General features: G+C 41.6%; 1 protein-coding gene across 2 annotated transcripts; it reads left to right on the top strand.

Moving 5' to 3' along the window:
* Window positions 1-43,146: 43,146 nt before the first annotated feature.
* Window positions 43,147-143,562, top strand: PLPPR1 (phospholipid phosphatase related 1). Of its 2 annotated transcripts, XM_075280365.1 has the most exons (9): window positions 43,147-43,464; window positions 83,355-83,455; window positions 104,248-104,436; window positions 110,017-110,149; window positions 126,691-126,941; window positions 134,091-134,267; window positions 136,958-137,089; window positions 139,068-139,216; window positions 142,497-143,562. In XM_075280365.1, exons 2-9 carry the CDS (start codon window positions 83,393-83,395, stop codon window positions 142,513-142,515), a joined length of 1,113 nt encoding a protein of 370 aa, XP_075136466.1. In that variant the 5' UTR covers window positions 43,147-43,464; window positions 83,355-83,392; the 3' UTR covers window positions 142,516-143,562. The 2 variants fall into 2 exon arrangements, with proteins under 2 accessions (XP_075136466.1, XP_075136467.1); XM_075280366.1 differs by lacking the exon at window positions 139,068-139,216 and having other exon boundaries at window positions 43,149-43,464.
* The last annotated feature ends 617 nt before the right edge of the window (window positions 143,563-144,179 follow it).

Below are 144,179 nucleotides of genomic sequence, written 5' to 3'. Positions count from 1 at the left end.
TATCATAAGGATATATGTATATAAAGATATAAAGTATAAATCCAGTAGTAAGGCATTAGTGATTGTGGCCTGAGATCTGACATTCCCCCCCTAAATACTAATTTTCCCTGCACCTCTGGGGCCTACTGATCTGTCCCAATGCGGTACATTCTCGTTCTTCACCTCTTAGGTGACAGCTTATCCCTTGTGGATAAGTCCCACTTAAAGGACTTTCACATAGGGAGGTCAGATCCTAACTGTCTCTAATGCAACTCCGTGTATTCTTTGGGAGGGAACATCACATCATCAGATAGCTTCAGGGTCTCCATATCCATCTCACATTCACCGGTAATGGCGGTACCACTTTTGCTCAAGAACACACCGTTCTGATTCGAACTCACAGCTTTGTTCACCATTCCCTTTATGCATGGGATTACACACACAGAAAGCATCAACAGGATCAGCAGAACACCACCAATCACCACCCCTATTTGAACCAGCATCTCCTTCCAGCCCTTCATCCAGGAAAAAAAAAACAACCGGTGGAGTCAGAGACTCCTGAGTTTTCCTTGAGTTCATCAGCCAACCTTCGGATTCTTCCCATGGCTTTGGTGACGCTACCATCGGGGGCGGTATTATTGGGGATAAACGTACAACAACTGGTTCCAATCATAGCACACACACCTCCTCTCTCAGCCAGCACCATATCCAATGCCATTCTGTTCTGGAAAACCATGATGGAGGTAGGCCCCAGTTGTTCTACTATTCCCTGAAGTGCATCTCTGGTGAAATTAACAAATCGCTGTTGGTTGTAATAAATGTAATTGATCCAATCAACATTCTTATTTACAGTGATTATAGGGATAAGGGATTCGAATCCTGCAGCCACCTGATCCCGGGCTTTGAATTCATCTGGAACCCCCCTTGGCACTCCAATAGAGTCTATATACACATGGGAATCAAAACTGCCACCCAATTCCCTCTTCTTTCGATCTCTCCCCTCTATCGCATTGATACCAATAATTTGTAGGGGCATAATCACTTTAATCAAGGTACACTGACCCTTCCAAGAAGTTTCCATATACGATCTGATGCGCATGTCCGCGCAGAGCCAAGCTATATCAGACACCCCCCTTGACTGATTAACATAGGAGGTGACGTTGTCTGACCTATAGGTTGAGTTACACCAATCTGAGGCAAATTTCCCAACATCATCTAGCTGCTACCTAAAGAAATACTCTGATGACAATAGTAGGCCTAATCATAGATGGAGTCGCAGGGAATACAGAGGCTTAAACTGGGATTTTGTGTAATGTTGCCAGTGGAAACACCTCAGGATTAATACTGGGAAGACCAAGAAGATGGTGGTGAACTTTAGTAAGCGGAGGAGTGGACATCCAGTGGACAGGCATTAAGATAGTCAAGACCTATAAGTACCTGGGTGAGCTTCTCAATAATAAGCTGGACTGGGCTGATCACCTGGATGCGCTGCACAGAAAGGGTCACAGCAGGCTCTATCTGCTCAGGAAGCTGAGGGCCTTTGGAGTTCAGGGGCCACTTCTTGGGCCTTTTTTCACTCTTTGATAGCATCAGCCATCTTCTTCAGTGTGGCCTAATGGAGTAGTAGCAAACAGACAGGGACAGAAATAGACTTGACAGGCCAGTTAGAAGAGCCACCTCTGTCCTGGGAGCCCCTTGGACTCAGTATGGGTGGTTGATGATAGAAGGATATTGTCTGTGGTGAGCTCCATGCTAAATAATAACTCCCATGTATGAGACTGTGGCAGCACTGGGGAGTACTGTCAGTGACCGACTGCCTCACCCCAAGTGTGAGAAGGAGTGTTATAGAAGATCCTTTCTCCGAACTGTGTATATCAACATCAGGGCAGATAAGACAAGACAGCTATTTAAAGATGTGCAGAGTGTGAGGGGCAGCACATCAGGAAATATCAGGGATATTTAGCCAATTCTTTTTGGTCCCGCTGTTTCTCTTTTACTACAAGTACACAGATGGATCACAGAATCAGGGAAAGAAGAATTCCAACAAGATACTGAAACTAATTTCCCTCTGCACTATGAACCAGAAGTCCGTAATATCCATGAGCTGTAGGCTAACCTCCATCAATTTTTGACAGTTTTCTCAATATTGCTGTGCAGAGAGATGAAGCAGTCAATCAGCAATGGAAGAGCTGGGATGAGGGGATCTAGCCCACACCTCATAAATATTGAAGACTCTTTAATGCACATAGAGGGGCTAAGGTTAGCCCATCAGGTCCAAATTCACAGAATAAGTAGAGTTGCACAACTGACTGAAAATTTAATGCTGGCTATGATAGAAAGGTGTGACACAGTGTTTTATACAGCTTGCTGCATATGGATCTGTGTATTTGCAGACCATTCAGCACACTCATGTTGTCCCCTGTCCTCCACTTAAAGCATTTACCATTGCCATGTAAGCATTAGAACAACCATATAGCATTAGAAGATGATAACATAGTCTAATGAGTCCTCTTTCTAATACATAATATGCACATTCAGGTGAATGTGTATTAATTGCCCCGTTTATGTAGATGCACTTTATTTAATACTACCTGCTTAAAAAGATCAAATGCACCCCTTCAGGATAACGTTTTTGTTTTTTTTCACTTATGTGGCAAAGTGGCAACACTTCTTCACTTTTCTTGGGAAGCCCAGAACAAATATCCAAACTCTGGACCTCAGACATGTCTGTTTCTGGTTAAGTTCTTTCCCTGGCATGTCATTTAAGGGAATCTGTCAGAGCAATTAGGAACAGTAAACCACCCACAGGTACTAAATCATCTTGACAGGTTCCCTTTAGGCAATCCAATTATGTAGATCCATGAAGGTCCCACCTTCCAACCTACAGCACTTTGAGGATCTTCTCCTAACTAGGGTTGAGCCAATCTTGAGATTTCAAGATCGATTTTAAAATCCGATTTCCGATCATTCTCCAGCTGATCTTGATCCTGATCGCGATCGTGAAATTTGCTTGATCGCCGATCAGAATCCGATTCTTTCCGAACCCGATCCTCAACCCTAGTCAATGCTTCTCTATGGGAAAAGTCACTTTTAGGGTTGAGCCGATCTTGAGATAACCTCCGATCTCGATCCCACTGGAAAAGATCGGGTCGGAATTGGATCGCTCAACCCTACTCCTAACTTCTTACTACCAGATACCACTTTGGTTTTGTTTAGTCCATAGGTCGACTGATCAGATCCATTTTGGTAGCATAAAAAGGAGGACCTATACAACATCAGGCAATGTCCCAGGCATCCCTTCTGCTCATGTTCTCCAGGGTTGATTTCCTTCATGTCTTTCCTGAAGTCCTCTGTTACTTGCCAGGTGTTCTGACTATCAGCTCTTCTGAGAGTTCTCAGAGCCATACAACGGCTTAATGTTTGCGGGACAAATTTTTCTTCACAATGCTACCATTTAGAATTCTGTACAATGTACTGGGAAGCTGAAAAAAAATCAGAATGCAGAATTCAGGTGCAATTGGAGAATAAGTGCACTTGTGCAACTTTCTTATGGGCTTCATTTTTACGGCATTCACTCTGCAGCCAAAATGACACATTACCTGTATTCATTGTTTCAGTACAATTCCGGGGATACCAAATTTATTTGGTTTTATTTACAGTATAACCCCTTAACAAAAATCTAAACCTCTGCAAAAAAAATTTTTTCTTTGAAAAGTTGCTATATTCTGACACCTGTAACTTTTTTTTATATTTCCATGCATAAGGCGTCTTTTTTTGCAGGACAGGTGTACTTTTTGGGGAATGTCTATTGCTTTTACTTTTCCCTATCAGTATGCCTTCAGAGTATGGGAGGAAACATACAAACACAGGGAGAACATACAAACTCTATGTTGCTATGTTGTCCATGGCGAATTTAAACCCAGGACTCCAGCGCTGAAAGGCTGCAGTGCTAACTACTGATCCACCGTGTTGCCCCAGCCGTTTTTTAACTTTGGTAAGGAGGGGGGATCCTGGCTTGCAATGCCTGCGAGTTTATTCTGATTGCAGTCATTAACGCCAGACCTACGCTGTTAGCAGAGTGCCCGCCATCTTTAAAGATACGGCATACTATTATTGAGGATGTTGGGAAGGGGTTAATAAATCTGATTCTCTTCATGTGCTTATTTTAAATTTGTTGAACTTAAACAAAGTTTATCAACATCAGTCTCCAAAACCCATTCGTCGAAAGAAGTTGCACCTCGTAAATGAAGCAAACTCTGCACCGGGCTGGAAATATTTGTGCAACAATTTGCAACTTTTTATGCCTTTTACACCGTAAAACTGCTGTACAGGGCCCAATAAATCTTCCCCAAAAAATTCAACATTTCCAGCCAAATTATGGAGTAGAAGATTATTGAGTATCACGTTACTGTGACATATGGCACTACTGAACAATACAACTCTACCTAGACAGAGAAACCGAGAGACGGAAATAAATAGCATGACATGAAATCTTGTATCATCAACATCATGTTCTTCCAAACTGCAATGTTGAACCTCTGTCAATTGTTCAAACATCTCCAAGTGTGATGTGAAATGTGATGTATGAATATACATGGCTGTATGGAAATTGTGAGGCGCTGTGGCTCTGAATGAATGATCATTTTTTTCTTGCAATACATTCCCTGAGCATTCAGATGTTAGCTGTTGCTATGGAAACAGTGGTGGCAGGACGGATAGATTTAGTGGAACGCAGCTGTAAAACGAAATGTCAGCATAAAGAATCTGGGCTACAAATTAAACCGTTACATGGTGATCTGTTTAGGGAACAAATATTTGACTAGGACAAATCTTGAAAAAAATCTCTAAAATAATAAAAATAATGTTCATTTGCTCTCTTCTTGGTATTGCATTGTTACAGTACTCTGCATATATTCCGTTATTATACTCTTCATTATACTTCTCTCATACCTGTCCCCTCCTCTGGAGCTTATACGTACCACTAACTCTATTAATACCTGCTCCTTGTACCATAAACCATCAACCTTCCATTTACTCTCTATGGCCTGATCACAGGACTATTCTGTGCAACACGGGACTTTTATACGGCCATCATACGTCACTCATAGGAGTCGTTTAAATGGAACCAGTTAGGTGGCTTCTCTATCATAAAATGGCCTCATCATGAGCAGGTTGAAGTAATTCCCTTTCCAGTGGTGTCCCTTTGTAATGTTTTTGTTGTAACAAAGTGAAGTTATAAATGTTTGAAAGCATAAAACCTCTTATGCAAAGTAACCTAAGTAGTCATGTTGGTGGGGAAGAACTGCAGACTATTCACACTGTTTCCTTTTTAATCATGCCCTTGGGAACAAATTAAACCTCCCTTGTGAAATCAGGGGATGAGGGGTCTGCAAAGGAGATGTCAATCACACCCAGGAGCTGTGAATGTAAAGGGGACAGCATGACTAGGCTGAAATTGCCCTCTGCCCACCCACCTTACTACTTAGGGTCATTTGTATAGGACTTGTTATTTGTGCAACAATTCTGTGACAACAAAATAACACACTAACAAGTGTTCAAATGAGTCCCCAAATACTACTTGGGATGTTCCTGCAGGTTTAGTGCCTTTAGTCAGTGCCCAAAGCCGCTCTCGGAGGCTAATATCTACAAGAGCCTGAATTCCTTGGCATTGGATGACAACAAAAAAAGGTACTATTGGAATCTGTGTGAACTGACCTACAGTAGTATGTAGTATGTGGTTTATAAATGATATTTGTGAGGTTATAAGGTGGTGTAGATGCACACCTTGAATATATGAGCTGTTGAGCAGGGAAAGGTGAAATACCTGTTGCAACTGCACCTGTTAGGGAAAGTTCATACAGGGTTTTTTGGTCCGGAACCTGAGGCGGAAGCCGCCTCAGGTTCCGGACCAAAAACCGGGTAGCAGTGACTGAAAGCTGGTGTGCTGCATCGGCATCCAGCTGCGCACTCTGCTCCAGATTAGGCCCAATGAATGGGCCTAGTCCGGAGGAGGGTGTGTCTTCAGGCCGAATCGCAAGGCGAAACGGCCTGAAGAATGAGCATCTCGGCTCCCGGAAAAAAGAGCTGAGCGGCTCCCATTGATTTCAATGGGAGCCATCTTTTTGGTCAGGATTTTGAGGCAGATACAGCCTCAAAACCTGACCAGAAAACTCAGTGTGAACTTACCCTTAGAGAGCACAGAGTTAAGATGGTGCATCACCACTTGAGTTTATTAGTTATGTTATGTTACTAAGGGTTGTGATGTACTTGCACTATATTTGATGATGGTTTCTCTAACCTGGTGGAGGTCATAACGCAGTCAATTTTCAATCACTTTTGGAACTAAGTTGCACCCATGAGTTGCCCCGTGGGATACATTGTGTGTTGCTCTCATGTGGGGTGGCCTTTTTTGATGTCAGGTGTTACCCTGGCTACCCATGGCAGGAGATGTCTCCCTATTTAACGACTGCTCCTATATTATGCAGACAAAAAGGCCATTTGAACGAAGCAATAAGGTCAGGTGTGCTTGGAGAGTGGTACAAGCCTGCAGATAAAAAAAAGACACCTACACTTAAGACATCAGCTGGTACCTTTGTGAGCGGGAGATTGGGACCTGTAGTAGCAGGCGGTATATCCACTATAACAACAGAATGGTACTGTTTCCCTGCAGTCAGGTGCCTGTGCAACTTGCTTCACAATACCACTGTGAAATTTGTCTTTACAGAAAACCTGCTGTACCAAAGTAGAATTCACAGTGTGAATCAGGTGTTCAGTTTGTGTCCATTCTTCACAGGTGGAACTCCAAGTGGCCTGCAGGGGATGGAGCGTCTGAGTAGTAGTTCTTCAAGAGCTGGATGGAAGAATTGTGAGTCGGACATGGTGTAAAGGTGTAGCAAGGTTCCATGTGTATAAAAAATACCAAAGTGTAACCTGGTAAATTTTTTTCAGAGTAAGACATAAAACTTTATGGCATGCACATGAGTACTGTACATACATCATGCTATAGAATATCTATTTATTACCATTTTTTCTAAAAGAATATCATATTATGTTTATTTATCTTTTTAATTGATTTATTCAAGCAGGCTCACTGTTCCCATGAGACATGGGGTATCAGCATTACGATAATGTAATCATGCCAGTTAGACTCCTGATGGTGCTGGTGTATTGTAGTCATTTCAGAACAAAAAAACACCAGACGTTCATATATCAGAACCCAAATTTTCTGGGGCTTGACTGAAGGCATACAGAGTAATTTACAGCTTACACAAAGTCACAAAGCACTCTAGACAGAAAAACCTCAGTCACCCAGAATCTCTATGGGCATCAATCCTGCTCTCACAGGTGAAGTACCCCTCTGCACTCATAGGCAAGGCCTCTAGCACTTCATGATGGGGTGGCTGCATTTCAGGATGACGTGCACCGAACTGCCTGGATGGACTCCATACATAAACTTGTCTCCATTCTGATTGTCCTAGAAAGACATATAGACCACTCATAACAGAATGCCTTGGTGAAAACATAGCGTCATGTTGCAACATCCAAGCACAGCTACAGTTCTGTCTTATAGGATGCATCTGCAAAAATAAACAACAATCAACACTTTGTAGTAATCTGGCAATACAGTGGTCAGTGAAACATGAACATCGCTATATACACATTGTATAAAAATGCCACACAGGGGTTCTCAACCCGTCTTAGACATTGACCTGTATATGGTCATTTATGGACACCCAACTAAGAACGTTAATCTTGTTGGGGTGATCTCAATGGGACCACTTAAGTATATTGGATGATAGTCAAATTTAGAGATAAAGACTCAAGTCAGTGATGCATTCAACGCAGAGACAAATTGAACCTGGGTAGAAGCATAGCTTTATTGTGTACATCACACCTTTTTATACACACTGGAGTGGGCATACATATACAATTAAACATTAATCCTTTGAATAAGTAGTTTTAGGTCACATCTATCCAATGACAATTTCCCAAAAAGGTAAATTCCCATCACATGACAGTTGAAGTCATCTTGCTACGCGCCCAAAGTCCCAATGACTATTTAATATAGATTTTTTTCCATCAACTTTATCTAAGTCATATTATCTTTATTATGTCAGTTTATTATCCTGTTATGCTGGTCGCCCCAGACACGAATGTCGATTAAACAAGCAAGGGCTGAAGACGGGAACCGCTCAGGTAGATGCGGTAGCAGTGCAGGAAACAGGGACACAGATGTTGGATTGCACACAAGTTCAGGCTTTATTCACTTGCAGTGCATTAAATGCCTTTGCAAAGGCTTAAATAAACAAAACAAAACCCTTCTCGGCTGAGAACTAAACTAAACACAAGCAAACTTTTCCCTGTCTATACAGGAGACTGACTACCAGACTCCCACCTTGGCAACAACAGTGGGTGGCACAATACCTGCTTTGTATGTTCAGTCTGAACAGGTCAGTTCTGTCAGTGTGGTGCCACCCGTCCCAGTCCTCACACACAGACTCTATCAGGCCTTGATTACCCAGCTAACCTCCCTGGTGCGGGTTTTTCCAAACACCCTTTAGGTGCCTGCCTAGGTACATACCTGTCTTCCCAGACCACACACTTCACTCTCTCTCTCTCTATATATATATACAGGGTGGGGCAAAAGGTATAAACCGGTTTTAAAGGGATATAAAACAAAAACAACTCAACTTACAGAAATTATGTTTATATTGCTTAATTCAGTTCAGAATCTAGTTTTTTCACATTAAGGGCTTGTTCACACAGAGTAAACGCGGCACGCAATGTGCCGCGTGTACGGGACGTTTGCACCGCGATTTTGACGGTGCATGTTTGCGGTCGCGTTAGCGCCGCGTTAACGCAGCTCTAACGCAACCACAAACATGCACCGTCAAAATCGCGGCGCAAACGTCCCGTACACGCGGCACATTGCGTGCCGCGTTTACTCCGTATGAATAAGCCCTGTTTTAAAGATGATATCAGGAAGATGGCGGCCGTCAGCAGCGATACACTCTTGAAGGCGAATTCTGAAGTTTTCAACAGCTCTTCTGCACATTTGGACGGGTATTGCCATAACTTCCTCCCTGATTCTGTTCTTAAGTTCTTCCAGGGTATGTGGACGATTTTTAAAAACCTTTTCCTTTAGGTACCCCCAAAGGAAAAAGCTACAAATGCTCAAATCTGCTGAGCGTGCAGGCCATTCCACGTCACCCCTCACAGAGACGAGGTGCTGGGGGAACATTTGCCTCAATCTCGCCATTGAAATCCTAGCAGTGTGGGATGTAGCCCCGTCCTGTTGGGAGACACTTCAATAGCATTTCTTACCAGGATGACATTTTGAGGTGTTCTTACTGTTCTGGGTCTTCCAAATGCCGAAGGAGTTGCTGTTGAACCAGTTTTTTCCAATGTCCTAGCCCAACGTCTAATTGCATTACCCCCAGGGACGTTACCCCCAACAGGGATATTGAAGTGTAGTCGGAAGGCCCTCTGCGTGGTGATAACAGAACGGCCATTTTGAAAAAACGTCCTCACAGTAAACCCACGATGCTCTCCCGTCCAAGGCATGGATGTTACTGACAACTAGACCCTCCCACTCCCACAACGAGGCCCCACCCCTCTTCCCACCACCACCACAGGCTGAGCGCTATCCGGTCAAAGCTGGTCAATCTTTACCTCTTTAAACCATATATATAGCAAGTTCAATATATGTCTATTAGACCCAGACCCCGCTCTTATATAAAAAACGTGGGCCTCCTGAACCTGCCCGGTGGAGAATAAGTAGAAAGGTAGCTGCACATGTATGTGTCTTTCTCATTTGACTTTTATGAGGATTATGGAAACAAATAAATATGACCATCTATCCTCAGGGTGGGTGTGGCAGCCATTAGTCACTTAACCAGAAGGTACAAGGGACAGACATCTATTACATTCTTCTGACTTAACCTGTCCCTAAACCTTTACCTAAATTAAGATGTTGATTCTATACAAATTATTTTATAGAGTGTATTATTTTAGACAATTTAGGAAATCTAATGCGGTTGTCAATTCCTATCCAGAATTTCCATTTCTTGACTATATTTTGCACTAATCACTACACTGGACTAATTGAATAATTTAATAAATGTGCTGGCGGTTTTATTTATAGAATATTAGATGACCATTTCGCAAGTGCTTTTCCCCGAAGACTTTTGAACAATATTTAAATGAGCGCTGGGATGTACATAAGACGCTCTCGATCAAGCAGAACCTACAGCTGGCAAAGATGATTGTTGGCACAGCTATCAGAGTATGGCATCTTCAAATTAGAAAGACTAGAATAGAAGCCAATAAATCACCAACTAAACCATCTGCTCAAAGATAATGTAACATTACACTTATTAGATCGGCGCTGGGTTTCTCTACATGTTCACTTTAGAGAAGGCACTACTTGCATTTACAACTTTAGTATTTATCAAATTTTACTAGAAATTTATAGAAGTAGTCTTATACTCAATGTATATATTTCTTTCTTTCTAAATGTAATGCAATTGCATAATACAAGGTGCATCTTTTTGTTTGTACCGTAAAACTCCTCCATTTTTGTAAGAATATTATAGAGGGGATGACTGTATTCCCTTTTTTAGTTAGGAATCTATTTAATTAATATGTCTAATAATATAGAAATATTTGCTACAAAGAGAACCCTTAATCTGACTTCCAAATGTCCAGTTCATGCTCTAATGAACATGGCTATACTCCCAGTTACACCTCATTGCTTGTTACAAATTGTTACTGTCACATAAGGATTTGGCTGTCTCTAGTATGTCATTAAACCAATAACATTTGTATGATGTCACTGGCAAATTGTAAGAGATGTTTGAATTTGCTCTGAATATCTTTGAGAAATACAGTATATAACAATAAGTAATAAGAATTGGAATGTATAGATTCACGGAAGAAAGGACGAGGTCTGCAACACTCTTCATGAATAAAACTTAAATACTTTTAATCCATCATTTAAAATAAAGGGAAAAACACACAGCAGTGGTGACGGAAAAACATGTAGGTGCATTAAAATCACACGCCGACGCATTTTGGGGTCTTAGGTCCCCTTAGTCATGGCGTTGGAATGTATGTATGTATGTGCAGAAACTTCACACAAATAGAAAATACCAGTGGTGCTTCTTACTAATATAGTGTATAAAGTGTGTCATATTCCGGTCACTTTAGATCACCAATGTGTTAACATTAGACATTCCCTTTCAGCTTTTAAGACTTCTCCATCTGCTGTGTTTCCTCTGGAGAAGAGGCTGGAGAAAAGCTAGTACTCCTCCAAAATGCTGTGGAGCCTGTGCACTTTCCAGTTATTGAAGCTTGACTACAGATCTACCTGATGAACTTAGGATGGTGTCCAGAAGATGAACATTTTGTTTAAGATTCATGTTTATGTAAATAGTAAAAATCAGTTTTATTGTTATGTGCAGGATCATGGTATAATGTGATATATATATTGTAAGCCGATGGCTGGTCAGGTAGTGGAGGGGGTGTACATCTCACCAAGACTACTCAGGTGAGTGAGATGAGAAAACTCCAGGAATGTTTGTTCTCAGCAGACAGCTTTCGTCTGCTGAGCATTTTGGTAAATGCTCAGTATTGGGCTGGATTTTTAGGAATGGCAGGTAGGTTGGTAGTGGGACCTGTTATTCCACCCCTCCTCCAGTCCACACTTTGGGGATGTTTCGGCAGCGACTCAGCTGCAGAGAGTCTCCTCATCAAGGAGGCTTAAGAAGTTGCTCCAGCAGCAACACTTTGGCAGAGCTTGGCTGGAGAGCTGACAGAGAGGTCATATTTTTGGGAGCTGTGTCCTGAATGATTCTACTGGCTTTTTTTTTTTAGATTTCTGTTATTCTAGGTGAGGTAACCTATTCTATGTTTAGTTAGAGCCTTGCTGGACAGGTATTTATTTTTGTATTGTTTCCTTTTGTTGCTGCAATGCCTTTTTGAGTGAAAATAAACTCCACCTTTGTTTTGAACTAAAGAAACGGGACTTTTGTGTCTATGCCACCCCAAATAGCAACTCCAGACCCTGACAGTTGGTGGAGGACACGGGCATACAGCGGTTGCTAGGGGCAATGACATGTCCACTCCTTGCTGGAGAAAAAAAAATTATGTCCTAGGTAAAGGCTGCTGCCACTATACAAACCCGGACTATGGAGGAGATACTGAAGCATCTCATGCAGTGCAATGTGCAGCAACAGGAGACCAACCGTTTGCTGTTGGAGCAGATAACGCTCCTTAAAGAGACTGGTGTCACTGGCCTGCAGAGACCTGTGGAGCACAGAGATGAGAAGCGGGCTTTGCAAAGAGCTTTGCAAAAGATGACCCCAGATGATGACGTGGAGGCCTTCCTGACTGTGTTTGAGAGAGTGGCTGAACGGGAGAAACTGCCAGCTGCTGACTGGGCAGACGTCATTGCACCCTATTTGACCGGCGAACCCCAGAAGGCCTATTATGATCTCTGCCAGCAAGATGTCCAGGACTATGATAAACTAAAGGCAGAAATTCTTGCTCGGCTGAGGGTAACCACTGCTGTCTGTGCCCGGCGGGTACATACCTGGAGCTACCATATAGACAAGCCTGCCAAATCCCAGATGTACGACCTGATTCACTTGGTGAAAAAGTGTCTGGAACCAGACATCTGTACCCCTGCAAAGATGGTGGAGAAGGTGGTCCTAGACTGGTTCACCAAAGCTCTTCCTCCTGTGTTGCAGCGCTGCTTTGGATATGGAGACCCCAAAGATGCCAACCAGCTCATCAGCCTTCTGGAAAGGTACCTGGCGACTGAGGCGGAACTCCGTGATGACCCTACAGCATGACCATCCCTCAGGAACACCCGGCGGAGGGCACCTCCCGGTAAGACTGTTCCATTATTTGAGAGCGGAGGGAAAAGAGCTGGAGATGTGTTTTCTAGGCAATCCACCAGCCCATGAAGGGCCTCTCTGCTGGAGAAACCAGGGCTGGTACAGTGTTGGAGATGCCATGAGCGGGGATATATTGCTGCCCAGTGCCCAGTCACCTCTGAGCCAATGGACTGTGACGCTGGTGGGGGTCGATCGTTATTTGCCAGACCTGTCTGTGCTGCGGAACCGGGACTAAAGACTAGGCCTCAGGTATGTCAAGTTGAGGTGAATGGCCATTCTGTCCAGGCGTTGTTGGACTCTGGTAGCTTGTTCATTTTGGTGCATGCCAGCTTGATAGCAGTGGACTTTGTCCCAGACAAACGTATGAGTGTTTGTTGCATCCATGGGGATGTCAAGGACCACCACATGTCCAAGGTCACAATAGAGACTATATTAGGATCTGTTGATTATGAAGTGGGTGTTGTAAAAAACCTTATGCATAATGTGATTTTGGGACGTGATTTCCCTTTGTTCTGGGATTTGTGGGGAAAAGGTACAACCACACAGCCAAAGGTCCGCCTACGCCCTAAGTGCATGAGGAGGGCGACACCTTTCTGTTACAGGTCCTAGCTGGAGAGGAAGATAATGTCTCTTCCCCAGCTCCTGAGCCTAAGATACTGGAATGGAATGATGCTGACCACCAATTCCCAGATTTTGCTATGAAGAATGACCTCTTGTATCGGGTTGCAAAAAGTAATGGGGAAATTGTGGAGCAGTTTCTTGTACCAAAGCCATAACGCTGTGTGGTACTTGATATGGCCCATAATCATGTACTTGGGGGACACCTAGGGGTGGAGAAAACACATGAGAGGATTCTCCAAAGATTTTATGTTTTCAAAAACAGGCATAACTAAAGAGATACTGACTGACCAAGGTACGCCCTTCATGTCAAAGGTGATGAAAGAGCTATGCAAGCTGTTTAAAATTACCCACATACGGACCTCTATGTATCACCCCCAGACAGATGAGTTAGTGGAGTGCTTGAATAAGAATCTCAAACATATGCTTAAAAAGGTGGTAGAAAAAGATGGTCGTGACTGGGATTGCCTGTTGTCATACCTGATGTTCTCTATTAGAGAGGTTCCACAAGCGTCTACAGGTTTTTCCCCTTCGGAATTATTCTATGGTAGACACCCCAGGGGGCTTACTTGATATAGCCAAAGAAACCTGTGAAACTGAGGCTTCCCCATACCGTATTGTCATAGAGCAGTGGCGTAACTACCACCATAGCAGCGGTAGCAGCTGCCACAGGGCCCGGGACATTAGGGGCCCGGTGACAGCTGCTACCGCTGCTATCATTATTCTCGGAGGTCTTTTCGGACCCCCAAGTATAATGATCGGGGCCCCCTGTTGGTGGAATACTTTCCACCAACAGGGGGCCCCGAAGCTGCAGCAACGGCTGAGACACAGGAGCTGCAGGTCTGGCTCCTCTCAGCGCTTCAGGATGCTCCCCCTCTCTCCCCCCTCCCTTTCTCTGCTGTCCTCTGCCCACCAATGAGAGGAGGAGGCGGGGCTTATCCCTGCCGAGCTCCTGCCATCCGTCCTGCACTGGAGGAATAAGGAAAATGAAACTAAAGCTACACAGGTACGTACTGGGGTTACTTATTAATATCAGGCATATGGGGTGATTACTTGTGTTTTAGTAACTCCATGTGCCTCATATTAATAGCAGTTAACCCCATCATCTCCCTGACATTAACCCCTGTGTGCCTCACCATAAGAGTTACTGATGTGTGAGACATATGGGGGTAATAATAATGAAGATACTTTATTATTACCTCCATGTCTCTCACATATCAGTAACCCTTATGGTGAGGCACACAGGGGTTAATGTCAGGGAGATGATGGGGTTAACTGCTATTAATATGAGGCACATGGAGTTACTAAATTGTAATGCACATGACCAGATTTTATATCCACAATTTGTCCTGGTATAGCGGTCAGCGGGTGACCTGACAGTATTTAGTCCTGTAGGGGCCACTAAGGGACATAATACTGTGTGCAGGGGCCACTATTGGGTATAATACTGTGTGCAGGGGCCACTATTGGGTATAATACTGTGTGCAGGGGCCACTATTGGGTATAATACTGTGTGCAGGGGCCACTATTGGGTATAATACTGTGTGCAGGGGCCACTATTGGGTATAATACTGTGTACAGGGGCCACTATTGGGTATAATACTGTGTGCAGGGGCCACTATGGAACATAATAGAGCGCGCAGGAATGCGTAAGAGGGACTCGGTTGAGATCTTCGGTGTCGGGGGGCCCCCATGTCAAAAGTTCGCCACGGGGCCCCGCCATTCCTAGTTACGCCACTGTCATAGAGCATGTAGCCAGGGTCGGACTGGGGTGTCTAGGGCCCACCAGTGGAATTGTTTCTAGGGGCCCACCACCAGGACCCTGCAGACCAGCGATGCCAAGACAGGGCAGCTAAAGGTAATACCATCTCGGGAGCCATGCTGCTCACCTGCCATACAATGTGCAACAACATACTACCTAAACCTACTGCTACACTCTGTATGGAAAGTGAACAGCGCAGCTCCTAGAAATGTTACCATTACCTGTAGCCACACTGTCCTGGAAGAGCTGATCTGCAGAGGTCCTGGCTGTTGTATCATCACAGATGTAATATTGACGGCCTATCCTAAGGACAGACCATCAATATTATAAAGATGTATAAACCCTTTAAAGATTTGTCCAGGAATTGGAGCGACCCATGTGCTGGGAGGGAGGTGTAAAATAAAAAAATAAAAAGCGCCTTCACCTGTCCCCATTGCTCCATTGTCCGCCACCAGTGTCCATTTAGTCTCATGCCGGCGCCTCCTTGCTGGGAGTCCTGCACCTCATGTGACCACTGAAACCAATTAGATACAGGATTTCCAGAAATGAGGCCATGAGACTGAACAGACACAGGCAGGAGGAAACGGGGCGCTGGGGACAAAAGCTCAATGAAAAACACTGCGTCTCACTGTTCTACCTAATCCTAAGAGGACCTTTCACCATTTCGGGCACATGAGGTTTAATACACCGCTAGAAAGCAGACAGTGCGCTGAATTCAGTGCAGCTTTCCCATTCTGTGCCCTGGGTGAAGAGCTATCAGTCCCGGTACTGTAGCTCTTCACTGTCAGAAGGGACAGTCAATCAGTAACGCCCTTCCTCACAGTAGCGTCTATAGGCGCTGCTGGGAAGAAGGACGTTCCTGACTGACTGTAAGACACGCCCTTCTGACAGTGAAGAGCTACAGTACCGGGACTGATAGCTCTTCACCGAGGGCACAGATCAGGAAAGCTGCACTGAATTCAGCGCACTGTTGGCTTTCTAGCGGTATATAAAACCGCATGTGCCCCAGGTGGTAAGAGATCCTCCTTAACATCTCAATATACTATACATTATACTATAAGGATAAGGCCTAACACAGCGTCCCACAGCCAAAAAGCGCTGCAGGAAAACCCCTGGCGGCAACGCATCAGTTTTCCTGCAGCGCTTTTTGCAGAAACTCCACAGACGTTTCCTCTGAGGACTTTCTGCTTCCATTATACCTATAGGGACACTGTAGGTGTTTCCGTAGGTATAAGTGCTGCGATTTCCAAAAACTACAACAGTTACCTACACACTCATACATATGCATTCATATATACTCACACACACATATATATATATATATATATATATATATATATATAGAGAGAGAGAGAGAGAGAGAGAGAGAGATAGATATATAGATATAGATATATATCTAGCATATACACATTTATATACATTCATATACCATATATACCAACATATATACATACACTCACACATTATTATAGCATACTGTATATACACACACATACCTGTATACAAACATACAGTCCTCACACAGTATACAAGACACATGCTTTAACCCTTAAGTACTATCATGGTATCTATCATAGTGATATGTGTATGGTAATGGTGTATGATAGACACCATGATAGGACTTAAGGGTTAAACAAATGTACACATATACATATTAAATATTACATTTTACCAAAAAAAAAGAAAAAAATATACTCACATTTGTGAAGCAGCAGCAGCAGCAGACTCCTCTGTCCCCACACAGGCCGATGTAAGTGATGACTCACTCTGAAGAGGAGGGGGAGTCCCGGCTTGCAGAGAGATCACTTCGTAAGATTGCACTGGCAGGAGGCCTCTCTGTGTAAGTGTCGGGGCCCTGGGAAACTGCAGCAGCCGTGCCTCTTTATTCATTACAGCGCTGCCAGCAGCCTGGGGCCCCGAGCTTACTGTTCCAGCCCCTGCCACTAGCAGCATCGCTCAGTTTATCAATGCAAATGCACTGGACAGGGGCCCGAACCAGTCCCTGACATCCCGATCGGGCCCCTGACCAGTGCTTCTATATAGTCGGGGCCTGGGGCCCACTGGGGGATTCCCCGGTGCTCCGGCGGGCCAGTCCGACCCTGCATGTAGCTCAAATGCAGGATCGCGTTTCAACAGTCATGCCAATTATAAAAGAGCATCTGCAAAGAGCACAAGAGGCCAAAAGCAGAATTTGCAATCACTCTGTAGAGAGGGAACGTTTGGCCATTAAGTGGGCGCTGGATTCTCTGAGGTACTACCTCCTGGGGCGAAAGTTTAAATTGATCCCTGACCATGCTCCCCTTACAAACAGCAAAGTTTGGGGAAATCAGGGTGGATTCAGCTTCTAACTAGCAGAGTTTGGGGAAATCAGGGTGGATTCAGCCTCTAACCAGTAGAGTTTGGGGAAATCAGGGTGGATTCAGCCTCTAACCAGCAGAGTTTGGGGAAATCAGGGTGGATTCAGCCTCTAACCAGCAGAGTTTGGGGAAATCAGGGTGGATTCAGCCTCTAACCAGCAGAGTTTGGGGAAATCAGGGTGGATTCAGCCTCTAACCAGCAGAGTTTGGGGAAATCAGGGTGGATTCAGCCTCTAACCAGCAGAGTTTTGGGAAATCAGGGTGGATTCAGCCTCTAACCAGCAGAGTTTTGGGAAATCAGGGTGGATTCAGCCTCTAACCAGCAGAGTTTTGGGAAATCAGGGTGGATTCAGCTTCTAACCAGCAGAGTTTGGGGAAATCAGGGTGAATTCAGCCTCTAACCAGCAGAGTTTGGGGAAATCAGGGTGGATTCAGCCTCCAACCAGCAGATTTTGGGGAAATCAGGGTGTATTGAGCCTAAAGGGATCAGAATTGTGCAACACAGATGGAGAAATATGAGGAGGAATTGTAGAGGTTGAGCGCAGACATGACAATTCATGGTGGGGTGCTTGACACTAGTGGGCACGAAAATGATGGGTCTATCTAGTGGCTGTTCATTTTGAGAGAGGGCCCGGGCCCGCACTGCAGGTGGGTCACGCAAGGGGGGAACGCTGCTGCGGGCGAAGTACTGGTACAGGTACTGCTAGTCATTAATAAACAAATAAGATATATAAAAGTGAGCCCTGCACTGAATCCTGGAGCAGGGCCGGCGTCAGCGCACGGCATAGTCGGGCAAGTGCCGGGGCCCACAGAGCCTCTGGGGGCCCCCCGGCACTTGCCCGCCCCAGCACTTGCCTGTCCCGATTTCAGCTCATCGGCATCCGTCCGACGCCAATGAGCTGAATACACAGGCGATTAAAGCAGGAGCTGTGACAGCTCAGCTCCTGCTTTAACGCTGCGGTCCATCCAGCTTCTGTATTTGTCAGCGCGATGTGATGACGTCACATCGGGCCTACAACTATGCGAGTGGAGTGAGAGCAGAGAGAGGAGCAGCGGGGGAGCGATGGAAGGTGAGTATAAGTGTTTGAAGGGGGCCCATGAAACTGGGGGGCAAATGAAGGGGAGGGGGGGAACGGCATGACACTGGGGAAGATGAAGGGGGTGGGGAGAGAACGGCATGAAACTGAGGACAGAGATGGAGGGGGCCCAATGAAACTGGGGGGGGCAAATGAAGGGGAGGGGGGGAACGGCATGACACTGGGGCAGATGGGGGGGTGGAACAGCATGACACCGGGGCAGAGACAGGGGACATGAAACTGTGGGCAGATGAAGGGGGAGAATGTGATGAAACTGGGGACAGAGATGGAGGGAGGGACATGAAACTGGGGCAGAGGAAGGGTGTATATGAAACTGGGGGAGAGATGGAAGGGTGGCATATAATTTACGGGTGACTGTAGGAGGATTATACTGTGTGGGAGCACATGATAAATGAATGAGAATGGGTGGAGCCAAATTTGTGCGCCGCACATTTTGCCCCTCTTTCTACTCTTTAAAAATTGGGAGGTATGGCGTTGGTGACGCCACACTCCTGCGTGACGTCACTCGCTTCATCTGTGACGCATAGTGTCTCGACTCCCCCGCCTCCTTTACAAGGGGGCCCACTGAGGCTCTGTCACCCAAGGGCCCATAAAAACCTAGAGCCAGCCCTGTCCTGGAGTATATAAATTATAACAGAAGACCAGTCTGAGCTGCAGTTACTGACCCCAGTTCTCTGGATATGATCCATCAATCAATTACAAACTATATTTTTCAAGCCAATGGACCTGATTTTCCCATTAAACATCTATGAGGGACAATGTCAAACACCGTTGCAAAGTCCAGAAACACTGTATCCACAGTGTCCCTTCTATCCAGACTTGTACTCACATCTTCATAAAATTAAGTCAGGTTAGTCTGACTTCTGTCCTTAGTAAAGCCATGCTGTGTGTCACTTATGAAATTTTGTACAGTTACATATTGCTGTATAGAGTCACTTAAGAGCCCTTCAAAAATTTTCCCCACAATGGATGTTAACCCCTTCCCGACATCTGCCGTACTAGTACTGTTTTATACAGTAGACACCCAGTACTAATGCCCACTATCGGTGCCCGCACAGATCGTGGGCATTAAGCCCTTCGGTGCCTCGGTCAAAGTTGACCAAGGCGCCATTTTCCCAGCGGCGCATGGCAAGCTCCAGGGCTGGGATTGCGTTGTGATCACAGCGGGGAGCCTTGTGAGGGCTCCCTAGCCTGTCATTCAATGGATTTTGTTGCAGGCTACTACATGTAGCCTGCAATGGGAGAGCCAGGTTTTTGCAATGCATTAGCATTGTAATACATTACATTAGTGATCAAACCCCCTGGTGTCACGGCATTCTGCTCCGGATTAGGCCCAAATGAGTGCGCCTAATCGGGAGGGAGTCTCGCACTGCGGACGCAGCGGCTGAGTCAGCTGCGGATCCGTGGCAAGATAAGGCAGCTCCCTTCTTTTTTCCGCTACTGAAGTCCTACTGAAATCAATGGGAGTCATTTTTGGCAGGAGATTTTGAGCAGGATACTGCGTCAAAATCCACTGCCAAAAAACTCTATGTGAATAGACCCTTAAAGGGGCCCCAGCAGACCTCACAACCCTAACATTGCTAGCATGGGACCATTCTAATTGCTCCTGTGCTAGAAAATGCCCTTGACAGTTGCAGCTCTTTCGCCATGTCACTTGAGATAGCAACAGCTCAATGTTCAGATATAACTGTGTGTTCAGAATGCAGTAAAGTTCTGGACTCCTAAGCATAGAAAGAGCAGATATTTAAACTAATAAATGACAGGTTATACTGGACTTGTACTTACACCACTCCAAACTCCAAGAGGACCATAGGAGTCTTATCAGCTCTTATGGAATTTATGCTAAGTATGTTCTTACTTTCCCTCTAACCTTCAAGTGGCATTTGTGCAACTACTCCACAATGACTTAGGCAAGTAATAAAATTCTAGACTACACTTACTTATAATGAAACACCATCCCACTTATCTCTTTTTTTTTATCTAAATTTTTATTGAGTTTTTTCATTTTGTTACATAGAGACGTGTTTGACATAGTAACTGTATGTTAGTGTAGAGTGCACCATCCCACTTCCCTAAGGCCACTGTAGAATCCTAATGCTGCTGTATATTTTGCAGTCTGTATGAATGTTTATATACATATATTGTGTTTACTAGCTAAATGTTGGAAATCCATTGCATTTCACTGCATTTACATCTTTATTTATTTGATTAACTATAGATATTTCTTAAATGTGTTTCGATTTAGATTCTCGTGTTAAGCATCTTCTATCTAGAATTCTCAAAAAATGAAGCACTGCTATAAATAGTCTATTCATTTGATAGTAGCTATGGTAACCACATGACTTTATACACTACTTCTTAAGACATATATAACAGACTGTGTTACAAAACAGCAAGACAAGTTATTTTGGTCAACATTTGGGCTTAATAGCATGAATTTAGTGGTTAATATGGTTATGTTATGTGTTTCATTTGAATGAATGAAGGCTTGTAAAACCTTTTTATCTCACAAAGCACCTTAATATTGGAATAGATAACCCTATATAAGAATGTATGTATAGAACTTTAAAAAACGTAATACTCAAGTTCTCTGTATAGCAGTGTTTCTTAGTCTTTGCAAGAGAAGTGAGAAAACGTCTAAGTTCCCCCAAAGTAACAATCATTTAGAAGTGTTAACAAAATAAGGCATTGTTTTGAGTCTGTCAACAGTTATGTATTGGTCCACTCTGTGTCCCCACATGTAGTATAATGGCCCTCACAGTCAGGACAATGGCCTCTTCAGTGCTCCACATTTTACTGAATGCCAGTGGGCACATCATTACTTTACAAGCACAATGAGCACTTTCATCAATACTCAAGGCACTGGCACAAGGGAAGAAGTGGTAAGCTGCATTTAGTACTCACCACTCTATTCCCCACTTCTTTTCTTCTCTGGTTGCTGAATGTTGACATCACAGGAGGCCCTCGGCCAGTAAGGAAGCGGGTTACCACTCATTGCCAAGGATGGTTGTATCTGCAATGAGCACCTCCATCAGTACTTTTGGAAATTAAAGATGGCGTCAGCTGGCATTTATCTTTGTTGGGGGAGGAAAGTGACTCTTACTGTGCCCTGCTATCCCCATTCACGTCAGTAGGATTTCCGGATATAACCAAAGTATCTCTGACACTCCCAGAGTACCTTTGCTTTGTCCATGTGCAGATCAAGTGAAACGATTTTCTATTGTCCCCCTATACGAAGCTCATGTGCACATACTGTTTCACGCCTCTGCCTCTTTTGTCAGGTTTTTCCTTCACCCTGACTGCCCTGCTACCCCTGCCATTCTTTCCTCCTTGCCCCTACCTGTTTAATATATCAGCCCCTCCACACAGTCCCTACTGGTTTCCATCCTTCCCCCGTCACCCTTTTTCAGTAATGAAGAGGGGATTAAAACTTGTTTGTGGAGTCTAGAAATCTCTCATACTGACCCAAACTGTGTATGCCTTTTCATTCTTTTGTCATTCCCATTTTCATGTTCTGATGTTCTGAATAAGACAATCCTAAAGATATTTTCTAAGTGAAGTTGAATGTTTGTTTTTTTTTGGTTGGTTTTTTACAAATTGCTTATTCTAGGCCCATGAATTTAAACACTGCACAAAAAAAGAGAAAATTGAGATGCTGTTAACCATCCCTAAAAGAAATATTGGGAAAGAGAGTGGGAGAAGTGTGGCAGTCAAGAGGAAGCACTCACCAGCCTACAGGGTGGACCCATTTCTGCATAAGAACCTGAACAATGGGTGTAATTTCACTCCTGCACAGACCTTTGCTATTATTGTTGCTTGTGTAACATCACATACCGGTATACGATGTGGTGTAGGGGGCTTGCAGCTTCCTTGGCTTTAGAGGCTCAGTCATGATTCTAACTATTGTGACCCCGATAGGCACTGCACTTATATAACTCTAAATCATAAAGCTTAAACGTTGTCCTTTGCTAGGATATAACTGGTCAAAAAGGGTTAATCTTAATGTCTCTCCATTGTGTGATTTTAATGGACCGTCATATTAGACTTTCTTGTTACCACTACATAGAGCACAATTTAAAAACTATTAAAAAAGATGATTATCACTCATTTCTGTAATTTGCATATTGTGAATAATATTAGATTTCAGGGCTAAAACTTTCTAAAGCATTTTCTTATTGAGTGCTGCATAGACAGTGATATTTATATTAGACACCATTATGAGCTGTTACTGTTGCATATATAATTGAATTGCAAGTAATATTCAGATATAGTGTTGCCAATACCCTTATACTAGGTTAGATTTGGGCAAACTTTCTTTTCTGTTACTTTTCACTGGTTCATATGTTTCAGGTTTAAATGTGCAAAAGTGGTTTCAACAAGAAAGAAAATAAAAAGAGAGAAAGGAAAGTAAAAGGAAGCAATAAATCTCTTCTGCACCTTTATTATGCCTTATTATGGCAATGTGGAGTATGTTGGCATGGACATGCAATACAATATTCATTTTGAGACTACCATTTCCATATAAAGGTGCTAGTTGGTTCATTTTTAATGTAATCTGAACAGATTTTTATTAAGGATCCACAAACACTAGGTGTGTTGTCATATGATGAAACCATAATCTTAGCATTGGGGCCCAGGAGCTTCATAACCGGGTGGTAAAACCACACTTAGCTACTCAGAAGTGCTGTAGCACAAGAAGTATATAAACATTCATAGTTAAATGCAACTAAATGGTAGCAACCACTAGAAAATAAACATAAAACGTAAAATTTACAACTTTTCCCTTGGTGACTACTAGGGTTGAGAGATCGGGATTGGAAAAGATCGGCTTCCGATCGGCGATCTAGTAAATTTCATGATCGTGATCGGAATTCCGATCCCGATCTTTTTAGGCGGGATCGAGGTCAGAGGTTATTTCCCACAATGCTTTGCTACTGGCCAAGCATTGCGGGAAAAGCTAACAATGTTAGCTACTAGATATGAGCGAGTACTATTCGAAACTGCCGTTTCGAACAACACGCTCCCATAGAAATGAATGGATGCAGCAGGCACGCAGCCTGTGCCAGCGTACAGTCGTTTAACCCCTTCCACGCCGGCTGCGTCCATTCATTCCTACGGCATAGCAGGGAGGAAACAGAAGAGTAGATAGCATCTACTCTTCTGTTTCCTCCCTGCTGTGCCATATTCTGGACTCTTCTACATCTGCATTACTGTACATTGACTTGTCTATCTACTCTTCCTCTTTGTCCCTGCTTTACCGTATACTCAGCTCTGCTACATCTGAGATCTACATCTTAGATGTAGCACAGCAGGGAGGAAACAGAATAGTATAGTCCACTAGAAACAGAATAGTCCACTTACTTGCACAGATCCGCTGCCGCTGTCACTCCCCATTCTTCTCGGTCCGGTTCTCTCTCATTTATAGGCCTTCAGAGCACAATGTGCGCCCCTAGCTCCCAGGTTAGTGTTAGAGACCTAGGAAGAGGGCGGGGCTTGTGGCTTAGGAGAGTGTGGGCGGGTACTGGGAGGGGAGACGTGAGTGATGCACTCATGTCTCCCTGCCCTGTACCCACCCACACTCTCCTAAGCCACAACAAGCCCCGCCTACTCCCAACATCTCTAAAACTAGTCTAGGGAGGCGGGGGGTGCGCACAGCATTCTGAAGGCCTGTAAATGAGAGAGAAGAGGAGCGAGAACAACGGGGAGTGGCACCGATCTGTGCAGGTAAGTGGACACCAGGGGGGGACTAAGTAGCCAGAGGAATTTTTTTTATAATAGGATCGAAAATAGGATCGTTTTTAAAATCTGATCTTCGATTATTAAAAAAATCCCATTGACTTACATTAGGATCGGAATTGGTATCGTGATTGGGTTCAAATGGAAAAGGATTAAAAATCTGATTTTAACAACGACCCTGAAATCTCAAGATCGGCTCAACTTTAGTGACTACCAGCTAGAAGGAACCTATTGGGGTCCCACATTGCAAAAACGCAGTGTTTTACATTACCTGCAAAGTAGATGGAATCTAGGTAATCCCATTCACACATTGCAGAAAAAAATCTGCAGCGGAAATACTGTGATTTGAAAAACGTGAGTTTCTTTTGCAAATTGTAATATGTCAACTATAGCTTCAAAAATGCTGTCATTTTCCTAGTGGCATAACTAGCAAAGACTGGGTCCCCCAGCAGACTTTTGACTTGCCCCCCCATAGCATAGTGCCCCCTTTTCTGGCCCCACACAGCATAACAACCCATTTAAACACACTATATTATCCCAAAGTGGCCTCCAGAGAGTATAATGTCCCATAGTGTGTGCATAATAGTGCACACACTATTATGCCCCATAGTTCCCCCTGCACACAGTATTATGCCTACACAGTGGCCTCCGCATACAGTATAATGCCCCATAGTGGACCCTTAACACAGTATTATGCCCAATTGTGGACCACCCATGAACAATTATTATACTCTGGGGTCTTTTCAGACCCCAGAGTATAATGATTGGAGACCCAGGGGAGAATGCAAGCATAAAAAACACTTTTACTTACCTCTCCCTGGCTCCGGCACACGCCCCACTATTTTTTGGCTCTCTTCAATGTTGGACCAGATGTCACTCGAGCCAGGTTGGCGTCGCTATGCATAATGATGCCGGCCTTGCCCACGTGACATCTGGGACGTCATCAAAGAGGCCCCAAGACTTCCGGAGTACAGGAGAGGTAAGAACAGTGTTTTTTATGTTCCCTCACCTCCCCTGGGCCTCCGATCATTATACTCTGGGGTCTGAAAAGACCCCAGAGTTTAATGATAGTTGTGTTTGTTGGGGTTTGAGAGCCCATGGCTTCACTTACTGATCCCACTCCTGCTCACGCTTTTGCTTCTGCAGAAGGGGAAACACCGAAGGCAATGTGCAGGAGCGGGGATCAATAAGTAAATAGGGCCTGCTACCTGATGGGGTAACGTGCCCTTAATGTCCCGGGCCCTGTGGCAGCCACTACCGCTGCTACCCCAGTATTTATGCAACTGTATTTTCTGTCTTTGTATAATAGAAGCTGAAAGTTTTCTTCTGCAGCTTTCTACGTGGGACCTTACCCTAAAACGGACCGTTTTTGTTGTCCACAGTGACCAATCATTTTCAAGCTAAAGCCCCACATAGCGAAACACAGCAAAAAAATGCTGTGGAAAAAATCTACAATAGGGTTGTGGAGATGAGGACAACCCTACTATTATGTATCAGTTTTAATTGTATTGGCGCCACACCAGTTCATAGGCTGTGTGTTGTATTGCAGCCTAGCTACTTTTAATTTCAGTGAGCTGAGTTGCAGTACCTGACACAACCCATGGCCAGGTGTGGCTTTGTCTCTAGAAGAAGGATATATTTGCTTCTTATCTTAGCAGACCCCTTTAAGCATTTCCATGTTGTTCTTATGGTTGTGGCTCTCTCTGGATTAATTTGCACTAATAGAAATGTGCACGTTCTACACTTGGATGGACAGTTTTAATGAATACATTAAAATGACATTATCTATATTGGCTAAAATCCATTTAGAGATTTGAGAATACAAATTATTTTAGCTGAGATGCAAATTTTGTTTATTCTTAAAGAAATATTTGCAAATACATATATAAGATAGGTTTGTGAATTCCATTGGTAAGGTTTAAAAAATCAACGCATTTGATACAATATGTTATTATCAGAAACTATCAGATACAGTGTCAGGAATGTACTTCTTCACAGCAGCGCCAATAGCGCTGTACAGTGTGAGCGGGGAGGAATGCCCCCTCCCTCTGCTCACAGTGCTCGTCCATAGACGAGTATTATCAGGAGGGGAGGGGGCGTTCCTCCCCGCTCACACTGTATAGCGCTATTGGCGCTGCTGTGAAGAAGGACATTCCTGACAGACTGTCAGAAACGCCCTTCTGACGATGAAGAGCTATGGTACCGGTACCAATAGCTCTTCACCCGGGGCACAGATTGTGAAAAATGACAATGCGCTGAATTCAGCGCACTGTCGGCTTTCCGGCGGTATATAAAACTGCCTATGTCCAAACCCATGAAAGGTCCTTTTTAAGTGTTTCCATTTATGTCTATAATATTCTTTGTAAGAAATTTGGACTACCCAGGCAGACAATGTTGGCACCAAGAATTAGTGGCAGTTCTCAATGCCAACTGTACCCATTCTTGTCTTTTGCCTACACAAAACCTTACCTTTTCAATGTAAATGCATAATAGCTCTGCAAATAAAAACTCATCACAGAAACACACATGAAGGTCAGGAAGAAAGAGGTATGGCTACCCATCAGGAAACATATGTTAGATTGGGCCAGATCCTCCGCTGTAACTGGCTCTCCTGACCTGGCTCTCCTGACTATGTTTTTGCTTCTCCCTCCTGCTACCTTGTGACCTCCTGTGTACCAACCCGGCTTGACTGACTTAGTTTTTGGTTATTGTTGCAATCTGCAAGACCTTCTGTGTACCGACTTGGCCTGTACGACCATACTGCAGTGCTTCTACTATCTCCTGGCATACCTCAGAACTCTTCACCCCTTATTGACTAGCTCTCCCGTTTTTTCATCTGCTGAGGTTAGTGCTTCTGGGTTTTCTGGGTCCTCTGCTACTTGGGATGCGCTGAGTTTGCGGCGCTCTCTGGGCATTTGCGGGTCTCGGTCCCAAGTCCAACTCCACCATCAGGAGCTCTTGTGAAGACCTCTGGGGCCCGGTTCCACTCTGGTTAGGGGAGCGTTGTACACTCAGGACTGTTTTTGCCTCGGTGTTTGGGGAATTCTGGTTGTCTAGGACTAACTGTCCGTTATTGTTGCATCAGGTTCCTAACTACATATTCTTCTCTCTAGTTCTATGTCTCTTTAAGATGTTGAAACTTTATGCTCACTGTACAAGCCGCAGAATGGCATGGTCATTAATATAGCGCAAACTTGGCCGTATTACATGAAAGAAAACCCCCAGAGATCTCTATAAACCCATGGGGAAGCACTTTGGAAACACTATAAAAAGTTCTTACCTTATTAAGTGTACAAGTCTTAAAATCTTAGGGCAAAAATGATATGTCCATAATATTATATTTCAGGCAGTATTACATAAAATGCTTCCAGCACTCAGAGAGGCAAAAAAATGAACAAAATTTCTGGAAAATCAGTAAGATTAATGAACATCATTATAAAAATGTATGAAGGAGGGAATTTAAATATGTAAAGGTTGTTGGAAGTCGAATTAATAGAATAAAAATTGCAATTAAAAATGTGGAAAAAAAAATCTAAATCAAGGTAGCAAAGTTTAAAAATGGAAAAATAGTAGTGAAATGTCATTACCATAAATTCTCTAAAAATGCACACATATTAAAAAAAAAATATCTAAAAACAAGGATGATATTTTAATGGGTAACTACTTCGGCTAAGTTCCCAGCAGTTCGTTATTCTGGCTGAACAATGCACTGAAAAACTAATAAAGGAAGCTTCTGTTTTTTGGGGGGTTGTAGTGAATGGAGGGTGGTGTGGGTATTTTTATAGCATAAAAATATCCATTACAATGTGTTGTGGCTTTTCATTTAAAATATTTACATTTTGAGAAATTGTCTAGATTTTCCATCACTGAAAGTTGTTTCTGTATATAAACAGTTTCTACAGGGATTACTAGGTAATGATAACACGTTGCTATTACTATTCAGATCAACAAATTATCTTAGTAAGCCAGAAACTCATTATCTAGTAGAATAGTGTGGCCCCTGAATGCATATTAAATAGATGCCACAGTGATTCATATGACCTATTTTTCTGTGCACTGAAATGTGTCAGTGTAAATGTCATCACCCAAACAAACCAGATCTTATCTAACAAACAGAGCGTATCTTATAGACAACAGATCTGAATGATGTTATTATAGAAAGTGGGCAATTTATCAAAGTGTGTGCTGATCTCAGATGTCTCCTCAATATGTCCCATCACAAACTGATAACAGATAAAAAGGATTCTGAAGCTAGAATCACATGGCCAGGATAAGAAGTATTAGGTCCTGAACTGGTAAAACTTTCTGTACATTCCGTGTACTCTGAGGAGAATACACACTAAGGATCCTGATAACTGTGCAGATTAAGATCTGGGGTGGCTTCAACTGGTGGCAGTGGTGAACCTAGCCTCAGTGTTGCCTGAGGAGGATGATCAAAAGATGCCCCCCCTTCCCCGAGACTGAACACTAGGGGGGGGGGGGGGGCGGTGCTAGTGCTAACAACATTACAGTGAATTATTTTTTACTTTTAATTTTTTTTCTCTTTTTTTAAATGTAGATTGTGAGCCCACATAGAACTCACAATTTACATTTTTCCCTGTCAGTATGTCTTTTTGGAATATGGGATGGAAATCCATGCAAACACAGGGAGAACATACAAACTTCTTGCAGATGGGTTTTTGCCCTTGGTGGGATGTGAACACCAGGACCCCCACTTACTTTTAACTTTTTGTTACTTACAGTAGACGTCTTTGACTCATTGCTCATATTTCCTGTCTCTTCCCTTTGGACTGCCAGGACACCTTCTTCCATCTGTGACTTTTCTCTGTAAAGTTTGCAACACAGACACGTTTGACTCCTCACTTTTCCACCCATGAACACTTTTATAAATGCCCATGCAACCTCTATTATGCTGAACAGCAGCCCCTGCAACCTCTATTATTCCTCACAGTGGCACAATAGACTGCGGGGCATAACAGAGGTTGCAGGGGCTACTGTGCGATCTCTTGATGGAGCCCCGCACCACCACTGCTGCCTCTTAATTTACCCGCGCAGATGTCTGCATCTCAGCGCAGCAGGCATGATGACGTCTTATTATCGCTGCCTACGCTGAGACGCAGAAGTCAGAGCCACTAAGATCTGTTTTCAAAGCAGTTTAGAAAAAAAAGTAAAAAATAAAATGGTAAAATCGCTTCCCCCTCCGAAAGTGCCACCTGAGGCAGCCGCCTCACCTTGCTTCATTAAAAGTGTGGCCCTGATTGGTGGGCTCCTGGAATCAGTGATACATCCGTGCCCTAATTTCTAAGTAGAATGAGGAGTTTGCATTAGCATGGACTCTAGAAAAGACTGGTGCTGATGTAGGTAGGTATGTTGGAACACTGTGCCACAAGGGGAACGGAAAAGTTGATAAAAAGAGTGGTTTAACACCAAGGAGTCAAATACGGTTGGTCTGTATGAAGTACCTGGAAGACCTGAAATTGACTTATGTAACTGTTAGGCCTTAGCCTGGGGGTTTTGAGGGTGTTGACCGGCTGGAGGCCAGAGTAGCTTGTCCATGGTGAGAAAGACAATGGGCTGAAAATCAAGTTGTGATAATTTAGTGTTTTTTGAGAGGCCTGTGGGTAAGAAGCACCAGTGGGCTGTCACTGAAGCTGTGTAGACTAGGCATGTCAGTTCTGAGAAGCATCAGCTCTAGGGAGTCTGTGAGAGGTATCAGCCCAGTAGGGAGACTAAAATGGTTTGCGTTATGCCACTATATTTAATAGTTTCAACCTTGTAATAGCCCCCTTATTTATAATAGTTCCTCCTTGTAAGGGGGGAACTATTGTAGGGGGAACTATTTTTTATAATGGGGGCTATTATAAGGGGGAGAAACTATTATTTATAAAGGTGCTGTTATTTATAAGGGAGGCACTATAATATATAAGAGGACTATTATAAGGGGAAATATTTATATATAATAGCCCCCCTTATATACTGTATAATACTTAATTACTTCAATAGCCCCCTCTTATAAATAATAGTTTCCTCTTATATATACAGTCCTATGAAAAAGTTTGGGCACCCCTATTAATCTTAATCATTTTTAGTTCTAAATATTTTGATGTTTGCAGCAGCCATTTCAGTTTGATATATCTAATAACTGATGGACACAGTAATATTTCAGGATTGAAATGAGGTTTATTGTACTAACAGAAAATGTGCAATATGCATTAAACCAAAATTTGACTGGTGCAAAAGTATGGGCACCCTTATCATTTTATTGATTTGAATACTCCTAACTACTTTTTACTGACTTACTGAAGCACAAAATTGGTTTTGTAACCTCACTGAGCTTTGAATTTCATAGCCAGGTGTATCCAATCATGAGAAAAGGTATTTAAGGTGGCCAATTGCAAGTTGTTCTCCTATTTGAATCTCCTCTGAAGAGTGGCATCATGGGCTACTCAAAACAACTCTCAAATGATCTGAAAACAAAGATTGTCCAACATAGTTGTTCAGGGGAAGGATACAAAAAGTTGTCTCAGATTTAACTTGTCAGTTTCCACTGTGAGGAACATAGTAAGGAAATGGAAGACCACAGGGACAGTTCTTGTTAAGCCCAGAAGTGGCAGGCCAAGAAAAATATCAGAAAGGCAGAGAAGAAGAATGGTGAGAACAGTCAAGGACAATCCACAGACCACCTCCAAAGAGCTGCAGCATCATCTTGCTGCAGATGGTGTCACTGTGCATCAGTCAAAAATACAGCGCACTTTGCACAAGGAGAAGCTGTATGGGAGAGTGATGAGAAAGAAGCCGTTTCTGCAAGCACACCACAAACAGAGTCGCCTGAGGTATGCAGAAGCACATTTGGACAAGCCAGCTTCATTTTGGAAGAAGTTCCTGTGGACTGATGAAACAAAGATTGAGTTGTTTGGTCATACAAAAAGGCATTATGCATGGCGTCCAAAAAAAAACAGCATTACAAGAAAAACACATGCTACCCACTGTAAAATTTGGTGGAGGTTCCATCATGCTTTGGGGCTGTGTGGCCAATGCCGGCACTGGGAATCTTGTTAAAGTTGAGGGTCGCATGGATTCCACTCAGTATCAGCAGATTCTTCAGAATAATGTTCAAGAATCAGTGACGAAGTTGAAGTTACCCCGGGGATGGATATTTCAGCAAGACAATGATCCAAAACACTGCTCCAAATCGACTCAGGAATTCATGCAGAGGAACAATTACAATGTTCTGGAATGGCCATCCCAGTCCCCAGACCTGAATATCATTGAACATCTGTGGGATGATTTGAAGCGGGCTGTCCATGGTCGGCCACCATCAAACTTAACTGAACTTGAATTGTTTTGTAAAGAGGAATGGTCCAAAATACCTTCATCCAGGATCCAGGAACTGATTAAAAGCTACAGGAGGCGACTAGAGGCTGTTATCTTTGCAAAAGGAGGATCTACTAAATATTAATGTCACTTTTCTGTTGAGGTGCCCATACTTTTGCACCAGTCAAATTTTGGTTTAATGCATATTGCACATTTTCTGTTAGTACAATAAACCTCATTTCAATCCTGAAATATTACTGTGTCCATCAGTTATTAGATATATCAAAGTGAAATGGCTGTTGCAAACACCAAAATATTTAGAACAAAAAATGATTAAGATTAATAGGGGTGCCCAAACTTTTTCATAGGACTGTATATATTACCCATTTAGATATAACATTTTCTATAAATAATAGTTCTCCCCTTTATAACAGTTTTGCCTTTATAAGTAATAGTTTCTCCCCCTTATAATAGCCCCATTATCAGATCCCCTTTTCTAGAAAACAATAAGTCTTTTATTTACCTTACCGCAATCCCACAATGAGTGGAGCAATTGAAGTCTAGCATAGGTGGCGTGATACAGTGACATCATCATGTCATGCCACCTGCACCGCGATGTCCTGTGCGTTGCTGTCCATCTATTACAGAGCAGGGCCTTTTCAGCTCCCTGTTTGGTCACAGGTTTAAATGGTATCGGTGTGTTGAGCAGTGGATATAGCCGTGGAGTTCCCTGGATTCAAGTCTTCGGTTTTGATTACCTTACAGAGCTTAGTATTATCTACGAATACAGAAACTTTACTCTCTACTAGGTCATTAATAAACATATTAAAATAAGAAAGTAACTGTAATTTCTCTCCTCTCCTTAAGTTCATCAAGCACAGCTTTTCACACTGCCTGAACACAAAGAGAAGAACCCATGGCAGTAATCAAACATCCATGGACTCCTCTTTCCTATGGTGGCACTTCATCTGCCACCATATGGTGCCTCTAAGCACTATATTCTAACCTAAAAGCAATGCGTTTAGAAGAGAATACTTCCATAATGTGTCATGCTACAATGTTGAAGTTTTTTTTTTTTTTTGTAAATCTCACAGTTCCATAGGTACAGATGTGTCATCTTTTACCCATTCTCCTGGGTGAAAATGTCCAAATATGTGTGTTATGAAATATCTAACATTTCAAGAGGACACTGTAACACAAAGTGGTATCCTGTGTGTGTCTACATTTGGGTACCCAATGTTGGTCAAGTAAGCAGAAGTCTGCATTTTTTTTTTTATATTCAAATTTTTATTTCGGTTTTATAATAATACAACAAGGTCTGAAACAGACCAATAGCACAGAAAAAAATACAAACATACAAACAAAACAAAGCAGGCCCGGAGCCACCAGGATTGACCACCCAGAAAGACTCAGCCAACAAGGCTATAGAGATATTAAGAAGAAGAAAAAAGGATGAAAGAGTCAAAGTGGAAAGAAAGGAGAAAGGCAGAGGAGAGAGAAAAAAAAAGGCTAAAGGGTGAGTGAGCAGAAAACAAACCGTATAAGGGCCCCTTTGAGGGCCATCAGAATGACCAATAATCAATAACATATGGACAGAGATTAGCATAACAGTGGCAATATCACCATGGCCGATGGCAAAAAACATGCACAGGGTATAATGCTCAAGCCTAAGAGGAAGGCCCAGAGCTGAGAAGCGTCTGATATTCACCAGAGCGCTGCACTTCCAACCAATAAAACCAGTTTTTATTGAAGACTTCAACCTTGTCACACAGGAGGAAGTTATGCGCATGATCTCATTGACCTTTAAAATCCAGAGGGAGAGAGGAGGAGGTTCAACTCGCTTCCAGTATTGTGGAATACAAGCATGGGCAGCAAGGACCAAAAACTGAAGTAGTGAGTGCTTATAAGTTTGCACTGAAGATTCATAGTAGTGGAGAAGAAACAAAGCAGGGCCCAGATGATGAGATGTCTCTGTAATTTGCAAAGTGATCCATTTAACACATCCCAAAACGTGGACAGGACAGAGCAGAACCAAAAGACATGAAGCATGTCACCCTCTTCCTGCCCACATCTCCAGCACATCAGAGAATTCTGGCGGAAGAACATGTGTAGCTTCGTGGGAGCCAGTGGCGTAACAGAGGCAGCGGAGGCGGCTGCCACAGGGCCCGGGCCATTAGGGGGCCCGGTGACAGCCGCTACCGCTGCGTTTTTTTTTTTCAATAGGCTGTTATGGGCCCTATTCATTTGCCGATCCTGGCTGTGCCGGGATTGGCAAGTGACACCGCGGGCCCCACAAAGGCTATCATTATACTCAGGGGTCTTTGCAGACCCCCGAGTATAATGATCGGCGGACCGGAGAGGTAAGGGAACATAACAAACTGTTACTTACCTCTCCGCGATCCTGCCAGGCCTCCGTCCTACTTTGTCTGATGTCTCTGACGTCACATGAACCCGGCATGCTTCCCGGGTCATGTGACGTCCGACGTCATTAAAGAAGGACGTGAGCGCGGGCGACAGCGTAGGAGCCAGGGGACAGGTAAGCAACAGTGTTTTATTTTAATGTTCTTAGTCCCCGGGTCTCCGATTATTATACTCTGGGGTCTGAAAAGACCCCAGAGTATAATAATTGTTTATGGATGTCCACAGAGGGACATAATACTGTGTGCAGGGGCCACTATTGGGGTTAATACTGTGTGCAGGGGCCACTATTGGGGTTAATACTGTGTGCAGGGGCCACTATTGGGGTTAATACTGTGTGCAGGGGCCACTATTGGGGTTAATACTGTGTGCAGGGGCCACTATTGGGGTTAATACTGTGTGCAGGGGCCATTATTGGGGTTAATACTGTGTGCAAGGGCCACTATTGGGGTTAATACTGTATGCAGGGGCCACTATGGGGGTTAATACTGTGTGCAGGGGACACTATTGGGGTTAATACTGTGTGCAGGGGCCAGTAAGGGACATAATACTGTGTGCTGGGCTTACTAAGGGACATAATAGAGTGCGGAGGAGGGGGTCGTTCGAGGTCTTCGGCGTCAGTTGGGATGAGGGGGGAGGGGGCCATGTCAAAAGTTCGCCACGGGGCCCCGCCATTCCTAGTTACGCCACTGGTGGGAGCCCTATACCAACAGGACAGGATCTCATAACTGGCCTCCTAGTAGCATGAAATGACGGAGGCCTCATGCGAGAGACAGAAAACATGTCTCCTCTGCTCTTGGGAGAGGGAAAGGGATAAATCTGTCTCCCATATCAACATAAAAGGTGGAACACATCCTTCAATGGGGTCAGTCAGGAGCTTATAAATGACTGAGAGAGAATGGTGGAAGAAGCTGTTCCCTACACAAATTCACTCCAGAAGCATGGGTTCAGCCCTATATTCTGTGGGGGTTGGGAGTGAGTTCAGAAAATGGCGAAGCTGCATATCACGCCAAGCATCAAGGGGAGGCAAGTAAGTTATGCCGGGGGGTGGCATTTTGAGTAACCTAAGTCAGTTCAGGAACCTTTCATGTCCTCAGAGATGGGTGGTATTATATACCACTAGAAAGACGACAGTGCACTGAATTGCACTGCTCCTATGAACCACTTCCTGACATCCACCTTCTGGACAATCAAAAGATGACACCCCCTCCCCCTTCAGTATTCAGTCCGGGGGGGGGGGGGGGTGTCCTTTGATCGGCCGCCTCAGGCAGCAGAGAGGCTAGGTTACCGCTGGGCCAATGGTTGGATGGTTGGGTGTGAACGGAGGGACATCAAAGAAGAGGGCTCCAGCCAATGGGCCGTCTGCAAGGGAACCATAGAGAATGCTTGCTTTATATAAACCCAAGGTTTGATTGCTCTTTGTCTACACCAGTCAACTAAACGGGCCAGATGAGGTAATGCGACTTCATGTCAGGGAGGGATAGGCCACTGCAACCTTTAGGGCAAAAAAGGAGTTACTTACCAACTTTCATAGGTCTGCCCGACCAGATAAATGTCAGCTGGATGGTGGAAAGTATCTGAAAAAAGGATGCAGGGATATGGATAGCAGAGTCTGCATTAAGTATAGAAGACACGGCAAGATGTTAATTTTAAAAATTGTGTATCTCCCTAGCAGCGGTCTGCATTTATGAATTAGCTAATAATCTAGTCCACTGTATAAGGATAAACTGTTTTATTTTTATATATTCATTTTACAGGTTGCATTTCATATTTCCCTGTCTTCTATCTCAAAATGTCCGGGGAAGAATGGCCATATACTTTACCAGTAAGATTCTCTATGGGTTGCACTCTTGGAGCATACATTAGGGTGTCTGGCCTCCCTTCTATACCCATGTATACATGGATTTATGATTTATACTTACTCAAAAACAGTCTCTTCAAAGATTTCAGCTGGGATTACAGGCTATTATCAGGAGCGGTCAGTGAGCAGGTACCCTGAACCAATAAGGACTCCACTTACATGATAGTGTCCTGTAATTCTGGCCTCTCCCCACATAGAAGACGTCCTTCTAGAGTAAGGAGTCAGAATGAGGATGCCTTGGGAAAACGCCTGGATGTTGCAGCAGAGTTTAGGAAAAGTGAGTATAAGATTTTTCTGGTCTCTGATTATTATACTCTGGGACCTGAAGAAATCCCAAAGTATAATGATTTGTGGGTGACAAACCCCCAAAATTTCAGGTCCAATTTTTGAAAAATTTGTATCAAATCTTGGTTCATTCATCGAGTTTTAATCCATTTTTTTAAATAATGATACTTCATTCATTTATAATATAATCTCACTTGAGCTTCTCAGTTAAACACTTCTCTTTTTCATATTTACCGACAGCTTTCATTTTGTAGGATAATGTACCTACCAAATCAATTATAAATTAGTCTTCCATTTATTGCACTATTGATTTGATATTTAGACATAGTATAAACCATTACCATATATTAAAATAGCTCGCTTTTCAGTAAGATGTAGTGTTTTATGACTTGATAGGATATTCATGTAAATACTGAATGCAGAGATGTCCATAATCAAAACCATGAACATTCATTTTGTAATATTATAAAGCCAGGAGTGGATTAAAGGGGATCTATCAGCAAAATCATGCAGATAGAGCCCCACATATGCGTGAATAGCCTTTAAAAAGGCTATTCAGGCACCGTAAGTATTATATTAAACTACCCCCCAGTTTTAAAATAATACCCTAAAAAAGAATGTGATCTACTTACGCATCGTGCACACTGGGTGGGCATTCAGGGTGTGCCGTCTTTTTCCTCCACGCCTCCTCTTCCTCCGATGTCCTCGGGTTCCGTCTTCCTCCGGCGCTCGCGAACTGACATTGATTTAAAAAAAATGGCCTGGGCGCATGCGCAGTAGCTGTAGTAGAAGCCGCATGCTACTGCGCATGCGCCCAGGCCATTTTTTTAAATCAATGTCAGTTCGCAGGGGCTGGAGGAGGACGGGATCAGAGGACATCGGAGGAAGAGGAGGCGTGGAAGAAGAAGACGGCGCACCCTGAATGCCCGCCCAGCGTGCACGATGCTTAAGTAGATCACATTGTTTTTAGGGTATTATTTTAAAACTGGGGGGTAGTTTAATATAACATTTACGTGGGACTCTATCAGCATGATTTTGCTGATAGAGCCCCTTTAAGCAGAGGCAGAAGTATAAGGACTTCCTATATATTTCCCATTCCTCTTATAGCCATTATCGGCTTTGGTTTAAAAAAATGCAGCAAAATCTGCAACAATAAAAGCTGCGTTTCCGTAACGTGGGGCCTCAGCCTAATAGTCATTTTTATCAGAACATGCAGTGGCATTAATAGTCCTCTGTGTGCACAGAGACTTCTACCCCTTCATCCCAAATATTAAGGAGCCACAGCCAATTTCTATGTTAAAATTAAAATGATGGTGTTTCCACTGAAGGAAAAAAACTGTAAATAAGTGTATGTTTGTACTGATTTTTCGACACTGTTTTTGAAGCTTTATTTCTTGAAAAACAAGTCTAAAACCAAGTCTAAGGCCAGGCCCCATGGGATGGAAACGTGGTGTTTTACAGTACAGGCAAAGTGGACGGGATTCTAGTGAATCCGATGCTTACTTTGCTGTAAAAACCGTGGTGCGGACACAGTGCAAATTCCAACCTGGTGTGTTTTTGGAAATCGGAGCATGTCAATTATGCCTATGGAAATGCCGGCGGTTTCGACCATAGGTATAATTGTAACCGAAAGTCTGTGGAGGAAAACTCTGCTTTGCTGCCATAGCTTTTCCCGCAGCCCTTTTTTGCTGCGGGACATCTCTGGGGCCTTAGCCTAAAAATGCAGGCTAGTTTCTTTTATCAATGCCGCTTTTTTTTTTTGTAGCAAATTCAAATTCAAGTGTCTTGCCCAATCTTAAGGCAGAAAAAAAACACTCCAAATACCATAGAATACAAAGGGATCTGCCAAAATGCACCTTAGAAAAAAATACTAATTTAAAAAGCAAAATGCTCAAAAATAGAACTGCATTTTAAGGTAGTTTTTTTAAGCTTGACAAAAGAAGCAGTGTGAACTCACCCTAAGGCTTCACTGTAATATGGAACAGTTGAAGCTGAAATCTGTCCAGCACTCTAATATGTCACCCATAAAGTATCATGTTTATATAGAATCTCACACAAAGAATACATTTGCTATTGGATGCTTTATTTCAGGGGCATGCTTAACTTGACACATACTAGAGTTTATGAGAAACATCTTGAATCCCATGTTTTCTAGGACACTCAGAAAGGGGAAGGGATACTTTTTGTCTTGACCTACTATATCTGCTGACTGACTGACAGTTGTTACAAAGGCTGAAAACATACATGGTCAGTAGATTACATGGTTAAGCCTAGCCCATAGGGTAGAAGTCACTGTATAGCAGAAAATGACATCCCGGGGCGAGGATGTATGAACTGAAATCAGAACAAGTGTTTTTCTCCACTGGTTCCTAAGAGTCCAAGCAAGTATTATTACGGCTGAAGTGGTTCCATTATTTCTGAAATATCTCCCTCTGTCTTTCTCTCTGTGTTGTTTAATGTAGGCAGCCAGTACTGGAAACTATGTCAGTATTACAGTAAAAACACACACAGTAGGCACTAGGACAACAGCGAACACCATGGCAGCAGACTGGATTCTACCAATATTGTCACAGTTCTGCAAAAGTCTGCTCTACTCTTAGTAGTCTCCACTTTTATACACAAACACACAAAGCTGTAGCTATATATTACATACTGTCTACAATAAAGGAAAATGATCTGCAAAATCAAGTGAAGGGGTTTATGAGCAAAAAAATGCTGAAGGGGACACGTGTGATAAAATAATAAAAGACTATTAGTCACTTGCTTATTCCCCACTTGTCCAGGGTTGCAGACTTCTTCTTCCCTACCATTTTTTTATATAACATAACTGTATAACTGGCCTCAGTTGTCTAATGCTATGTACTACTGACGGCAGCAGCAGGTATGCAGAAATATAGCTACATCACCACTGCAGCCGAGTAAACAGAGATTGGAGGGAAGCATTTTGGGGGAATGAAAACATACTTAACCACTTCAGTACCGGGCCAATTTGTGGTCCAGGACCAGACACATTTTAGGTTTATTTTGTATGTGCAGTTTTGAGGGCTGTAACATTTTTCTTGTATGTCTCATTTAACTAATTTTTGCGTCTTTTTTCGGGGACACATAGGGCTTTATTTTTTTTATTTTTATTTTTTTTAATGTAGATTGCGAGCCCCACATAGAGCTCACAATGTACATTTTTCCCTATCAGTATGTCTTTTTGGAATATGGGATGGAAATCCATGCAAACACGGGGAGAACATACAAACTCCTTGCAGATGGTTTTATGCCCTTGGTGGGATTTGAACACCAGGACTCCAGCGCTGCAAGGCTGCAGTGCTAACCACTGAGCCACCGTGTGGCCCCATGTTGTTTTTATTTTTGACACATGTGTTTTAATTTTTTTTTATATCCAGGAAAATATAAACAAAATAGGAGGGAAATTGTGTCTGGTTTTCACTTTTTTTTTTTTTAATTTAATAACACAAAGTGAAACTGAAAAACTTTATAAAATAGTTTCTCCTCTCCATTATAGTAATTTTTATTTTGAATGGTGTTGTCAGGGGTGGGGCTATAACCTTTAATGACAGCATTTTATTGGCATATTATTTTACTTTTTTTTTAAATTATTTAATTTAAAGGGATTCTACCATTAAAAATCTTTTTTCTGTGGCTAACATGTCGGAATAGCCTTTAGAAAGGCTATTCGTCTCCTACCTTTAGATGGGATCTCCGCCGCGCCGTTCCTTAGTAATACCGGTTTTTACCGGTATGTAAATTAGTTCTCTGGCAGCGATGGGGGTGGGCCCCAGCGCTGAAAATGTGATGAGGGCGTCCCCACCGCTGCCAGAGAACAGCATCCTGCGCCGCCTCTATCTTCTGCTGGATCCTCCCCTTCTTTCTTCGGCGCAGCGGAGATCCCATCTAAAGGTAGGAGACGAATAGCCTTTCTAAAGGCTATTCCGACGTGTTAGCCACAGAAAAAAGATTTTTAATGGTAGAATCCCTTTAAATTTTAACTTTTTTTTTTTTTCAGATGGTGTCCCCATAAGGTCATAAGAGACCTTTGGGAACATCTGATCACTTTTTTCTTTGTTAAGGAGGCTGATTTCTCCTATAACTGGGGCTGGTACATTTAGCCCCAGTTGCAGGAGAAATACAGCCTCCTGCACCTCGTATACACAGTATACAGAGCTGATCTGGGTCCTGCAGGACCCAGCAGCTCTTGCATGACACTGAGCCTGGTGGATCACGTGACCGCCGGGTCAGAGGGTGGCTGCATCATGACGGCGCCCATAGCTGTGTATACAGCGCTCATTGAGTGCTGTATACACAGTGATTGAGAAGGCAGGGAAGGGAATAAACCTTCCCTGCCATCTCTCTGGGAGCTCCAGCTGAAGTTTCAGCCAGCTCCCAGTATCAGCAGCTGCACGATCTCCGTGCAGCTACTGTGTTCTGACAGGATGTACCGGCACGTCCTGTCAGAACAAGGCAACGACTTCCCGGACGTATAAAGTCTATGGGCAGTCCGGAAGTGATTAAAGGGGTTTTCCAGACAATTTTTTTTTTTTTCAAAAGGTCTGTTAGTGCTATTAATGGTTTAATAAGTGTGCCCAAACCTTTAGTAGTGTTTTGAGTGATTTCTGGGTTTCTCTGGGAGCTCCTGGCATCTTCTGCATTTGTTTAAATTGTGTACCTTCCTGCTGTCAGTTGTAGGCTGTCTCACACTATCTCACCCTCTTCCTTTCACTTACACTTACTCCCTTTCTTCCTAGATATCCTGCCCACTACTAGCCCTTCTCAACTAACTCAGCCCATCTCTCAACCAGATCCTACTTACGTGTCTTCCTCTCCAGACCTCCCTTCTGAGGCAGCTTTTCCTCTTCTTTGACTCAGCCAGTGTGTGCGCAGGCTGGAGGTGCATCTGACACCTGTGCACTAAAGATATCACTTCTTTTGGCGCATGCACAGGTTGAAGGTACCTCTGACGTCTATGCAGTAGAGATGGAGTGACATCTCTACTGCGCAGGTATCAGAGGGACCTCCAGCCTGTGCATGTGCTGGCAGAGTCAAGGAAGAGGAGGAGCCATCTCAAAAAGGAAGTCTAGGGAGGAAGACACGTAAGTATGATGGTGTGGAGGGAGGGGGAGTATTGGTGATGTTCCAGCACTGGAAACGGAACATCACCAGATAATCATAAAATGTGCCTGGGGAAGTGACATGATTGCCCCAGGGATATGGGAAACTATATACTTTTGATAAAGTATGACATTTAGAAAGTAGGTGGGGGGAGGGTGCTTAGATTCAAGTAGGAATACCATTTTATCCCGGACAACTCCTTTAAAGGGAGTACCTTGAAGAGGTTAATCTACACTTTTCAAGTACACCTCTGTTCTGAATGAGGGATAAGTGCTTTGGTGGCATATCTTAGCTTGCCTTTGCTTATTTGTACATGAATAAAACTGTGATTTACATGTAAAAAAAGCTCAAAAGCTGAATAACAGAGGCATATTTGGAAACTGTAGAAACAGCTCTACAATATTCTTTTGACAGATTCCTTTTAAAGGTAATAACTTAGATTAAGCAGACCACAGGATGTGTCTGTAATAGTTCCTTACTCACTACTCATTGAAAGGATCTGGATGCAATAACAGAGCAAGCCCTTGGCCAGTTGTGGCATGCTCACTCAATCCCTAGCCTGTAGTCTACCTCTCAGTTGTGACATGCTCATTCAACCCTTAGCCTTGAGTCTAACTCTCAGTTGTGGCATTCTCACTCAATCCCTAGCCTGGAGTCTACCTCTCAGTTGTGGCATGCTCACTCACTCCCTAGCCTTGAGTCTACCTCTCAGTTGTGGCATTCTCACTCACACCCTAGCCTGGAGTCTACCTCTCAGTTGTAGAATGCTCACTCACTCCCTAGCCTTGAGTCTACCTCTCAGTTGTGGAATGCTCACTCACGCCCTAGCCTTGAGTCTACCTCTCAGTTGTGGCATGCTCATTCAATCCCTAGCCTTGAGTCTACCTCTCAGTTGTGACATGATCACTCAATCCCTAGCCTGTAGTCTACCTCTCCGTTGTGGCATGCTCACTCAATCCCTAGCCTGGAGTCTACCTCTCAGTTGTGGCATACTCACTCAATCCCTAGCCTGGAGTCTACCTCTCAGTTGTAGAATGCTCACTCACTCCCTAGCCTTGAGTCTACCTCTCAGTTGTGGAATGCTCACTCACGCCCTAGCCTTGAGTCTACCTCTCAGTTGTGGCATGCTCATTCAATCCCTAGCCTTGAGTCTACCTCTCAGTTGTGACATGATCACTCAATCCCTAGCCTGGAGTCTACCTCTCAGTTGTGGCATGCTCATTTAATCCCTAGCCTGGAGTCTACCTCTCATTTGTGGCATGCTCATTCAATCCCTAGCCTGGAGTCTAACTCTGTCCTAGGTGCTGATTATTGAGCAGGGGACAAGTAAGAAACATTTAGCTCTTACCCTGGGATATTCTCTTCTGTTCACACCTCTATGCTTACAGCTTGCTTGTATCCAGCCTCTGTAGAGGGTGCAGAATGCTGCAGCTGCTCCCTACAAATGCTGTCGTCATGTCTTAAAAAGCAAACGCATGTTTGTATATTTTTGTAAAATAATACATGTGTAGTATAGTACTAAGATAGGTGAACAGTTTCTGGAGCTGATGTTGTGTAGCATGGCTGGTGAAATCAGAGAGCCAGTGGAGGATGCATATTCTATTTTACTGCTATTTTTTTCCCTTTACCCACTGGATGTGTTTGCGTGCCTCAAAGAAAGCCACTAATGACCTGCCTAGCGCATGCTCTTTGTGTATGTTACTCCCCCTCCTCCTGCTCTCCTGAGCAAGTAGCTTTCTAATTCCTTCCATTAATACAAACAGGGGAAGCCTGAAAACCCACAAGCTACAGTATTTGAAAAACACAGAGATGGACAGAGAAATGTATGATTGATGCAAACATCCAGGATTACAAGGCTTCAGCATCAGCACCACCATCATCAGATAATAAACAGGGATATCAGAGCTCAGAGCTGGCATCACAATGCCAGCATTTGGGATTTTGTCTCGTGCAAGTTGGACTGTATATTGGGACTCTTAGCTGGACTGACAGGCTGAAAGGGAAAGGGCACAAAAAGGTAAGACACACAATGAGATGTTGTGACAAGCAAACAATGCTTGCATGGGGGATGCCTAACCTAGATTAGAGGAAAACAGAATGCTATGGCAAATGCGAGAGTATTGAGGAGAGATGTGCACCTGACATTATATCTGCACTGCTCTAAATAGCAGCTTTTCTAATAAGGGGATGTTTATGGGCAGTAATCTTACAATGCATCTCCTTTATTGCTATGCCACATTATGCAGGATACTGCAGCCTTGGATACCAGCAGAGATTTATGTTCTGTCAAACATCAGCTAATTCAGCTTGGCATTAATAGGTGCCACATTTGCATGTACTGCTTCCTTTTCAGGCTCAGCTCTATGGAATTTACAATAGATAGCATACACATTGAATGTGCAGCCAGGTTGAAAACTAGTAAGGACGATGGGTGAAAATCAGTGTGAAATGTAAAAACAAAGCATTGGATACATGAGGAGCCTGCAGGGGGGCCTCTTTTTATTTTAATTGTTGAACTGGAAAATAGCAAAAAAAGGGTGATGCCGAGGTCACTCATGGACATGATGACTTATTATTTAATACTACCACAAAGTGGCTGTGAGCTTGGGAAATAAACCAGGGGGGCTGGTGTTGCTTTCAAATAATCATTGGTGGCCACGATCCCAGGGGATGGAATGCAATCTGCACAGGGAAATTGTATTTTTAATGACAAGGGGATGGATGGAATATTTCTGAACATGTGACTGAATATATGTTATGTAGAATTATCTAGTATCAAGCATTTATAAGCTGTATATCAGCTAAATTCAATTATTATTGTTATAATCTATAAAGCACATAACGCGATCAAATAAATAATAATAATAATAATAAATAAAATATAAAGGCTATATATACCTTACATCTCATGTATACTATAAGCACACTTTACCCAAAGAATAGTTAGGTAAAAAAAAATTAGAAAAAACAAAATCCCCATAGACAGCATCTGCTGTGCATGTATTTAACATGCTGTGTGTTCACATTCTGGGACACATACAATGGAAAGGTTTGCTATGAATGGAGAGGGGGGTTGGTCCAAGCTGTTCACTAACTACTTAGTAGTGTAAGCACTATATAGTTTGGTCCTCCTCTCAGGAAAGGAAGTGTTCTTGCCAATAAATCCACCATCCACATTGTTGTATTTCACTATTTTTATTGCATTTCATCTGTATAATATTGCATAATTTTACTGCATATTTTCATCTGCATATTAGTACATATTTGGACAAAAAACTGATCTTTCTAGACTTATTGATTTGTCTAGTGGTATATCTGTTAGTTGTGAAAATTGAAAGCAAGCCTTATAGTTACTGTGGTAATTTCTGCACAGGGAGCAATTGTAATGTCAATTACCAGCAATTACATTAAAGAAAATTACTATAGGAGTAATGTGAAGAAGTTAGTCTGGAAAATAAATTCTGGCTTATATAGGACAGTCACATGAGGTGCAGTGCCATAGAGGAGTGTACTGGGGTGTATAGGAAATATTCTGCTATTACTACAATTAAGGCCTAGTTACGCGCAGAAACAACCGTATTAATGATCCTTTATATGTTCCGATCATAAAAGTGCCGACTGCAATTTCACAAATACTGGAATATGCCATCATGCTTTACAAATCAATATGGCAAACAATAAAATATCTACACAAGATGGATGTAATTCCTAGATGTCCCATATTACAAGAAACTGAAAAGCACTTTTGTTTTTTACTGCAATAATTACTTTCCTATCATGTAGGAAGCCTGTGACATAGTGTTCTTTTATGTATCACTATGTCAAACACAGAAGATAGTTAATTAATAAGGGTGTTATCCACTTCCATAAAAAATAACCAGTAGCAGAAAACTGTAAAAGAAGGAAGAAAAACATCACTCATCTAGTAAGTGTCCCTCTGGTGTAGCAGTGGAACTCCATTCCCTGCCACTTCCGGTTCAGTCCAGACCACAAGTGGTGACATCCTGTTCATCTCACAGCAGCACTAGAGCCAATCACTGGCCACGGCGGTGACCTGTGCACAAGTGGCACCTGATAGTTGTGCACAAATCAATGATTGTGTAACAATCCCATAACATAAACAGGACATCACTGGTTGCAGCGATTCAGTCAGAACGGGGTGCAGCATTGGACTTTTGTGACATTTAGTAAATAGTTGATGGTTTTTTCACTTCGTTGTACAGTTTTCTAGGGCTGTGTAAATATAAACCTTAAAGATCTCTAACACAACACAAAAGTCAGAAACTAGACCTTAAGTTTGTAATTGGGAACCATTAAATAAATGTGACCACAGAAAATGCGGTCATACATGGTGAACACTTCTAAGACTCGGTTCACATCTGCCTTTGGTATTCCATTCGGGGAATCTGCATGGGGACCCCCTCCCAAACAGAATACTGAATGCATTGACAATTGGTGAGCTTATGAAAGCACACGGACCCCATAGACTATAATAGGGTGTTTTCTACACGGTGTCCGCACGGAACATGCAGAGAGAAAAGTACTTAATGATCTTTTTTCCTCTCTGCATGACTCATACGGAGACCGCAGGGAAAACACACGGACCCCATTATAGACTATGGGGTCCATGTGCTTTCATTACTCACCGCTTGTCAATGCATTCGGTATTCCATTCGGGGGGTCCCCAAGCGGACTCCCCAAACAGAATACTGAACGCAAATGTGAACTAGGCCTAAAACAGATTGTCAGGAAACAATGGTGAACTGTAATTTTACCAGCATGTTCCATCAATAACAAAGTAACAATTTTCATGGATTAATAAATTACCGTATATACTTGAGTATAAGCCGACCCGACTATAAGCCGAGACCCCTAATTTTACCACAAAAAACTGGGAAAACTTACTGACTCGAGTATAAGCCGAGGGGGGGAAATCCACCATTGCAGATAAAAAGTCTGGTCATGTGCGTTGCAGCTTAGTAATTCCATGGGGATCATAGTAATAGCAGCTAACCCCATCATGTCCCTCACATTAACCCTCTGTGTGCCTCACGTAAGAGTTATTGATATGTCGGACATATGGAGGTAATAATTAGGTATCTTCATAATTAAGGTCCTTCATTTGTACCCTCCTGTGTCTCACATATTAGTAACCCTTATATGGGGCACACAGGGGTTAATATGAGGGACATGATGGGGTTAACTGTTATTAATGTGAGGCACATGGAGTTACTGAAACTAAATTAATAACCCCAAATGCCTGACATTAATAGGCAGAGTAACTAAAGGAAGGTCCCTATGTGTGTCACTTTACTGTAGCTTCCTCTCCTCCATACAACAGCCATCTTCCATAAGACACAATGAATCCTGGCCACTCATCTGCAGGGTAGATGCTAACTCCTAGTGCGCTAACAGAGCTCTGATGACGTCATAACCATGTGATCGGTGTGGGCGGAGCTACTAGGATTTAGGCTCAACCTTATCTGCAGATGTTACATACCAGTGGCTACTGGACCTTTGATGACATCACAGTCACGTGACCTCATGACAAGCCAATCACAGAGCAGTAGCACTAAAGGACCTCCCCCTTCCAGGTTCTTCCAATTTTCCGTGCTCCGTGGACCCTGACTCATGTATAAGCCGAGGAGAGCTTTTTCAGCATGAAAAATGTGCTGAAAAAGTTGGCTTATACTCGAGTATATACGGTATTTATAAGTGACATCCAATATGTCTGTACATTCTGTTATACTTAGTAAAAATGTCCACTGCAACAAAACAGAAATAGCTGAAATATTAGTAAGCAAGTTTAAATACCAAACTTTGATTATGGCTTTACCAGTATATAGCTGGCTTTAAAGTGGGATTCCAGTTATAAAAAAATATTTTCATTACCGTATTTTTCGGACTATAAGACGCACCCAGGTTTTAGAGGAGGAAAATAGGGGAAAAAATTTTTGAAGCAAAAACTGGTAAAATATTTAATATATGGGAGTTGTAGTTTTGCAACAGCTGCAAGGCCACATTGACAGGTGACCCTGCAGCTGTACGGGGATGCATAGAGTGTTTTTTTTTGCGGGTCCAGAAGTACTTTTTAGTTATACCATTTTGGGGAATATCTATTGCTTAGATCACCTTTTATTGAAAAAAAACCCCGGTGGTTTATGATATATGATTTTCTACTTTTATATATATATTCTAGGGACAGGAGGTGATTTATAATTTTTATTTATTTCATATTTTTATTATATATTTTTAAAGCTTTTTTTTTTTTTTAAAACTATTTTATTCTCCCCCCGGGGCTTGAACCTGCGGTCACTTGATTGCAAGTCCCATAGACGGCAATACAACTGTATTGCCGTCTATGGGACATTCTGTGTATTAGTATTACGGCTGGTCATAGACCCAGCCGCAATACTAATATAGCAGTGACAGGCCTGGGAGCTTCATTAGGCTCCCGGCTGTCACCCGAACAGGTCGGCTCCTGCGATATCGCCGCGCAGGAGCCGGCCTGCAACTTTACAGGTACGGGGACGGTGGGGACCGGCCCCGGGGGAGAAGAGGCCGCTGATACAGACTGCAGACCCGGCATCCGCTGTACTAGAGAGGCGGATGCCGGGGAGGGATAGACGCTGGGGCCTGAGACATCGCTGCCCTGCCCTGCCCTGCATGAAGCCAGCGGCGGGGGGACGGAGGAGCTGCTGCTGGCTTCATGCAGGGCAGAGGAGCGCAGCGAAGTCACAGGCCCCGGCACCTGTAATGGCGTCTATCACTTGCCGGCTTCCGCCTCTCTATTACAGCGGATGCCAGGCGCCACATTCGGCCTATAAGACGCACCCTTCTTTTCCCCCCAAATTTGGGGGGAAAAAAGTGCGTCTTATAGTCCGAAAAATACGGTAATGAATAGTACATCTACATATAAGAAACTTTGTAATATATCTTATAAGGAAATCAGCTTCCTTCTCCACCTATTAAACTGTTTTCCTCCTCATTTAGTTGTTAATAAAATCCAGCAGTCAAGAAATAGTGCAAAAACAAATATATGCACAAGGATCAGGCCCATATAAATAATGGGTGGCATTAACTCTCAAAAGTTCCTTTTTTGCTAACAGTTACACAATTTGTTAGTAAAAAATAGACTCTAAAATCTAGACTCACCGAGGACTATTTTTCTTAGAACTGATGTACCAAATAAACCTAAAATTACCAAATAGCAAACTTTTTTAATACACAATTGTATATGGGAGGTTTTTCATTTTATATGTGGCTTCATGTCCCTATCTTAATTTCTCTTTAAAGGCTACATAAGTTCTTTTTCGTTTTGTTGTTATATATTCGCGGCCCCATAATCTATACTCTGTAGAACGGTACTGCTATGATTCTTACACTATAAGAAACAGGATCGGAAACTCAGCAACATTGCACAGAAGTATAGGCAAACAGAACTATTCTATACACTCTCCATCATCTTCATTCATCTTGATATATTGTAAGTTTAATAAAGACACATCAAACTCTTACACTTGATTCTACTTGAAGAACTAATTATTCTTGTAATTATAAATGTAACTTGAAGTTCTAGCTCTAATAGACTGTAACTGGGCACACCTCTCACCATATACTCACCATATACTATTTACCATATACTATTTAGGGTAAGTTTTGTGGCGGCTGCTATCTCTGCATCCCTATAACTACAAGCTTTGAACTGGCTCACTGGTGGATGCCTGAGTTAGGGTAAATACTTGAGCCAAGGTGAGCAATGCATTTCAAAGTACTCTCACTGCAGTACATACTAATAGGTAGTGTATAGGATCTCAACCAGCATATCTGTTCATAATAACTGGGTAGATTATTTAACAAACTTTCCAGTTTATAAATATAGATGAATAATATGGTTAACATGACAAATAGGCACATAGACAAGCCAACCAGGATTCTCCCCCACTGTGGTGGTCTCAGTCTCCAATCCTCTTGTAGCTTACTGCTGTCTGAGGTCTTCTGCTTTGTGAACACATATGCCCAGCTCGTAGAGGTAAGAAGGTCTTATTGAAAGGCAAGAGCCAGTGAGGAGGCTACTGACAGGTCCCCCTGGAAAAAATGTTGTCTGAGCCAATGACTATGCTTAATATGGATTGGTACAGATTTATTCATCTGTGAATTTGTCAAGTAATGTTATGAGGCAGCTGTCCAGTCGACCCAGAATTTAGTGGTTGCATTTCACATCAAATCACAAGTCCCTGCCATTTTTGTGGGTTTACAGATGACTTTAGAAGGGGCAAATGTTTTGTTGCAGCGCCAATATCGAAAAATTAACAATGTTATAAAATAGAAATTCTTCAAAGGAAATATTTAAAAAATGTTTTAAAAAAATCTACAGTAATATACACAAATTCCTAATGTAACCTTTAGCTTCTAAGGGCTCGTTCACATCTGCGTCTCCGTTCTGCAGGTCTCCGTTTCTTGCACAAAACAGAGGCAGGAGACGGAAACCTGCAGGACTCTTTCAAGCCCATTCATTTGAATGGGTTTGAAAGATGTCCGGCCGTGAGCCGCAGTGAGCGTTTTGAAGCTCTCCGTCGCGAAACCGTTTTTTATTTAATCCGGACACAGTCGGACATGCAGTACTCTGTGTCTGTTTTAAGAAAAACAGTTTTGCGGCGGAGAGCATAAAACGCTCACCACCGCTCACGGCCGGACCCGATCTGACAGGTTTCCGTCTTCTGCAGGAAGAAGATGGAAACCACAGAACGGACTGCCGAACGCTAGTGTGAACCTAGCGTAACATGCACAGTAGATTTATTTATTGATACTGGTATTCATGTATTTTCTGTTTTTGTCTTGACTACTATTACATTTTGCAAGCTAAAACAGTTATGCATAACTAAAAAAGCTAAAAATCAGTGCATTCCCTGGACTAGAATGCAGCAGGGAGGTGGAAGTCTTGTTCCTCTACCTCCCCTTTTGACACTTCAAGTATCAGTCACATGACTAGCCTTATGACTTCCAGCACCCTGCAACCTAAAAATGGGTGCAATGGGAGACCTGCATATACTGTATATTAGTGGGTAAGCTTATCCAGGGCACAGCATGCACTAATAGGCTTTTTAAGTTTTATTTCCTTGCGCCTTTTACATAGCTTATAAACCAAGTAGCTATCCCTGCTCAGGAGGTACTCTGTCTACCGTCATACAACCAAATTCCAACTTAGTTCTGCCCTAGAGTGAAGAGTTGGATACAGCTTGCACAGTGGCGTAACTACCGTAGAGGCAGCGGAGGCGGATTCCACAGGGCCCGGGCGATTAGGGGGCCCGGTGACAGCCGCTACCGCTGCGTTTTTTTTTTGTTTGTTTGTTTTTTAATAGGCCGTTACAGGCCCTATTTACTTGCCGATCCTGGCAGGGCCGGGATCGGTAAGTGACACCGCGGGCCCCACAAATACTATCATTATACTCGGGGGTCTTTGCAGACCCCCGAGTATAATGATCGGAGGCCCGGGAGAGGTAAGGGAACGTAAAAAACACTGTTACTTACCTCTCCACGATCCTGCCAGGCCTCTGTCCTACTTGTCTGACGTCTCTGACGTCACCTGAACCCGGCCTGCTTCCCGGGTCATGTGACGTCTGACGTCATAGAAGAGGGCCGACAGTGGACAAGACAGCGTAGGAGCCGGGGGACAGGTAAGTAACAGTAATTTTTTATGTTTTTATTCCCCTGGGTCTTCAATTATTATACTCTGGGGTCTGAAAAGACCCCAGAGTATAATAATTGTTTATGGGTGTCCACTATGGGCTATAATACTGTGTGCAGGGGCCACTATGGGGGATAATACTGTGTGCAGGGGCCACTATGGGCTATAATACTGTGTGCAGGGGCCACTATGGGGGATAATACTGTGTACAGGGGACACTATGGGCTATAATACTGTGGGCAGCGGCCACTAAGGGACATAATACTGTGTGCAGGGCTTACTAAGGGACATAATAGAGTGCGGGGGAGGGGGTTTGTCGAGGTCTTCGGCGTCGGTGTTGGTTGTGGAGGGGCCATGTCAAAAGTTCGCCACGGGGCTCCGCCATTCCTAGTTACGCCACTGAGCTTGTACTATCTCTGGTTTTCCCAACACAGTTAATGATTTATAGGAACACTTTGCCTATATACAAAGCTAGCACTAGAATATTTTGCTATATATGCTTCTGTCAATTGCTGGAATGTGATAGGGCTATTATGTGAGGGATAACTTCCATATGAATGCATCATATCTCACAATCTGTGTAACTCTATACTGATGTAAAAAGTCAGTTACTTGAAAATCGCTACTATTTCTAAGACTAGCCATACACATTAACTAGCTGGTGGCTAAACACATGTTCGCCTGACAGCTATTCCTTCCACCTCCATGCATGTTCACACTGGTCTCAATTAAATGTGTACAGTGAAGGAAATAAGTATTTGATCCCTTGCTGATTTTATAAGTTTGCCCACTGACAAAGACATGAACAGTCTGTAATTTTAAGGCTAGGTAAATTTTAACAGTGAGAGATGGAATATCAAAAATAAAATCCAGAAAATCACATTGTATAAATTTTATAAATTTGCATTTTGCAGAGAGAAATAAGTATTTGATCCCTCTGACAAACAAGACTTAATACTTGGTGGCAAAACCCTTGTTGGCGCACACAGCAGTCAGAAGTTTTTTGTAGTTGATGATGAGGTTTGCGCACATGTCAGGAGGAATTCTGGTCCACTCCTCTTTGCAGATCATCTGTAAATCATTAAGATTTTGAGGCTGTCACTTGGCAACTCAGATCTGGAGACTGGCTAGGCCACGCCATGACCTTAATGTGCTTCTTTTTGAGCCACTCCTTTGTTGCCTTGTCTGTATGTTTTGGGTCATTGTCCTGCTGGAAGACCCAGCCATAACCTATTTCTAATTTCCTGGTGGAGGGAAGGAGGTTGTCACTCAGGATTTTATGGCACCATCCATTCTCCCATTGATGCGGTGAAGTAGACCTGTGCCCTTAGCAGAGAAACGCCCCAAAACATAATATTTCCACCTCCATGCTTGACAGTGAGGACGGTGCTCTTTGGGTCATAGGCAGCATTCTTCCTCCAAACACGACGAGTTGAGTTAATGCCAAAGAGCTCAATTTTTGTTTCATCTGACCATAATACCTTTTCCCAATCACTCTCAGAATCATCCAGATTGGTCAGATGACAGAAAAATCCGGAATGGGAATGGGGACAGTCAGAGGTCCCCAAACCTTAGATGTTAGACCTATTACATTAGAAATCTGCAGGTTTGGCTGATGCTCATCTGATGTCTATAACCTGAGTCATATGACTGACAGATATGAAAACACTTGTTCTGACTGGACAATTATGACCATACACAGACATGAAGAAATGCTGTGGATGATTCAACAGAGGGTAACCAATGGGTGCCCATTGACTTTGTTGTAGCTCGTGCTACCTACCACGAATACTAGCTAAGAGCTGCAAGATCAATATGATTAACTCACTTATCGGATCATTCACCTTAATAAGATCGGTTTTGTATAGGTGAACAACTCCTTAAAAGGGCAGCTTTTATAACATTTCCGTAGCGATGATGATCTATTTGCTCACCTTTGCATCAAGTGATATTTTATTAGGGTGAGCACATCATGAATGCGGAAATCGGCACAGCTCTCTCATTTAAGAAAATGGTTCTTTTTTTTCGCATTAATATAAGCAGCAATGTTTAAATCCAGCAGGTATTTTTTTTTATTTTTATTTTACATGTCATCTGATTCCAGATATACTGATCCACCTTAGGGGAACTTTGTGTCAGGAATCTCAATTCAGCTACCATTCCTCAGCATGCCTACCTGAGAAGCTTCTGAAGTGTCAGAGTTCTCTGGTTTTCTCCAGCTGAGAAGGCATATTTATTCTTCTTTCCTCTTCAGCCAAGTGCCTGCAATTATTTGCCTTGTTTGACTTTGTGACCGTGTCTTTGTGATCTCCTGGAAACCGAACCTTGGCTTATAACCTGAATACCCCTTGTCTTGTGATACTGACTTTAATGTGACCTTTTGAAGAACTCTCATTGGAATATCGCATATCTCCTGGCTCAGACTCAGACGTCTTTTCTTGAACAGACTACCACCTGGACATGACCTTCCTGATTCATCCTCCTGGTCCTGATTGTTAATAGTGACTTCTGGTTTTGTTTTCAAAGAGTGAAGCTTTTATCCTGTACGGTTTCTGGTGGGGATAACCTGGACCCCAAATTCAGCAAAGTCCATCTGGCCATGCGGATGGTGCTGGTGAAGGCATTTGGGTGTCTGAGCCTATCTCTCAGCACGGTATTGGATTTAAACATCTTGTTCTACTATCCTCTGTTATTAGCCATATCCTGCTATTTTTTGATATTTGCTCTAGGGACTCTACCATAACACTGTGCAATTAATCAGTTGTTAATAAACCACTTTAGGAGCTAGTATGGGGATTATACTGCAATATACTGCAAAATCAATGTGTTTCAATTCGACCCGCAGAATAAAGGTAACATGTTACTTATCCTGTAAGCTGCGCGGGAAAAAAAATAAATGCTAAAAAGCAATGCTAGAATTGATGTTTCCTTTTACATCCCACCCAGAAAGAGTTAATAAAATGTAGTCAATAAGTTACAGGCCCCCAAATGGTGGCATTGAGAAGCACATCTAATACCGCAAACACCAAGCTCTCATATGGCCACATTGCCAGAAAATAAAAATAAAAATCTAGCTTGTACAATGTGAAGACAAAAACACTAAAAGTCGCCAAATCATTAGGACATAAGTGGCTGCGACTAGAAGGAAATGTATAAGCTGTGCGAGCGTTTTCAGGGGACACCCCATATTTAGAGCTTATGAGGGATAATACACCAGCGCTGATCCCCCAGAATGCCCCTCTTCCCCGTCCATGTCATAGGAGCTAGTGGGAAAATAAAATAGGATTTGGTGTGCCCAATTTACTCCGCACAGCTTACACATTCACTTCGGGGTTACTAATGCTCACTACATCACTTGATAAATTCTTTGAGGGGTGCGGTTTTCAAAATGGGGGGGGTCACTTTCTAGAGGTTTCCACTGTTTTGACACCTCAAGGGCTTTGTAAATGCGACATGGCTCCTGAAACTGATCGCAGCCAGATCTGCCCTCTAAAAGCTCTTTGGCGCGCATTCCCTCCTGCGTCTCGCTGTGCGTCCATATATTAGTTTACACCCACAAGTGGGGTACTATGGTAGTCGGGAGAACTTGCCTAACAAATTGTGGGATGCGTTTTCTCCTTTAACCCCTTGTGAATGTGCAAATTCTAGGGCTAAACGAAAATATTAGTAAAATAAATTCAAATTTGAAAATTTCACCTCCATTTTGTATTAATTCCTGTTAAGCACTTATAGGGTTAAATTACTAGGTATATGTTGTTTTGGCTTATTTAAGGGGTGCAGTTTTGAAAATGGGGTGATTTATGGGGGGCTTTAATACAAGGGTCTTTCAAAACCCCTTCATAACTGGATTAGGCCCTTTAAAAAATGGGTTTTGGAAATTTCTTGAAAATTTTGAATATTGTTGTTTCACTTGTAAATCTTATAATGTCCATAAAAATTAAAAGGGCGCCTAAAGTTTGATGCCAACATAAAGCAGAGATCTGGAACATGAGATTTATGATATAATTTTGGCGGTCTGACTATCTGTATGTAATGTACATCATTTCAAACTTTATAAAATGCATGTTTTTCAAAATTTCCACCAAATTTCAAATTTTTTCATAATTAAACACAAAACATATCAACCAAAATTTACCACTAACACGAAGTACAATGTGTTACGAAAAAACAATCTTAAAATCACTTTGGTAAGTTAAAGTGTTCCAAAGTTATTGCCACATAAAGTGACACATGTCAGTTTTGAAAAATCGAGCTTGGTCAGGAAGTCAAAAAGTGCCATCAGCGGGAAGGGGTTAATGAAATTGTGTGATAAAACTGACTCCATAATAAAAAAATAAAAAAAATAAAGCACTGTACAGGGCTGTAGCTTTGGGAGGTGCAGAGGTAGCAATCACTACTGGGCCCTGGTGCCTGAGGGGACTCAAAGGCGTCTCTACAATATAAGAAAACACCAGTATTATAGATAGCACATAGTAAGGGGATGACCCTTTACAAATTTGCATTGGGTCCAGGTGCTGGAATTGTAGTAGTCCATTTTTCACAAATTTATGCATGGAATTGTAATTGAATTTCCATGTTTCTAGCATGAATGTTACAAAAGAAGGACACTAACAAATTGGTGATGGGGGAAAGTGGGGTTGAGTGCACTAACCATGCACTCTTACTGGTCTATAGATTTTACACTGAGAGCTAGGGCACAAAAATTGCATTGATTTTAGGAAAACATATATACAGTGCCTTGCAAAAGTATTTGGCCCCTTGAACTTTTCTACCTTTTGCCACATTTCAGGCTTCAAACATAAAGATATCAAATTTAAATTTTTGGGGGGAAGAATTAAAAACAAGTGGGACACAATTGTGACGTGAAACAAAATTTATTGGATATTTTAAACTTTTTTTAACAAATAAAAAACTAAAAGTGGGGTGTGCAATATTATTTGGCCCCCTTGCGTTAATACTTTGTAGCACCACCTTTTGCTGCGACTACAGCTACAAGTCGTTTGGGGTATGTCTCTATCAGTTTTGCACATCGAGAGACTGAAATTCTTGCCCATTCTTCCTTGTAAAACAGCTGGAGCTCAGTGAGGTTGGATGGAGAGCGTTTGTGAACAGCAGTTTTCAGCTCTTTCCACAGATTCTCGATTGGATTCAGGTCTGGACTTTGACTTGGTCATTCTAACACCTGGATACGTTTATTTGTGAACCATTCCATTGTAGATTTTGCTTTATGTTTTGGATCATTGTTTTGTTGGAAGATAAATCTGCGTCCCAGTCTCAGGTCTTTTGCAGACTCCAACAGGTTTTCTTCCAGAATGGTCCTGTATTTGGCTCCATCCATCTTCTTATCAATGTAACCATCTTCCCTGTCCCTGCTGAAGAAAAGCCAAGCCCAAACCATGATGCTGATACCACCATGTTTGATAGAGGGAATGGTGTGTTCAGGGTGATAAGCTGTGTTGCTTTTACACCAAACAAACCGTTTTGCATTGTGGCCAAAAAGTTTGATTTTGGTTTCATCTGACCAGAGCACCTTCTTCCACATGTTTGGTGTCTCCCAGGTGGCTTTTTATGGATATCTTTGAGAAATGGCTTTCTTCTTACCACTCTTCCGTAAAGGCCAGATTTGTACAGTGTACAACTGATTGTTGTCCTATAAACAGACTCTCCCACCTCAGCTGTAGATCTCTGAAATTCATCCATAGTGATCATGGACCTCTTGGCTGCATCTCTGATCAGTCTTTTCCTTGTTTGAAATGAAAGTTTAGAGGGACGGCTGGGTCTTGGTAGATTTGAAGTGGTCTGATACTCCTTCCATTTCAATATGATTGCTTGCACAGTGGTCCTTGGGATATTTAATGCTTGGGAAATCTTTTTGTATCCAAATCCAGCTTTAAACTTCTCCACATCAGTATCTTGGACCTGCCTGGTGTGTTCCTTGGTCTTCATGATGCTCTCTGTGCTTTATACAGAACCCTGAGACTATCACAGAGCAGGTGCATTTATACGGAGACTTGGTTACTCACAGGTGGATTCTATTTATCATCAGTCATTTAGGACAACATTGGATCATTCAGAGATCCTCACTGAACTGAATGGAGTGAGTTTGCTGCACTGAAAGTAAAGGGGCTGAATAATTTTGCACATCTCACTTTTCAATTTTTTATTTGTTAAAAAAAGTTTAAAATATCCAATAAATTTTGTTCCACTTCACAATTGTGTCCCATTTTTTTGTTGACAAAAAATTTAAAATGTAAAATCTTTATGTTTGATGCCTGAAATGTAGCAAAAGGTTGAAAAGTTCAAGGAGGCCGAATACTTTCGCAAGGCTAAATATATATATATATATATATACACACACACACACACACACACAGATACAGTGCCTTGCTAAAGTATTTGGCTTCCTTGAACTTTTCAACCATATATATATATATATATATATATATATATATATATATATATATATGTTATGGTTGAAAAGTATGTGTCTATTTAGAAACTTTCTTAACCCCTTCCGACATCCACCGTACCCAGCATCCACCGTATTATCACGGTGGATGTCGGGTCTTTAAAGATAGTGGTCGCTCTGCTACAAATTTATAAAAATATTTTTCCTGTACAGTAAAGACTATAGCGGTAAAAAAAAAAATCAAAAGTGCCGAACCACCTTTTTTTCACTGTTTCGCGTCTGTTAAAAATGTTACCAAAATGTAATCAAAGCAATAGACATTCCCTAAAATGGTATAACTAAAAACTACACCTGGCCCTGCAAAAAAACAAAACAAAAAAAAACCCAGTTCTCTGTTGCAATTTGCAAAATGATAATTTTTTTTTAATGCAAACTCAGTCCTTATACTACAGCCCCGCAGAGTGAGATGCAGCAAATAAACGCTGCGGAAAAAAAATGCAGTGGAAATGAAATTACATTGTTTTTCCACAGCTTTTTTCTGCAATGTGTGAATGGGATTAGCCAGAATCCCATCCACTTTGCAGGAACTGTAAAATGCAACATTTCTGCAACGTGGGGCTTCAGCTTTAAGGTCAAGATGTCGGAGTGCTAATGGCAGAAGTCAAGCTGTCCATGCCCCTCCTTTGTAGATGAGGTTCAGTAGCCCTGCTGACATCACTGAAACTGCCTGTTTAAAGTTAAGGGACATTTTTCCTGTGGTGGTACTGCAGGGAAACTGAATATAATATAATAAACTGAATATAAATTTAATAGTTTACAGAATGATCATATAAAAGTACACAAAAGTAAAGATTCACACAACACAACTGTTTATAAGTTTCAAGTCTTCGAATGTTTCATGATTTCTTACACCAATATCTTCTGATATACTGAAAATCCCTAATGGATTAAAAAATGTGCAGGCTCTTGTTGACTGTGCTTACTCACTGGGTACACGATAATTCAAATAAATGCTTCGGAAACATTATAGGATTGTCTGGGCCTATAGCAACCATCTCATCCATTAGTTTGAAGAATCAACACTTCTCTGCAAAGATTGCTCTTAAGTGGCTTGAAGATTTATTACAAGAAAAGGCTTGCAGTTAGGATGTAAAAAAAAGGTTTGACATAAATCACCATTAGGAAGTTAAACCTCTCTGTGATGCATGTGTATGTATAATATATATCTATATATATATATATATATATATATATACATATCTAGAGAGTAAAATCTCTCCAGAAGCTTGAGAGGCTTCTTGAACTATTTTCTTTTCTATGACAGATTGTCTGCCTTCGCCTCTTGACTCCTTATCCCACTTTTTTGAAAAAAAAAAATGGTGCCAGGGCCTCACCGCAACATTTTACAGTTCTGGTTAATCCCATCCATACATGGCAGAAAAAATTCCATAGTGGAAATCCTGTGATTTCAAAAGCGTTTGAGCATGTCAATTATACCATACGTTGGCGTTTTACGTATACCATTTTATGCCCCAACTACAGTTCATAAAAAAAAGTGTCCATACAGCTATACATGTAAAATGTAAATAGAATACAGCAAAACGGATACAATAGACCCTTCATCAAGGAAAGCAGACACCCCAAAAAGAATTGCACCTCCAAGAGAATCGCACATTGACTTCAAGGGAGCTATCTGCACAAGATGGCACTAGTGAGATAGTTCTCTACAACAATAAGGATTGACTACCAGTAGTGCTGGTTTCTCACACACAGATCTGATAGTCCCGCTAGCCTGACTATGTTGTGGTTGCCTCCAGTCACCAGCGGAAGCCAACTGCTACACTTGGCTGCAGTGGAACTCCGCTACAATGGTAAGGTGAGTGGATTGTTGTTCAGGAAAAGAAACAATACACCCCCTGAAAATAAGCCCTAACCCATCATTCGGAGCAAAAAATAATATAAGACCCTGTATTATTTTCGGAGAAACATGGTAGGTATAATAGGGACATAAAGTCCCCAGAGAAAAACTCTGCAGACTTTCTGTGAAAAATGCTATGGAATAAAACACAATGTGTTTCTGCTGCAGTCTTTTTCACGGCACTTTTACTCTGTTGCTCACTACATGGGGCCTTAGACTTTAATAGGAATTTCAACTTACATGTGCTGTGAATCCTTTGTGGTCCATCTGCCCATTATTAGACTGATGTCAACAGCAACAGACTCACAAGGGACATTGAGGGGAAAATTATGCCAGCATCATTAAGGTATAGAGAGAAGGAGGAGGAGAAGCATTGTCATAGAAGAGTGTCATAGGAGAAGGGAGACTGTCAGAAGTTGGTTGGGTACATCCCATGTCATGCTGCCTATGCAATTGCTAGACAAGGTATCTTGCAAACTGCCAATGAAGTGTCAAGCATATATATATAAACAGTCCAAATTTTCTTGGAACAATCCTAGTAAATGTTCCTCAAAAGGAGTGAGATTTATTCCAAAATGGGCTCCCCCGAACTGTCTCAATTTTAGTTAATGAAATGTCAGCAACTATAGTCAAGGCTAGCAGTAGAGATGGGCAAGGTCGGCATAACAGTTTGTTATTTTTACTCACCTCCCTTGGGCCTCAACTTATTATAATGTGGCGTCTGAGGAGATCCCACAGTATAATAGTGTTTCATAAGTGGTGAACCACCAACTTTATAGCGGTTTTCCAGGCAAAAAAAAATCTTTTTTTATAAAAAGGATTGTTAGTGCTAGTAATGGGTTAGTAAGTACACCCCTATACCTTTAGCAGTATTTTGAATGATTTCTGGGTTTTCCTGGGAGGTCCTGGCATCCTCTGCATTTGTTACATGGTGTAGCTTCCACACTACATCCATTCCTCTTCCCTGCCTCCTCTCTTCTCTCATCTCCAATACACCCCTTTCCCCCGTCACCTTAGCTAAGCTATACCGCTGACTACTAACTAGCTCAGCTTCCCCCCATAGCATCATACTTACCTATCTTCCTTTCTGGGAGAAAGCTCCTGCTTTTTCCTTCACTGTGCATAGGCTGGAGACACTTCTCTTCCACTCTCCTAGCCTGTGAACAGACCAGAAGTACCTGTGAGGGATACACATTAGAGATGGAATGCCATCTCTACTACATGTGTCGCAGGCACCTCCAGACTGAGCAAGCGCTTGCAGAGAGGAAGAGTGGAGGAGCTCTTCCTGCAGAGAAAGACACATAAGTATTGATGGGGCTAGGAGGGGAGAGTACTAGTGATGTTCCCTTTCAGAAGTGGTGAAATGGAGCGTCACTGGATTATCAGATCTTCATGTAATCCCAGACAGACACATTTTTTGGTATTCACTCTACAATAAAAATGACAATGCAGCTTTGCCCAGCAGGTCATTATGATTATGGCAATACCATATTTATATTGCTTTTATCACATTTTACTGCTTTTACAAATAAATAGAGATGAGCGAACACTATTTGCAACAGCCGTTTCGAATAGCACGCTCCAATGCAAATGAATGGACGCAGCCGGCACGCGGGGTGTAAATCGGCCAGCCGCCGGCAAAGTCTGCATGCCGGCCGCTTCCATTCATTTCTATGGGAGCATGCTATTCAAAACGGCTGTTTCGAATAGTGTTCACTCATCTCTACAAATAAACCATCACTTTTTTTGAAAATGAACGATTGTCACCATATTACCGTGTTTCCCCGATAGTAAGGCACCCCCGATAGTAAGACGTAGTGGGACTTTTGGGGGGTGGGCTAATGTAAGACGTACCCCGAAAGTAAGACATAGTAAATGTCTAAAAGTAAAAGTAAGACATACCGTAGTAAACATAAGGCGCACCGGGGAAACTATCGGGGAAACACGGTAGGCAGGACTATAAGGCGCATTACCCATGAGCTCCTTATAGTCCTGTCTAGGTGATTGAAAGCGGCGGCACGCCGACTTTGCCGGCAGCTGCTTAACCCCCCGCGTGCCAGCCGCTTCTATTCATTTCAATGGCACGCTTCCATTGAATTGAATGGAAGCGCTCGGCACGCGAGGAGTTAAAGGGATTCTACCATTAAAAGAAGTTCTTTCCTCTGACCACGTCGGAATAGCCTTAAAAAAGGCTATTCGTCTCCTACCTTTTGCCATAGCCAGCGCCGCCTTCTTCCTCAGCTGCGTCTGCCCCTTCTGTGTTGTTTTCTTTGGGCCTCATGGATGACGCATGCGCAGTCGGCTCTAACAGGCTCTCGCAGCCAGAGCCGACTGCGCATGCGTCATCCATGAGGCCCAAAGAAGACAACACCGAAGGGGAGGACGCAGCTCAGGAAGAAGGCGACGCTGGCTATGGTAACAGGTAGGAGACGAATAGCCTTTTTTAAGGCTATTCCGACATGGTCAGAGGAAAGAACTTCTTTTAATGGTAGAATTCTTATATTGGAAAAAAAATGACAGGGGTTGATGGATTGAAGCAGCGGCACGTGAGGAGTTAAGCGGCGGCCACCGGCCGCTTCCGTACATTGCAATGGGAGCGCGCTATTCAAATAGTATTCGCGCATCTCTAACTTCAATTGTAAGAAGTTACAATTGAAGTTAGAGATGAACGAATACTATTTGAATAGCGCGCCGCCGCTTCAATCCATCAACCCCTGTCATTTTTTTTCCAATATAAGACATACCCCGAAAGTAAGACATAGTGGGACTTTTGGGGGTAAAAAGAATGTAGGACACTGTCTTACTTTCGGGGAAACATGGTATATACCTATATGCACGATTTACCATTGTGCCTATAACTTTTTTATTTTTCTGTTATATGTCAAGGATCTTTATTTTGGGGGCAAATTGTAGCTTTTATTGGCACCACTGTTTGGTAGATATGACTTTCTGATCACTTTTTATTGCTATCTTTTAGGGAAAGCAAGGTGAACAAAATGTGTTAAATTTCACATTGACGTAGATATTTTTTTTACAACATTCACTGTGCAGGATAAACAACGCTATTTTTGGATAGTGTGGACTTATACATACATGACGATACCTAACATGTTTTCTTATTTTTTTTGTATGTTTCTTTAATTAAAAGTTGGAGAACATTTTTTTGTATTGTATTGCATTGTAAACATTGTATTGCAGCACATCTCGCATATGCTTACTATGTGTAATGGGGATAGGCGGTCAGTAGGCTGTTGCTCGGCCTTCTGGCTGCCATGGCATCCCCTCAGACTGAGAATGAGATTGTAGGGGATCTGAGGGATGGCAGGGGAGGACAATTTAGCTTCTGGATGCTTGATTGCTGTTAAACACGGCATCCAAGGGGTTAATCCGCCATAGTCAGATTATATTCTGATTCCAGCAGCTAGTCTCAGGCTTCGGCTTTGTAATGCAGGGGAGTATCAGAAGTAATGTCACAGGCACAATTTCTTTGCCCTCAGAATTACAGCGCCGTATGATAACTATACGCTCAGCGCAATGTAATATTACAGCACAGAGCAGGATGGGGTTAAAACATGGCTTTAAATTGTTGAATTACAGCATACCATTATATATTTTTTGGATACTCCTTAGTTTAGAAACTTTCTAAGAGGTTTACACATTTACAATTTAGTCTGTTGTTATAGAGCAAATGAAGAACTTCAAGACTTTCTACGTCTGTCACTACTGACCTTATTCCAGTGCAGTAGACTTTCTATGTCATTTATATTGGAATAAGCCAGGATTCTCCTACACATTTGGAAATGGGCGTCTGTACTCCCCGATCCTAATGTCCAGGATCAGAAAACCAATGCCAAACATTTAACCACAGCATTTAAATGTTGATGGATAGGGCTCTGTCTATGAAGCATGGTGAGGGTGCCCATACCGTTACATGAAAGCCTAAGGATTGTCTCCAGTTTCACCATCAGTATATCTCTAATACACCGCCTGTTAGACTCAGACTGCATAGTGCAATGTATTATGTACCAGATCATAAATTCAGCACCCCTAATGGAACTAAAAATAGTGTAAAAAAATGACATAAAGTTTTTATTAAGAAATAATAAAATATTAATCCTACATCTAGAGATGAGCGAGCAGTACGCGATCGAGTAGGTATTCGATCGAATACTATGGTATTCGAAATACTCGTACTCAATCAAGTACCACTCGCTATTCGACTGTAAAAGTTTGATGCAGAACTAGCATTGATTGGCCGAATGCTATATAGTCGGCCAATTAACGCTGGTTCTTCTCCTACCTTTAGAAGTCTTCTCTGTGCAGCTTCCCCACGGCGTCTTCCAGCTCTTCATTCACTCTGCCAGGCATCGGGCCTGGGCAGAGCCGACTGCGCATGTCCGCTTGTAGTACCTGGCAGAGTGAATTCAGAGCCGGAAGATGCCGCGGGGATGCTGCAAGGAGAAGACTGCTCGAAGGATCCAGCCCGACCCTCACCCGTGGACTTGGTAAGTATAATTTGCCTACCCCTGTAACGAGCATTTTCCCCCCATAGACTATAATAGGGTTCGATATTCAATTTGAGTAGTCGAATATTGAGGGGCTACTCAAAACGAATATCGAACCTCGAACATTTTACTGTTCGCTCATCTCTACCTACATCCCAAAAATAAAAAAATAATAGACATATTGAGAATTGCTGCAACCAAAATGACCTGAATAATAAATGTGTAATGTTATTTTCTGCACAAAAACAATGCCAAAATTGCTGAGTGATCACAAAGTGTGAGGTTTCCCAAAATGGCATTAATAAACACATCAGGTCTTCCTGCACACACAAACAATTCCCCCCACACAATTCATTTTACTTAAAAATGATAAAATTATCGGCTTTAGAAAGTGGCAAGGCAAGAAAAACATTTTTTGAATTAAGGCCTAAAACAGGCCCATCACTAAAGGGTTAAACTAACCAAGTGGTGAAACCAACCAAACACATAGTTCTTAAGTCAGCCAGCTCCTGTCATCTTGCTCTTCCAGAATGTTTGTATCTCTTGCTTGGATACTGGAAGAATGATTTGTTTTTACTACGTCATGTTCAGAGCAAAACAGGTTAATTATAAATGCCCCAAGAGCCCATAGACGCAGTCAGCATTGTTTGTGTAAAGCTATTGCAAAACACATTAAATATGAAATCATTATCATGGCAATGCACAACTCTTTCCAAAAAGGACAGCATTCAAAAAAAATAACGTAGACGAGCTCCATGGTGTAGTATTTCATTGATTATAGACCTTTTATTAAAAATCTAGCACTATAAAAGGAAATGAACTGAAAGATTAAAGGGTACCTGTCATCAGGTTTGTGCCCCCAAATCAGTAAAAGGATATGGTGGTGGTACAGAGGCCCCAAATCTGGTCAAAGCAATTATCCCCAGATTGATCCATAAAATAGCTAACGTGTCTCATCACAGGAAATCCCACTTTTCACAATGATGAGGGTCTCATGTCCCCTATTTTAATAGAGAAACAGTCGTGCATATGCATTGCTATTCTGCTCAAAGTGCATGGGACTAATAATGAAAGTAGTCCACTGTATTCGTCTGTATCTGTCAGCCCTATAGACTTTAATACCTGCGGCCTGTCCGCTGGGAAACCATTTTTTTTTAGCCGAACACGAAGTCGGACATACAGGATTTTGGGTCCAGCCAAAGAAAATGGTTTCTCCGCGGAGAAGCTGAAGGCGGACACCGGCGGTTACCTTTAAAATCCCATTCAAATGAATGGGTTTTAAAGCTGACTCCTGGGAAGCCGTCCCCTGTCCAGTTTCTCAGGGCTATGGATGGAAACCCAGTGGAATGGCACAAGACAAAAACAGGGTGCAGGTGTGAAGGCCCCCTCTCGTGTTTACTAGGGTTTTATGTTGCACAGGCTATATCTTATTTATCTTGCATGACCTAATTTGTACAATGAATTGGACTAGATGTACCATAACGTCATGAGACAAGTCTGGTGGAAATCTCCATAGTGGTCGTTGTATAGTCATAGATGTATTCTTAGTGCTTCCTTTTTCTTGTGCGGATCAATGCATGATCAAATTCATGGTCAACTAGGCAATTCAATGCAGAAAGAGCATAACCAATGTTTGACTATACAAAGCAATAGACCTGCTGAAAAAATGGGATATTCTCTGAGGGTTTATTACCTTGTATTAGGTGTTGACCTTTACAAATACTCTCAGTAATATGTTGGCAGTAGCATAAAAGTATATTTTACATCCATCTGCTATTTTGATTTTTATTAAGAAACCATAAAAGTTGCTTAGCAGAGTAAGACGAGGAGTATGAGGTATGACTGATGACACTGTCCCGGTTTTCCTCACTTGACTGCATTTTCTCAGCCATAAATATAAGGGCAATTTTCCATCCTATTTAAGCAGATTGCACTGATTTATGCTGTACTATACCTTCAAGCTATTGTATGAAATATGGAGAGAGGAACAGATTTCTTTTAAATTGTATAAATGTTGTGATCCATGAATACTGCTAATTTCTTTTTGGTATCAGCTGTCATAATAAGTAGGTCCATCTGGCTTAGTAAGATATAGACTTGCCAATTTATAGGACTTTATGTGTGAAAATGTAGAAAAGAGTACAGATTTGAGTAGATTGATTTATATGGACTTGTGGATCAGATTAGTAAATTTATTTTACCAACTGATATAGACAAATGTACACTGTCTACCAATAAGTATTTGGACACCCATGCAACGAAGATATCTGCGGTCGTGATGTACGTCACGCCTTCTACCGTTAAATAGGAAACAGCATTGGCATTAGTCGCATGCAGAGATGCCATGAAGTGCAGAGTTGTCCGATTTCGAGAAAGGGGTAATTGTGGGGTACTACAGTAATGGTCGATCCTTAAGGGACAGAGCAAACAAATTGAATTACCCAAAATTGACAGTGGCCTATGTGATTACAAAGTGGAAGGTGAACGGTGATTTTCGGAATGTGCCCCGAGTCAGCAGACCCCCAAAACTGGGAGATAGAGACTGACAAGTGCTGGCCAGAGAAACCGAACCCAACCAATGGCTCACATACACCAGGAGTTTCACCAGGCATCCGGGAGTATTGTGTCGACCAATACCATCAGTAAGGAAGCATCTGCTGGGTTCTACCAGCCATTGTATATGAATAAATGTTGTTTTTCTATTCTACCACAGGTGTCCAAATACTTACTGGTAGACAGTTTATTCGTATACTGGTTACTGGTTGAGCATAAATGGAGGGTTTGTGGAGATGAGGGATTTAGGGATTATGGTTATGAAATATCCTTAGGCTGGCACCACATGTGGCATTATGCTAACCCACTGCAATATGCAGTATCAGTGTAGTGTATGGATTTAACATACCTCGTATTACCATCCACACAGTGACGAAAAACGGCAGCGTAAAGTTTCTTGCAATGCAGGTTTTGAACCAGCTGCAGGTCAATTTCTTGCTGAAAGCTTGTAGCAGCTTTCAACCTTAATGCACAGTGGTAAAACCTTTGTTGGTGTCTGTCAAGTGACGTATCTGACATTGTTATCATTTTTGTTTTTCTGTATCTATTGCGGAATGGAAAAATTGAAATACAAACCCAGATATAAATGTAGCAGAATGCAGAAAGCCAACAATGGGATGGAAACAGCCCCAAAAGTGTAGCGGCACTTCATCTAATATAAGTCTGCAGCTGGCAGGGGTGGCTATACTTTGTGTAATGATAGCTATACTTTACTACACCAGAACTCCTTAGGTGTTGTCAAATGATTTACAGACGATTGTAATATTCTGGGAAGCGTATGCCGCATGCATACATAAAGCATTACTTCACATTTTTTCATTCTCCCAGAGGAATCCCCTTAGGAAAACCCTGCAGTCGTCTGTGTTTGTCACATTTCTGGTCCCCTATGTCATTCTAGATTGCTTACTGTCATGAGTGAATCCATGTATCTGTTTGCTTAAAATAGACTCACCACTGCATTATATCTTGCTGTCAGTTTACTTTCAAGTCTGTCTATAAGCAATTCATTAATCTAATAGAATAATTGAATTTCTTAGAAAACATAATCTAGCTAACAGACTGCAACCTCCCTGAGGTTTTGGTGTTTACGAAACTGAACAAAGGATGAGGAGAACACGTTTAGAGCTTTGTTTCACAAATTGAGATGTTCTTCTCAGCATGAAGCATAGACGATTCTTCTTTAAATGTTAAGCAAAGCGAATCTGACTTGCATGGCAGTTTATGTTCTCCAAATTGCAAGACAATGCACGTACATACATAATAATGGTGCTAAGCAGCTGCTCTTAACAGCAAGGGCAACAAGATAACTTGTGGAATAAAACAAATCATTTCCCCAGACAATGAACAAATACAGCAGCAATAAAAACCCAATTACATACAAACGAATTAATGATAATGTTTTATATTCAGACACTTTGTTCCACTATTGGTACATAGGGCACACCTGCAAAATTCATTCTGGGGGCCCAGTGTACAAGCAAACATTACCTGCACTCGTTCTCAAATTCCTAAAACATCACCAACATATTTTTTTTTACAGTAAGAGCTTGTTGCCTATTACTTGCCTATGGTATCCTTGGCTAGGCCATCAATATTAGAAAGTGGATAACCCTTTGAAATTGCACCCTTTGAGGTCCACTGGTGGAGAAGCACTGATCTACTGTCATGCCAAGAGCAAGGCCTGAGGGGAAGGTGCATGACAAAAAATATGTCGCTTTGGTGTTCTTATGTCATGCACATCAACAACTGTCCCTACACTTTTGAACACTAATTGTTACATTTTTAACAATTTTGCCTTGAATATTCTTTTAAGCCCTTAAGGCCCCACATAGCAAAATGCACAAAAAAAAAAAAAAAAAAAAAAAAAAAAAACGCTGCTGAAAAAAAAACATGGTGGAAACGTATTGTGCTTTTTTTTTTGTATCGTGCCTTGGATGACGTTTTTCATGGATGGCCTTTTTGCACTTTAGTAATCTGAATTGGGGCAAGGCTAAGGCCCCAATTTCAGAAAACAGAGTTTTTGCATGCTGCAGAAATGTAGCTGGAAAAAATGTGGCATTTACACTCCCTTCAAAGTGAATGAGATTCTGGCTAATCCCATCCACACATTTCAGAAAAAAACAATAGAATGCGAAAAAGTTGCTTTTTCAAAAAAGCCTTTGTTTTTCCTACAGATTTAATAAGCGAAGAAAACTGCAGAGAAACACAGCAAAAATGATTTGAAAAATGCTGTGGAAAAAAATATGTGGCATTTCTGACGTGTTATTTTTCCACTTTTTTTTTTTTTTTGCTACATGGAGCCTAAAGTTGATTTTCTCAGCAACAAAAAAAATAAAAATAGAGGCATAAGAAGTAGCTTCCAGTTCTGGCTGCCTTCCTCATAGAGCACTCTTTATAGATTTTCTAACCGTGTTAGCATTGGCTTCTGTTCCAACCTTCTATTATTCTACGGCTCACTTCCCACTGCTCGCCATATGTCTAGATCTGTTTTTCAGAGTGGCATTGTTCCAGAAAGACAACGTTTTAACTAAACAAAAGAGTCAACATACATCTTATTTAGTAATAGCATAATCTAATTCAGAGATAATAGTAATAATATTAAGTAATAGTAATATATTAGCAGGTTATCCCTTTAGGCACCTGACTGTGCTGATTCTGCATTCTCTGTAGCATACAAGTACAGAAAGTACACTGAACTGCACATGTAATACAAGTTATTCTATCTATCTATCTATCTATCTATCTATCTATCTATCTATCTATCTATCTATCATCTATCTATCTCCTATCTATCTATCTATCTATCTATCTATCTATCTATCTCCTATCTATCTATCTATCTCCTATCTATCTATCTATCTATCTATCTATCTATCTATCATCTATCTATCTATCTATCTCCTATCTATCTATCTATCTATCTATCTATCTATCTATCTATCTATCTCCTATCTATCTATCTATCTATCTATCTATCTATCTATCTATCTTCTATTTGCTGTAAAAGTATTGATATCATTGGGCAGGGATGATACATACAATTCAGCAGCCTGTATTTTTATATATAAGATAGAGTTATGAAAGCTGGCAGCAAACAGTAGAAAACCATTAGACGTCTGTGGGATTTTCAGTTGATAATGAACAATAGCTTTACAAGTGTCCTTGAACAATGTAAATTCAATACATAAAAGATTTTCAGACCCAATTAAGCTATTCATGCCTTGGATGATGAATCACAGAAAGGCACAAGGTAACGTCCTTGAAATGTCTGATGTAACTCGCGCAATTACAAGGCTTGTAAACTTGTCTAATGTTGTAAAGGGTTAATCTGGGAAAGAACTGCTTAGCACATCATGCTGGTAAGCAATTCCTCCTCCATGTTGTGCTCGCCATTTGTGAAACCAGCTGCACAGTGCGACTCCACTGTACTGAAACAGAAATATATCTTTTGTGCTAGCAGGTAGGATTTCTTCATTGAAACAGAGATTTCAGTTAAGTCAAGGACAAGAGCCACGGTAACACAATAAGACACTGAGATTATGGGAGAATTTGGGTTGTTTGTATTCTGTAATTAATCTTTGTAGCTCACATGAATGTAGCTCACATAAAAAATGCCGCTACATACTGTAACTGAATGTATTCATGAACTAAGGTAACGCTGGGTTCACACCAGCGCCCGATCTCCGTTTCTAGGTTTCCGTCTTCTGCCGACAGAAGACGTAAACCTGGCAGACCGTGTCCGGCTGTGAGCGCCGGTGAGCGTTTTGTGCTCTCTGCGGCAACACCGTTCTTTTTTAAACAGACACAAAGTCCTGCATGTCCGCTCACAGGCACTCACGGCTGGACACTTTTGTTTGAAAAATGACTGCAGGTTTCCGTCTCCTGTCCAGTTTCAGGCAGGAAGCGAAAACCTGCAAAATGGAGACTGGGGTGCAGATGTGAACAAACCCTAAGATTGACTTGTACGACTGTTTACAATACTCCGAACTATGGAAGGCTAAATTAACATTTGCGTCAGAGATACCCTATGAACCCATTATTGTCAATAAGATTTGTCAAGATTCATTGGTGTCCATGATTAGATATATCAGTTTTTTCTGTTCTTTCCGTTCTTCTATTCCCACGATGGAAGAAAAAATGGAAAGAGCAACACATATGTGAATGTAGCCTAAGAAAATACTTGGCCTTGTTGTCAAAAGCAACCAATCAAAGCTCAATTTTTATCTCTTAAACAGCCCTGGAAAATTAATGATGCAATGTGAATGGCTGGTATGAGAGATAATACATATTTTCTCTTAGACAGTTTGGATCATTATTTCCTATTTCTGTCTCATGTTTCTAAATTTGATCTTTTCTTCTGTGGATCAGTTCAGGAAGTAAAGGCTAGCCTGTGTGTTCCCATCCTACAGATGGGACTTCTATAGAAAGGTAAGGAAATAGGATACAGTATGGGATGATAGCAAGCAAGTGGTTGCAGTGTGGTTCTCTGGGATGCAGTGTGATGCACATTACAAAAACTTGCAACCTAGCATTTTTACGACTCCCTAAGTATTTTTCTAAACAAAATACAGGTCTTCATGTCAGTATTATTCCAGTGGCCTATTTCAGTTTGATAATGCACCCTGAATGCTGAAATTTTTTTCAGGAAAAACAGAGTTCAATGTATTGACTTGGCCTCCAATGGCCACTTTAATAGAGACATCCATCTAATAATGCACTCTTATTCCTTTGGCTTTTAGGACCACAGCAATTCATGTTGCTTGCACAAAATTCTGACCCTTCTGTCAGAATGGTGGAACACAAATCTGGATTCATCTGACTAGATAATGTTTTTCCACTGCTTAGTAATCGAGTTTTTAGCTGAGCCCCTCACATTGCAGAAACGCAGCTTTTTTTAGTTGCAGATTTTGCTGTGGTTTTTTGAGCCAACACCAGGAGTGGATTGAACAGAAGGGAGAAGTATAAGAACTTCCTATATGTTTCCCATTCCTTTTGTAGCCATTTTTGGCTTTGGCTCAAAAAACTGGAACAAAAAAAGCAGCATTTCGCAACATGGGGGCTCAACCTTTGAGTTCTTTTATATATTCCACATGTGTCTTTTGTTTTTCTTACACAACAGTGGCATTCACACCAGTCTTCACTGTTATAGTCCATCTTGGTTACAGAATGATGAATTGGGTTCATTCTTTTACATGTGGAGGCCACTACATTATATGTGGAACTCTGAATGGGCCACTACTGAGTATGAGGGCCTTTAAACTACTTTTTGGGACACTGAGACTTTAGACTGACTGTGAAGGTCATAGTATTATATATGGGAGCACTGAGGGGGACAAAAAACCCCCCATCTCACTTCACTTGAACAGGTTGAGAACCACTGGTTTATATATCTAAAAAAAAAATTGGCACCCATAGAATGTTATGTATATTATACCTATGTGCTTCTGATTTCATAAGGAGGAACATTCAAATTTTATAAAGGGATGAAAAAGAAAGTTGTGACTCCTGTGAATGTTGTTTGAGCGTGCATTTAGTTTTTGCATGCAACTGAGATATATGTGGGAAGGATTTCTTAATTTATACCTTTGATAGATGCCTCAAACATACGCCTGTGAAAAAAGTGATTGAGTACCACTCGCTGTTCAAATGTAAAAGTTCGATGCAGAACCAGCATTGATTGGCCGAATGCTATACAGTCGGCCAATCAATGCTGGTTCTTCTCCTACCCTACCCCGCGGCGTCTTCCGGCTCTTCATTCACTCTGCCAGGCATCGGGCCTGGGCAGAGCGGACTGCGCATGTCCGCTTGTAGTGCGGGCATGCGCAGTCGGCTCTGCCCAGGCCTGATGCCTGGCAGAGTGAATTCAGAACCGGAAGACGCCGCGCGGAAGCTGCACGGAGAAGACTGCTCAGAGGATCCAGCCCGACCCTCACTCGTGGACTTGGTAAGTATAATTTGATCGAACGTTGCCTACCCCTGAAACAAGCATTTTCCCCCCATAGACTATAATAGGGTTCGATATTCGATTCGAGTAGTCGAATATTGAGGGGCTACTCGAAACGAATATCGAACCTCGAACATTTTACTGTTCGCTCATCTTTAATAGTCAACTAAGCTATTATATAGAGCAAATAAAAAACAGGTATACCAATGGATATTAGATTGAGGGAACCTAAAAGCACATTCTTTTGACCTCCATAGGCAAAGTCCTGCATGTCCGACTTTGTGTCTGGTTAAAAAAAAAATGGTTTAATCGCGGAGAAGCAGAAGATGCTTACGGGCAGACACTTTACAAACCCATTCAAGTGAATGGGCTTGAAAACTGACTACCGGTTTCCGTCTCCTGTTCAGTTTCTCGGCAGAAGACAGAAACATGCAAAGTGGAGACGGGGCGCAGGTGTGAACCCGCCCTCACAATGTTTATATCCATGGATACTTTTGATGTACTATATACACTGAATGTTTTTCCAGCACATATGAGTGAATGCACCTTATAACAGAGATATTTTCCCCTAGTAGCATCTTGTCTAGAGGATAATACAAGTGCTTTACAGAGGCACCATACAGCACCACATGGGGAGCCTACAGTATGCATTTTAACCACTACAGATTATGCATGTCTTTATACATAGTCTGAACATATGGCAATACTTTGTGCATGGACGCTAAGAATGAACCAAGAAAACATTGAACAAGTTTTATTTGGGGCATGTTAAATGTATATTGAAATAGTAACAAACAGTATTCATCTACATTCCTTGTATCATTCATATTAAATGGGATTAGAAGAAGGGAGCAGGGCCCTCAATCCCATTGTGTGAAATGACTTTCTTTGTAATGTATCTTTCTGTCTGTATTTGAACCCTACAAATTGTACAGCGCTGCAGAATATGTTGGCACTGTTTCTGGGGGGAAAAAAGCAGACCTGCTCTCATCCTGAACAGCCTGTGTATATCAGCAGTGGAATGTGTCTTTGTTTTTGATATCCCATCCCTTATCCTATACATAAGTAATTCACTAAGAGTGAAGTGTCCTCTATGGCAGGAGGAAAATATTCTTCAAAGACATGCTCCGCAGGTAATGCTAAATGAATGTGTTATTATTGTGTCTTTTGTGCAGGTAGAACAGCTCTTAAATCACCACAGAAATCATTGCATGCTCCAGATGAATCCACAGCCTCTTTTATTCAGTCTGGTAGCATCATTTGATCAAATGTAAGAACTTTAATGCTTGTCTATAGTCTAGTCAGTACTAATCTAATGAAACAATTGTGCGTCTATCAAACAAAGCATCATGTAATAACCATACAAATAATTATTATTCTAATCAATCAAAGCACTTCACATCTGCTGACAAAGATTTCAGAGGTAGATCCTGATGAAATAGATTAAATACAAACAACCATAGGATTATTAAATCAGTCTAGAGAAAGAAAATCGCAAATGTTTGTATGAGACTATAAACTCACAATGGTTAGACAGTGTAAACTTAAACCTGCCCCATTTTCAGAATAGATAACCCTTTCACATTGGTTAATTGGTTGGTGTTCTTTGAGCCAAAATTGAATTAGGCGCAGTTAGGGCGCACATTGTCATATCTTAGGTTACACTCTGCAAGCACTAAAATATATGCAAACAGCAAATATATGGATTATTTTCTATATTATTACCTCTGTATTTGCTTATAAGTATAAAAGAGCCAATTGATTTGTAACGAACCAAGGTTCATTATAAATTTTCCAAAAATGTCAAGTTCAACTGAACTCATCTCTAGACCCGTGGGGTGCCTTTCGGAATGGGGGCCGTGGGCAACTGCAAGTCTGCCTCCCCCCCAACACTAAGGGTGCATTCACACAGAGTTTTGTGGCGTTTTTGCCACAAAACTCGTGTAAAGAAGCAGTTTTACAATGGGTTCCGTTAAACGCACGGAACACATTGAAATCAATGGGTAAAAAAGCCTCTTATTGAGTTCAATGTGTAGCGCGCGTAAGACGGAACCGATTGAACTAAATGAGATTCTGTTTTTACAGCACTGATACCTCACACGAGTTTTGTGGTAAAAACAGTGCTACAAAACTGTGTGAATGCACCCTAACCCTGCTTAAAGGCACAGGGACAATCAGGGGATTCACTAGTACCTAGGTGGGCCAGTCCAAGCTTGGGTTCACCTATCTTTAGTCAAGGCACTTGCAGCTGTCTGTAGGCAAGTTTACCAAATCAGCGATGATTATCTCTGCAATACTTTATTGGTTTGTGGCTACAAAGGTATATTTCTGCTCTTGTTATAGGCCTCTACATAGCACTATTATTAGATTGGAAGGCATTTTGGACCTGACCTTTAATGTGCATCAGGATAAATGTGGCACAACTTCATACATATAGCATTCGGTCAGGAAACGGTGTGAAAACAATAATAAATGTGCCCACTGTCTTATGAGCTTTAATTGTGAGAACATTTCCCTGCTACAGACTTGATTCATTGGCAAGTTCATCCATGGCAGAGGAAGCAAGCAACTGAAATAGTTATTTCACTTCATAGATTCATTTGTTTTACAAAATGACTGGAATTATCTGAATAGCAGCTCATTTATACAGTCCACGTTCCTGCTTTATTCTGCCACATGACTGAGTTTCCATGGTGAAAAATTAGAACACTGATTCTTTCTGAGAGCTAACCTACAATAGACACATACTGGAAGGTTCCAAGCCTTCCAACTTGCAATGAGCAAGGTTTCGCACTTCCATTTATATGACCATATTTAACTAGTACAGCAGATGTTGAGTGTTTAAAGATGGCGGCTGCTTGGGAGCCGGTCGGCCGCCATAGTCGGCTGTGTCTACTGTTAATGCACTAGTAGCGAGGTAAAAAGTCAAAAGTGCCAAACCGCCGTTTTTTCACTGTTTTGTCTTTAATCAAAGCAATACCAATTCCCTAAAATGGTAAAACTAAAATGTAAACCCGGCCCCGCAAAAAAATATGCCCTATACATCCCTGTACATGGAAGTACAAAAAAAGTTATCGGTGTCAGAATATGGCGACTTTTAGAAAAAAAAAAATGTTGCCACAGTTTTGGAATTTTGTTACGGGGTTAAAATGTAAATCAAACCATATAAATTTGGTATCCTCGGATGAAAGAGAGTTGACACCAAAGAATGACTGTCAGTATTTCCTTCAATCTAAACTGCCACTGTTTGGCCTGTTCCTTGTTTCTGCTGTCCATATCATGTCCGACAATGGGACTACTGGCTTGGTCTGATGTGAGACCTGTTCCTTGGACCCAGAGATGCTGAGAAGAGGGAAAGAGACAGAGAGAAAAAGAGACCATGTCTTATGAGTGGCACTGATAATAACTATAAAGCCTATAAAGCTGATGTCTGACTACATAAAGTGAGTGTTCCACTGTAAATAAAGTGTGAACAAGCTGTGGCTTGGGTCTGTATTGGCTGCTGAGTTGTGCTATGTCACCATCTGTGACTCTGCTGCTAAGTGAGTGCACAGGACACATTGAGAGACTATGGCTGCTGTGTGCTAAAATACACTTAGGTCATTACAAATATGACGCAGGTCCATATAATGTGAATTGCCAGTGACCCACTGCCAGCGAGCCTTAGTGAGTCTTAATTCACCTGCTTGTATCTGCCTGACTGAAAGCAGTTATTTGGATTCTTAACATGGATGGCCTATCCTTAGACCATGTATCAGATTGATGGGAGTTAAATTCACAGGACCCCACCAGTTAGATTTCCTGATGGGGGACAGTACTTGTGTGGAGGCCACAGCCTATTCATTGCCTACATGGTTGGAGTTACTTTACCCAGCTGTTTTATCCCATTCAAGTTGAGTGCCGCAGCCCCTTCAAAGTAACTGATTAACTGGGATCCTGACTGTCAGACCCCCACTGTACTAAAATGAATGTCATATCTTAAAAAAGCACTTTGTAAAAGCAATTTTTTTGCCCTATGTGTTTGAGTTTGTATGTAGTGTAATGGTACTGAATAACTTGCTGACAGCGTCATTGGGGCATTCATTATACAGTATGCATACCTCCCAACTTTTAAAGGACAGAAAGAGGGACAAAATGTGGACAAGCTAAGCGTGCCATGGAAAATTGAGCTCCACCCACTTTTAAATTGACCCCTCTTAATCCCATCCATTTCTCTTTCGGTACACCCTGCACCCCACATCTCCCCCCTCCCACAGTACATCCATGCACCTTGCATCTCTTCCCCCTCAGAACACCTTACATCCCACAGCTCTCACTCCACAGTACACATTATACCCCACATCTCTCCCCCCAGATGGTACACCCTACACCCCACCTCTTCATGTTCCTCCACTGCATGGGATGCAACTTTTCTTCTTGTGGAAGGATCTTCTTACAAACAAAGACACACCTACCCAATCACGTGACTAGAGAATACCATGTGACTGTCTAATGACAAGGGCCCCCCAAAGCGAGTTCGCTTGGGGGACACATGGCATCATGGCACCAAATAAAGCTTTATGTATATAAATATTAATTCATATTTTCTTCTCAGGTTTAGTCAGCTAGTTAGGAACACATAGAAGAACATAAGAATTTAAATTTCCTGCCTTTTTCTACACTTTCCCGCCTTTTCTCACTTACCTTAGCTGTGTTGAGGTGGGAGGTCAGAGGTCATCACTGGGCAGATTTCATCCAGGGCTTCTGAAAGCTTCTTTGGCGATCAGCTGATTGGTCAGAGGAGCGTTCTTGGCAGGAATTTTGAATATAAATAACGGCCACATCAGCTGTTCGTGGCCAGTTGAAGAAGAGACCTTCAAGCAAGACTCACCCGCCCCCCCTCCCCTTTTTTCTTTTATGAAAAAGATTTTGTTGATACTTGTCATGGTGTTTATTGTTAGGGGTTAGTCGATCAGCTAATAAGCTGATTGGACATTGGTTTAACCCCTTAGCGACCCTTGACGTAACTGTACGTCATGGGTCGCATGGGGATGTATGGAGCGAGCTCACACGCTGAGCTCGCTCCATACACGGCAGATGCCGGCTGTATCATACAGCCAGGACCTGCCAATAACAGCAGCGGTCGGTGCCCGAGCCGATCGCTGCTGTTAACCCTTTACACACTGCGGTCAAACGTGACCGCAGTGTGTAAACGGCACCGGCGGCATGGGCGCCGCCATGTTTCGCCGATCGCCGCCCTCCTGAACGTCACATGAGGGCGGTGATTGGTTGCTATGACAGCCGGAAGCCTATTGAAGGCTTCCAGGCTTGTCTCTGCATGAGATCTATTAGACGATGCCAGAGGCATCGTCTAATAGAAGTGCTGCGATTTTGCTATTCACTGCAATACTGTAGTATTGCAGTGAATAGTATGAGCGATCAGACCCCCTAGGTTTCAAGGTACCTAAGGGGTCTGATCATAAATGTAACAGAAGAAAAAAAAAAGTTTTTAAAAGTATTAAAAAAATAAAAAAAATATAAAAGTTCAAATCACCCCCCTTTCCCTAGATTAGCTATAAAAGTAATTAAAGAACATTAAACATAAACATATTAGGTATCCCCGCGCTCCAAAATGCCCGAACTATTAGAATATTAAAACATTTATCCCGTACTGCGAACGGCGTAGCGGCAAAAAAAATAAAAACAGCCAAAAAGCGTTTTTTTCAACACTTTGCCTCCTATAAAAAATTGAATAAAAAGTGATCAAACCATCAGATCTTTCCCCAAATGGTATCAATAGAAACGTCATCTTGTCCCGCATAAAAAGACACCACAACCAGCTCCATACATGGAAATATGAAAAAGTTACAGGTGTTAGAACATGATGACACAAAATTTTTTTTCTATTTTGCAAAGTTTATCATTTTTTTAAAAGTATCAAAACATTTCAAATACTATATAAATTTGGTATCACCGCGCTCGTACTGACACGTAGAATACAGGTAACATGTCATTTGTACCAAACAGTGAACGCTGTAAAAATTAAACCCATAAGAAAATGGCGCAAATGCATTTTTTCTCCAATTGCACCTCATTCTGAATTTTTTTCCAGCTTCCCAGTACATTGCACAGCATATTGAATGATGCCATTACAAAGTACAATTTGTCCCGCAAACAATAAGCCATCATGTGACTCTGTGAACTGAAAAATGAAAAAGTTATGGCTCTTGAAATGTGAGGAGGGAAAAACGAAAATGCGAAACCAAAAAATGGCCTGGTCCTTAAGGGGTTAATGATTTTGATTGATTGATATTGAGAGGATTTATTGATTGATTGGTTATTGGTTAATTATTTATTTATTTATATGAATTATTTAATTATTTATGAATTTTATGAGGTTTATTTATTGGATTTATTTATTGAATAAAATTTTAAACATTTAACCTTAATAAACACCGTGGCCAATATTGTACCACAGAAAAAAGAAACTTTGTGTCATGTCTGTTATTTATAGGTTAAGGCTTATTAGTATAAAAATTGGTGCCTATGATGCCATGTTAGTAGGTCCTTACCAAGTATAGTATTTAGCCTTTATGTTGGGATAAGAGCCGGTGGATCAGGGCAAAGTTTGTAAACGAGCAAAACACTTCAAGGGCGTAGTAGGTCAAGCTATAAGCCATCCAGGATGGCGGGACAGCAGTGTAAAATCAAGACTGTCCCGCTGGATACAGGACAGTTGGGAGCTATGAGTATGTTCCCCTCTGGAGCACTGACTTCTTGTCTGCACTTCTAATGCACTTAGTGTTTCCTGTATGAATAGGAAGTCAAACTATCAATGCAAGTTTATGTTTGTCAAATGAAGGCTCTACCAGACTTGCATTGCTAGTGTGACCTCCTATTCATACAGGAAACATTATGTGCATCCTAGGAGCAGAGAGGAGCTTAGTGTTACATAACTTCCCAGTAAAGCTGGTCCTCATAAAAAATATTGTATGACCCACAGATGTAGCGAAGTTAACCCAAACTGTTGCAACGGGTTAAACTTCTGCAGCGTGATATCTTATTACAGGAGACAAAAAAAGCAATGAAAAGTTTCTCCAATGACTTTTCATTGTTTTTATAGATATCATGCTGCATTTGTTATGTTCTCTAAAAAGTGGGAAACTATGTATGCTTTTTAGAATTGTAATAGAAGTGCGGTGAGTGTTGTTTATAATCCCCTGGTATTCCTTATGGTACTGATCTATGATCAGTTTATCCGAGGCTCCAACAACCTGCTACAAAATAAAATGAAATGAACACAGAACAATGTGATAATAACACACCTAATGTATATATTATGCATAAAACAATTTCTATATAAATCTATTTCCTATTAGGTTTTACTGGTAAGAAGCATTCATAAAAGACCATATGAACTTGATGATATCATAGAACATTTCATTATTGTAATCACATTTTATGGATCTACAAGAGAAGGTTCCCTAAAATGAACATAACTGAAGCTTATTTGTGAATCCTTCCTCTCTATTAATATTTGATCTCTGTATTTGTTTCTCTGGTCTACTAGTAATAATACATAGTCATACATTCACTGTTTGCTATAAGCCTGGGCCTAGTTCCTTTGTTCCTAGCACCCAACAACAAATGGTCCAAAAGGGGGTTTTCTGCAAACGTTTTTTTTAAAGAGATGTTCAGGCAATGATGGAACATTTTCTAACTTTTTAAATATATTTTGCGTTTAAAATCTTGGATAGCTTCATATATGTGCTTGGATTCATTCATATCTCTGCTTGCTTTCGGTGAATAAACACACTGTGTTTAACACACTACCATGTATGTCAGAAAACTGGATTAGATTTGTACTAGAGATGAGCGAACACTGTTCGGATCAGCCGATCCGAACAGCACGCTCCCATAGAAATGAATGGAAGCACCTGTGACGCTGATTTTGCCAGCGGCAGGCCGGCGTCACAGCTGCTTCCATTCATTTCTATGGGAGCGTGCTATTTGGATCGGCTGATCCGAACAGTGTTCGTTCATCTCTAATTTGTACCGAAGATGCGCCACTGTGTAATTTTTCCACCCCATTCACCACTTTTTAAGACAGTGGGCACAGTGTGGAGATCAAGTATGCTACCTACAAACTATTAATATACCATGGGGTCTTTTTCAGACCCAGAGTATAATGATCAGAGGCACATGGGAGGTGACAAACATAAAAAACAGTGGTACTCACCTCTTCTGGGCTACAACACAACTGTGTTTTTGACCCTCTGTGATGTCACTACAGACACCTGAAGATAGAATGGAGTCACGCCAGAACCTTGGAGAGGTGAGGAACACTGTTTTTTTATGCTCGCTCACCTCCCCTGGGCCTCTGGTTGTTATACTCTGGGGTCTGAGGAGACCCTAGAGTATGATAATAGCAGTATTTGTTGGTGTTTGCCTAATAAATACATTTGCTGCTGTCCACTGACCTTACTTACTGATCCCCGCTCCAGTTCATGGCCGCCTCTGCTTCCCCTTCTGCCCTCCAGGGGGAGCCATGCATCTTGTATTATATCACAAGGATGAATAGGATGCGCTGGAGGGCAAAAGGAGAAGCGGAGGTGGCTGTGAGCAGGAATGGGGATCAGTAAGTAAATAGGGTCTGTTACTTGCTGGGATTATTCCAGCAGTTAACTGTCTGTAAACAAAAATGCAGCAGGGGCCCACCACAGTACTTACACTACTAGATGGACGTCCAGGGAAGGTGTAAAAAAATATAAAAAAAGACATTTATACTAATTTTTCATCACCTCTTTTGAACCTCCTATGGCATCCAGCGCTCCCTTGGTCTCTCCTCTCTAGGACTCCTCAGTGACGCAGTGACGTCATGTGCATGGGGTTACTGATAAATCCTGTGACTGGGCCTCAGCAGTCAAATTGGCAAGCCTAGTGCCATGACATCATGTTTCCTGGCTTGCCCATGTCACCGCTGTAACCCAACCTCTGGCCTTAGCACATGACGTCACCAGGAGAGTGTGGGACGCTGCGAGGAAGACAAAAAGAGGAGAGGGAAGGTGAGTATAAATGTTTTTTTTTTTTTTTCTTTTTTTTCACCTCCCCTGGGCCTCTACCAATTATATTATGAAGCCATCCTAGGCGAAACGCGTGTCAGGCGTTCAGCAGTTTACTCCCATCGGCATTTTGCAGTGGACTCCATTGCTCACTATTTCACCTTGTCTCTGGGTATATCATTTTTGATATATGATGTTGCTATTTAACTGGCTAGTTGTTTAGCTGGCTTGTAGTTATATTCCATGGGTGGAGTGCACATGCTTTGGCTCAGAGATACTATACTATATACCTATGACTAGGGGCTGCACTGCACTTTGCTGAGTGGGTTGATTTATGTGTCTGCTCAATATTTTTAGTGAGTTATTTTTGTATGTCTTCCTGTGATTTTTTAACTATTTGGTTATCAATAAATATTTTTCATACTTTTTATATATATTTTTGCATTTGTCTCATATTTCCTTTGGTTTTTCCTCTACCAATTATACTCTGTTATCTGAATAGACCCCCCCAGTATAATAATTTACCACGATAGATGTTGACGTGATCATTTTAGTTTATCCGAGAAGTTATTTGATTTTGTTATTTAAAAAAAAAAAAAAAAAAAAAAACAATTTGGGATTTTCTGGTCAAACCTGGCTCAGAACAAATCGGTTCACCCATTTTTATAACCTGATGTGGAGAAAACATTGACATTCTGAAGGAGTCATTAACTTCAAGGGTATGGACATAGACAAGCTATTTAAATGGATTCTACCATTAAAACCTCTTTTTTTGATGGTTAAGACAGCAGAATAGCCTTTAGAAAGGCTATTCGTCTCTTACCTTTAGATGTGATCTCCGCTACGCCGTTCCTTAGAAATACCGTTTTTTACCGGTATGCAAATTAGTTCTCTGGCAGCGATAGGAGCGGGCTCCAGTGCTGAAAATGCGATGGGAGCATCCCCGTCGCTGCTCGAGAACACGATCCTGCGACACCTCTATCTTTGGCTGGATCCTCCCCTTCTCTATCGTCTTCCTCCTGCATCACCTCTGACGCCTGCGCAGTTGGCTCTGCCAGTGAGACACTAGTAGAGCCGACTGCGCATGCCGGCTGGCGGCCATTTTTGGGAGGCCGCTCTTGCTCTTGTAGTTCAAAGCAGGAGTGGCCTCCCAAAAATGGCCACCGGCCGGCATTCGCACTCGGCTCTGCTAGTGTCTCACTGGCAGAGCCAACTGCACAGGTGTCGGAGGTGACGCAGGAATAAGACGACAGAGAATTGGAGGATCCAGCCAAAGGTAGAGGCGTTGCAGGATCGTGTTCTCAAGCTGCAGTGGGGATGCCCCCATCGCATTTTCAGCGCTCGGGCCCGCCCCCATCGCTGTGAGAGAACTAATTTGCATACCGGTAAAAAACGGTATTTCTAAGGAACAGTGCGGCAGAGATCACAACAAAAGGTAAGAAACGAATAGCCTTTCTAAAGGCTATTCCGACGTCTTATCCATAAAAAAAGAGGTTTTAATGGTAGAATCCCTTTAAAAAAAATCCAAATAGCTTGCAAAAGTTATCTATGACAATGAGAGAATTGTAGATATATCATCTATCTTTGTCTACATGGAATATGCCTGTTTGAGTATGTTTACTGTCTATTTTAGATGAACTATTTTGTATGTTTATTTTTTTTGTACATTTACTATCTATTTTAGATGAGCTATTTTGTATGGTAATTTTTTTGCATGTTTACTGTCTATTTTAGGGTGGGATGTTTTGTCGCACAGACCACATACAACACTAGCCACTATATTAAACACAATGACCAAAACATATTCAGGTTAAATTCTTTACAGCTTTTTTTTTCTCTTTTGTTGCAGACATTTTAGGTATCGCAGACCTTTCCAACTGAGAGGACATGGCTTTGGAGAACAATACCCATCGCAGTTATTCAATTATACCATGCTTCATCTTTGTGGAGGTAAGTGCTACGCTTCATCTTGGAAAGCGACGGGGTTGCTATGGTTACAGTTGCAGATCAGTAAACAAGTCACTGTAAAGCTTCATAGCCAGTTGATATCTACCAGGTTTTATAGTTATTACATTGCATGTGTCACTGAAAATTCTCATAGAGCAGCTGGGACACGTCTTACATCATAATATAGTGCAGTATTTCTGGCAATCTGTATACACAATATGTGCAATCCTTCCTTGTAAAATGGTTTAATAATATCATACTTGAGGCATCTCATTACAGTATACAGAAACTATCAATGTTCACTAAGACAAGGAGCATTTGCAGATCAATAAAGGACGGTAAAATCAATAGGAGTTAGTGAAAACCCCGCACAAATAATTAACAGGACGCTTGCAGCCATCCGTAGCCTCAGAGACGCTATGTAGCCAATGCAATATAAAACATTACTAGCACATTAGTAGTGACAACGGATTTCATGAGTTCAGTTCATGAGATTACATGGGGCATGAAGGAACAGATGCTGACCTGTCACAGTGAGTGTCACTTGGCATCTTGGTGCCAGGAGTGATAACAGTATTGTTATGGAGGGTTCACATCATGGCATTAGTTTACAAAGATGTCAGATAGACCAGACACAGTCCAATGACTCATGAGCTGGAGAAGATCAGAAGCAGCTTGTAATTCTTGGATAGCAAATATTATATTATAGGATTTATATTTAAAAAGTTTTTCTCTAAGTGGTGCCATTTATTAGTATTACTTATACAGTGCATGTTATATTATGTTTTCTTTGCTGTATGTAATAAATGTGTTATCTCATGGAAGAACAACCTGTCTTCACAGTCAGGATATTTTAATTTAGGCTGATGCCCCACGTAGCAGACCACAGCCAAAAAGTGATGTGGGCAAAAAAGCAGTGGAAATGCGTCTCGGTTTTTCCTGCAGCGCTTTTCACAGAAATTCCATTGAGTTTTCATATGTGGCATTCTGCTTCAATTATACCTATACAGAAACAGTCAGTGTTATCGTAGGTACAATTTCCCTGCTGTGATGTTGGGCAGCTTTGGAGACCACTGCATTTCTGCTGTGGGTATGTTTCTGTAATACGTGGATGGGATTAGCTAGAATCACCACTTTGTAAGAACTATAGTTTCCTTCTAGCATGAATCTCTTTTACATATAAGGCAATATTGTTGTACCTAGCAACACTACTGAATTACTAGCAGGATGACTAGAAGAATCATACAGTATAACAATGTTAATAGCATAATATAAAGTCTTATTAATGGCTTTATACGGTTCTGATTGTCATGCAAAATTGACTAGACTTCTGTAATGAGAGCAGTAGAGAAATGTATTATTATCTGATATATGATTTTTTTCAGACTAAAATATTCACACAAAGTTGCAACACTCAGAAACAACCATTACGCAGATTTATATAAAGAATGCAGCAAATTATGTTTTCTCCATCATTGATTTCTGGAGACCATAGACATCACAGAATTACAAGCTGAGACCAATTATCTTGTTTCTGCTGACAGGAAAGCAATTTGTCCAAATGCTACTAGGCTGCCATAAGTAATATCTGAGCCCAATACAAACAAATGGTCAGGACCATTCTGAAGGGGGGAGGGGCAGTCTGGCAGAAGGCATGGCTAAGCACAAGGCAGGAACTTTGCCTTACAAAGAACTAAGATACTTTGGAGATGGTGTTACATCTTGGAGCCAGTGAGCAATCTGGGTGTGCTCAGTCCATCAGAGATCCTCCAAGCTCCATTAAAACAAAAGAGTTACTAGCTATATTGTGTGTTTCTCCTTTTATCTTAAAACAGTTTGCTTATCTTGTCATCTTTTATTTGTTTTTTTTTTCTTTCTATATATAGCACTAAACCCTTTGGGTATTAAATCATTAAATTTAATGTTACTTAGTGTTTGTGCTATGTATCGGTTGAAATGTGTTTGTGCCCCATTGTTAGAGAGATCGGTACTTATGTGTGTGAGGTTTCTGCTGAGCCTGGCAAGTCAGTAGCAGTGGTAGAGTGTATTTGGGGTGCGTGGACTGTATTGGGTTTGCGATGTACACTCAGTGTAGGGTGAGTGCAAGATTGGGTGAGTGGGGTGAATTGACCAGTAACAGATAAAAGGCAACCCTCATATCCAAGCAGCAATTGCGTATAGCTAAAACTTTAATAACCTTCTTTTATCTTCTGTTTATTTATTTTTTCAAGTTCAATATTGTCCCATATTGACCCACATCAGGGAGGTTAGCTGACTAATCAAGGCCTGATAATAGCCTCAGTGTGAAGAGTAGCAGTGTGGCACCACACTGACAGAGCTGACCTGTCCAGACCGGACCTCCAAAGTAGCTACTGTGCCACCCGTTGCTGTTGCTAAAGTGGGAGACTGGTAGTCAGTCTCCTGTATAGTCTCCTGTAAGGAAAAGTTTCCTTACGTTTAAGTTAGTTTCTCAGCCGAGAAGGGTTTTGTTTTGTTTATTCTGTGGCTTTGCAAAGGTAGTGTATGCACTACATGTGAATAAAGCCTGAACTGGTGTGCAATCCAGTGTATGTGTCCCTGTTTCCTGCACTGCTACAAGCATCTACCTGAGAAATTCCCCACAACATGAAAGAATAAACATTTCAAAAGTGACTCTAACTTTCAAAAGTATTGTAACAGATCTTGACCCAGACGCATTGGATAGGATCCCTATATGACTATATGGGATTCTTTTGGCTACTTCCCTTTCATGGGCTACATAGCAACTGACCTGCAGGCAGGCAGCTAAGACCTCTCTTTTTCCAGTACAAATAATTTTCCATAATTACTTCAAAGAATTTACTCCAATTCATCAGACATCTGTTACAGGGACTGTTGGAGTTGAAGGGTGCCAGGAGGCACATTACTTCACATTGTGGTCCTGTCCTCTGATTAGTGCTTTCTAGAAATCTATACCCTCAGTAGATCAGTCAATGAAATCCATCTTCGCTTGGACCCCTAGCTTTATCTCCTTAATATCCTCCCACCAAATAGCATGAATAACTGCCAGGTTCCTATACATCCTCGAGGCACCTAGAAGCTTAATTGCTTGTAGGTTGAAGCAAATAGCCCCTCCATCTGCAATGGAGCTCTGGGCGATAATTTAAAAACATTGGAATATGCCATACTTCAGTACATGAAAAATGTTAATGCACTATAATCTCCTTTGGATGTTTATTGGATCCATCAGGGCCTTTAATTTCCTGTGATCACAACTTAGAAATGTTGTATATGACTCCCTTTCTGAGTTGACATCTAATTGACAGCCATTGGAACAAACAGTCATGGCCATAAGTTTTGTCACCCCTGTTATTTTTCTCCACAAAATGAAGTATTTCTCCTTGGGAATTATTGCAATTACACATTTTGTTATACACATGTTTATTTCCTTTGTGTGTATTAGGACAACAGAAAAAAAGAGAAAAAAAATGCAAATTGGACATGTTTTCTTTTACACAAAACTCCAAAAATGGGCCAGACAAAATTGTTGACACCTTTTCAAAATTGTGGGTAAATAACTTTGTTTCAAGCATGTGATGCTCGTTACTCATTTGTGGCAAGTAACAGGTGTGGGCAATATAAAAATCACGCTAGAAACCAGGTAAAGAGGAGATAGGTTGACTCAATACAAAAATCACCCAGAATTGGATAGAAAGCGCTGGAGAGATATGAAGTGGCCAGCAGTGAGTCTAGATCTAAATCCCATTGAACACTTGTGGAGAGATTTTAAATTTGCTGTTTGTAGAAAGGCACGCTTCAGTGGCTTAACTAGGAATGGCGGGGCCCCGTGGCGAACTTTTGACATGGCCCCCCACAACCGATGCCAAAGACCCTGACCAACAACCCCCTGCATTCCTGCACGCTCTATTATGCCCCATAGTAGCCCCTGCACACACTATTATGCCCCATAGCAGCCCCTGCATACACTATTACGCCCCATAGTGGCCCCTGCCCACACTATTACGCCCCACAGTGGCCCCTGCACACACTATTATGCCCCATAGTGTCCCCTGTACATACTATTATGCCCCATAGTGGCCCCTACACATACTATTATGCCCCAAAGTGGACCCTGCACTTAATATTACACTCCATAGTGGCCCCTGCATTTAATATTATGCCCCCTATACACAGTATTTTGCCCCATTGTGAACAGTCATGAACAATTATTATACTCTGGGGTCTTGTGAGGCCCCAGAATATAATAATCGGAGATGGGGGGGAAGGGGGACCAATTAAAAAAACCACTGTCACTTATCTATCTCCAGCTCCGCTGCAGTCTTTGGTGGTGTTGGCGATCTTCAATGATGTCATGGACTTCACACAACTAGGCCCGAAGCCTGCCTGGAGAGGTAAGTAACACTATTTTTTATGTTCCCTTACCTCTCCTGGACCTCCGATCATTATACTTGGGGGTCTTTTCAGACTGCCGAGTATAATAATAGTGTTTGTGGGGCCCGCGACGTCACTTACCGATCCCGGCCCCTGCCAGGATCGGTAAGTAAATAGCGCCCATTACTGGCTGGAGTAACTCGAGTCGGTAACAGCCTATTAAGAAGAAAACAAAACGCAGCGGTAGAAGCTGTCGCCGGGCCCTTAATGTCCTGAGCCCTGTGGCAGCCACTACCCCTACTACCCCGGTAGTTAAGTCCCTAGCACTCTTCAAATATGAGAGACCTGGAGCAGTTTGAAAAAGAAGAGTGGTCCAAAATTCCAGTAGCCTGTTGTAAGAAACTTGTTGATGGTTATACCTGTAGGAAGCCATTGATTTCAGCAATTTTTTTTTCCAAAGGATGTGCAGCCAGATATTGAGTTAAAGATGCCATTAATTCTGTCCGGCCCATTTTTGGAGTTTCCATGAAATGATTAAAATTTTTGTCTATTTTTCCTTTTTGGCTTTGTTTTTTGTGTTGTACCAATTTACACAAAGGAAATAAATATGTGTATAATAAAACATCTATAATTGCTATAATTTTCTTGTAGAAATACTTCCTTTTCTGGAAAAATTTCACGGGTACAATTATGAGCATGGCTATGCATTTTGGTATTTTCCTTTACCCCTCCTCTTTCCTCTCCTATGTCCTTTGTCTTTAGACTCTACAGTGTAGTAGCGACTTTAATTCTAAATGCTGTAGTTAATATTATGATCATGACTACTACTGTACATCATTGTATTCTGCTCTGTGGGTTTTTCTGGGTCTTGTTATTCCACATGTAATTGCCTTTTATACTCTTGATAGAATATCAAAGTGATGGTAGTATTAATGATCATCCTCTCCTGCCTTTATTCTCTTCTGCACCCCTTAGTTTATTGTATAACAAAATCCAATAAAAAGATAGTTAATTAAAAATAAAGTCTGTGCGACAAGCAATGGTCTGCATTCACTCACATTCTGCTGGTGCAGCTGCCTAATCACAAGTCAGACCTGGCATAACAGCCATAGAGCCTTCCACTCACATACAGGCAGCATTTACAGCAAATAATATATTTTTTTGTGGAAAGTATCACATCTCCTTTCTAAAGCAACTAAGGGCTTCTTCTTTCTACATTGTTCACCCTCCATCATAAATGCCACCATATATATTTGGAGGACACCTGTGGTGATGATAAAATCATCAAATTTCATCAATGAAAATTCTTCATGTGTCTAGTAGTATACTGGTTGTGAAGTCCTCATAGATCGACAGAATAGCCTCAGTAAGTAATGCAAGACTTAGGTTATTCTTGTTTAAAAAAGTGCATACAAATGAAAATTAATTGGGTTACATATGGGGGCATTTACATAACAAAAGTTTATTCATTTCTTTCCGATCCCTCACTGCTTCAACCCAGATTCTGAGGCCATGCTTTGCTTTCCTGGTGTTTCCCAACAATGCTCGGAGATGCTCTCCTAAGGCAAACTACAGGCATTTCCTGAGTGTGTCAGATACCAGGGAACAGAGCACAGCAGGGACTAGGAAGGGCTTCTGGAGTGGAACCAGGGGGTTCCGAAATGGTTAGTAAAATTTTGTTATGTTTCTTATGCCCCCATATGTAGCCTTTTTGATATTAATTTTTATGCACTGGAAAATTCCTTTAAGTATGCAAAGAACCCAGGATCACGGATTCCTGCATTCAGTGTATTGTGTGAAGGACATGTAGCTAATTCTAAACAAGAAAAGTTGGCCTTGTGTGCTAGGCTCTCATGAATTTCCAATGACTATCTGCTTTTACTTACTCACTAATGCTGGTATTATTTCATTGCTCTCTTATTCTGATATTAGTCTACATTGTACTGTTAATAGCTATGCATCAATCAATGATGCTTTGTAAAAATACAGACCATTAATAACAATAATGAACTCAGTCTTCACCTAACACGTACTAGGTGTGAAGTATTACTTTTATGTATTACTTATTTTTTAATCACCAAAATTAGATTTTTCTTTTAGAATATGTAGGTTTTATTGCTTATTAGTTCAGTTGGTTCAGTTTTAGCTGCAGTTGTCTATGTGGAGCCTTAGCCTAAGAGGTTAATTGGGTAGGGTTACACGTAACACGGATGGTGATCCAATATGACTACAGCAGAGTACTGGACCCATATTAGTAGCTTGATCAAAGATGTCACTGGAATATATTAGACACCAGTGGTATGGTTGATTGCAGATAAACCTATGAATAAAATAAATAATGAATAAAGTAATAAAATAAAAAACACTCCCATTATATTGTAAATTGACCCAGTTCATCTTACTGATTCATCCTAGGATCATATTGTCTGTTGGTATCTACTGTAGTATGTAGGTCCCATGACATTTCTCTGATTCTTTTGTTTAACTCTGTGTTAATACAGTAGTTCAGTGTCATCCGAATTGATACGTCTGATCCCTTCAATAAAATCTGGTCCCTACGGATGTCCTCCTATTACTCAGCAGATATTACGTGGCTTTGTGACCTCTCCATATACTTCTGAGATATAGAATGGATTTGATGCTTTTGGGCTGTTTATTTGTAAGATGCTGTCTTTGTATTCACTCCTTATGATTAAATTTACACCCATATCATTATATATTTTTTCTTTCCTTCCTCCTGTGAGGGATTTATACTATGCTTCAAAATACCTGTTAATTTGGAATACATTTCTACATTTGAATGAGCCAAGTGAGCCGCGCTTCCCATTCACTTCAATGCGAGCGCTTGTAGAGAAAAAAGCAGCCCATTCATTTCAATGGGGAGCGCTCGTATGATGCCGGCTCCCATTGAAATGAATGGGATCTGCTTTATACGCGCTAATTCTGACTGTGTTTTAACGTTCAGAATCAGTCAGCGTATCCGTAGTGTGACTGCACCCTAATATGTTATTTATCCCATACAATAAACTCCATTAAAACCAGCAATGTCAAAATCATTATGTTCCTCTATATTTTTCCTTTTACATTGCTTCTTCCCAAAATGGAATTAAAAAATGAACCAAATATCATATATACTACAATATGGACTGCTTGCTTGCAAAAACAAAGCCTTATATACCAAAAAGGTAGAATGACCAAGGTCTTAGAATATTGTACCCTCAAGCAATATTTTATTTTGTACAACTACAAACGCAACCTATATACAGTCCTATGAAAAAGTTTGGGCACCCCTATTAATCTTAATCATTTTTAGTTCTAAATATTTTGGTATTTGCAACAGCCATTTCAGTTTGATATATCTAATAACTGATGGACACAGTAATATTTCAGGATTGAAATGAGGTTTATTGTACTAACAGAAAATGTGCAATATGCATTAAACCAAAATTTGACCGGTGCAAAAGTATGGGCACCTCAACAGAAAAGTGACATTAATATTTAGTAGATCCTCCTTTTGCAAAGATAACAGCCTCTAGTCGCTTCCTGTAGCTTTTAATCAGTTCCTGGATCCTGGATAAAGGTATTTTGGACAAACAATTCAAGTTCAGTTAAGTTAGATGGTCGCCGAGCATGGACAGCCCGCTTCAAATCATCCCACAGATGTTCAATGATATTCAGGACTGGGGACTGGGATGGCCATTCCAGAGCATTGTAATTGTTCCTCTGCATGAATGCCTGAGTCGATTTGGAGCGGTGTTTTGGATCATTGTCTTGCTGAAATATCCATCCCCGGCGTAACTTCAACTTCGTCACTGATTCTTGAACATTATTCTCAAGAATCTGCTGATACTGAGTGGAATCCATGCGACCCTCAACTTTAACAAGATTCCCGATGCCGGCATTGGCCACACAGCCCCAAAGCATGATGGAACCTCCACCAAATTTTACAGTGGGTAGCATGTGTTTTTCTTGGAATGCTGTTTCTTTTTGGACGCCATGCATAACGCCTTTTTTTATAACCAAACAACTCAATTTTTGTTTCCAAAATGAAGCTGCCTTGTCCAAATGTGCTTTTTCATACCTCAGGCAACTCTATTTGTGGCGTACGTGCAGAAACGGCTTCTTTCTCATCACTCTCCCATACAGCTTCTATTTGTGCAAAGTGCGCTGTATAGTTGACCGATGCACAGTGACACCATCTGCAGCAAGATGATGCTGCAGCTCTTTGGAGGTGGTCTGTGGATTGTCCTTGACTGTTCTCACCATTCTTCTTCTCTGCCTTTCTGATATTTTTCTTGGCCTGACACTTCTGGGCTTAACAAGAACTGTCCCTGTGGTCTTCCATTTCCTTACTATGTTCCTCACAGTGGAAACTGACAGGTTAAATCTCTGAGACAATGTTTTGTATCCTTCCCCTGAACAACTATGTTGAACAATCTTTGTTTTCAGATCATTTGAGAGCGGGCTGTCCATGTTCGGCGACCATCAAACTTAACTGAACTTGAATTGTTTTGTAGAAAGAAATGGTCCAAAATACCTTCATCCAGGATCCAGGAACTGATTAAAAGCTACAGGAAGCGACTAGAGGCTGTTATCTTTGCAAAAGGAGGATGTACTAAATATTAATGTCACTTTTCTGTTGAGGTGCCCATATTTTTGCACCGGTCAAATTTTGGTTTAATGCATATTGCGCATTTTCTGTTAGTACAATAAACCTCATTTCAATCCTGAAATATTACTGTGTCCATCAGTTATTAGATATATCAAACTGAAATGGCTGTTGCAAACACCAAAATATTTAGAACTAAAAATGATTAAGATTAATAGGGGTGCCCAAACGTTTCATAGGACTGTAAATTTGAGTTTCCTGTAAACCTAATGACCCAATAAAAAAGTGACAATGTCATTTTTATTAGAAAGTGAACATTATAAACACAAACCCCCAAATAATGACATGATTATAGGTATTATTCACATAGTGCCCCAAAAACATTAATGAAGTCCAGCAAAAGCCAATTTTTAATGATTTTTTACATTAGAATAATAAAATGTATAGTCCTAGTATGCCTAGTGAATAGGTCTAGACATCCAAGCTAAACAAATAACAATGATCCTGTAGCACATCTGAATATTTTATTACAGTGTAATTCTGAATGACCTAGACTCTGATTTAAGAATCCAATTACATTGGTGTGTTGTAATCTATTACTTTCATAGCCTTGAGTATTACTTCTTAATATCTCTGTGCTGCCAACGCTGCTTATCTTGCTTTATAGGGCTGCTCTCCAAATGATTCAAGTAAAACATATGCAAGACTCTCTGCTTTCTATCCTCGAAATGCCTATTGTCTTTAGGTTATATCATCCTCAACTCTTCCTGAATCACATTTAATTACTGAGTTGCTGCACCAGATGCATAGTCTCAGACAGGCAGGGGAAATCAAACCTGTAGACACAGTGTTGTATGCTCTACTATAACCCACACAAAATTAATTAAAATACCAATTGTTCTGAAGTATATTATGTTTTGTAATATTACTGTCTAGGACTTTATAACTAGAAGCATTAAAATCCTTGACAGTGGTATGCTTCTACATAGTTGGTTTTTTTTTTATTATTTTTTTAGAACCCCTATGGGCATTGTAATGGCTGCAATTAGTTGTTGCCACCCACCGTACGTTATTAATTTAGGAGACTCAGATAACCAAAAACTGAATATATTATGGAAATATCTTAAGGGATTTACATTTCAGCAATTTGTAGGGGCTTATAACTGATTTTTCTTGACAGCCCAAATTATTTTTCTTGACAGCCTCTTTGCCTCCCTATAGTGCAAGGGCCGCAAGTTTCCATTCCCAGCTAAAATGTTGGCTCAGGCCACTCTTGTGCATCTACGTTAAGTTGTCTACAAAGCTTGATTAGATAGGTTAGATCTGTCACTTTTTGTCAAAAAATATTAACACACATTGTAATCATTCATGCAGGCAGTGCGCGGCAAGCACACGGACCCCATTATAGTCTATGGGGTCCATATGCTTTTACAGCACAGCGCTTGCAATTGCAATTGTATTCCGTCCGGGGGTCTCCATGTGGACTCTAACCGGACGGAATACATGCGCAGATGTGAACCGACCCTTACATATACTTTGGTTCATATAAGACAAAGATGGTCATTCACTACTATAGAACAGATTGCAGATTAGTATCTAGATAGTTGCTTTGCCATCATTCACTAATGCAGTGGTAACTGATGTCAGAAATAAATAACGGAATAAAAACTTTTTTTTTAATATTCTGAATATCTAAACTCATAAATATCGATGTTTACATTCTGAAAATTTATACCTTTTTCCTAAGACATAAATTGACACATCCAATGATTTTAATGATAAAGCTGCTCCAATAAATCAAGCGACATGTGCAAGATTTTTTTTAATAGGCTGTTACCTACTGGATAAAAACCTGCAGATAATGGCTACTATTTACTAACTGATCCCCACTCTTCCCTACGGCTGCCTCCACTTCCTCTTCATCTCATTGCATTGCTAATGCTGAACACTATTCAGCTCAGCACACAGGACCTCCTAGAGGCTGAAGGAGAAGTGCAGTTGGAGATGGCCATGGGGAGGAGCGGTAATTGATAAGTAACTAGTGGCCATTAACCACTCAGGGCGTACTTGGCTTCCATAGGTAGTGGCCTAAAGACATTATAGGCTGTCATACTACCTTATGAGGGCCTATTAGGAGGGAACTGCATGGAACCCAATAAAGGGGCAGTATTCTGTGTGTGTAAATTGGGCATTTAGTTTGTGGATGTCAGTAAAGGAGGCATAAAACTGTATGGGGTAGAAAAAAAAAAAATACCATGTGGGGGCCAGTAAAGAGGGCAGTGTACCATGTGGGGTCCAGTAAAAGGGGTGTTATACCATGTGGGGGCCAGTAAATGAAGTCTTATACTTAATGCTAGTAAAGGAAACATTTCATTATGTGGGGGCCAGTAAAGGGGGCATTATATCGTGTGGACACCAGTAAAGGGGACATTATACCATGGAGGGCCATGAAAGGGGTGGTAGTTATGTGGAGGCTGGTGTAGCCGCAGGCAAAAGTTTGCTGTGGGGCCTGGTCTTTGCTAGTTACACTCCTGGTGATAACTAAGTAGAAGTGTTAGGCTAGGTTCACATCTGTGTTGGCGTCTCCATAAAAGATTCCTCCTAAAATTGGCAGAGGGAAAAATCCTGCACTGCAGAGGAAAAAGTTCTCCATTATAGTCTATGGGGTTTGCAGGAGCCCACAAGTAACCACTTTTTAAGGGGACAAGCTTTCAGTCTTTCAGTCCCGAATGACGGAGACCTGAGTGCTAGTGTAAACCTAGCGTATGATCTTTTTTTTTTTTTTAAGACAACTCAAAAAAATCTAAAATTTAAAAAAAAAAAGTACAAATGTTTGAAAAATAATATGTGATTGGTGACATTTCACTAGAATGTCATATAGTAATTCAGAGAACGCTAAAGGCGAAGAACAGTGGAGACAAATTGCTAGTGACTAAATTATCAGCTAATAGTGCTCTTTCGGATGCCATTCTTTTCTATAGAAATACAGTATTTTAAGCTGACTTTTTAGTCCAGTATGAGAACTGATCGAACAAAAAAGAGCAGTAATGGGTGGGCACTCACCAAACATTCTCCAAAGGACGACAGTCGTCTTCTCTTTTCTCTAAAACATATCCTTTTATTAGGTGCATAAGTAAAAGTTATAGTTAAGTCCCAAAATAATGTAAAAAAATTATACATTCTACAAGGATAAAATTGACGCAATGAGGTTGCACTATAAACATTTCAAAGCTGAAGACCACAGAGATGACACAACACTGGGATAATGGATAGAGAATAATGCACCTTAGGCTTGAAGAAGCGTGACTGTGAACGCGAAACGGCTGTTGCCTCTTTTTTGCCAATTGTGCTATCACTCCCTCCCTTTGGATTTCTTTTACTTATGCACCTAATAAAAGGATATGTTTTAGAGAAAAGAGAAGACGACTGTCGTCCTTTGGAGAATGTTTGGTGAGTGCCCACCCATTACTGCTCTTTTTTGTTCTATCACCTGTTCAGCTTTTTTCCGGGTAGTTGTGCACCTCCATCGTTTTCCTTGGCTCTTTTATACTCCAAGGACTTTAGCTGATCTTCATTGCTTGTCCTGACTATACATTTCATTTGGAATTATAAGCTGTGCCATCTACAGTTCTCTATTTTTCTTTATGAGAACTGATCCAATTTCAGCTTCAGCTAATGGATGGTCATGAACAGTGAAATCTACAGAGAGTTTAATGGTTAAAAGATATACTTTTTTTCCCCAGAAAGTATGTTTTTTACTGTTCACTATATAAACACTTCTATCAGTAAAATGTATTTGTACTTAAATGACAGTGTATAACTATGGATGGTGCAAAGGTCGTACCTTGGCCTGATGCATTATCCTTCTATTATTCTCTATCCATTATCCCAGTGTTGTGTCATCTCTGTGGTCTTCAGCTTTGAAATGTTTATAGTGCAACCTCATTGCGTCAATTTTATCCTTGTAGAATGTATAATTTTTTTACATTATTTTGGGACTTAACTATAAGCTGTAACATCATTATGTTTATCACATCTCTTCTGTGAAATTATCCCCTTCTTGACATCCGCCATATTAGTATGGCAGATGTTGGGTCTATAAATTTGGTGGCTGCTCTACACTTGCTGGGAGAGTTCTGCTCCAGCTTTGTGTGGACCCTTGGGCGACAGAGCCTCAGTTGATACACAACTCTTGCAGCAACAGTGTCTCCCTCTAAAATGTGCTAAAGCAAATAACACCAGAATTTGGGCAGTTTTTAGCACGACACCCTGCTGGAATGCAGTGGTCTTCTGTAACTTTCAACTTTTGCTTCAATTAAAATGCCCCCACACATATAATATCCCTTTATTCCACCATAAAGTGTAAAGTCTCCCTTACACCACCATAGTATAATGCCCTCCTTATACCCTGTACATTACAGTGGTTCCTATGCCCCACACAGTATAATGCCACTTTACTGTATGTCTCCATATAATTACCATAACCTCTTATTCCCCTCACATATTGGCCCCTTATGTCCCCATACAGTACAATGCCCCCATATAATGGTCCAAAATGTCTTTATACAGTAGAGTACTCCCATATAATGGTCTCTTATGTCACCATACAGTATCCCTTTATTCTTCCATATAATGGTTCCTTATGCCCCTATATTGTATAGTGCCCACTTGTTCCCTCATATAATGGAATCTTATACCCCTATATAACAAACTGTCTCTATTTTCTCCATTTATTGGCCCCTTATGTCCCAATATAGTGGAGTGCTTCTATATGCTCTCATATAACATCCAATAATCCCCATACAATACAGTGCTCCCTTATGTTGACCCCCCCGCTTCATGGGGAGAGAGCAGTAAATGAAGATCTCACATATCTCCTCAGACCCCTGCCCTTTCCCTTCTCTGGGAATCCTGTCACCGCTGGAGCAAGGGAAGGGCTAGAATTTACAAGCGGTAAGTGAAAGTGTAACCGCCAGGTCTCTGTTGTTATATACAGTGGAGACCCAGAACTAATGGCCACATTTACAGTTTATTCTGATCACAGGCATTGCTATCCTCTGTTCCCTCCGAGAACCTATCCGGAGCCCCATCCATGTCACGAGCTCCTCTTCTCCCTCGCTGGCTGTATTAGTGTCAGAGGCCAGAAATGCTCCTAATGTGCTGAATACCTTCTTTGGGATGTTTTGGAGCTTTGGGACATTTTGTGTATGTGTTCAATAAACTTTAGTTTTAGCTGTGAATTGTATGTTATGCTTCTACACATATCTATATGTAAAAAATGTAACCGAAAGAAAAGACCCTCTCCTAACAGCTATATAAAAAGTTTCTATAGATAAAGAAAGTCTATCTCTATTTATAGCAATTCTAACCAAATCCATCTTAATTTTAGATTAGTACAAAAAAAAGTACTAAATACTAAAGTACTAAATATTGTGCAGGTGCCGGCCAGAAATGTTTCACTGACCAACTCTCAGTGCTGCAGGATGCACACATGAACATGGCTTGTGTGTGTACTACAGTAAAATAGACCCTGTCCTAAAAGCTACATTTTTCTATAGAAATAGAGACTTCTATCTATATTTCTAGAAAATCTAACTAAATCTAACTACGATTTAGATTATTTAAAAAAAAAAAAAACTGTAGCCCCCCCCCAAAAAAAATTGAGCAGAGCCCTGAACGGCACTGAACAGAGCTCTACGGTGGCACAGATATGTAACAAAAAAAAACACACACAAAAAAAAAAAACTCGCCAAGTGGCTGATTCTTATTAGGGGCTTATTCCCTAATTAGCAGAAAGTAAAGGGAGGGTTGTTTAGGGGGAGACAGTAAAAAATAAAATTATGAGTTCAGGGAAGGTGGAAGAAGCGATGGAGGGAGATGTCCGGAGGCACAAATTGATCTGCCAGGAGGAACTTTAGAAGAATCGCACATATAAAGCTCACAGAGGCAGCATGGGCACTGTCCTGCTTGCAATCCCAGATTGGACCTGTGCCGGCAAGCTGCTATTGGCTGATCAAATTTGAGGGGGAAGAGGGAAGACTCCCTTTAATTGGATTTCCCTAATATCATCTCTTATCTCCTAATCCACAGTGCTATACTTGACTTGCTCTGTCACCACCAAGATAATGGATAGCAATTGTATATGTGCATTACTTCTTAAAGGGATACTACCATTAAAATACGTTTTTTTCTAGTTACCACGTCGGAATATCCTTACGAAAGGTTATTCGTCTCCTACCTTTATCAGTCGCCTCCGGCTCGCCGTTCGGTAGAAATACCGTTTTTTACCGGTATGCAAATGAGTTCTCTCGCAGTACTGGGGGCGGGCTTCAGCACTCAAACAGCACTAGGGGCATGCTCAATGCTGACAGAGAACTGTCTCCAGTGACGCCTCCATCTTTTTTTGCAACTGCCTCTGCTGCCGTCTTCTTCCGGCTGGGGTTACACGCGCATGCGCAGTACGCTCCGGTTCTCCATAGAACTACAGGAGCGTACAGTGCATACACGCTTAAGCGGCCTTCAAAAAATGGCCGCCGGCCTGTGCACTCGGCTCTTGCCTGTGTCCCGATGGCAGAGCCGAATGTGACCCCCAGCCAGAAGAAGACTGCAGAAGAGGCGGTTGCAGAAGAAGATGGAGGCATCGCTGGTGAGAGTTCTCTGGCAGCATTGGGGATGCCTCCAGTGCTGTATGAACGCTGGCGCATGCCCCCAGTGCTGCGAGAGAACTCATTTGCATACCGGTAAAAAACGGTATTTCTACCCAACGGCGGGCCGGAGGCAACTGATAAAGGTAGGAGATGAATATCCTTTCTTAAGGCTATTCCAAAGTGTTAACTAGAGAAAAATGTATTTTAATGGTAGAATCCCTTTAAGTCACTACCAATGAAGGTCCAAGTGGTTGAACCCCCAGCCACCAGATCCTGTAAATAGTTAAGTGTCATCTTTCAGTGCCATAAAATGTCCCATATCCTTAATTTATTTGAAGTAATAACTTTTATGCATCCATATTCTCATACTAAAGCTTTGACCTTGCTCAAGATGTTCGCAATGTTTATATGAAATGTAATTTGCGGTAAAAATAATGATAGGTAAAAGCTCATAAGATGCTCACAAGTCAGGAAATACTTATCTGGAATTTTTGTTAAAGCCAATCACCTAAAATTTGCTAGCTTGCTGGCAAGAAAGTTAAACTGTGGATCAAACAGTGTAAATGTCTGTATTTTATATTGGAGAACATCACTTTTATTTCTGCTTCTTTATGCACTTTTCTTATACTGAACATGTTTGATGGAAGCTGTGGTCAAAGGTTTATGGAATTCTGAAAAGTTTTCCTGGAAGTGAATGGTACAGAATGACACACAAATGTATGACTGTGAGCTTTATGCCAAAAGGCTTGGCTGCTATTCCCTTGCTTTAATTCCATTAAAAGCCTTCTTACCGCTCTATCCAGATACATTTTACTTTAATTGAACTATCAGTCTTTCATGTCATGTTAATATGATATGGTACCGAACAGATTCGGAAAAATATTGACATAATTTAATGTAAAATTTTAGTGTCCACAAGTTTTAGAAAAAAGAACAAAGTCAGTAGATTTATATAGCAGCCTTATAAACAAGCATGTTATGCATCATTCCAATAGCCCACTGGGCCCCATAAGGTCACAGGCCCCATATGGCTGCCTCGGCAGTAGTTACACCACTGATGTATTACTGATGATGATGAAACTCTATGGTTCAGTGAAAATCAATGACTGGCATCTGCATACCTCCCAACTTTTGAAGAACTGAAAGATGGACAAAATGTGTGGCGTTAGCCCTGCCCACTTTTTGGTTGACTCCGTCCATTCTCATTAATTTTTCATGTGCCCGCACACAGTATAATCCTCCTACAGTCACCTGTAAATTATATGTCCCCCCTCCATTTCTGCCCTCAGTTTCATGTCCCCTCCATCTCTGCCCCCAGATTCATGTCCCTCCATCTCTGCCCAGATTCATGTCCCTCCATCTCTGCCCCCAGATTCATGTCTCCCATCTCTGCCCCCAGATTCATGTCCCCCATCTCTGCCCACAGATTCATGTCCCCCATCTCTGCCCCCAGATTCATGTTCCCCATCTCTACCCAGAGATTCATGTCCCCCCTCCATCTCTGCCCCCAGATTCATGTTCCCCATCTCTGCCCACAGATTCATGTCCCCCTCCATCTCTGCCCCCAGATTCATGTCCCCCATCTCTGCCCACAGATTCATGTCCCCCCTCCATCTCTGCCCCCAGATTCATGACCCCCATTTCTGCCCACAGATTCATGTCCCCCCTCCATCTCTGCCCCCAGATTCATGTCCCTCCATCTCTGCCCCCAGATTCATGTCCCCACATCTCTGTCCCCAGATTCATGTCCCCACATCTCTATCCCCAGATTCATGTCTCCCCTCCATCTCTGCCCCTAGATTCATGTCCCCTCCATCTTTGCCCCCAGATTCATGTCCCCTCCATCTCTGCCCCCAGATTCATGTCTCCTCCATCTCTGCTCCCAGATTCATGTCCCCTCCATCTCTGCCCCCAGATTCATGTCCCCACATCTCTGCCCCCAGATTCATGTCCCCTCCATCTCTGCCCCCAGATTCATGTCCCCTCCATCTCTGCCCCCAGATTCAAGTCCCCTCCATCTCTGCCCCCAGATTCATGTCCCCTCCATCTCTTCCCCCAGATTCATGTCCCCACATCTCTGCCCCCATTCTCATGCCATCCTCTCCTTCATCTGCCCCCAGTTTCACGTTCCACCTTAGTGTACACATTACACTTACCTTTTCCTTCGCTCCCTCGCCGCTCTCTGCGTGCCTCTCTCTCTCTCGCTGACACAGTTGTAGACACGATGTGACTTCATCACATCGCGTCTACACAGCCAGTAGGCGCGTGCAGCGGCGAAGCAAGGAGCTGAACTGTGACAGCTTCTTGCTTCAGCTGCGTATGTGTTCAACTCAGATCTGCGTCCTCTGGACGCAGATCTGAGTTGAAATCGGGACATACCTCCCTCCAACCGGGACTGCGGGACACGTCACCCAAATCGTGAATGTCCGGCGGAAATCGGGACGGTTGGGAGGTATGTGTATATATATATATATATATATATATATATATATATATATATATATATATATATAAACAATCCGGTCTGTCACCAACTTGTATGGATGGAAAATGTCCTTTTATTGGAAAAAGCTGTATACCATGAATCGGTCCACACTGGGACCTTTCTCAAGTGCAAAGGTGCATGCAAGTTGCTGACAGACCAGATTGTTTTTTCTGTTGCAAACCCTTTTGCGTGGAGAGGGAATTCTGCCGTGCAATTTGTGGGATAAACCCCAGATTTGCTGGTGCTGCTGCAATTATTTTTCTTTGATATATATATATATATATATATATATATATATATATATATATATGTATATATATACTGTATATATAATAGAACTAGCCTCTAGGATACTCTGAAATACATGTAGATAAAGGAAATCCACACAACGTCGCGCACTTGTGATTGTCATCTGACACTGATTGTCAGTGACAAATCCACTTTCCCTAGCTAAAGCCTGAAAGAGTGGAGGCCTTAAGCCTGAAGGTATTGTGTACATGGGCCTATGAAGTAGGGAGATGAGATCCCACACTAGTCTAATAGCACTGTATGCCACCTGCTGTCTGCACTGTGCTATTGCAGACAGTTTCAGCAGCCTAGCATTGTCACAAGATAGTGTCATGAATTTAGGGTTAAACAGCTCAGGCTATATCTAGTCACAGGACTCCTCACAATTGTACTTCTTGTACAATAATTTCAACAATGCCTATTATTCCTATGGGGAAGAATAAAATGACCATAAACATATCCTATTCATTGAGTCTATGAATGAATGGGGCATAGTATACTGTGGTTCAGAACACACAGTAGAAAATGTGCACATGTCAGTAATCTTACTTACAGCCTAAAGCTTGAGTTATTCTCTTTAGATATCACATATCAAGGGTAGAATCCCTGTTAAAGTCATATATAAGGTCATTTTCTTGTGGCCTGTAGGCATGCGCAGTCGGCTCTGCCCAAGATCTAAATGTTTGACCGCCTGGGGACGCCCCCTGTACTGTTTGAGCGCTGAGGCCCACCCCCTGTGCTGCGAGAACTCATTTGCATACCGACGAAAACCGGGATTTCTACGGAACGGCGGTGCGGAGAAGACATCTAAAGATAGTAGAAGAATAGCCTTTCTTAGGTCTATTCCTACGTGTCAACGAGAAAAAAATGTGTTTTAATGGTAGAATCACTTTAATCTATTTGATCTCAATCACCAGGGTCAGATTCTTGGGACAAGTATTATATACAGTGCAAAGAGTAAAGTTTGGTGCAGCTGACCTTAGCCAGTTTTATTGTATCTTCACACACAACAAGCAGTGGTACAAGTCAAAAATAATACTCTAGTATGAGTATTTACAGAGAACTTGAGAGCATGGATCTGTGTAATAGAACTGAGTGGTGTTCACAATGTATAGGTCTGTACATGTCACCCTAGTGAGGCTCTGGTACTCATGCATGCCACTACAATACAGTACAGCTTCTGCTGTTTCCTCAGTGAAAGAATAGAATTATTAAGGCTGGGAAAATAAGAGAAAACCTAGCATGGGCAGCATATATAACAGTAAAAGATAGATGTCCTCATACAGACTCCAAGAAGTAGGGGAAAAGCCATTAGATAAGCACCTCAGCACTCTATGCTGCTCCAGCCAGAACAGAGCAGCACAATCATACAGCAAAACTTATACTACTGTATATTCCCTTGGGCATGCAAGACTGACAGATCATCCTAGAATGACATGAACATGACACATCTACATTATACATTTTGAACCAATTTTGAATCATAATTTACAAATTATATTATTATTATTATTATTAGTATTAGTATTATTATTATTTTACAAATATATAGTTTTATAGTTTATTACCATTTGTATTAGTGGCAAAACCCCTTTAAGTTGCAGAATGTCCACATGCCCATTGTCAAATTTTTAGTTAGATTTAACAAGAAAACTAGCACCAGAAAATAATGGACAACAGGATGTAACGAAAAGGACCTCAGAACAACTCTTAATAATAAATGAGAGGTCCATAAGGCACCAGTAACATCTATCATACAACAAATCCGGCATTGCCCTGATTTTTTCGTTATAAACAGGAACCATTATGTAAATGTAAACAGAAACTTAGTACAACTTGCCCATAAATCTTGAAAACATGAATAAATTACTTAGTTTTCTTTAATAATCTTTCTAGCTTTCCATCAGCTATATGTGCTTGAGATGAAATATTCATTCCATATGATACATCAAATACTTCATTTGAGGAAGTGGGTTGCAGACGTGACAGCTGATCTGCAGTGCCAGTTATCCATATAGAAGTTCTATCATCAGTTCCTACACTTTGGTGTTAAAGTGCTTTATATAACATAGAGTGTAACGTAGATACTGCCCTAAGCTGCATTGATCCATCTCATTAATGACGCGAATATGCCCTTTGATGAACTAGCTGCTTAAGGCACATATCCCTCTGTCAGCAGTCTGAGGCCAAACTTCGATCACATGCATTCATTAAATGGGTTTGCCAAAAGGCTTATGTATCAGAACTGTATGGAATGTATTAACACTACAACATAACAGCAAAACAGTTATGAGACGATTGCTTTGGTGATGGGGACATTCTTGTTTAGCCGGGCTCATTCTCACATTAAGGACTTTTGCTTTCTGGATTTTAACCTACTATGCTTTACTTTCAGCTTGTCATTATGGCTGGCACTGTTCTCCTTGCATACTACTTTGAGTGCACAGACACCTTTCAAGTGCACATACAAGGCTTCTTCTGCCAAGATGGAAATCTAATGAAACCATACCCAGGGACTGAGGATGAAAGTTTCATTTCCCCTCTGGTGCTGTACTGTGTGCTGGCAGCAACACCAACAGCTATTGTAAGTATTTCAGATGCTAAGCATTGTTAATTATTGAAATGCCATGTTTAGTTGTGTGTTGTATGCAGTGAAAATATATGCAAAGTTATGATATAATATTGCAAACAAGATTTTTAAATTTTGACAAATTTTAACAGCTAGGTGTTGGTGTTGACTACATTTATATGTGTCAAGTCGTAACAACAAACTACCCTTTTTCAAGGGAAGTGTAAGACATTAAAGTGAGTAAATGCTGGTGGTGTCTGACTACTGGAACCCCCAGCAATTAAAAGAAAGAGGGGTCCCTGACACAAAACAGAGAGTCCACAGCCTATTGCTTGATTAATGGTGCACGGATACTGTCCCCCGGGAAGGGACTGACAATACTGGTAGCAACAACAGGAAGTATCCAGCAATCCAAATAGTTAAAATTTAACTTTTAATTGAAAAATTGTATAAATGAATTAATATTCGAGACATCGAGCAAAGACATAAAAAGGCAAAAACATACTGATACAAAAACACTAACGCAACATACCGAACCGCTGACGCGTTTCGAGGCAGAGCCTCTTAGTCATAGCGACCTGACAGCCCCATGTGGATAGTTTGTTGTTGTGCATGAGTGACCATCACTTCCTAAATTTATATGGAACTAATAGAAGTAGCTGTTCTCCAAGTTCCATAGAGGTGAGAGGTAAGGTGGTTACACAATGCTCCATTCACGGGGGCACTGGGGGACCGCTATTCTTATGATTGCATGGGATCCCGAAAATTGGACACCAGTAATTACTTATGCCTTGTTCTGTGGATAGAAAGTAAATGTTAATGGTGCAAATACCCCTTGAGTCTATGGACACACATTATGGAAATGCAGTGAAAAATAACTGCAGAAAGACAAACATTGAAAATGCAGTATATAAAATATACTTCATACTTGCATTTTACATTGTGTTTTTCCATTTCCTGCATTATATGTATTTTATTTTCCATATTAGCAATATTTTTGCAGCTAAAATTAGCATGTTAGTTTTTTCAGAAATGCAAGCCAGTGTGTTTTTTGCAACGTTTTGTTCTGAATTATGCGGATGAAAATTAATGAAATGAGTTTTTTGACACTTGTGTTTCCATAGCAACCAAAACTCAGAATTTCTGCAGCATGTGGCCTATGCCATGAAAGTGGCCAAAACTCAAACCTCAACTTGACAAATTTTTGGCACACAATGACAGATTTCATCTATGGTACCCTGCTTGACAATTCTGAGACAGTGGGAAGAGCAAAGTGAGAATCTAGGAGGGCTGAGTTGGCGATGACCCAGTCCATCACATTTACTATAACTCATTATAAAAATAAATAGCATAAGTTATATTGGAAATGTACACCAGCCCCTGGTTTGCATAGATTTGAGGTCAGGTGAGGAAATGAATTAATAGTCGTGTAGGAAACACCAGTCTTAATAAATTCCCCCATTGGGTTTCTGCTGCTTTTTCTGGTGCAGATTTGATGCAGTTCTCTGAGCCAAACCCAGGAGAGAATCTAGCAGGATGGAATGTAAGTTGTTCCTTCATACTTCTGATTCCTTTTGAAACCATTCCTGGTTTTGGCTCAAGTGCACAAGTCCTGAGCCTCACCTCACTCTCCATATGTGAATGTTGGCAGTGCAAGGGGGATATTGAGATGGACCAGGGTGGGGACACCTTGACTCAACTGATTTATCAAAACCCACACCACCTTTCTGGTGAGAGTTAGGCTAAGGCCCCATGGGATGACCTGCACCTATAAAGCGCTGCGGGAAAAACTGTGGCAACACATTGTGGTTCTTCCCGCAGCGCTTTAAACAGAAAGTTCATGGAGTTTTCCTCCGTGGACTTTCTGTTTCACTTATACCTATGGGGAAACTGCCAGCGTTTCCATAGATATAATTGACATGCTGCAATTTCCAAAACTGCGCCTATTTATACTGCAAAGTGGGCATGGGATTCACAAGAATCCCATCCCACTTTTGTTTACTCTAAAAGGCTGAGATTTGGCTCTGGGATGTTTAACAGATTTATGAAGATGCCACAGCCTCTTAATGCCCCATTCCCTGCACTAGTTGGCCATTTATTAAGACTGCCATACAGTATACCAATCTTAATATATTTTACCCAATGTATGTCTTCAGTCTTTAAGAAACCCTGAAAAGTGTTTTGCTCAAGTAACTGCATAAACTTATTTTCTTTAAATGTTACGCTTTATGTAAATTACAGTATAAGGCAGGGGTCAGAAACCATTGGCATTCCAGCTGCTGTAAAACTGCAATTCTCAACATGCTCCAAAGTACAACTTGTTCCAAAAATAATAAGCCCTTATATAATGTCGACTGAAACATTTAAAAAAAAGTTATTAATTTTGGAATTCGGGGAAAAATAAAGTTAATAGAGATGAGCGAGTAGTAGTCGATCGAGTAGGTATTCGATCGAATACTACGGTCTTTGAAATACCCGGTCGAATGCCACGCAGTAAACGCAGTAAAAATTCGATTCCCCTCCCACCTTCCCTGGTGCTTTTTTACACCAATAACTGTGCAGGGGAGGTGGGACAGGAACTAGGACAACGGAGGCATTAAAAAAAAAAAAAATGTGTACAGCAGAGATGGGCGAGTATTGAAATATTCAAAAATTCGAAATTCAATTCGAGTAGACCTCAATATTCAACTATTCGATTGAATACCTACTCAATCGAATACTACTCGCTCATCTCGAATCATTAACATCCAAACTACTATGTGTCCTTAAGCCTGGCCTATTACCGTATATACTCGAGTATAAGCCAAATTTTTCATGACAGTTTTTGTGCTGAAAAAGTCCCCCTCAGCTTATACTCAAGTCAGCAAAAAAAATAAATAATTTTATTTTTTATTTTTTTTGGGGGGGAGGGGAATCTATGACCAGCCACAATATCAATGTATAGAATCTCCCATAAAATAGTGGGGGAAAAAGAAGCTTTAAAAAAAATTAAAAAAAAAGTTGTAAATCATTCCTTTCCCTAGAATCCATACAAAAGTAGAAAACTACTATGAAACACATACTTATTAGGTATCCCTGTGTCTGAAAGTGCCCAGTCTACTGAATATAGGGGATCTGCAGTGCTCCTGTTCCGTCGGGAAGGAGTTAATAGGAGCTGATACCCTATATTCAGCCAGACAGAATTCCAAGTGGGGGGAAAAAACAGTCCTCAAGCTCAGGGAAGGGGCACACAGACAACCAAAACACCCCCTCCCCTTTCCCAGCATCTACTGCACCCAAAAACTCACCCAAAATTAACCATTTTAATTTCTGAAATTTTCCAGTAGCTGCTGCATTTCCCCCCCTCGGCTTATACTCGAGTCAATAAGTTTTCCCAGTTTTTTGTGGTAAAATTAGGGGGGTTGGCTTATATTCGGGTCGGCTTATACTCGAGTATATACGGTATTTGCTACTTGATGATATTATAATGAAAAGAATAATACAGAGAGAACTAAACCTCTAAAAATATAAGAGTTTTTGCACAGTGACACAAATAAACTGCTGTAAAGAGCTGTGAATCAATAGCACACTGGGTTAATGCGAATTATCAGTTTTTCTTGGTTGGCAAATGTAGGTTACATGTAGCTATTTCCTTTGATCACATATATTCCTGAGTCTTTGATAAATAAATAAACTCCATCTGCAACAGTAGGAATGTTCAGGGGAAAAAAATCTTTCATTTACATAAAAAATAACCAATTAAAATTGACAGCTTTTTGCGAAATTAGGATGAACCAGTCACATGTACTGCTTATAAAATCTTGGTAGCTCATATTACATTTATTAATCCTCAATCCTCACTTCCTTCCTGTTAGTAGACTGTCGTAGTCACACTCCACCAACACAGAAGAAAGAGCTTGTCTGTTTAAGGCGAAAGTCTCACATTGCAGAAGAGCTGTTTTTTGTTGTGATTTTTTAAGCCAAACCCAGGAGTAACTATAAAAACAAATGGGAAATATAAAGGAAACATTTATACTTCTCTCTTCTGCTCAACCCATTTCTTTCTTTCAGCTTTGGCTCAAGAAAACTAAGCAAAATCTGCAACAAAAAAGTGGTATTTACACAGCGTGGGGCCTCAGACTAAATCAGGGCCAATGCTGCAGTGATCACTGGATGTTAGTTATTTCAGCTATATCTCCATTTTTCTCTAGCAGCAGGGATGAAATAGTTAATATAAGTGGATACAAAGTACAAGTAGAAATGTGCAGGGCCACAATTTTACAATGATCATTTTTCAATTAGAGGCGTTTCTTGAAACTTCTGAGGATTAGTGCAGAATCTACACTGTCTACCAGTAAGTATTTGGACACCCGTGCAAATGAAGATATCTGGGTCGTGATGTACGTCACGCCTTCCACCGTTAAATAGGAAACAGCATTGGCATTAGTGCATTGGCATTAGTCACCTGCACGATGCCACGAAGTGCAGAGTTGTCCGATTTCGAGAAAGGGGTAATTGTGGCATACCACAGTAATGGTCGATCCTTAAGGGACATCGCAAGCGAACTGAATTACCCACAATCAATAGTGGCCTATGTGATTACAAAGTGGAAGGTGAACGGTGATTGTCGGAATGTGCCCCGAGTTGGCAGACTCCCGAAACTGGGAGATAAAAACCGATGAGTGCTGACCAGAGAAACCGTACCCAACCAATGGCTCACATACACCAGGAGTTTCAACAGGCATCCAGGAGTATTGTGTCGACCAATACCATCCGTAAGGAAGCATCTGCTGGGTTCTACCAACTATTGTATATGAATAAATGTTGCTTTTCTATTCTACCACAGGTGTCCAAATACTTATTGGTAGACAGTGTATAACAGGGCCCCTACCTACTTTGTGCCATTTAGAATAGTTGTATATTTTTGGTATACACCCTATAGCTTTTGATACCAGAGTATTCTCCAGTGTGGTCAGACTCTAGAGGAGTAACAGGTCTGTAATGTAACAAAACCACAAAGGCCCAGAGATACAACCCCATTTAAAGCCAATCTCTTGCCACTAGAGTCTATTTCTTATGATTTAATTCATAAATATCATACGAACGTTATTGCTAATATGCCCTTTGTGCAACAATAACAGTAAGACTTATGATACCATTACAGTGGATATGTGCTGCAGTTTTAAATGCCAAGTGAGCATGGGATTCGCCCCCATCCACTTTGCAGTTACGGTAAATGTTTACGGCCCGTGGGGTTCCGGCCTCAAACTGGTGTCCAAAGTTTAATATATGTACAAATGTAAAAATAAATTAGTATCTACATTTAAAATGTTATTTTTCATTATATTTTTTTAGTTTGTTTTCAGTTGCTGTAGTGGCTTCTGTAAGTGAATTATATTATAATTTTCCTTCTTACACACCTGCCTGAGGTCCTGAAATTCAGAGCTCAGTAGTTTCATTGTTGCTATCTTGTCCTTTGGCAGTAAAGTAGAACATAAAGAGTGCATACATTATGTGCATTGTATTATTTATAACATGATGACATGGTGATTACCTGCATTTAGAAGTTATACATATATAGCTTTGTGTCTAATTCATATTTATTTATTTTTTTAGATATTTATTGGTGAAGTAGCAACTTACTTTATAAGGTCTACTAGAGAAAATCTGATTATTCAAGAAAAGATGATCCTTACTGGAGAGTGCTGTTACTTGAACCCCTTAATTCGTCGAATCATACGATTTATAGGTAAGGTGAAGTTACTGTCTATAATATGATTGTTTTGTCCTTTTCCCACTAGGTTCCCTATAAATCAGGGCATTCTTTTGCAATAACCAATAAATCAGGACATTTGGGCATAGATAAAGTGGTAGGAAAGTAGCTGATTCATGCTGCCCTATGTCCCCATTAGTCAAGTGCACAGTATATATAATTTTCATTACTTCCCACAAAGGATAACTTAAGATCAGGGCTGCTTTAACCATAGGGAAAATTGTACATCTGCATCAGGCTCTAGGGTATTAGAAGCATCCTCAGCTGACTTGGCTCGAGCAGGACAGTCCCACATGGCAATAAGTAGCAATTTCAACTTGTTTGGACACAGATAAAGTTAAATGCAATGGTGTAACATGGAATTATCAGCTCAATGTGTCATCATTCAGGCTTTGGCTGATGATATCTGTGGTAGGAAGGCGTGAAAAGCATCAAGCTGGAGACCCCCCCCCCCCCTACTGCCGCAACCTGCAGGAAGCTCCAAGGGAACAGAGTTAACAGAGTATAACTTTTTGTATATAGTACATTGATTAAATGGTTACTGAGGGAGCTGTGAGCATTAGCTGGGAGTCACTGTAGAGAACATTAAATTATATGGAGTAGCCGCTTATGAAGCCTTTGAACGAGGCCCACTAATGTGTTAAAATGGCCCTGTGTATAACCTGTCTCTGTATTTCTCCATGTCCATACCACTCAGGGGCATAGCTATAGGGGTCTCGCTGTAGCAGTTGCTATAGGGCCCCACAGTCCCCTTGCAACATACAGTGTGCTGCTATTCTAAATTACACAAGGTAGGTGCCAGTATCAGAGATTTTGCTGTGGGGCCCAGGAGCTTCAAGCTATACATCTGATACCACTGCTTTTCCCATGTCTAATGGTTCATATGCAGGCACTGTAATGAATAGAAACATAACACTGATGAAATGAACACTTGAATTTCAAGCACTAGTAAGGAAATGGACGTGTCCCCCAAAACAAAGAATTAAAATTTAACTTTTATTGGGATCTTTAAAAACTTGTGCCCCTCAAAAACATCAGCCAAACTGACATTACTATGTGACCCCTCCAGTAGATATGTTTGGGGAAACAACAATTAGATATCAAGGAATCAATATCCTTATGCACTGCGGTCCACTTATATCAACATCTAAATCTCAAAGGGTGTGGTATATGTTTAAATCTCCCGATACACTGCATCACACCCATAGGTAACAAAAGTGGGCCCATTGTTCAAACAATTCCACAGGTAAGTATTAAGGGCCAAGTAGCCGCTTAACAGGGGCTGAATCAACAATGCCTGACTTCCCTGTCCCATCAATAGGTCTGGGTTGACTGGACAATTATTTCTAGTGAGGCCATATATAAAATACACCTTTCCTAAGCGATTCATACATGACTCTGGGAGGAGGAATGTAGTTCCACTCTAATGGATAATAGATGACCAGCTTACAACCTGATCATAAGCCCACCCCCCAAAGAAATAAAGATTTGAACTACTGACTGGATTTAATTTGGCCTATTCAGGCCGATTTATTAACACACAAAACACAAGTATCTTTAAATACTGTACAACAACACTGCCATAAGTGGGCGGTGTAAAACACCCACTCCAGTGATATCCATATAAACAGAATTTTAACCCCTTATAAAGTATGTAAACCCCAAACCTAACCCACCGTGGGGATAGGAACCACCCCAATCTGCCCAGGCGCAAAGACCCCACCTCGGGCAGGACATACAACTATTTGTAATAACATAAACCTGAGACCCCAAAGGGACCCAAGCCCAACTAGGGAACACCCCAGGCTTCAGCGTACCCACTCCGCCAACAAGCGCAATACATCAAATTTGATGTCCCGAATGAGATCCCTAGAGGACCATGCCCTCAAGTCATTGCCCTCGAGGTGCAGCACGATAACATGTGGGGGGCGTTCCACCGGACTATAATAGTGAAACTCAGGCAGAACCCGGTTCCACATCATGCCCTGGACTATCCATCTTACAACAGCGTCTTCCCGCCGCAGGCCCAGCTGGCATCCATCAGGTCGCACATCCACATGCAGGGCCCCCTAGAAGACATACGAGTGGCCCAAATTCCAAATTAAACACGGACCTGAAAGAAAGATTAAACCACCACCCACCATAAACAATCAATCGACCAATAGTCCCCATAATAACACACCATCCCAGAACCCATAGTACCCCAACACTTAAGATAACAGATTGGGACGCACATAAATATGGAAATGGTCCGACTCCCATCTATGTACAGCAGCCAACACCATCTTGAAGACCGCCCCGAAATGAAAACGGGATAGCGCCCCACCGTCACTGTGACACAGAAGGGACCCAGGCATAGAACACTGCACACCGATAAAAGCATGGACACCCGCCACTGGACATGAAGCAGAACCCGCCAAACTGTAGAGCACCAACAAGCGATCCTTACCCTCCTGATCTGTTTTAGACCGCAGCAGAGAGCATTCCACACAGTTACCGAACAGAGAGACGTCCCTCCATTGAAAACCCCCTCCAGAAACTACCGAGCTACTCACCAGTTCCCCGACTCGAAAGGCCCCAAAGAAAGCCAACAAGAAAGCAGCACGGAACAACAATACTTTGTAAGACGTGGAACACAGACTGGGCAAGATGCCTAATAGACGCCCCAACAAACTAAAAGATACAGGCCGGCGGAGATCCGGGCACCCAGCACTGCGCTGAAAACCCCTCATTGCCTGCCTAACAGGAAAATCTTTTGTGACATCATGAACACCCTGCAACCGAAATAAAAAAGCTAGCCCAGCCAGCCACTGAGATATTACAGGCATTGATCGCCCCTTGGCAAAAGCAACACCCAACCAAGATAACACCAACAACAAACTCTCCTCATTGGACAATGGAACCCCCCCAAACAAACCAGAATCACGCTCCCATTCACGCCAAACCTACTGGTACCGAGACCAAGTCACTTCAGACACAAACTGCCTAATCAACTCCGCCGTGAAACGGAAACCAGGGACCATAAGTGATTCGGACAATCCTCTCCCACCGCCGCTGCATCCGGAGCCAATTTCTGAAACCTGCCAAACTGAAATCAAGATAAGGAATCAGCAACCGAATTAAGGACACCAGGCACATGATGCGCCAACTCATGAATATTCAATTCAAGGCATCTCAGCACCAGATGACGCAATAACGACACTACCAGAGGGGAAGAGGCTGATTGGGAATTGATCAGGAAAACCACAGCACTGTTATCGCAATGGAAACACACCCACCTGTCCCTGAACTCACCACCCCACAACTCAACCACCACCAGGATGGGAAATAGCTCTAACAGCACCAGGTTACGAACAAGCCCCAATTCAACCCAGGCAGACGGCCAAGACCCTGCACACCTTCGACCCTGAAAGTATGATCCGAAACCCAAAGACCCAGAAGCATCCGTGTACAGCTCCAACTCAACACTCGAAACAGCAGATGACAACCACAATGAACGCTCATTAAAACGACCCAGAAAATCATCCCAAATCACCAAGTCTGCCCTCACCGCAGCAGTCAGCCGCACAAAGTGATGAGGTGACTGCATATCAGCCGTCAACGCCACCAGCCGGCGACAGAAGACCCTCCCCATGGGCATGATGCGACAAGCAAAATTCAATTTGCCTAACAATGACTGAACCTCACACAGACGCACCTTCTTCACACCCTGAAAATGACTAACAGAAGCCCTTAGGTCCTCAAGCTTATCAGCAGGCAGAAGAGATTCCATGTGCACTGAATCTAATTCAATGCCTAGGAATTTCACAACCACCCCCGGACCCTCAGTTTTATCCGGTGCTAGCGGAACACCAAACAAACATGCCATACACTCACCCATGTGCAACAAAACTAAACAATCAGACAAATCACCCAGGCCAACACATAGAAAATCATCCAGATAATGGATGATGGATGACAATCCCGACATATCCCTGACAACCCACTCTAAGAAAGAACTAAGCACCTCAAAATAGGTGCAGGAAATCGACCAGCCCATGGGAAGACAGCAGTCAACATAATACTGACCTTTCCATGTGCAGCCCAACAGATGAAAGTTGTTGGGATGAACCGGCAAGAGCCAGAAATCCGCTTCTATGTCCGTCTTGGCCATAAGGGCCCCCGGACCAACCTTACGCACCAACGCCACCGCCCTATCAAAAGACGCATAGGTAACCACTGACAACAAAGGATCTATCCCATCATTAACAGAAGAACCAGCCGGGAAGGACAAATGATGTATGAGCCACAATTTATTTGGCTCCCGCTTTGGCATGACCCCCAAAGTTGATACACGGAGGTGGGGCCAAGGAGGGGGCTCAATAGGCCCCGCCATACGCCCCAATTCCACTTCCTTCCACAGCTTGACCCCCACAACATTGGGAAGCTCCCTTGCTGACCTAAGGTTCCCGGGGTGAAAAACCGGGGCATTCGTATCGAAATGAATGCAAAAAGCCTCCCCAAAACCCTATGCCAGCAACTGAGCTGCCACCCTGTCAGGATATCTATTTAGGAAAGGACGCATTACTGTAACCTTCACCGGCATCCTCCATTTTCTCAACAGCGTCTCCACCCTTCCCTTTACCCTGCTTCAAGCACTTGCTAAACCCGTGAGTGCCCCATACCCGGAACACTCGTGTTTGAAGCGGCAGGTTGCACCAAATTTGCACTGCCCTTTGTTGAATTACCAGCAATACCCCTTACGCTGGGAATCCAGGATCCAGGCACGAAGCCAGATACACTGGCTCCCCCACAAAAGGACTGACCCGACAGAGCAAACATCAACCGCATCCACAAGGAGATATCCTTGTGATCCCAACGCAACCCCGGACAACCGGCATTACGCTGCAGGAATTGCTCATCATAATGGAGCCAAGCCACTCCGCCATGCACACGATGAGCCTCCCCGATCGCATCCATATGCCCAAAGAGAGCCGAGCAATGCTCCGACTCCTTCTCACCAATCACGCTTGCCAATATGGCGAACGCCTGCAGCCAATTGGTAAATGTGCGAGATATTAAACGGTAACGACACTTTTCCTCATCCTCTTTTTTGGTATCACTCATTTTCACTTTATCGAGATTAAATTTGTCCAAGGTGTCTAGCCGGACTAGGTCAACAGCCTTCTCCTTCTCCTTGGCAGGAGCACTAGCATCGGCCCCTTCATTCGCACCCGCCTCAGCCACACGGTACCACCACAGACGCATCCGTACCAGACCCAGACACTCCACACGCAGCCACACCAGCAGACTCAACCACAACCGACCCAGCGGTCCCAGACACACTCGGGTCCACCCACGCCTCAGTTGGCCCAGCATGGGAACCCACTAACCGCTGAAAAAGATCAAGAAGCTGACCCCAGACAGCCTCAGACCCTTCACCCAACCCCGGGGACCCCACTACACTAGACCCCACAGCCCCCCTACTATCAGCTACTGGATCCAAACCACCGCCCCAGAGCACCCAGGCAAAGAAAGATGAGGTAGCATCTCAGGGGAGCACTGGCCTTCTTCCACACTGGAATCCCCGGCGCCGACACAGGAGGAGGAAGACGGAGGCTCCGGTGCACTGTGTGAACGCCGTCTCACTGGAGGGTTCCCGATGTCCACTTCAGCCGGCCTCTTCTGGGCCCAGGCCTGATGATTGATGACTTGATGCCCCGACCTCGCCAGAAATACAGGCCGCATTCACGGTGCCGTTCTCGGACGCCGCCATGACGGGGAGCTGGGGAGTCCGCCCACAGAGCAGTCTGCGCCCACAGCCCCCGACTCACGGGAGGCAGCTGCCCTGGTCCTGATAGAAGACGAGGAGGGAGGGTGTGTCCCAGCCGGACCTCCCTCCGGACGACTGCGGGTACCAGGGGAACAAGTCTGGGAGCCTGGAGTCGGAGGGTCCCTCCTGGAGCTCCGAGAAGACTGCCGCGATATCCACCCCTGGTCTGGAGAATAGCTCTCCGGCAGCTGTAACCACTGAGCGTGAGAAGAGGAGGTTAGGGCGGATGGACAGCCGAGACCAAGTCCTCCAGGACCTGCTCACCATGGAGCCAAATCAGCCATGAACCACGGTAAATAGTGTGTCCAACTCCTTTGCTGCCAACCGTCACACTGGTCACGCCTAACCCTACACTCCCTTAAATAACCTCTTACTCCGCCCATATTTTTCCCCCTCTTCATCCCATAGTTTAACCCTTTCCGTTCCCTAATCCTCCCCCCCTGTCATGTCGTCCCTAATCCCTAGGGGCCTAGGGCCTTCTCTTTCCCTGTATTAAAGCCATTAGCCCTTAAAATATCCAAAGCCTAATAATATTGCATTTGGTGTTCGTGTTCTACACATTTCACCTCCTAGCTTCTAGAGGCTCATCAGGAACAAAAATTTACCCTATGTGGATTAGATGCGGTAAGGGTTAATCCAGGGAATATATGAATCGCTTAGGAAAGGTGTATTTTATATATGGCCAGTCGATTGTCCAGTCGACCCAGACCTATTGATGGGACAGGGAGGTCAGGCATTGTTGATTCAACCCCTGTAAAGCGGCTATTGGCCCTTAATACTTACCTGTGGAATTGTTTGAACAATGGGCCCACTTTTGTTACCTAAGGGTGTGATGTAGTGTATGGGGAGATTTAAACATGCACCAGAGTGAATTCCACCACACCCTTTGAGATTTAGATGTTGATATAGGTGGACCGCACTGCATGAGGATATTGATTCCTTGATATTTAATTGTTGTTTCCACGATCATATCTACTGGATGGGTCACATAGTATTGTCAGTGTGGCTGATGTTTTTGAGGGACACACGTTTTTAAAGATCCCAATAAAAGTTAAATTTTAACTCCCTTTTCTTACTAGCATTGTAATGAATACTTATTTTCACATCCTATCAAGATAAATAAACGTTTATAGGAGTGAGGCTCCCACTTTTGAGATCTAATAAGGATCCCTAACATCTCCAATTACTGACCAGCAACGCCTCCATCATAACTGTACTTCAATGGTGACAGCAGAATGGAGCATTGCTAATCTTTGCTGGGAGACAGCAGGGGGTCATATTACTCTGTATGATAGGGAATATACCTAATATGTCGGATACTCACAGTTAGAAAAGTTTGTTTATCTTGATACAAGATGAGAAGAGCCATACAGCATGTGATTACACACCAAACAGTACAGGATGGCTCTGAAAATAAATGCACTCAACAACCATTCTCTTATATGTTATCTGACATTGCTGAGATGGGAATACCCCCTTTAAGTGGGCCTTAGACATGCCATTAGTGTACTTGAACAAGTGAGTCTCAGCCCTTACAACTATTTATGCCTTTTCTTACGTCTGTCTCTTAAAATAGAGACATAGGGAGAGGAGAGCTGGATTAAGAGGAGACAAATTTACTAAGAGGCATATTAATAAATTTGGGCATACTCAAGTAGTCCATAATGCAGAATATGAATTGACTGAAATGCTCTTGATGTGTCTGTGCTTGAATGTATGCTGGGCATTCTGGTGAAAATAAATCCCTGCTAATAAATGCAGTGTATATTACCTTTTCAGCAGAGATTAGCCATACTAATACAATAATATTCAATACTTAAGCATGCAATTAACCAAACAGCTCAACCATTAGCGACTGCAAAAAACAAATTGAAGTAGGAGCATCTGATTCAGTATCCAATTATATGTCATTATATTTCATCTTCCTGCGCATGAACAATGCTCTTCTACTATAATTATTTGAAATGCTTTGATGACTTCATTAATTTTCTTTCAGAAATACGTAAGCATAGTTAGATGTTACAGGAAATCTGTGATTTATAGAGCAAAGTTTTAATCTCACTACAGATACAATGTTTCAATTAACTGAATCTCCAGCTTTATAGTTTTATAGCACCTAAACAAGTGCAGCTCTAGGTATAACCGAAACAGAGAAGTCACCAGTTAGAAACAAGTCAGTAATGTCATTTTTATACACTGTCTACCAATAAGTATTTACACCTGTGGTAGAATAGAAAAACAACATTTCTTCATATACAATAGTTGGTAGAACCCAGCAGATGCTTCCTTATGGATGGTATTGATCGACACAATACTCCCGGATGCCTGTTGAAACTCCTGGTGTATGTGAGCCATCAGTTGGGTGCAGTTTCTTTGACCAGCACTCGTCGCTCTCTATCACCCAGTTTTGGGGGTCTGCCGACTTGGGACACATTCCAACAGATATCGTTCACCTTCCGCTTCGTAATCACATAGGCCACAGTCCATTTTGGGTAATTCAGTTTGCTTGTTATGTCCCTTAAGGATCGACCATTTATGTGGTACCCCTCAATTACCCCTTTCTCGAAATCGGACAACTCTACACTTCGTGGCATCTTGCATGCTGTTTCCTATTTAACGGCGGAAGGCGTGACGTACACCACAACCGCAAATACAGTCCTATGAAAAAGTTTGGGCACCCCTATTAATCTTAATCATTTTTAGTTCATAATATTTTGGTGTTTGCAACAGCCATTTCAGTTTGATATATCTAATAACTGATGGACACAGTAATATTTCAGGATTGAAATGAGGTTTGTTGTACTAACAGAAAATGTGCAATATGCATTAAACCAAAATTTGACCGGTGCAAAAGTATGGGCACCTCAACAGAAAAGTGCCATTAATATTTAGTAGATCCTCCTTTTGCAAAGATAACAGCCTCTAGTTGCTTCCTGTAGCTTTTAATCCATTCCTGGATCCTGGATGAAGGTATTTTGGACCATTCCTCTTTACAAAACAATTCAAGTTCAGTTAAGTTTGATGGTCGCCGAGCATGGACAGCCCGCTCTCAAATGATCTGAAAACAAAGATTGTTCAACATAGTTGTTCAGGGGAAGGATACAAGAAGTTGTATCAGAGATTTAACCTGTCAGTTTCCTCTGTGAGGAACATAGTAAGGAAATGGAAGACCACAGGGACAGTTCTTGTTAAGCCCAGAAGTGGCTGGCCAAGAAAAATATCAGAAAGGCAGAGCAGAAGAATGGTGAGAACAGTCAAGGACAATCCACAGACCACCTCCAAAGAGCTGCAGCATCATCTTGCTGCAGATGGAGTCACTGTGCATCGGTCAACAATACAGTGCACTTTGCACAAGGAGAAGCTGTATGGGAGAGTGATGAGAAAGAAGCCGTTTCTGCAAGCACGCCACAAACAGAGTCGCCTGAGGTATGCAAAAGCACATTTGGACAAGCCAGCTTCATTTTGGAAGAAGGTCCTGTGGATTGATGAAACAAAGATTGAGTTGTTTGGTCATACAAAAAGGCGTTATGCATGGCGTCCAAAAAAAACAGCATTCAAAGAAAAACACATGCTACCCACTGTTAAATTTGGTGGAGGTTCCATCATGCATTGGGGCTGTGTGGCCAATGCCGGCATCGGGAATCTTGTTAAAGTTGAGGGTCGCATGGATTCCACTCAGTATCAGCAGAATCTTGAGAATAATGTTCAAGAATCAGTGATGAAGTTGAAGTTACACCAGGGATGGATATTTTAGAAAGACAATGATCCAAAACACCGCTCCAAATCAACTCAGGCATTCATGCAGATGAACAATTACAATGTTCTGGAATGGCCATCCCAGTCCCCAGACCTGAATATCATTGAACATCTGTGGGATGATTTGAGAGCGGGCTGTCCATGTTCGGCGACCATCAAACTTAACTGAACTTGAATTGTTTTGTAAAGAGGAATGGTCCAAAATACCTTCATCCAGGATCCAGGAACTGATTAAATCTACAGGAAGCGACTAGAGGCTGTTATCTCTGCAAAAGGAGGATCTACTAAATATTAATGTCACTTTTCTGTTGAGGTGCCCATACTTTTGCACCGGTCAAATTTTGGTTTAATGCATATTGCACATTTTCTGTTAGTACAATAAACCTCATTTCAATCCTGAAATATTACTGTGTCCATCAGTTATTAGATATATCAAACTGAAATGGCTGCTGCAAACACCAAAATATTTAGAACTAAAAATGATTAAGATTAATAGGGGTGCCCAAACTTTTTCATAGGACTGTATCTTCATTTGCATGGGTGTCCAAATACTTATTGGTAGACAGTGTATAACTATGTCTGAGTACCCAGTCTACTATGAGTCTGCCTCTTGTTTCCAAATTGAGGAAGCTAGCATGAGATGTAACTGCTTAGGATGAAACTAAACCGTTACATTAGAATTTAGCTAAGACTCAGTTTACATCTGCATTTGGGCCATTCTGTTCCCCTCTCAACATGAAAAATTTGTCACGCGGAAACCACATGAACCCCATTATAATCTAAGGGGTCCTATGGTAACCGGTTTTTTATGTGCATTAGATTTCCGTTCCGGGGGTTCCCAAGTGATCCCCGAGCAGAAACCCAACACAGATGTGAACCTAGCCTTAGACTTGATATTCTCTTATGACTCTATTTACCTAAATAAATAATACATTGACAGTTGCTACATGTCCTTTATCTTATCAGTTCAATGCACTGTTAGGCCGGGGCCCCACACACCGGAAATGCCACGATTTGCCCAAATGCGAATCCCATCCTCACTTTGCGGAAAAGATCGCAGTGCGAACACGCTGCGATTGCAAAGCCGTTGTGGTTTTGCAAATCGCAGCATGTCAATTATATCTACGGAAACGCCAGCGGCTTTCCCATAGATATAATGTTAAGAGAAAGTCCGCAGAGGAAAACTCTGTGAACTTTCTCTTAAAAGCACTGTGGAAAGAACCACAATGCGTTCACGCAGCGGTTCTTCCCGCAGCTCTTTAGTGCTGCGGATACGGCCCGTGGGGCCTTAGCCTTACGGCCACTATTTTATGCTCGTCTCGATAATACAACCTCTGTAAAACCATTTATTTTCTTGCAGTAATTGACAGTTGTGTGGAGGTTGGTGACATTGCTGCTTGACAGACATAATATAAGTCTTTCGTGGATTAATTGCTTTGAGTCATGTTAATGCAGTTGCACACCCACAGAAATAGTTAAAGAAGATCTTGCTTCTTTGCTTCAGTTAATCCGTATAACATTACTGCTTGCTAATATTTATACTTCACTCCAAGCTTAGAAAAGTTAACATGTCTTCATTATAAGGACATCTACTACTTATATTTCTGTGTTGTCTCATTCACACTGCTGATAAGAAATGGTTTTGTACCTGACTCCTATATCTTTTTTTATGAGCATTTTCAGGAAACTTTTTAAAATTAAGGATGAATTCATACCCTCAGCAATCTGTATTTTTAAGCCAAAACTGGAAGTGGGACCTTCATTGAGGCAAACTACAATGTAAGGATTTGTTGTTTTGGACCCACTTTTGGTTTGAGCTTACAAATACTGATGCCAAATTACATGCCACCATGTAAAAGGTAATGGATGAATGGATGACAAGTAGAGATTGCACTTCGTTTCGGGTTTGGCAGCTCGGTCCTCAGTACGTTTGGGGCCAACAAGTTTGGTACGCACCACACTTTAAATTGGCTTAAAATATAGTGTAGATCTATATCTAGGTCTCTAAGGCAAACACAGGTGAAGTCATGTCAAAGTAAAAAGTGACTTTATTATATTCTAAAGGTCTCTTTACATGTGGAGATGATGTGTTCAGAGTGATGAGCAGTGTTACTTTTCCGCCACACATAGTGCTTTGCATTTAGGTCAAAAAGTTCAACTTTCTTCCACATGTTTGCTCTGTCCCCTGTGTGGCTTGTGGCAAACTGCAAACAGCACATATCTTTCTTTTAACAATGGTTTTCTTCTTGCCACTCTTCCATAAAGGCCAGATTTGTTGAGTGTATTGTGGACATGAGTGACCATGGGTCTCTTGGCTGCTTCTCTGACTAGTGCTCTCCTTGCTCGATCTATTAGTTTAGGTGGACAGACATGTCTTGGTAGGTTTGTTCGGTTGGTAGGTTGGTTTGAATTTTTTTTTTTTTTTTATTTAACTGTAACTTTTAGACCACCTAGGGGTGTTGACCTAATCACTAATACAATTCACTACAATGCTAATGCATTGCAGTACATTGTAAAATGCAGAAAATATGAATGCAGGCTGCTGATTCGTTGTGCTGAGCGAAAGTCATATTTAAATACTGTTACTGCAGATGTTGGGAAAGGGTTAATATTCATTAAAGGGTACCTGAGTATTCATCAAAAGTTGACTTATCTGCAGCCTGTCCTATGCTGCTAATAGCCTCATTATGGCTGCAGCGCCATTTTCACTGGGCATGTACAATACAAAGTAGTCTGATTCTTCCATCTATTATTACTACTACTGGTTTCTTTACTAATTCTGTCGTGAGTAACTGTAAAATAGCAAACAAATAGTTGAGAAAAGTCCAAGATTCATGGACATTGGACTGCAATTCCAAGTTATGATGCAGCTAAAAAAACAGAAAAAAGAGTGACCTTAGCACAATCAGGAAAGCTACTTGCTGCCTATGATTAATTACTCATCAGCAATAACACAAGCAGCTAGTCAGAAATAGATAAAAGTATATAGATATTCACTTTGAGCTGTCAGAAGCTGCAGACTGATCTATGAGCAGTGTACATGTACGGAAAGCCATGTGGGAACATGCAGAGGCTGTGAAGACAGACTTTCTCCTCCCTCCTCCACTCACTATGTTCTGGGTTTGAGCCTGTTGGTTTCTAAAGATGGAAATTCTCTAGAACAGGGAGAACACAGCAAATTAAGAACAAGGGAAATATCTAGTGGCAGGAACCTTACAGTTTTTTCAGGCAGAAAGCAGCAACTTTTTAAAATAAGTGCATTACAGTTTGGCCCAGAATTACAGATTAAGTTGTCTGAAAAGTTATTGACCATTTCAGATAACTAACAAGTAATAAGGGTCAAAATACTTCCACTTCCAATAATCTTTTAATACACAACTGGTCTGGTTTTCATACTCCAGGTTTGACATTGGTATATTTGGATGTTCCAAACTTCCCATTTAAGGGTTAAATGAATAACTTCTAGACATCCTTGACTTTGATCTGTCTGTGAACATCTACAATATTGATAACGGGCAAATTGCCATGGAGCTGAGCTTGTGGATCTCCCCTTGGGCATCATGGGATGTGCTGCATAGCCAGCAACTCTTGCATGTTGCAGAAGACTAATCAAATATTTCTGCTACTAGGTCAATGTTGACTTTATGCATTTAATTAATTTTACACTGAAGTGTTATTCCAGCCTATTTCCATATACCCTGCTGAAGGCCAATACTTTATTTCCGAATATTCTCCAGAGACAATAGGACATTTATGTTATCTATAAAGGGTTTAAATTCAATACGGCAAAGCTTGCAATTTCCAAAGAGTTATTATAAATGGATAGAATTGTAGGTTAATATACTTAATAGTAATGTTATATACACAAGGGTACCGTATCTCTCTCTTGTTCTACCTTCCTCATAGTATCTTATCTTATGTGTCCTCTGCAGTACTTAAAAAGTAGTATTATATTTATGTTAACTACATTCATATCTGATTTGATCTTTTTAGATTTTTTTTACTGGTGTTTGACTTTTATAGAATTTTGTGCATTTTTGCGGTCGCCCACGTAAATGTGCGATAACGCGGCATTAACGCAACTGCAAACGAGCCCTTACAATTATATCTATGGGAAAGTTGTTGGCGTTTCCGTAGATATAATTGACATGCTGCAATTTCCAAAACCGTGCCGGTTTTAGAAATCACAGCATGTCTGCACCACGGTTTTTACCGCAAAGTGGGCATGGGATTCGCACGAATGCCATCCACTTTGCAAGTACTGTAAAAGGCCGCAGGCAAATCGTGGCGTTTTCTATAGACAGCGCTTTTTTGGGGGCTTTGTTCCTAATCATTATTTTGTATATGGATTTAGCAAACATTAACTTCACTTGCTCAAAATCACTTGCTCAAAATGCTGGTTACATTCTTCCTCCTATTGTTTTCAATGGTAGACAACCACAGATGTGAAACAAGTGTCCTGCTTGAATTTCCTATGGATTCTGTGGCTGATTTAGAAGTCAAATTAATGTTTGCTGAGTCAAGTTAAGGCTTGCTACATCTGTAGCTCATCCTGTAAATCTTATCCTAGCAATATCAGACCAATGTCCTGTCCTGCCTTCATTTATAGTACTAAAGTGTAGCAACCCACAACTACTGATGGTTGGATTTACCTATTATGGCGTAATGCTTTGTTCAAGGAGTTGGCCAGTTTCAGCAAATACATGTTATTTTTTGTCTAATGAAAAGTTATACACTTTAAAAATATACTTCCCATATCAATTCCCCAAGGTTTTCCCGATCTCTGCTTCACACAGTGTTTTTTGCAGGTGGGCTTAGAGGTGAAATCCACCCCTAAAAAGCCTGCCAAACCCCATTCACTTCAGTGGAAGTCAGATAGCAGAGAAATTGCATTATGACATATTTTCAGTTGGATTCCACCTTGCAAACTCCTTTTAAATCAATAGGAGGCAGAAAAAAAGTACCATGTTTTGCAGCTGTTTTTTTTCTGCATGTTTTGCAAAAACCGTTGTATTGTATTGTAGTATTTTTTTTCTGCCTTACAATCATGTTAATGGGGCTTGCAAGGCAAAATCTGCATGAATATAGGTATTGATGCTTTTTTGTTTCCACTAGCTGAAAACATCAACTACAGAAAAAAATCTACATATTTCCCTTTGAAATGAATGGAAGAATGCTGGGAGGCTGTAAAATGTCCATTTGTCACCCAAGGAGCACCTGTTTTCATGGACCCTCCATAAATTACAGTGTATGGAGGGATCTGTGAGAATTTAAAAAATAGGACATGACCTATATTTTGATGATCCATGGTATTGGACTATCATGTGAATAGCCCAGACTCGCTGATATTGAATTTAATGCTGTTGTGTGACAGAAAAACAGATGTCAATAAGCACTGTGAATGTAGCCTTAGTTTATTCCTAGTGGATAAAAATCAGTCATCATTGTCATGTAATGTACACAGTTGCACAGCTTGTTACAGGATTGTTAGTTATATTACTGTGCTGTGATTGTAACAAGTTCATCATATGACCATGGACTGTATGTCACATAACCATAGACTGTATATCACATGACCATGGACTGTATATCACATGACCATAGACTGTATATCACAAGACCATGGACTGTATATCACATGACCATGGACTGTATATCACATGACCATAGACTGTATATCACATGACCATAGACTGTATATCATATGACCATGGACTGTATATCACATGACCATAGACTGTATATCACATGACCATGGACTGTATATCACATGACCATAGACTGTATATCACATGACCATAGACTGTATATCACATGACCATAGACTGTATATCACATGACCATAGACTGTATATCACATGACCATAGACTTTACATCACATGACCATGGACTGTACAGTATGTCGCATGATCATAGACTGTATATCACATGACCATAGACTGTATATCACAAGACCATGGACTGTATATCACATGACCATGGACTGTATATCACATGACCATAGACTGTATATCACATGACCATAGACTTTACATCACATGACCATGGACTGTACAGTATGTCGCATGATCATAGACTGTATATCACATGACCATAGACTGTATATCACATGACCATAGACTGTACAGTATGTCGCATGATCATAGACTGTATATCACATGACCATAGACTGTATATCACATGACCATAGACTGTATATCACATGACCATGGACTGTATATCACATGACCATAGACTGTATATCACATGACCATGGACTGATTTTTATCTACTAAAAGTAAGCGGAATGAATGAAGGCAAGCAGAGATCTAGGAAACCATAACGAATTGATACAGAAAGTATACTGAAATTAGACAACCCCCTTTTAGATGACGTGCTACTGCCTGTAAGATTGAGTTGTGTCACTAATTTAATACCCATATGAACTAAAATACGAGATAACTAGTTTAGGTTTTGGCCCCATGTTGCAGAAAAGCTACTTTTTTGTTGCAGATTTTGCCACAGTTTTTTGCCTTTTTTTGCATTGAGGACTTTTCTCTCTGCCACTTTCAGTTCAATGGGGGCTGCTGGTGTCCATGTGTAAGCGCTGTTTTAGAAGTCAGGCTCTCCGTTATTCAGCTCCCCCGCTGGACTCGAATGACGGAGAGTACAACGCCAGTGTTAACCTAGCATAAAGCTTCGTTCACATCTGCATTGTTATCTTCATTGGGGTACTACATTGTAGCAGGAGGTAAATAATGGAATATAAATAATGGAAGCACCTAATTCGTGACATGAGCGGTAATGGGCTGCATTTTAATGGACAAAATACAGCTGCAGACATTTTAACAGATTCTGTGAGGAAGATTCTGTGAACAGAGCCTACATACTGAAGTACTACAAATTTACTAAAATAATAAGATTTATTGCAATAATAACTACATATAATGACATTTTCTTTTTTTGCAGGTGTTTTTGCATTTGGACTGTTCGCAACGGACATTTTCGTAAATGCTGGCCAAGTAGTGACAGGCAACCTCACTCCCTATTTCTTGACTGTGTGTAAACCAAACTACACTGGGACAGACTGCCTTGCCCACCATCAGTTTATCAGCAATGGAAATATCTGCACCGGTGATCCTGAAGTGATTGAGAAAGCCAGGAGGTCGTTCCCATCCAAACAAGCTGCTTTAAGTATTTACTCTGCATTATATGCAACAGTGAGTAAAATCGTATATTAAACTTTGGAACTGTGGAACTATTTTGCAGTCATTGATGCGAAAAATGTCTTCTGTTAAGGATGAGAAGGCTTTTTGTAATAGTTTGGACGAGCATAGCATGTGCTCAGCTCTTGTAATGTTTTAAGCTATTTTGTCCCTATGAGTAAATCCTGGGATTGCCACATCCACTACAAGATTTGGCACAACTTACATATTTTAACCCAGTCCCAAAATCCGAAACAATTTTATGGCAGATGTGAGGGATTTAAATGGTCTTAAGCTGAGCAGTCGCCATAGGCGCCGGTCTTTGCTGTACTATTCATCTGAGACCTAGCGCTAATGCCCAAGATCAGTGCCCGCTGAAAAAAATCTGACTCCATTTTCCCCACCACACATAGGCTCTGCAATTCGAGGGGTATCACTGGTTTACAGAATAAGATCCAAGGCTGGCTTTCTGTTGCAATGACAGATGAGAGTCTATTGAAGGTTCCCAAGCTTGTCTAGCATTCATTTGTATTATAGACTACTCTATGCAGCCTGTAATACAAATGCCGCCAATTTGAAATGCAAAAAGAGTAAAAAAAAAAGTAACAAAAAAATAGAGTAAAAATTAATATCAAACTCATTTCCCTAGAACACTTAAAAGTAAAAAAATAAAAAGAAACACATACACATTAGGTAAAAAAATTTAAATGCTCTAGTGGAAAAAAATAAATAAAAAGAGCCAAACCACAGTTTTTTTTTTTTTGCTACAATGCAAAAAGAAAAGGTAGTTCTGAAGCTCACCTTAGATATATGTATCTTCAGAGTGCACGACCTGGCTTCTGGACTATGGAAGCGTGTGATACAAATCTGAAAGGAAGGTAGATCGGCATCTCGCTGAATACGTTTATAATTTAAGTTTTAATTCATTTTCCAAATAATAAAAAACACAAACAAAGAAAAAAGTGCAGAAAAGGAATGAAAAATACAAGAAAAATCTAAAAAAAAACCTGTACGGCTCTTAGTCATAGCGTGTTTTTTTCGCTGTTTTGTCTCTGTTAGAAATTTGTATAAAAACATTCAAAGCAATAGACATTCCCCGAGATATTCTAATTAAAAAGTACACCTGACCCCGCAAAAAAAGACTCCAAATGCAGCCTAAGAAATTATAATATGGATATGAGTTTCAGAATATGGATGACTCTAAGAATTTTTTTATTTTTTTTTTGCCTGTGGTTTTCCAGGCTAACATTATTGATGACCTGTCTTAAAGATAGATCATCAATACCAGATTGGTGGCATCCGACACCTCACACCATTACTGATCAATTGTTCTCAGCAGCTGATACACAGAGAATGGAGCTGGAAGCAGATAGCTCTGTTCTCTTTGTAGTGGTCAGATCAGGTACTACAGATCAGTGACCAATTCATTTGAACATGGGAAGAATATGCAAATCTGTCTTCCATGATTTAATTAGGAAGTCAGTGCCTCAGTCATGCAGGCCAATAGAGGGCGCTCTCTGAGGATGTGCAAGTCTGTCTTCCATGATGTAATTAGGAAGACAGAGCCTCATTCATGCAACCCAATAGAGGGCGCTCACTTTAACATCATGCACGACCTTCCCTGAGGCCTTTGCTTGCAATGATGTTGGGATTTTACCAGGTACAGTCTCTCAGCCGAGGACAGCTGTTTCAATGTTATTGCATCTCATCAGCCTGGTGCAGAGAAGACTGACCTGGCAGAGGTGAGAGGCTTCTAGACAGGGTTAAGGGGATATCGTCCCTCCATAGGGAGAGACCACCATTTAGGTGTGTGGAGTCTTATTAAGCCATTAGTGCTCCACTGTGCAAGGGAACATGGGAAGAATATGCAAATCTGTCTTGCAAGATGTAATTAGGAAGTCAGTGCCTCAGTCATGCAGTCCAATAGAGGGCGCTCCCTGAGGATGTGCAAGTCTGTTTTCCATGATGTAATTAGGAAGACAGAGCCTCATTCATGCAACCCAATAGAGGACGCTCCCTTTAACATAATGCCCGACCTTCCCAGAGGCCTTTGCTTGCAATGATGTGGGATTTTACCAGGTACAGTCTCTCAGCCAAGGACAGCTGTTTCCATGTTATTGCATCTCGTCAGCCCGGCGCAGAGAAGACTGACCTGGCAGAGGTGAGAGGCTTCTAGACAGGATTAGGGGGATATCGTCCCTCCATAGGGAGAGACGATGAGAGGTAAGCTGCAGTGACTCAGTTCTGCCGCTTTCCTTTTCCATTCTCTGTGTATCCATTGCCAAGAACAGCGGATCTGTGGGGGGTCGCAAGTGTAAGACCTCTGCATATCTGATATTAGTGACCTATCTTCAGTGTCAATCTGGGATGCCTAGGGCCCACCATTGGGATTTTTTTTCTAGGGGCCGACCACCAGGACCCCTGTAGATCAGCTGTTGTTCAGCTTACCGATTTAAAATAAAAAATCAAAGATGAGGTCCTTGGAGAGCCGGCAATAATTGTAAAACTGATGACCCCTACACTACAGTCACATAGCACAAACCACAGATAGGGGTTCTGTCATACTGTCCTCCCAGCCACATACGTTTACCACGTTTGCCTTGTTACACCTGTAGTTTTCTATTAGAAGAAATGTAAGTACATGTGTAACCCACAATTAGTGGTAAATGTATGTGACTGGGAGCAGAGTGAGGTTATACCTGTTGGGTGATGTACCTGGATGTTGTATCTCTGGCCACCAGTACTTTCACTTTACTGTAAGTGAAACGTGGTTTAGTTTCAGCCATATTTAATTCCTGGCGATGCAGCAACAGTAAAACCACAGCCAGGAATTAATGGGTGTCACAATTACACCAAAGTGACAGCACTGGCACAGAGGGACTGGATTTGGCTTTAGTTGTCACTACCTGAAAAGAAACTCCCTAAGTCTGAGGTCCCACGTTATGGAAATGCAGCTTTTTTCGTTTGCTGCGTATTTCTGAGTCAAAGCCAGGAGTGGATTGAGCAGAATGGAGACATATAAGAAGTTTCCTAGGTATTTCCCATTCCTTTAGTAGTCATTCTTGGCTTTGGCTCAAAACATTGCAGCAAAATCTGCAACAAAAACGCTGTCTTTCCGCAACGTGGAGCCTCAGCCTAAGGCCTCCTGCTCACAAATAGCACAGATGTGGTTTTCACCAATCTATACATTAAAAATGAATTGATAGGGCCGCAAATACAGACACATATAGGACCTGCTCCATAAGTTGCAGCTCTTCAATTTGGGCTGGACACACAGACGCAAAAGCAACGGCATCTATGTGTACAGGCCCATTGAAATGTAATAGTCCATAATTGTATCCACCATTGCATATAAAATTTGGTCATGTGTATTACAGCTTAGTAACTCCAGGTGCCTCATATTAATAGTAGTTAACCCCCAACATGTCCCTCACATTAACCTCCTGTGTGACCCATATAAGAGTTACTGATATGTGGGAGACATGAAGGATTATTACATTAAACATTATTAAGGCACTTTATTATTACCTCCATATAATGTCTCATATAATATTAAAGGGATTCTACCATTAAAAAACTGTTTTTTTCTAGGTAACACGTCGGAATAGCCTTTAGAAAGGCTATTCGTCTCCTACCTTTAGATGTGATCTCCGCCGCGCCGTTCATTTGAAATACCGGTTTGTACCGGTATGCTAATTAGTTCTCTTGCAGCGATTGGGGCGTCCCCCAGCGCAGAAAATGCGATGGGGATGTCCCCATTGCTGCTCGAAAACCGTCTCCAGCGCCGCCTCTATCTTCTTCTGCATCCTCCCCTTCCTTCTTTGGCTTGACGCCGGACGCCTGCGCAGTACGCTCTGTTCGGCGAACTTCGCCGAACGTACTGCGCATGCCCGCGACCATAGTGCCGACACCGCAAGTTCGCCGAACAGAGCGTACTGAGCAGGCGTCCGACGTCAAGCCGAAGAAGGAAGGGGAGGATGCAGAAGAAGTCAGAGGTGGCGCTGGAGTCGGTTTTCGAGCAGCAATGGGGACGCCCCCATCGCATTTCCTGCGCTGGGGCCCGCCCCCATCGCTGCGAGAGAACTAATTAGCATACCGGTACAAACTAGTATTTCGAACGAAGGGCGCGGCGGAGATCACTTCCAAAGGTAATAGACGAATAGCCTTTCTAAAGGCTATTCCGACGTGTAACCTAGAAAAAAAAGTTTTTTAATGGTAGAATCCCTTTAACCCTTATGTGAGGTACACAGAGGTTAATGTGAGGGACATGATGGAGTTAATTGCTATTAATATGAGGCACATGGAGTTACTAAAACTAAATTAATCATCCAAATGCCTGACATTAATAGGAATTGTAACCCCAGTATGTACCTGTGTGTTTTACTTTCAATTCACTTCACTTTACTTTCACTTCACTCTCCTCTCTTCTGCAGGATGCAGACACAGGAGCAGGGGCCTCCTTCCTTCTGAGCTTTCATCTCTCCTGCTAGAGAAGGGGCAGTGTCCTATATCATTGCTGTAGCACTAAAGGACCTCCCCCTTCGTTCAATTTATGCAGATCCTTGCAGTCCTGTGTTCCGTGTCTCATTTTGCCATTGCAAATGCTTTGGTTAAGGGCCCCATCAGGATGGTGAGGGGCATAATTGGGGCCCCTGACTAATGCATTTGTATTAACAAAATGAGGATTAATAGTTGGGGCTTGGGGCCCACCGGGGGATTCACCACTTCCCCGGTGGGTCAGTCCAACCCTGCCTATCTTTAGGATAGCTCATCAATATTTTTAACCAGGATATCCCTTTAAATATACATAGCACTATGTGCAAACATATGGCCAATACTACAAAGTAGTTGAAAGGAAGGAGATTGAGAGTTCTTTTGTATTCTTTTTCTGTATTGTTTAGCTCAGCATGTCAATCTTAGATTGCTTTCTATTGCATCTTCAGTTAATAACAGTGGACATCAAAGTAGCTCAGATTTCCGGACTGTCTCTATTACTGCAGCAAAGCGCTATTGCCCCCTAGTGTTTATCAATAGTATTTTAATATTGAAGTATTTTTTTTCTGTATTCGCACTAGTTATACGGTAAATTAGAGGTCGTGGTTCATTGTGTTATGATTCCATGATTATTTTGCCATATTTTTTGCATTTTAAATGGCAACATAATGATTCAGAAGCTTTAAGTGACAGGACTACAATATTTACAACCTAAAATATATCCCCTTATTCTACAAACGGAATCTTCTTCTTTTTTACCTGGCCATTCATATGAAATAACTGTCAGACAAAAGTACATTTGACTGGCAGCTATTTCTCCTGACACCACAATAAACCCAAACATTTGGCTGGAACACATACGCATGTTTATTTCAATAGGAAAAGAGGAATAAAATAGTGTCTGGCACATCTGGCATATGCTGATCTTCCAAGGGAGAAAAGCATCTGGGTTGTGGAACTCCAATCCTTTCTGGCACTGGGAGAGTCTGGAAGCCCCTATACACATTATACACATATGTTCTTAAGATTCTAAATACACAAAAATAGCAGCCATAAGTAATTTAAAAGAAATGACTGAACGGATGAGCCTAAGGGGGAGTTCACACGATGTAATGTGCAGCGTGATGTGGCACATATACGGCATGTGAGAGTTTGCGCGCCGTAAAAGCTCCCATTCATTTCAAACTCTCACACGCCGTATATGTGCCACATCATGCTGCACGTTACATCGTGTGAACTCCCCCAAAGAAGTTAAAACAAATATTGCTTTAACTTATTGTATTATTGTAAATATTTCAAGGATATCCCAAATGTGTTGGGGTTAATGGAAACAGAGTTTTTTTGGTGTGGATTTTGATGCTGAATCCAAGTCAGAATCTGCCTCCAAAAAACGCCTCACCATAGAGTACTATATATTCCGCTAGCTTTTTTTTTCTGTTAGCGAATTTTTTCCGCTAATGGAAAAAAACAAACAAACAAAAAAAAAACACATGACCTTTCTTCAGGTGGATTCCACCTGAAAAAAAACCCAATGGGAGTCAAAGGTAGGCAGGTATACTGCTTGCGTTGTTTTCAAGGTCCATGCACTGTGCTGGTAGGAAAGAAAAAACACAAAAAACTAAAAACAACTCAAAAAACGTTCCAAAAAAAAAAGCTTCAAAAAACCATTTCCTAATTCCTGAAGCAGACTTTTTCCTCACCAAAATCCTCGCCAAAAAACTCTGTGCGCATTGAACCTTGCAGTATCCTTGTGGCATTAGAGGAACTTCTCAAAACTGTACAAAGCACAGAAATAAGGAAATGGTAAGCCAATGTGCCTTTCCTCTGATTCTACTCAAGGAATAAATGGCACTTAATTTCACTTTGGTCAAAAGAAGATTTTTATTACACTCAATTTAAATATGAAAACCAACCAGCAATAAAATACTTCATGCCCAGGAAGATATGACTCTATGGAATGGCATGACTAATTTTAGAAGCTTGGTATTAAAGGGGTTGTCCCATTAAAGACATATAAGCATTTTCCTATAGGTAATAATTGAAGCAGAACAAACTATATATGGAGTCTTCTCTAACACCTGAAAAAGCCTCCAGGAAACACAAAAGACATACATACTACTGTTGGGTGGAAGTTAGTCACAGTCATTTATTAATATATACTCAGCAATGGAAATTGTAAGGCTCTTAATGGTCTGACAACCTTATACAGGATGCCGTAAGCACAACTGGACTCCCAAATGACAAGTCCATCTTCCTAGCGCCATCTTCTCCATTCCAGAGAACAATATAAGAAAAAACAAAAGAATGTACACATAGTACAACCAATAATGATAATATGGTCAGTTTGATAGCATGAAAATAACATTGGTTAAAATATACTTAAAGAGTGACAACATATAATAATATGTTAATAATAATTACGTGCCATCAACTTTTATTTCTTTGGCCTTTGTCAACCAATAATCTCTTGCTATACATTACATTTATTTGCCTGTGGTCTTATTAGTATGTTTAGTTCATACTCTTGGTTTCAAGTTCTGAATAATACATTTCAGGTAGACACTTTACAATTTCAGATATGCCAAGCAAACCTTTTAAGTCCTTTTGATGGCACAGTCAAAAGAACCATAATCTCTTTGAAATGACAAGGGATTCCCTCTTCTGTTTCAGATGTATATCACGAGCACAATAAAAACGAAAAGCAGCAGACTAGCTAAACCTGTTCTCTGCCTCGGGACTCTTTGTTCTGCATTTCTAACTGGACTGAACCGTGTATCTGAATACAGAAACCACTGTGTAGATGTTATTGGTGGCTTCATTCTGGGAACTGCTGTGGCTTTGTTTTTGGTAAGTAGCCTCACGCTAACCTCCAATTTCCTTATGGTAGAAATGTATTTAACATTTTGTAATTCCAATACTACTACTGTCAGTATCAAGAAAGTATTTTTGGCATATTTTTATGTCTTACGTATCAGCTAACAGAACAGCAGTGTAAATTATGAGAGTGGTATGAAGCATATGTACCACAGGAGCATCATGTACGACAACTGTACTTCATACTTCCAGTGGGCATTATAACTAAATTGGAGTCACTAATCATAGTTGTGCAAAATAGAGCATATCTAAAAATCAGTCACAGAAAAGTGAAGTTACTTAGTTACATACTGTAGTTGAGATAGTTGAAAACATGTCCATGTAGCCAAACCTGCAGAAAAATGCTTTTGCAGTTAAGAAGACTTATTTTTGACAATCATGAATTCTTCTTTCCTCTATATGATTCATTGTCATGATTTACAGACACAGGTTACATTCACATTTGTATCGGGGTGTAGTTGGAGTCTCAATTGCAATGTCCACCTGAAATTGGCGGATGAAAAAGTCCTTCATGCATGGCTTTTTTGTCTATTGTTTTCAATTTAAAAATAACGGACACTTGAAGGACCCCATTATACTCAATGTGGGCTGTTGGGCTCTGTATGTAACTTCTATTTTAGAGGACCCCTGTCTGTTACTCTGATCCTTCAACGGATCAGTACAATGTATAGCCAATGCTAATGTGAACCTAGCATCACGTGTAAAAAGATCATAATATTTAAAGGGGACCTTTTACCACCTCTAACAGTTCCTGTTCTTATCATATGTTAACAAGCAACAACAGGTGCACCTCCACTTATTCTGGTACAGTTGGAATTTTTCTGTAGGTCCCACCATTACCGAGACATCAATGCTGTTATTTTTGGAGCCTGATATACTATTTAGGCAGGAGCAGGCAAGGGGTGTGATTCTGAGCTCTGACCCAGGCTGCCTCTGACACCCACTGCCTGACATTGCCCTTCTGACATTACAGAGCCTTATTAGCACATTAGCACCAAAATTAACTGCATTTGTTGCTTTGGAACAGTGTGGGCTAGAGAACTAAATCCAACTGTGCTGGAATCAGTGGAACAGTGTCTATTAACATGTTCTAAGAACTTGAATGGGTGAAGGTGGTGAAAGGTCCTCTTTAATGTATAATATTTATTTATTTTTTTTAAATGTAGATTGTGAGCCCCAGATAGGGATCACAATATACCTTTTTTCCCTATCAGTGTGTCTTTTTGGAATGGGAGGAAATCCACACAAACACAGGGAGAACATACAAACTCCTTGCAGATGTTTTGTTCCTGGCGGGATTTGAGCCCAGGACTCCAGCTGCAAGGCTGCAGTGCTAACCACTGAGCCACCGTGTTGCCCAGTTTTATATGCTTATGTATAATATTTATAAATTAGAATAACCCCAAGATTCTGGACATTCTGTGGATTCTTTTCTTGGGTAATATAATTTCCATAGTATAGCATTAGATGAAGGGAATATTTTAACTTATTAAATAAAAAACGATGCTTAGCCATTCTGTGTGTTATCATGCCACATAAAAAACATTGGGGGAATAGAATGACACATTTCTGCATTAGGACTAGATACTATACTCTCTGTATAAAATATATCTCTTATGTGTGGAACTCAGAAAACATGATTTGCTGGGGCTTCATCCATAAATACATTTCCTTTTGATTTTATGAAAAGACATAGAATATGAAATATGGATCGTCCAGTAAAACGATTGTTGCATATTTTTAGTCCTGAGTTGTCAGAATGAGAGGTAGTCTCAGTTAAGAGAGATGGTTGCGGACTAGAGATGAGCGAACACTGTTCGGATCAGCCGTTCCGAACAGCACACTCCAATAGAAATGAATGGAAGCAACTGGCACGTACACTTTGCCAGCGGCCGGTCGCTTAACCCCCTGCGTGCCGGCTACGTCCATTCATTTCAATGGGAGCGCGCTGTTCGGAACAGCTGTATCATCTCTATTGCGGACATCTCCATTTATCTAGTTTTTTTTTTTTAATAACTAATAGAGATGAGCGAACAGTAAAATGTTCGAGGTTTGATATTTGTTTTGAGTAGCCCCTCAATATTCGACTACTCGAATCGAATATCAAACCCTATTAAAGTCTATGGGGGAAAATGCTCGTTTCAGGGGTAGGCAACGTTCAATCAAATTATACTTACCAAGTCCACGAGTGAGGTTCGGGCTGGATCCTCCATGCAGTCTTCTCCTTGCAGCGTCCCCGCGGCGTCTTCCGGCTCTGAATTCATTCTGCCAGGCATTACGCACTACAAGTGGACATGCGCAGTCGGCTCTGCCCAGGCCCGATGCCTGGCAGAGTGAATGAAGAGCCGGAAGACGCCGCGGGGAAGCTGCACGTAGAAGACTTCTAAAGGTAGGAGAAGAACCAGCGTTGATAGGCCGACTGTATAGCATTCGGCCAATCAATGCTGGTTCTGCATCGAACTTTTACATTCGAACAGTGAGTGGTACTCGATCGAGTACGAGTATTTCGAATACCGTAATATTCGATCGAATACCTACTCGATCGAGTGCTACTCGCTCATCTCTAATAATTAACTCTAAATCTAACTTTTTATCACAATAGCTAGTGTACAGTGACAGTATGATTTGCTTATTTCTGTCATAAAAATTTTATGTTATTGCAGGGGCTGTGCGTTGTACACAACTTTAAAGGAACACATGGAAGTCCTTCTAAGCCGAAGCCTGAAGACACACGAGGAATGCCCCTAATGGCGTTTCCCAGAGTTGAGAGTCCTCTGGAGACTTTAAGTGCACAGGTATTGTTTCATTACTGTATTTAGATGTCTAAATGCCAATAGTACTGTTAGTGGACGTAGAATGAAAATGTGTTTAAAGGGGCTCTATCACTGGGAAAAGTCATTTTTAATTAATCACATCCTTGCATAGCCCTTAGAAAGGCTATTCCAAACCTATCTTTAGTATGTAAATTTTTCTGCGTGGCGTCCGCACAAGAAAAGTAGTTCTTTTAGTTGGAAGATGGAAGAGACCTCACCACATACCATGTAGAACGCAGGTATTGGCCTATTTAAAAGCAGCAGGGACCCACTGGGCATCTTAAAGTCATGGGCCTTGTAGCAGCTGGTACAGTTGTTATGGCGGTCCTTATGTCACTGAACCTAACCTATGATGCATTTGTGGATATGTTGCTAGATATCAATCGTTTGTTCTGTGAAAAGTTTCAAGACTAGAAATATGAAAACATGCTATAAAAAGAGCTGGTGGTCCCTCTAGTGGTGAGATAGAATAGACATGTAAAGAAAAATTCTGATACAAAAATCAAGGAAATCATGGCTGGGTGTCGTAGCACAGAAAATTCTTATATTCCTGGTTGCATCCATTGGCAACTGATCAAAACAAAAGGCTGCCAGCGGGAAAACTTGCAGGCTAAAGGGGAGTTTTCCTCTGCAGACTTTCTACTTCCATTATACCTATAGGCAAACTGCAGTGTTTCTGTAGGTATAACTGACATGCTGGGATTTACAAAAATGTGATAGTTTTGGAAATCGCAGCATTTTAACTGCTCATATTTTTCTGCAATGTGTAGGTAAGATTCACTAGAATCCTATCCATTTTGCAGTGACTGTAAAACACTGGGGCGCTTCTGCTCACGCGCCCTTTCCCACAGCGCTACAGCTGATTTCTTTGTGCCGCGTCCACCCTTTGCTACTGACCACCAATTGTATTGACTCCAGCGGACCCTGCGGGCGAACGAGCGGAGAATCCAGTGGCTCCAGTGGCTATAGTTTGAAATATCGTGCATATTACTCTACCCTTCTGTTAAGAGTCTGATGAAGGTACTTGTACGTACTGAAAAACGTTTCACCTAAAGCTCTACTTGAAACACTTAATAAAACACTGAAAGATTTTTGAAGCACAACCTTTTGTGTGACGTTCCATTTCTGATGATCAAGTTGGGTTGGGCCCCTACGCTCACACCACCATTACAACTCCTACCGCAACCCTCTTACCATCTGCCACACGGGGCGCCAATCTTACTGACACTTAACATGTTAACAGTATGGGGTACATCTGTATGCTGCTTATAGAGTAATCGTTGCTTCAAATATTTATGTAAATTAATAGTTCAGGTGAATATACGAAACTTTGTAATACATCTTATCATAGGAAAATGCTGATATCTGCTATCAGCTCCTCTCCTGCTTGGCAAACTGCTGAGTTCAGTATGAGATATCCTTCGCTGAACACAGCCTTCAGTTTATACAACTCTATGGAAAGGGGAAGGGGAGCAGAAAGAGGAGTGAGTGAGAAGCAAAGCATCCGGAGCAGATTACAGAAAGACCTCTCTCTCACATCTATAATGCTAACTTCTGCTAAGATCTGCTGAAAAACTGTTATAGAAAGTATAAGAAAGAAAGAAATCTTGCTATGTCCTCTAGCAATATGTTTCTTTGTTCTTGCTTCTACCTCACTGTACTCCTCTTTCTCCTCCCACTACCTTTTTCATAGACCTCATTGTAATTTTTTCAGCAAGTGAGGTAATCCACCTTCACAGTGCAGACAGCTCTACAGGCAGGAGAAAAACGGATAATGGCACAAAAGAGGACTTTCCTCTGTTGAGATATATTACAAGGTTTCTTATAATCAGTTAAACAGGTTGTCCAGGATAAATATTTTTTTAAATTAGGCTGGGAAGGTAAAAAAAAGTTCTCACCTGTGCTCCAGTGTCCTCCCAGCACAGTCTGGTAATACTTCGTCAATGTCTTCTTGCGGCAGAAGTCCTCATCAGCTTTGACATCCCAAGCTCCATTCCTTAGACCGCTGATGGACCTCAGCAGTCACATGCAGCGGGGTGGTCCGCCGGAAGAAAACATCACAGCAGCAGAACCGGACTGCACTGGGAAGCATTGGAGCACCGGGGACATGTGAGTATTTTTTTTTTTACCTCCCCGACCTAATTTTAAAATAAAATTTTATCCTGGACAACCCCTTTAAGGCTGCTCATCATGTTTACCTGCAATCCTTTGGAAATTTATCAAAAACAAATCACAATAATACCTTGAATTGTGCCAAATAACAGGGTGTTCGCCATCCACAAATCATTATTGTACTCTGGAGTCTCTTCGGGGGTGGAGTGAAAAAATACTAAATACTTATACTCTCCTTCCCTCACCTCTTCTGAAATGTCTTTTGGCCTTTTGTTTGACATCAGCAGCTTGTGATTGGGCCTCATGATGTTAATATGCCCCATGTCACTGCTGAGGCCCAACTTCAGGCTTCATCAATGCCAGAGGATGCCCAGGAAAGAAGACAGGACTTGAGTGTTTATTACTCTTCCACACCTCCCTTGGGATTCCATTATTACCGTATTTTTCGGACTATAAGACGCACTTTTTTTCCCCCAAATTTCGGAGGAAAATGAGGGTGCGTCTTATAGTCTGAATGTGGGTTTGCAGCATGGCCGCGCTACTGCCACAGCTGGTTTTCTTCAGCGGCAGTAGGGCGGCAATCTGCAGGCCCCGGCAGCTAAGACAGTCCCCGGCATCTGCTGTAATAGACCGGCGGATGCCGGGGAGTGTCTTAGCTGCCGGGGCCTGCAGATTGCCGCGCTACTGCCGTTGAAGAAAACCAGCGGTGGCAGTAGCGCGGCCATGCTGCAAATCCACTCCTCCTCCACAGGTCCCGGCAGTCAGTCAGCCCCCCCCCCCCCACACCGGCCCCATACCTTTAGTGATGCAGGCCGGTGGGGGGGGGGAGCCGACCTGTTCCAATGACAGCTGGGAGCCTAATGAAGGCTCCCAGGCTTGTCATAGATATATATTACTATCGCGGCTGGTCTATGACCCTCCGCGATAGTAATGTATAGAATCTCCCATAGACGGCAATACACTTGTATTGCCGTCTATGGGACTTGCAATCAAATGATTGCAGGTTCAAGCCCCCTAGGCGGGGGATATTAAAATAGTAAAAAAAAAAAAAAAACAATTAAAAAAAATATAATAAAAAATAAAATAAATAAAAGTTCACCTCCTTTCCCTAGAATACATATAAAAGTATAACATTACTGTGAAACATACAGTCATGGCCAAAAGTTTTGAGAATGACACAAATATTATATTTTCACATGAACTTCTGCCCTCTGGTTTTTATGTGTGTTTGTCAGATGTTTTTATCACATTCAGAAATATAATTGCAATCATATTATGAGTAACAAAAGCTTATATTGACAGTTATAATGAGTTAATGCAGCAAGTCAATATTTGCAGTGTTGACCCTTCTTCTTCAGGACCTCTGCAATTCTCCCTGGCATGCTCTCAATCAACTTCTGGACCAAATCCTGACTGATAGCAGTCCATTCTTGCACAATCAATGCTTGCATTTTGTCAGAATTTGTAGGTTTTTGTTTGTCCACCCGTCTTTTGATGATTGACCACAAGTTCTCAATGGGATTAAGATCTGGGGAGTTTCCAGGCCATGGACCCAAAATCTCTATGTTTTGTTCCCTGAGCCATTTAGTTATCACCTTTGCTTTATGGCAAGGTGCTTCATCATGCTGGAAAAGGCATTGTTGATGGCCAAACTGCTCTTGGACGGTTGGGAGAAGTTGATCTTGGAGACATTCTGGTACCATTCTTTATTCATGGCTGTGTTTTTAGGCAAGACTGTGAAAGAGCCGATTCCCTTGGCTGAGAAGCAACCCCACACATGAATGGTTTCAGGATGCTTTACAGTTGGCATGAGACAAGACTGGTGGTAGCGCTCACCTCGTCTTCTCCGAATAAGCTGTTTTGCAGATGTCCCAAACAATCGAAAAGGGGATTCATCAGAGAAAATGACTTTACCCCAGTCCTCAGCAGTCCACTCCCTGTACCTTTTGCAGAATATCAGTCTGTCCCTGATGTTTTTTCTGGAGAGAAGTGGCTTCTTTGCTACCCTCCTTGAGACCAGGCCTTGCGCTAAGAGTCTCCGCCTCACAGTGCGTGCAGATGCACTCACACCTGCCTGCTGCCATTCCTGAGCAAGCTCTGCACTGCTGGTAGCCCGATCCTGCAGCTGAAACACTTTTAAGAGACAGTCCTGGCGCTTGCTGGTCTTTCTTGGGTGCCCTGGAGCCTTTTTGTCAACAATGGAACCTCTCTCCTTGAAGTTCTTGATGATGCGATAGATTGTTGACTGAGGTGCAATCTTTCTAGCTGCGATACTCTTCCCTGTTAGGCCATTTTTGTGCAGTGCAATGATGACTGCACGTGTTTCTTTAGAGATAACCATGGTTAACAGAAGAGAAACAATGATGCCAAGCACCAGCCTCCTTTTAAAGTGTCCAGTGGTGTCATTCTTACTTGATCATGACAGATTGATCTCCAGCCCTGTCCTCATCAACACCCACACCTGTGTTAATGGAGCAATCACTGAAACGATGTTAGCCGGTCCTTTTAAGGCAGGGCTGCAATGATGTTGAAATGTGTTTTGGGGGATAAAGTTCATTTTCTAGGCAAATATTGACTTTGCAAGTAATTGCTGTTAAGCTGATCACTCTTTATAACATTCTGGAGTATATGCAAATTGCCATTAGGAAAACTGAAGCAGTAGACTTTGTAAAAATTAATATTTGTATCATTCTCAAAACTTTTGGCCATGACTGTACACATTAGGTATCCCTGTGTCTGAAAATGCCCGGTCTACTAATATTTTTATGTACAGTGAACGTCAAAATCAAAAGTGCTAAACTGCCAGGTTTTTCTCTCTGTTTTGCCTCTGAATTAAATAAAAGGTGATCTAAGCAATAAACATTTCCCAAAATGGTATATCTAAAAAGTACACCTGGCCCCACAAAAAAAACGCCCTATACATCCCCGTACAGCTGCAGGGTCACCTGTCAATGTGGCCTTGCAGCTGTTCCAAAACTACAACTCCCATATATTAAATATTTTACCATTTTTTGCCTGAAATTTTTTTTCCCTATTTTTCTCCTCTAAAACCTGGGTGCGTCTTATAGTCCGAAAAATACGGTATATACTGGGTTTGAAGAGATCCCACAGTATTGTTATAGCACTTATGAATCAACAAAACTTGCAAATATTTGCAAAATAACTCTTCCGAGGTTTGCCCATCTCTATATAAGATCGAATCATATTGTGTATGTATAATCACATTATAAATGTCAATGACCTGGATCTTAACCCACTTATGCTTTCTATCCAACAGAATCACTCTTCATCGATGACTGAAGTAACCTGAATCATGTAATGGACTTAAAAGGAACTGTTTTTTTATACTACATTAGATGGAGACCACCAAGAACACAGTTGCTCATTGTTAAACTGTGACTATCAGTATTATGTTATATCTAGTTAGAAGCTGATGTTTTTGTACAATTTTGTTCAAGGAAGTGATGTAGCTTGCCCTGATATTATTTTCTATTGTAGTGTCAACATTCAACATCCCATTTCTATGCCATAAGCAAGTTTTTTCTCCTGTTATGGTATATGGTGCACTAAAAATGACGACCATCCTTTTCAATTGTCATTATTCTGGATGTTTGTATACAACTTTTTGTATTATTTTATAAGCATTAAACTGCTGTGTAAATGAAAACGCTATCACACACTTTCATTTTTTGTTTTCAAAACTGAAGAATTTTATACTTGAAGTGTGTATAGGAGTGGATACTTTTTGATTGAATTCTTAGTAATTTGCTCCATATACTTTATTTAAAGCAGTGATTAGCAGAAATTAATAGATTATTTGTAATTACCCATACAAACACGTTCCTATTATTTGTTAGCAAATCAAAGAAATATGAAAGAGTCATGTATCCAGATTGCATTGATCTACATTGCATTGATCTAGATTGCACTAGGAACTAAGAAATGCTCATGTTTCATTTCCAGTGCAGTTCAGGAGTACAAAACATTTGCAAGTCACCAGCAACTTCTTAGGATCTATTTATATTAGTTTTATTTTTACAAGATCCATGACAGATCTGATGGATGCATTGTGATCTATCATGATCTCTTAGGGTAAGTTTACATGGTGGAAAGTGAAGAGGAAGAGGAGAATCCCTTTGGTTTTATTCCATGACCTTCACTTCTGACTAGGTTTTATGAATGGGCCTTATCGGCCAAGTGTCTGGCACCGCAGGTTCTGAATCCACAGTCAAGCTTTTTTTTTAGCATCCTGCTTCGATCTCTGCTTCCCATTGATGTTGCCTCAAGATCAGTGCCATATTACATTGTCTGAACATACCCTTAAAGTTTATAACTATCCATTTTAATCCAATTGACTTTAACTAGAACTAATACAAATGTGAACAAACCCTTGGAATTGTTATAGACCGTATGTGTTGTAGTACCATTCAAAAAGTTTTACTTCTTGTAATGCTAGTCATACATACTGTATAAGAAAGCTGTTATTTGACCATCAGCTGTCTTACTTGGTTTCCCATACTCAGTCTAAGCATCCATGTATCCTGTATGGGAGGGGAGGAAGCTGCTGTTAAACTCTCCTGGCAGCAGCTCATGTACCCAACAAAAGGGTTGGGCAGTTGAAATTCTTAATACCCCTCGATATCTGCATCTGCCATCAGGGGAAAGCCTGGACCATGCACATTAGGAGATCATCCAGCCCCAACAAATTTGTGTAAATAAATTAGTAGGCACATTTACATGTATAAGCAGACACCTAGTCATATACACTTAATATACAGTCCAAATGAGCTTGCTTTATTGATCCCATAAAGATATTTATTGCCTGAGCATTTAGTATGCAGTGTACTTAAATAATTAATACCCAATAATTTTGTCATTAACACTATTTCATTATATCTAGACAGGATCTTCAATCCATGATTTGAGAATGCTCGAAGGTGCATGAGGTGCTTGTAAATAT

Source organism: Leptodactylus fuscus, chromosome 1 (assembly GCF_031893055.1).
Source record: "Leptodactylus fuscus isolate aLepFus1 chromosome 1, aLepFus1.hap2, whole genome shotgun sequence".
Lineage (NCBI taxonomy): Eukaryota > Metazoa > Chordata > Amphibia > Anura > Leptodactylidae > Leptodactylus > Leptodactylus fuscus.
This window is presented reverse-complemented; position numbering and strand designations above follow the sequence as displayed.

What these genes read in the sequence shown, in the direction of transcription:
- PLPPR1 (XM_075280365.1), top strand. Translation starts at nt 83,393, where the DNA reads ATGGCTTTGGAGAACAATACCCATCGCAGTTATTCAATTATACCATGC. An exon ending in CATGCTTCATCTTTGTGGAG is followed by an intron (nt 83,456 to 104,247) that starts GTAAGTGCTACG and finishes CTTTACTTTCAG; the next exon opens with CTTGTCATTATGGCTGGCAC. An exon ending in TCGAATCATACGATTTATAG is followed by an intron (nt 110,150 to 126,690) that starts GTAAGGTGAAGT and finishes CTTTTTTTGCAG; the next exon opens with GTGTTTTTGCATTTGGACTG.